Source organism: Diadema antillarum, unplaced genomic scaffold (genome assembly GCF_040938485.1).
Source record: "Diadema antillarum isolate AM-2024a unplaced genomic scaffold, OU_Dant_1.0 seq00001312_RagTag, whole genome shotgun sequence".
Classification (NCBI taxonomy): domain Eukaryota; kingdom Metazoa; phylum Echinodermata; class Echinoidea; order Diadematoida; family Diadematidae; genus Diadema; species Diadema antillarum.
Genome location: NW_027272085.1, coordinates 39,510 through 180,619, shown reverse-complemented (window position 1 = coordinate 180,619; position 141,110 = coordinate 39,510). Strand labels below are relative to the sequence as shown.

The following is a 141,110-nucleotide window of genomic DNA, read 5'->3' as shown; positions in this document are numbered from 1 at the left end:
GGGATTGGTGCAAACATTCATGCATCAGTTGCCTTCAGGTTCTGTCCAGTGATGTAACTCTTGTTAATCGTCATGTCTCTTGTCTGTTTAAAAAAGAAGAGGAAATGTTTTAATTTAAGACGATGTTGTCGTTTTGTTGAGATTGTGAAACTAAATGGCAGTTGGCAGTACTGGGTCTTATATTTGTAGCAGACTTTTTTAATAAGAGAGAGAGAGAGATATGAAGTTACAATGATATGAACTATATAATGGGTGCCTGGCTGTCGGAAAATGGACCGCAGACACACCTTTTTGTGAAATGTAAATAAATTCTTTGGAGCAGAACAAATGAAACAAAAAAAAGCAAATATGAAATGGTTCCTTTGTACTCGATTTCGTTATTACTGGAAGCTGTGTCTGTGTGTTTGTGTTTGCAGGAGTGCAGATGTGTTATTCAAGCTTTAAAATCTACCAATAGTCAACGGGAAAAACAACTGCTGTTTATGGAAACCTTGATACTGTATGTAAGGACAGGTCTTGGTTGCTGCACAGAAAACTGCATTTTCCCAGAGTGCTTTGGTTTGTGGTTGCCAAGTAAAACATGTCAACAGTGAGACTGACATTAACCTGAGATTAACGACTGAGTGGGTTCTTATGAACTAGAATGTGGACGTTATTTTTGAGTGGGCATGTTTGTAGTTGTGTTTGTGAATGCTGTCATATGTGGACTAAGTCTCCACACTGGAGGCAAAGAATTGTACTTGTACCTGGTTGTGGTGTTTGTGCAGTGTATTTAAATTGGCGGTGAAAGCCCTTCCTTTGTGAAAGACGGTGGGCAATCACCAAAGTGAACATAATCATGTTACCATGGCAGTGGCCAAAACGCTCACAGGTCCTTCTTTTTCTTTGTGCCTGGCTGCTGCCATGGTTACTGAAGTGATACTACAGTGCACTCCCGTTACAACGAACACGGTTATAACGAAATTTCGTTATAACGAAGTAAAACTTCTGGTCCCAAAATTATCGCCATTAAAGTCTATGGTACAAAATTCGCTTATAACGAACACAGTTATAGCGAAATTTTCGTTATAACGAAGTCTTTTCCGAGCACCACTGACAAAGAAAAACAAAAGAAATGTGCTCCGTTATAATGAAATGCAGATTGCTTTCGAAAATATGTAGCGGAACAAGGCATTTACAGCGTCTCTGCATGGGCGAACGCGTCACATCACTGTGTGTTCGCTTGGTGTGTCACGCACAGTTTCCAAGGGGAATTTGCGTTATTGTAATACAATAATCTGAAATAGATTAACTATTTGTTTTATTGTTCACATAGCTTTCCAGTGTATGACGAGTATTCAACAAACAGAATATCATATATGCTTGGCTTCCTTGTTCTCGTTATATATTGTATTTGTTCGGTTATAACGAAATTTCGTTATAACGAAAGAAAACTGCCGGTCCCGAGCATTTCGTTATAACGGGAGTGCACTGTAGTACATTATAAACAGTGGTTGTCCACTAAGAAACTGAGCTCTAGTTTCTGGTAGTGGCAGCACTGTTTGTCTCCTCTGAAGCAAAGGTTTCCAGGTACTGTAAAAGGGGAAATTTTTGCGGTGTTGAAATTTTCGCGAAACCAGAAACTACCACGAAAATAAAGCACGCGAATATTTTTGCTTGCCATATGTTCCTGTGCATGATGTCTTGATTCCGTGGAATTAAAAACACACGAAACTCTTCTTTCGCGGCCAAGCGCGAAAAATTAGTCTGGAAAATATCCACTTTTACAGTAGGTTGCCCCTTCTTCAGTGTAATGGCATGGGAGGTGGTGTGTTTGGAATGACTGTTTACCAAAGACCCACTTATCCTCATGAATTACTGTTTACGCCATATATTTAGCGAGTCTAGTTTTTTCGCGAATTGGTACTTCCTGACAAATTCACGCCTGGTTAAATTTGCGGTTGTGGTTTACAGTTATGAGCGGAGAATTGTATGCATGCACGACACATTCATGTCGGGATCAGAGTTCATATTTTCACATGTTTTTAAATTCGCAAATAGCACAAAATTTGTGAAAATAAAAACCTCGCGAAACATTTTGGCGTATACAGTATTTCTCTCTCTACCAATAGAACCTAAGGTCTTCATGTAGGGCATTGTGGCTCAATGTGAATATATGACTGTACAGTGGGCTCCCGTTATAACGAAGTCCTCGGGACCGGCAGTTTTCTTTCGGTATATCGAAATTTTGTTATAACTGAACAAAAACGATAAAAATACATAGTGTGGACAATGTTGCGGCCTGAATTTTTACTTCATTGTAACCAGAATTTCATTGTAACCATGTTCGTTATAACGGGAGTGCACTGTACAAATATAACGTATTTGACACAACATTCAAGAAGTATTCAGTGGAATTCTATCAATCTAAAAACAATTCAGGGTTATACATGTACAGGCATGTGGTCAATACATGTACTAGTGGGCAAAACTCCATTACATTTTAAATTTAATTTGCCTGAAAATATGTTTAAAAAAAGAAACCTTTGAAGAAGCATGATAGATTTGGGTGGGATGAACAAGTGTTAACGAGCAAAGCCACAATAGATGAGATATCAGGGCTGTCCTCTCAGGGGTCAAGGGGTCAAGGTTCAAATGGAAAGCATGATAGGGTCAATAAGTGAATCATGAGCTACTGGCTAAAAAGAGTTTGTGTCACCAGTATGGGGTGGATTGAACACTCATTCACTGACTGGGTGGAGAAAATTCAAGCATCATCAGAAAAGATCACACAATGAGTGGATTGAAGTGGAGGCTAGCAAACGTAGGGTGCATTTATCAACTCTTTTTCTCGGCAGAAACGGGTTTTCCAAACGGCTTTCAGGGAATTTTTACGAGACGATAAACGCAAAGCTGTTTTGAGAGCCTTTTCGGAAAGCCTTTTCGAAAGCTGCAAATTTGTGCTTTCCAAAACAGGTTTCCTAAACAGGTTTCCAGAAACCCGGTGTTTCTAGAAGCCGAGATGCTGAGTCATGAAAATCTCACTCATAAAAATTTTTTGAACTTGACATCTATGACACACACACACACACACACACACACACATTCAAAAACAATAACAAAGTCAGAATATATCATAGTATGTGACTGTCTAGAAGCACTTTTATTTCAATTTTCTCCACGCAGTCCAATACATACATATCTGACACTAAACGTCTTTAAAAAAAAAAAAATGCTACGATTCCAGATCAAATTCCACGTCATTCCTGAGGATACAATGACCCGACATAGCATGTAATTTTGGTTTGTTCCATTCTTAGGTCAGTCATATACCATCATTGGCCGAGGGCAGTGTACCCACATCAACTTTTTGTGTTTTGTTTGGGTTTTTTTTGTACTTTTTAGTCAGACAGGATGCAAAGAAAGAAAGAAAGAAACAAACAAACAAACAAAAATCTTGGGTAGAAGTAGAAGTACATCCATAACAAGAAAAGAAAAGAAAATGCTCTCCACATAGTAGCATCCCAGAGCTAGACTTAAATTTGACCCGTTGTCTATGCCATTGGCAGAAGAAAAGCTTGTGTCGTGGAGATCAATCGACTCTGAATTTTTTTGATTTATTTTTTTATTATTCTTTTTTGACCATATGAATCACCTTCATCACTTCAAACACATTAGCTCTGTTATCATATTTAAGAGTTTACTTTCAAGAAATGATAATACAACATTTTAAATGTTATCTGATCACTTAAAAAAAGCTGTTACAATCAAGCTTGGCTTTGAGGGAAGATCCTCCACCTCGATTGTCTTTGCTGTCATATCTATTATTATTATTATTTGTTTGAATTGGGTTTGATCAAATGGTCAACTATTAACACTTTCACTAATTCCAGCGGCAGAAAGAAGTCACAATTTCACAATTTCAACTTGTGCCTTATCCTGATAAGAATGCAAAGAAGTCCACAAACACAAATAGTACACCTATCTGCTTCTCTCTGAGCAAAATTTCCTCTAATGTTAATAGATAGACCATAATATGATTTAAGAATCATGTGATAAGGAATGATAAATAAAATCAGGTGCATGGCCCATTTTCATTGGCAAATGCAGTTACATTTAAATAGTGATGTTTGAGCTTTCTTTTCACACTGCCATTGACAACAACAACAAAAGTTGTGAGGTTACAGAAAAAATTCATGTTTACGTTTTGCACACATGAGCAATGGGCTGGACCATCTAAGATTGTAATGTAACAACAGCCTAAACTGGATGTTCACTCTCAAACTGCACACTAACTTGGATTCACCCTTTATTTCTCTTCCTCTAGTAAACACAATAGGCACAAAGTGTAGGCAGTAGTCACTAGCTAGCAATGTGAAAACAACAACAGCTTATACTGTGAATGACACGAATAACATCAAATGCGCTAGAAATAATACTGTAGACATTACACAAAGATTTTCCAAGTTGGAAACTTTCACAGATAGCCTAGGCTGTTGCTATGACAGTGTTCAAGCTTAACCTATCTTTCACCATCCCTAGACTGGCAGTCAGTAAAATGCTGATCATCTTATTTAATAGAATCATGGTGGTCATGTATTCACTATCCCAACTTAGATCCTGTATCACAGAAACACGCTATAACCCCACAATGTTGTTGTTGTTTTTGTTTGTTTGTTGTTGTTGTTGTTGCTGTCATCATCGTTGTCATAGAAGATATTTCTACATGCATTGGTACTATTACTCTTTTTTTTCTTGATATGAGATGTGATGGTATTATACAGGAAACCCAAGTTGCCATGTCTTTCTTTTTGTTTGTTTGTTTGTTTTTTGACACAGGCTTGCTACAAGGGTTTTGACACTCTCTTATACAAGTGAATAGACACACATTTGGTAATTTCAAAACAGATTTGACGCTTGTAGAAAATACAATTTATGTGCATGTCTGTGGGAAGAATAATAATGTATGCATGATTTCTTATTTCCCTCTCTATGATATATCTGATAAAGATGAATTTGTTCAAACAACCAACAATAAAAATTTGGTTGCTTTTCAAAATGTTACCACCCTTGTACAGTCAAAAGGATATCTTATACAGTTGTACAAGTCATTAATTTACTTCTATATTTTTGTTTAGACATCTTTGCATACAAAATAGCAATTTTTTAGTCTGCTGTTTCTACTCTTGCAAAATACATCACTATGAATACACACAACATGCTCTTTTCTTTCTTTCATTTTTGGTAAAGACACACTGAACATTTGACAGCAAGCTTTAGCACATTGTAAGATGTGATTGTCACAGAGTGAAATAATACAATTTTCCATGAATCTGGAAAAAAAAAATGATAATGAAGATAAATGCTGCCGTGTACAGGTTCAACTACCAGAGAAGAATCACCTCTGTATAAAATAAAGTAGTGGTTTGCACTGTCATCATCAATATAGGAACCTAGTTTCACACACATTAACAATTATTGGTATGTAGTCTGCTTTATAAACACATACTTCCTACACATGCTTAAAGGGATGGTACAGTATGGTGGAGATGAGAATTGGGCTTTTAACTTTTTGCGAGACACCAAGAAAACATGTATGATATAGTACAGAGCATACCATTTTAAGAGGAATTCAAAGTTTATTTGATGAGAATTGGGTTTGGAATGACTGAGACATCCAAAAACGAAGTACAACAAAGTGATTGTAATAAAGTGTGAGTAACACACTTTATTAGAATTCCTCTTTTTTGGATACCTCAGCCATTTCAAAACCAATTTTCATCAAATAAACGTTGAATTCCTCATAGAATTACATGCTCTTTCAGATTTCATAAGAGGTTTCTCATTGTCTCACCAAAAAATGTTAGAAACCTGAAATTACTGAGTAGGTTGCAACCAAAACTATACGATCCCTTTAAAATAAGGCCACTAGTATGATACTCGCAACACTTCATGCATGCCTTTGTGTAGGTGTGTAATGACTTGCAGTTCACTCAGTATAAAGTCTGCAAAGTTTGATTTAAAAGCAGCACACAGTGGCTGGAATCCATCGGTGAATACTCAACACATACAGTATGCAATATTGCACATTATCTACAATGCGACAGTCAATACACTACTACTGATGCACAACATTATGCTGATCCACAAACTGCAAGTGTATTCACAACTCAAGGCATGAGCGGACATAATTTCCCAGCAAAATTTTACCAAAAGTCTGAAAGATGTTACAGGGATGCTATATAACAAGTCTCATCTATGGGCTGTTTAAAATAAAAAAAGAAATAAAAAAGATTATTATAATAACAACAATACTTAATAAAGATGAAATAAAAGGAAATACAAAATTGAAGGATATTTTCATACAAATATTAAGACTTCCTCTGTTGGTTACAAATGATGGCCACTACTGTATACAGAAATTGTGTGGCAGAAATTGAAACAAGAAAAGAAACACAGTCGAGTCCACTACACAGCAATCTATGGTAAGCATATAATGGGTGAAAATGTGGACAGTAGAATCTAAGAAAAAATAAAAATCTTATAATTTGAAGCATTCCACTTGGTGTAGTCATGGAATGTATAATCGTAATGACCATTTGGTCTCGCATGATTGTCAATCAAGGCATTTAGAACATTACCCTTTTGTGTTTTATCTCCATATCAGAAATGATGTAAGATACCCATACCCCTGGTTCTGACTTGTAGAAAATTTGGTGCATTGCACTACTATATGAAGTGTACGGAGGCTTGGTTTTGGAGGCATTCATGAACAACTATACAACAATGACCAAAAGAAATAAAGGAGGGGGGGGGGAGCTTACTCTTTGAGCTTGAAATTCGAATTACATTCTGGTTTCATGATCATGTTAATACATGGAAATATAAACTATGAGTGCTGGTGAGAAAGACCATGAGTGAATGAGTATAAAATCAACATAAAATCAGAATAAAACTATTCCGTGCTGAGAGAAGGTTACATGAAAACACTGCAATTTCATATACGCACCATCACATTCATTCATTTTCATTTTCACATTACATGGCCTTCTCAAAACATCACAACGGAGCATACTCCATCACATACTGGGTATAAATTTTGCTTTGATTTTTCATTCATCATTATGCCATCATTTCTAGTGTTCAATACAATTTCTACCACAAACAGACACAAACATGTCAATTCTTATATAGATAGGGCTATTCATACCCAATACATCTCTAGGAAATACTAAATATACATATATTCTCAAACTGGACTTAAAAAGCTCCCTCTAAACTACACTGTTGAATATAAATCTTGGTACATGGCACAACACAACTTGTGCATAATGCTGGCTGAACCATAAATACTACTGATCACACCCTGATAATGAATGGGAAACATCTTGCTGAAATATGGAATTCCCTTAAATATTAAAACTACCACGACTGTGAGTCTCAAGAGAATTTATGCACAAAACTTTTGAATCTCTTTGCTAATCGAAATGTGACAAGTTTATCCACTAAAAGCAACCAAAGTAGCCTGGAAACATTTTTTTTTTTGATTCACATGAATTCTCTTGGAAACAACCATAGAGAAGTAATGGTCACTGTTTTGTAACTAGTACTGCTTCAAAGGGTCAAAGTGCTCAAAGTACTTTATGGCATATCCTTAGTCATGGTCACTAGATATCAAATCCAGTGCACTCATACTACTACCTCTTGCCACCACATTTTGTAGCACACATAGGATGCTGGACACTGCAAAACAATTTTGATTTATTTTGTGGTGACTGCTCTTCTTATCCACTCAATATCCTAAATCTGGAGCAAGTGCGTGCCCTTTGCTTTGTTTCATTTTCCCCAAAAGCATCTCTCATTTATCTGTAGAATAGCACATCAGTTTTGCTATGAAAAGTTGTTCACACAAGTTATTCCACACAGGAAGGACTGCTACACCGTAAATACATGGTAGGAAATGTTACTCAAGGCCCTGTGTGTGTGTGTGTGTTTACACTAATAATTTGATTAATGTTTGTTTTTCCCTTTAAAAAGAAAGAAGAAAATACACAAGTACATGTATACACTGCAGTTTCCAAAATTGTGATTAAAAAAAAGTGATTGTTAAAATAGAGGCAAAGCTGTTAGCTATCTCTTTCTACTGGTTTCTGAAGTGTTGCAATGGCTTTGTCTGTTTGTTTTAAAATGCTTTGATGACGAGCACAGTATTTTAGTTTGTAAATGATTCTAAGTGCCTGAAAAGTCTACTTAAATTGTGATGAGTGTGTCAGAAGAAGTTTTAGAAGTGACTTGGCGATGTGCATTACATTCCTAGCTGTGTATGTCTCTTGTCTGGAAAAGAAGCACAATGCAATGGAACTAACTTTGTTCATAATTTGTCTGGAAACCTCTGATGCATCTTCGGGGCAGTGCATACTATTTCAAATGCTTTCATTTCAGAGCTTACACATATACAAAAAAAAAAAAAAAAAAAAAAAAAAAAGACCCATGCAAATCTGCTACAGTTGCACTGACATTTAAACTTGCAGTGTGAGATGGTTCTACTTTTAACAATACTCACATCTATGATCGTAAAATAAACAAGACGTAAGAATGAATTTAAGACTTGTAATCTCAGTTTCAACAAGTGCTAGTAAGTGCTGATCAAAATGCTCACATAGATTTCCCATATTCCTTTTCTGATGCAAAAGACAAATGCCAACTTCTTCAATAAAAGGAAAGCCATCTGCATATGTCAGTATTCGTGCATGCAGTATCCTCATCTATTATCCGATAGAGCAAAAGCAAAAAGGCATTCCTTGGTCGAGCACTTCAGTCATCCCCTACTTCTCTATCTGACCACAGCTTGGTCAAAGTCCACTATCAATCATTCTAGAGTTATAGGCAGCACATCATTAGTGATTACACTTCCCTTTGTTAACATAGTCAGAGTTTTAATTCGCATGACAATTCATCTTCCTGGGGGGAAAAAAATGGTTCAGATTACAATTCGCTTCATGATCTAGACATGGTGACAAAGAACCCTGTCAGTTTACCGACATGTACTCTTTTTTTTTTTTTTTCATTTAGGTAGAACCAACATAGTTGGTCCTTCCCATAAGATTACAACACAATAATTCAATCTTGGATACACTATCTACACACATTTCTCAGATAAGATACCACTTTGCACATTTCTCATGGAGACTACGAGCCTGGCACCCAGTGGGGGAAACAAGATCTGTTCCTACTTCTTGTCGATGACTTCGTTCTTCAGACACTGGGCAAGGGCTTTCCTCATCGCCATTTTCTTCTCGTCGACTTGAGCCTCTGGCTCCGGTTTGACATCTCCTGCACAGGAGGAGAATGGAAGACAAAATGTGGCAGACAAGGACACAGTCAACCTTCTTCATCACACACATACACTTTACTGTATACACAATATATTTCGCAAGTCTAAATTTTCGCGAATTGAGACTTCCCAACGATTTCGTGAGTGGTTAAATTCGCGATCGTGGAGTCCTGTACTGAATGGAGAAATGTGTACGTGTACCTCACATTCATATCAGGATCAGAGTCAACATTTTCACGTGTTTTTAATTTCACGAATAGCAGCTGACTCGCGAAATTCGCGAAAATAAAAAACTCACGAAATATTCGATGTATACAGTGTTTGTCTAGTTATCTTTTCTTTTCCTAAGAACAATTCAATTACCACATAAAATGATTACATAATCCAGCAGTAATATATCGTTGCTGGGGTGACAAGACCTTGTATCTGAAATTTGGGTGAAAATGACTTTTTTTTGATTAATGGTCAAATAATTGGTTCAGTGATTTCCTGTCCAAATCCCAACTGTCTTACCCCAAAAATGAAGCCACCACGGTTTGTCAAAGGAAAGGTTATCCCATTCGCTATAGTGCTTTGGCCGCCGTGTTTTTTGGCTCTCCTGAACATTTGACATTTTGTAGATACGAGGTCTTGTCGCCCCAGCGACGATATGCATGGATGTCATTCATGTCAGGATCAGGATCATCCACAGTAAAAATTTTCGCCCATTGTACTGGACTTGTAAAAAAATTGTGAAAATAAAAAAAAACATGAAATATGTACGGCACATTCAGTAATTAGTATATATGTGGTTGCAACCAATACCCCATTACAGGTGAAAACATATGAAACTTGTATTTAAAAAAAAAAAAATCATTACTTTCTTATTTCATGTGATGTCCTACCTTGATATATCTCATATTCTGGACATATTTAATTCTCTGGATCTCAACTTGAATGGAAAGTGGAATAGCAAAGGCAAGGCAACAAGTGTGGATGAACCACAGATATACAAATACACATACCTTGGATGGCTTGTCTGGCCACCCGAGACGACTTTGGTCTGGCGGTGGTCTGGCGCTTCTCAAACTCATCCAAGCTGTTCTCCCGAGCACTCTTCTTCCTGGCAATCAGCATGTCGCGTTGCTGCTTCAAATACTGCGCCCGCTTCTCAAGGTCGCTGGGGTCTGCATTTGACAGATTCTGCTTGGAAGATGGGGGGGGGGGGGGGGACGGGGGAGAAGGGTGGATAATAAGGTGGATGAGATATGAAAGTTTTGTACAGTTTTCTTTATTTTGTTTGTTTAGGTGTTTTTTGTTCTTGTTTTTTGGGTTTTTTCAAATTACAAATACATCCAAAAATATGGTATGTCATGTGTGCTTTGACTGAATTTATTATCTAATTGATAGAGTGTAACACACGTGTACATGTTGATATCTTCTCAGATATGAACCGGCAGACAGCAGCTGGGGTAAAGCATTACACAGTCAACTATAACAAAAAGTATCCTCGTTTAAGTAAATTAGATTGCTTGTTTGAGTTTTTTTCTTCATTAACAAAAAGTTAGAAGTACGAAGTGAGAAGCAGGACATGTCTGTAATATGCTGTAGTCTAGATGCATGACTTACGCTGATGCGTGAATCCGATCGCCCACTGCTCTCTGCTGCCTCTGCCTTGGCGCTAAGCAACCAGTTGGCCGCGGCCTCCTGGCCAGTGAGAGGTCTCGCAGACGAGGCGCTGCTGGTGGTGCTGGTGGATGACGGTGTGGGGGGACTTGGGTAGGCTGGCTAAGGATGATGACTTGCTGGCAGAAGACTTCTTAATGGAGGACAAGCATTAGGGAGACAAAACAGGCATTCTATGCTAGAACTTGGTAGCAGTTTGTGGTGCAATGAATGAACCATATGTGCTGGTCCGACCTGTCCCTGACAGACTAGTAGATACTCAGTTTTCCAATTTTACTGGTCTGACCCTTAAATTATCTGGTCCTTCAAATTCCTGAAATTCTTGCATCAAGTTGATTAACACTGATTACTCTGGTGCTTACTTTCATTGATGTTAGGCAGTTTGACATTCAGTTGCAACAAAAACTTTGCTGCCTGGTCCTGATCTTTTCTTCTTCTTTTTTCAACTGGTCTTGACAATGTTACTTTTTATCTGCTGGTGATGTCTGACCAGTAAATTTGACAATTCCTGAAAAATTACTAGCCAGACAGTGATTTTTAACAGTCTGGGACCGTCTGACCGGTGCCTGTGTTAAGAGTTGATATACAATGCCATGTAGCTGTCATGGCTACAACTACGCCACAATCAATCATGTTGAAGCATTACACGGATTCTGCTTTTCACAGTACACTGTGGTCGCTGCAAGTACATCGAGTATAGGTGTCATAAAACTGACATTCATTGAGGCTTCTTGGTTGCCTGACCTACATGTCTACTAAACTGTGCTTCTAAACTAGTGGGTCGCAAGGCTCTCACAGGTGGGTCACGATGTTGGCAAAAAATTGTATTCTATCTAACTGGGCATCAAAATAATCTATAAGAGCTGAAGCAGGCCTCGGATTAAAAAGGCCGAGAACTAGAAACATCTACTAAATATCAAAGGGACTGCACAGTACTGGTTGAGGTGGGAATTCATGTTTTGAACATTCCTAAGTGAGATAATGAGAAACCTCTTATGAAATATGAAAGAGCATGTAATTTTAAGAAGGATTCAATGTTTATTTGATGAAAACTGGTTTTCAAAGGGCTGAGATATCAACAAAAGTGATGATAATAAAAGGCGACAGGCCACACCTTTTATTAGGATCTCTTTGTTTCACCTTGTTTTTGGATATCTCAGCCATTCAAAAACCAATTTTCATCAAATAAACTTTTGATACCCCTTAGAATTGCATGCTCTTTGACATCTCACAGAGTGTTTTCTGAATACCTTGCAAAACATTAAAAGCTAAATCCTCACCTCGACCAGAACTGTACACACCCTTTAAGAGCTGCTCTAACATCCCTAGGGTCATATTTGTGCCTACCACTCACGTGTGCAATTGATGGATTAGAGCAATCGTTAGAATATGGATGACAAGAACATCTGAGAAAATTACAGTCACTGTTGGTCTTATACTCAATTTGATCTGTAGTTGAAACTATTCATATCAACCCACCTCCTTTCAAAGATGAAATGGCTGTGAACAACTGTTTGATCAATTCATATGGATTTGCCAAAAGCAATACATCTTACCTCAGGTTTTTGAAGACTTTGACTTTCCTGATGAACTGTCAGAAATGGCTAACTTCAGAGTCTGTGGATGAAAAAGATTCAGCCGTTACTACCGGGTCAACACTCTACTACAAGCCGTTGAGTGTGGTTCAGGCTACTTTTTGCTTCCTTGATGAAGGCAGATTTTTCTTCTATGAATTGTAGTGATTTTTATTTTTCTTATTTATTCTTTTTAACATCATTAGTGTGGTAAAAATGCAGCTATACCGTAATTGATACCAGGATATGGTATCTGTGGGCAATTCCATATGCAGTACTTCCAGCAAATGTAAATTGCACATAATTCACAAATCTCGCAAAGATTTAACACAATCATATCTCTGATTTATTATACTTTGCTTTTATGACAACTATGAATAACAACAACAAAATTTGTAAATGTAAATGATTGAATCTCTTTCCATAGTGAGAATAGGTAAAAGGTGTTCTTTTAAATGAATTGATGGTGCATGACTTTACATCAAGGCAGCAGGCTACAATGTGTCGCAAATTGGATCACGTTTACAACTCCTTCAACAAGTTGTACAAGTTCCTTGCGTCACTTTGAAAAGTGAGTACTTATGGAGGGCTACTAACATTTCCTTATCAAAATCAGGTCGATTCCAAAATCAGGACAATTCCAGAAAGAGCAATCAAGAAGATATTGTGCATTACACGCCAATCAATAGGCTGCTAAATTAATGTCTGGTAGCTAGGACACAGAGGTTTTTGTATCTAATTGTCAGAACATGTTTTTGTTTTTAGATTCATAATTGGTTTGGATGAATATAAGATAGAGAAAAATTAAGTAGATATGAATAAATGTCGGTACACAAACTTTCATTACGTCACACCTATACAATGTCAAAATTCTACAAGAAATACCTCATTATCCCGGCAAATCATGTCGACTTAGACAGGTTTCTTGGTAAAGCTCTCCGATATATTGCTGGCAATTTAAGCTGGGAAAAGATACATTTTTAGCCCTTAATGTTATAGCTTTAACATGAATGTAACAAACAACAGAAAACAGAAAAAAAAAACCCACACACACATTATTAACACCCGAATTCACAAAGGTGGTACAAATTTAAACCATGGTTTATGCAAATTTCTTCTGCATAAATACGATTAACGGAGTGCGTATGCCAACATACATCCAGTAACATACATGCATCAATATGTGCATGTCAAAGGTATGCCTATTTCACACTTAGATGAGACCATGGTATAAAGTTGTACCATGGTCCAGGTTAAAACCAGGTTTAAATGACCTTTGTGAATTTGGGCCTGAGAGTGGAACCGATCCCTTACTTTTTGTAAGACCTCTTCTTCCTTCTCTTTCTGCTTCTGAAGCTGCTGCACCTCCTTGCCCGTGGCCAGTGACTTGTCCATGGCAGGATTCACATGACTCGCCTTCTTTTTGCTCTTTACCATCTGATCGTATTCCTCTTTGGATTTCCTTGAAAGGAGAGGGGGCACGGAGTGGAGCAATACCACAACAGAATCACAGTGAGATAAAGTCTCATGTGCATTGCTTGTCCACACCTGACTGCTTCACTAAAACTTTTTAGAGAGCAGTTGTTGCCCCATTTCACACTTTTAAATGCACTTTTGCATCACTGTACAAGATGCCATTGCCACACTTAAAGGATAGGAAAACCTGGTATTAGATACTTTCACTTCACGAAGAGTTGGTATTTTGAAATACATCTATACATATCTATCCATCTTTGGATCATCCATGTTTAGACTTAGCACTGTTTTCCCCTCCATGAGTGTCCTAGTACTATCATCACCCCAGCCAGGTACCCATTTTTATACTACGGTCAAGAGAGACATTGCGGATAAAACAACTTTTCCGAGGACGTAGGATTCCCATCCAAGATATCATGTTAAAGGGTTCTGAGCTTTATCCCATAATAACAGGCTTTCACATGCATGTGACAACAAAACAACAATTCAAAACTAGAAAAGCACTTGTAGAGCGCAGACCTCCTCCAAGCAGCTCATTACCACCCATACATGCATGTTGAAAATCGCCCAATTTCACAATATAGAAGCCTTTTGTTCACGTCATCAGCTTCCAGCTACGTAGCGCCTCGCCCGAGCAGAGCACACGCTTTAGAGTGCTAACGAAAACCTCAAATACGTGCAGCTTCCACTCCCAAGTTCATTGACCCTATCTGCAAAATGATAAAAAATCCTTTAAAAATTCTTGGATCACTACTAATATTTAATCATCTGTTCCTTGTGTCATTATCAACTTTTCCTGAAAGTTTCATTCAAATCCATTTACACTTTTTGTGTTATTTTGCAAACAGACAAACCAACACTTATATCACTTAATCTCCTCCTTTCTTGGCAGAGGTAAAAAAAAAAAGAAAAAAAACTCACTGCATAATTTCCTGTAAGATGCGCTCCTCCTCATTGTCCACCAATGCCTTGGAGTGCTCTACCGGAGTCTCCTCCCCGGGCTTCATGATGCTGGGGATCTGGCCGCTCCTCTGCTGCAGAAGGGTCAAGGCCTGCAGCTCCAGCTCTACGTTCTTCTGGGTCATCATGACCTTGAAGGTCTCAAAGTCCTGGGCCGCATACACCTGCTCCAGCACAGTCTGATAGGGAGAGGGAGTGGAAGGAGGAGGGGAAAAGGGAGGTGAGTAGAGGGAAGCAGAGGGGAGGGGAAGGGGGAGGGGAAGAGGAGCGGGAGGGGAGTTGGAGGTGAGTTGGAGGTGAGGGGAGTGGGAGGGGAGGGGAGGGGAGTAGGAGGGGGAGTGGGAAGAGATTGGGAGGGGAGGAGGAGGGGAGTGGGAGGGGAGGAGGAGTGGGAGGGGAGGGGGGAGTGAGAGGGGAGGGGGAGTGGGAGTGGGAGGGGAGTTGGAAGGGAGTTGGAGGTGAGGGGAGTGGGAGGGGAGGGGAGGGCAGGGGAGGGGAGGGGAGGAGAGGGGAGGGGAGGGGAGGGGAAGAGAGGAGAGGGGAGGGGAGGAGTGGGAGGGGAGTTGGAAGGGAGTTGGAGGTGAGGGGAGTGGGAGGGGAGGGGAGGGGAGGGGAGAGGAGAGGGGAGGAGAGGGGAGGGGAGGGGAGGGGAGTGGAAGAGAGGAGAGGGGAGGGGAGGAGAGGGGAGGGGGAGTGGGAGGGGAGTTAGAGGTGAGGGGAGTGAGAGGGGAGGGGAAGGGAGGGGAGGGGAAGAGAGGGGAGGGGAGGGGAAGAGAAGGGAGGGGAGGAGAGGGGAGGAGAGGGGTGGAGAGGGGAGGGGGAGTGGGAGGGGAGTTGGAAGGGAGTTGGAGGTGAGGGGAGTGGGAGGGGATGGGAGGGGAGGGGAGGGGAGGAGAGGGGAGGAGAGGGGAGGGGAGGGGAGGGGAGGGGGAGTGGGAGGGGAGTTGGAGGTGAGGGGAGTGAGAGGGGAGGGGAAGGGAGGGGAGGGGAAGAGAGGGGAGGGGAGGGGAAGAGAAGGGAGGGGAGGAGAGGGGAGGAGAGGGGTGGGGAGTGGGAGGGGAGTGGGAGGGGAGGGGAAGGGAGTGGGAAGGGAGGGGAAGGGAGTGGGAGGGGAGGGGAAGGGAGGGGAGGGGGGAGAGGGGAGGGGAGTTGGAGGGGAGTTGGAGGTGAGGGGAGTGGGAGGGGAAGAGAGGGGAGGGGAGGAGAGGGGAGGGGACGGAAAGGGAGGGGAGGGGAAGAGAGGGGAGTGGAGGGGAGGGGAGGGGAGGGGGAGTGGGAGGGGGAATGTACACATTATGGCTTACCACATTGACAAGCACAACTTTCAAAAAGCAGAAGCAGATGTTGGTAGCCTTGACAGTATGCCACAAATTCCCAACAAGAAAATGAATATCTCATCATACAAAAGCATAACCATCCTCCTATCAAATGTAGTTTCTGAAAATTCCCTTCACGAGGTCAGTCAGACTTTTGAAAATTTTATTGCAAATATCTAAATGAACTTTCACAAATACCAGTAAGCACAGTTTGAAATAAGACCACATGGTCTCAATTACACTTGTGTACATTTCATAGGCTTGATAACTGGAGTATCTAAATCTCGAAAAGAGTGTAGTTTACCTTGAAATTCACAGACACAAACATTACTCACATTTAAACTTAAAATTTATGTATCCCCAAATGTGCACATTTCCTCTTATAGTTTAATTTCTTTGTCAGATTTACAAACCTCATGAACTTCATTGCCTTTAAATTTCTTTTTCTTTTTAAACTTCTTTTGGCTTTTCACCTCAGCTCATGCCAAATCAACAGCAATAGATCCTGTGCAGTCATAATGTTTACTGCATGAAAATTTCAGGCATATTGCACTTAAATGTTTATAACAACTTGGGTAGTCGTATTAATGGCTTGAAAGGCCTCAGTACTGTAAAACTAGGAACATTTGCAGCATGAAACTTTAGTGAATTGGAGTTGGTGTCCTTTGTTGCAGCATGAAATTTTTACAAACTGGCACTGGCCTTCAATACAAACGTGTAGAAAAGAGCTTTCATCTGCATTATACTTTCACGAATCTTACCTCTTCGTGAAATTTGGGAAAGTTTCCTGGGCGCAAAATTTTTTGTTTTTACAGTAAAATGACACTTACAATTGTCGCTTGAGAATTTTTACTCTTGAATGCTTGGCAGACATCAAGGAATGCGCGTTCGTTGATACCAAGGTCCTCAAGAAAGCTCTCCAGTAGACTGTCCACCTGGTCCAAGTTTAGTAGGGAGGAAGAGCTTGCTTAGTACCAGGTACTTGCAGTTAAGGGTGTACACAATGTTTAAAACAGCATGGCTAAATTTCATCCGAATCAGATATGAAATAAGAAAATTATCATGACATTTGAAAGTTTCACATATCGTCATCAAATGGTGGTATTGGTTGCAATCAATTAGGCATGCTATTTGAGGTAATGTCGTCAACTTGCAACTCTCCCATTGGTTTGTGTACGATAACATCACAAAATTAATTATTTCAGTCAAAAAAAAAATCAATTGCAAGATATCAAACAATTCCTTGTATCTTGAAATCAATACGATCCAAGCAGATTTGAAAAGATGGACATGTTGCACAAGTGTGACCTATCCCTTAGCAGTTAGATGTAATCTGTTCAGCTGCAGTGGTTAAAATGCAGTTAATATAGGGTGATTCTTCTCCATGAACATGATTTCGACATTTCTTCCTAGAGGAATGGATATAGTCTGTATGTTAAAAAGCAAAATAAAATGCAAACAGCAAATAATATTTATAAATAAACACAAAGAAACCCAAACCCCAGCTCTTTTTCTGTGTCATTATTTCATTATATATTATAAACTTAAACATTTGTCCAGCACTATGATATGCAACATGAGTTTAACAGATTTTAATATCTTGGTTTGCATAACTGAAAACACAAATGCACATTACATACAAGTAATTACAGAAATCATGATGGAAGTCAGTAAAACATTATGTCTTACCAGCATTTCATATTTCTTGTGAATTTCTTTGTAGGCATCAATATTTTCCTCTCCTGGATTGAAGACTGTAACATCAAATAAACATACATTCACACAAATACTTCAAACATGATTACATACATGGTGTATACATGACACAGGCAATCTGGGGCAGCCTGTCAGCCAAAAACTCCTACCACATATCAGTTGTTGTTTTTTTGTTGGTTTTTGTTGTCTGGTTTTTTGTGGGTTTTTTAATTGTTTTTTTGTTTTTTCGTGTGAATGTAAATACTGTATGTGGTATAGTGAATATTAAGGTTCATGATAAGAGAACCGAAGGTCTGGGCTGGGGTTAACCCTGTGGGTTTGTCTTTGACAATGACAATTATGTTTTGCCCACGAAGGCCCTACTTGACATGACACAGGTGTACAGTATATACACAAGAAAATTGGTTGACCGAAAAATTGGTCTGTATCTTGTCATTGGGGATATGTTCCGCAGAGACTACAGTTGTACGTCTGGCTTCAAGCCTTATCACGGAATCCCCTCCTAATGACTGAGTCCTATGTAAAAATGATAAAAATCTCCTCCGGACAGACAGATTTTTTTTTTTGTCTAGTAAATGGGTACCTGGAAAAACACTAGGGAAAAAATAATGAAAGGGCCTATCATTATTTTATTTATCATAATTCAGAATTTAACTAAGTCTAATGTTGTAGAGCAATGGGACATCAACAACAATAAATTTGTTGGGGATGAGGACAGCTCACAGCCTCCAGGCATCAACTGGGCATTGCCATTTCGGTCCATTTCTACTGTGACTGCAGCAGGCAGGTAGAGTTAGTGCCATGCCGAAAGTTATCCTTATATTTCACACCTAACAGTGTTAAGCATGTTTCTTACGAAGTTCAAAAATGTAGAAGAATCACACTGAAGCCCGGTATTAAGGTGTAGGGAAGGTGTGATGCAATGCGGCTATGCACTTTACTTTGCACTGTCCATTCCAATTGCATGCAGTATAGTCAGGTATCCTATTACCGAACGGTATCCTATTACCGAACGCATACTTTGTCAATGGAGCGCGTACAACAACTCGAATACGCATTCATTGCACTACGCGCTGTTATCTCACAGGGGAAGCCAGTGCCGAAATTGCTAAACTGCAGCAAAAAACAAAACAAAACGTAATTTACCTCAAATTTACGTAATAATTGCTAAAATTTCGATGTTCGTTGTCCTGCGTTAATAAACATTGACCGAAAATGCAATGTACAATTTTCCCCATACAGAGGGCGCACGTTCGGTAATACAATACGATTTGCGTCGGTAAAAAGAGACAATTTCTGTGGAAGGGTTATTTGAAATACGGATTTTTTCTAGAAGTTGGCTTATTTTTCAAGTATTTTCGTTACAGCTAAAGTCATCAGCATTTCAATTATCTATAAGGATATTTTTGGCTGAATTATCGCATAATGTTGCCCGTTTGGAGCAATAAAACAAAAATCGTTCGGTAACAGGATACACCTCCATATATATCATACAATGGCATACCAGCTACCTGTAATGTAGCACCACCATGTCAACTCGAATGCAGAACTCTGTGAAATGTCGCATAATTACCGATGCAATTTTGTTCGATGTACGAGAGAATGGGCACCCTCCAAATTGGACTGTGCAAGAAGCCGACAACGCCGTCCATTACCCATTCTTGCTCTGCCATGGTGCTTCAAAGATGATGTTCCGAAGCCAGATACAATGTACCACGAAATATTTCAATCACCAGCCGAACTCTAAGGACGCTTTGTAGTTGCTGTGCTGAATGAGTTGGCCATAGAAAGAGAGTATGGAATGCCGTATGAGTAATCCTACTGCACAGTAATGTATCAAGGAGGAAGCACTGTTATGTGGGGGAATAGGAGGTGGAAAGAGAATCCCTGCTACCTGCTCTAGTCATAGCAGTGGCGGATCTACGGCCCCCTTTTTTTCTTTTTTTTTTTTTTTTTTTTTTTGGGGGGGGGGGGGGGTCTTTTTGTTTTGTTTTGCTTGTCATCGGAATCAGGGAGACGACTGGCAGCAAAAAACTTGAAGATGTTTTTCTTTCTTTCTTTTTTTTCTTTTGCTTTTTTTTTTTTTTTTTTTGATTTGCTTGTCATGACCCATCGTCATTGGGTCAACCGCCCCTGCCCCCCTTGGCAAAAAGCTAGATCCGCCCCTGTTCAGCATATTTACTAGAGCGACTGAAGCGAAAACAAACAAACAAACACAAATAACATAAGTAGAAACTGCCAACATGATGATATCCTTCGAATTGATTTTTGATTCTATTTCAGCTCCCATTCGTTATTTGTGACGGACTAAAGATGTGTCTACTGCAATGTAGCTCACACAAAATATGCATCACGCCTGCCTAGCCCAATACTTGAAGAGAAGGTGTAGGTCTAAAGGAAGACACAAAACAACGACTTACTACTTTCGTTTGAATTTTCAAGAAAAGGGTGGACATGTTTATCAAACGTTTGTAATGTTTCCACCAACAGGCGGGAGCTTCGATATAATTTTTGTGTGGTATGTGTTCACGCTTGGATGAGCATGAGGCGTTGTGCGAGTATGATCGCGAGAGTGCAAAAATCGACTTAAAATGCGCAAAATTATAAGTGAAGAATGAGATACATTGCATGTGCTTTTGTGACAAGTAAAGTGCACACGCACACACACACACACACATATGCACACACATTCGCATCATTGCTCGAGATAATACCAAAATCGACTCTGTCAAAATGTGGTTATGATATATTTATTACACTTTTGAGATGGACAAATTTCCGAATATTTCATCAAAAGTGTGCACCAGATTTGTCATTTCACTTAAAAAAAACTCTTCTCTCTCAGAGGGATATCCCTTTCCAATTAATTCCCCTTGCCCTTGATAGATATAGAAAACACTTTTTTGATTGACTATATTTCCCTAATTCCATTGAAAAATTCTAGGGCCTATGTGACATCATTTACTTTCAGTTCTAAAAATGCAAATGGTTCTTCGTATGGAAGCTAATGTATAGGGGATGGGTATATCCCTTCCCACACACCCATGAATGATGAAACTGTTGAAAATGTTGGGGTAGATGTATTAGGGGCGGGGCCCACATACTACAAGCTCTGTCTTTTTAGTGGGTCCCTCCATTTTTCGCACTTTAAGCAACGGTATACATGTACTTCACTTTGATCACTTCTGTTTCTTTTTTACTATACAATGTATGATTACTATAGGTCCTCAATTATTGTTGTACGGTCTTTTCATTTCACTATGTTCTATTTACCTTATTCTCTGTTATCAAAAGAAGTGAAACGTATGTTTTGTCGAAAAATGAAATAAACGTTGAATTGAATTGAATTGAATTATTTTGCCTTCCCACAATAATTCCCAAGATGTGGAAATTTTCCTACAGTTTTTTTTTTTCGAAAAAAAACCTTAATTTTTATCTCACCCAAAGTGTGCACCATAGATCGCTTAGATTCAATTCTGATGATGCAAAATCTCCCCGTGGCCCCATATAATATGAATACAATCCCCCTCGGTCCCTTTCCATATACGTACTCAAACTGACAAACTTCCAATGCGCGGGAAAAGGAGCCTATAATGTATAGTTTTATGGCAGAGGAGGGGGGAGGGGCACCCAAGGTATAGCTCAGCGGCAGAACTAGTGGAGGATGTGGGACAGGGTATGATACCCCTGCCACACAAGGGAGCTTTTGCATTTTTAGAATTGAAATACAACGATTTTTGGTGCCACACCTTTTGTGGAAAATGTACACAATTTTCAACATAAAAAATATACATATTCAAAATAACATCATGAATATTTACATTTTCGATACAAAATAACATCATCAATAATATCATTCAACATTGCGAACGAAAGAAAATACAGTGCAAACGTAACGTTCAAGTAAATTATCAACGATGATGATAAACGACGCCATATACAGGAAATGTTTATAAGGTGAAAAATGCATCGGACCACATATCGTAAGCGTGTGCTTGAATGATAGTGGCCTGAGGAGGTGGTAGTGGAAAAAAGAATCGAAAAAGAGTGGGAGTGATTGTGCAAGTTGCATCGTGCTAAGTACAGAAGTGCATGGACCTCAGAATAATGGACAACTACGAATAAAAAGGATTCAGAAATAAGTGCATCAAGACCATAATGCAAATAAGATACTTGAAACAAGTTCTGATGTCAGACACAGTATCAATTCAATGAATTGGTATATCTAGACAATAAATATTTTTGATAGTTAAGTAATTGAAGAAATAAAGTGCTGTTCGTGATTTAAATGTGACAGGTAATGAGTTCCATACGTCAGGACCATGATGTCTAATACTACATTGATTCATGCACGAGCGAGTTTTTGCATATTATTATTTTAGAAGCAAGATTGTTTTATTTCTTTTTTAATCCATAAACTATTTGTTACACACTTTTGATGGAATATTGGCAAATTTTTAATAAAAAATGTGTACTATTGCAAGTTCGGAGATACAGAAAGAATGCTAACAAAATAGAAATATAAGAACATTGAATTTTAAAAATCGATGGGGACGATCCACCCCCCCTCCCCCCCCCCCCCCCCACAAAAAAGTAAAAAAATCCGCGGAGGTGGGGAACGCTCCCCCGGGATCTCCGCCCATGACCAGATTCATTATTTCAATTTAAAAAATGCCTCAGTTCCCTCATGTTGGAGGGGAATATTCCCTTCCAATAAACAGACTTCCCTTCATAGATGGTTGGGGGGGGGGGGGGATACTCCCCACACAATAATTCTTCTGAATGTTTCACTCACTAATGATCAGATTATATTTGTCGGGTGGACAACTATACATGCGCATAGTGAAATATAAAGTAATAAAATGAAAACAAATTGTCATAAATACTTCAAGTTTAAGTCTTTCGAACAGAGAATAATGTAAATAACAGGCACGTCGATGAAATTCTTCGTCGTCACATATCCAGCCAAATACTAAACACAATATGTCATATAGATATCACATGATGTTAGTAAAGTGTGGAAATACGAAGACAGGCAGAACTTACAGTTCTCTGGTAGAAAGCTGCAACATATTATGTTTCCCACAATCGAGGCAGGTGAGGTATAAGAGTCTGGCTGCTCCTAGCGAGTTTGTATTGTGGCGTGGAATGACCGCTTATAGGCGAGGGGTGCAAGCTTGTCTTTGTTTCACCTATCATGAGGGACCAGGCCTATAACGGCATAAAACATACAGGTCAATGACCACTTTCAGATTAAGCCAAGATGACTAGTCTTAGTTTCGCTTAGGACCATCCAGGCCTATATTAATGCCATGAAACATACTGGACAATGACCACTCCGTCTTTTAGATTAAGGATATAAGCTAGTCTTAGTTTCGCTTATGACCATCAGGCCTATAATGCCATAAAACATACAGGTCAATGACCACTTTGGGATAAAGGAGACAAGATGGTCTTTGTTTCACTTGATATGAGAGATTAGACCTAATGCAATAAAGTACACATGCATGCAAATCCTGTGTGATGGAGGACTTACTGTTTTTGTGTATAATCGTGATCAGTGCCATAAAACCTTCTTTTTTTAAATTTGATTTGATTTGATTTTGATTTGATTTATTTTTGCTTTCAATCAAATACAAATTAAATACAAACAAGTGTAGTGATATAAAACGACAGTACTGAGTATCAGTACACAAATAGATACACATAAACAATTGCATTGAGCAGTATACACAGCTAGAAACATAAAATGAAACATACAGTATTTTTCAGTGAATAACAGAGATAAATGAATGCAGGGGACCGACCGCCATCGTGGGCGATGAAGCTTGAAATAGATGGGGCCTCATACCTTTATACCTTTTATACCTTTCCGCTTCTTCATGGTCAAATCAACGCGCTTGTAATTTCACAGACTCTTGACTCCTGACTCTTTTATTGCTTCCTGCCTGTGCCCATATACATTATAGTGTAGTTATATGTAAGTGAGGTATAAAGGTTCAATATACTGTCATGTACTATACTAACTTATGCAGCAAACGTAGTATACTGAGGAATATGGGTTCTATGTGAATTTAACATAGAGATATATATGAATCGTGGCTTATTCGACAATCAAAATTACCCAGAATACCACACACAAAAAATGGTTGGATGAGAGATGAGAAATCGTTAGCAATAATAATCATTATCCTCCCATAATACGGTGTATTTATAATAAGCACCATGAATAGACAACAAAGTAGCCCAAATCCTCTTGTAAATTTGACGCTGACATGTTGGAGCTCGTTATAACAGTCATCTGGAGTTGTCAGGCTGCGATGATTTAAGACATAATTGTCGGTGATGTCCGTCACAAGGAGAAGTCACCCAGATACTCACCTTTTGTTTTGACTGCATGCAGCACATATTCTCAGCTAGAATTTTCCCGTTTCCTAACCGTGGCAGTCTCGGGTAGGGATATGAATAGTTTGATTGCAGGATAGCCTGTCTGCCTTGACTTCAGTTACCTTCCAGAATGGTGATTTAATTCTGAGAGAAATGACAAAAGACTGCGCGTTTCTGGAAAATATCTTAGCTCTTCATTATAAAGGCAAGCTATAGGGTTGTTATAAGCCAAGCATCAGCAGAACCAGAATCGCCTAAAAGGCGTGAAAAAAAAAAAAACCCAACGGGAAATCATCTGATTAAACGAACAGATTTCAAGCCGAAGAAAAACAGTTCAAAAGCTGTCTACAAGTGATAATACTTATCATGAGTGACCTGTTTTCTTTATCGGTTCCCGTTACATATTTCACAATGCAGACTATAAATGAAGGGCAAAAATATACGTTTTTGAAAATCGCATTTTGTTAGGTGATACGCTATCAGCGTATCACCTATTGTGATTGTCAAAATCTCTCTTTATTTTTTTTTATTCTTCTTTCTTTCTGGACAATTTTGTGTCGTCAATATCTCAACAATGACATTACGGAATGACATGAAATTTTCAGTCAACATGTCTCATAACAATATCTAGCCACAATAAGGTTTTCATGACAGTAACATATCTATGACGTCATCTAGGCGCCATTTTGTGATTTTCGGACCTTGTCACATGATCGATCATAACTTCATAACTAGATGTCATTTCTGCATCATTTTCGGTGGACATAAAGTTCAGGTCACGCTCTATCTTACTTTTTAACGCTAGTTACCCAGGTCTTCATTACGCGCGCCTACGCGCGCGTCAAAATTTTAAAAGGCTCAAAACGACTTCCCAATGGGAAATCTCGAAGTTTCAGACAATTTTAAGCGTTTCAAACATTTTCTCGCGTGCGCGTCCGTCCGCGCAATTTCACGCGCAGAGGGCGTAACCAACATGAAAATGCAATTTTTTTGACTGATTTGGATTCCTGATACTTTGAGTAACAATATCCACTGATTTCCGATCGATGTTGACCTATAACAAAGGAATGCACTGGCGTCAAAGTTGAAATTCCGCGCGCGCGTCTTTCTGCAAATATAGTGAAAAAACATGTCTTTGTTTATTTCGCCATAGCTCTTTAAATCGTCCGTTGACCCGATATTTCTATTGCATATTACAAAAGCATATGAATTGTAAATAACATTCCTAGTATCAATATTGCCAGGAAAACGCGATGAAGTGATCATATCGTCATTTTGAATAAAAAAAGTGGAATTGATTTTTTTGAGGTACTGTTTCTGACATTCATTTGCTCGTATCTCTGTTGTTTAAGCTCAATATTATCCCAAATTCACATATGTTGTCCTTTAAACATTTGCCTTTCAAGTCCATGTCATGGTTTTGAAATTTGATGACGTCATCATACTTTAAATTGTGATTAAAAGTAAAGATGCAAAATCGGACAAGTTTACGTGTTATGTCTATGGGAGGTGATTTTTTTTAAAAGCATGCATTGACTTAACAACGTTTAAGCACCTTTATCTCAGCTGATTTTGCTTCATTTCCTCTGAAACTTTAGTATGTTGTAGCTGAGACAATAAGCTGCAGTAATCATGCATTTTATTCTTTGAAATCTCCTCATCAGATTGACAATTTTGCAGTTTAAAACTGAAAATGAAAATGGAATGTGGACAAAACGATTCCTCATGTATCTTTCATATACATAAGTTTACGTTCCCCATATTTTCTCGTCGAGACGTATGGCCGAGTGGTTAAAGGCGCCGTCTCAGAGACGTGAGGTTGCGGGTTCGAACCCCACAAGATCACGAAACAATTTTTTTTTATTTTACTTTTTTTTCTTCAATTTGTATTATATATTCGTCCATGTAGAAATCACGTTCGTATATAAACGCACCTATACACACACACAGACACACACACACGCCATATCCCTCTTTTTTGTGTGTTGGAGACCACATTGCTTCGACTGCAGCAACATTTTGCAGGTTGACTTTGTCAAACCGATCATAGTATGTAATGACGACGACTGAGGTGTTGTACTTTGAACAATTGTCTTTCAAGACGATGTCATTGTTTTGTAATTTGATGACGTCATTACACTGAAAATTGTGATTAAAGGCAAGGTATCAAAACCAGCCGATTATAGGTTTTATGTCTGCGGGACGTATTTTTCCCAAGTTGCCAGAAATGGCATAGCGACCTCAGTCGTTACAAGGCCGCTTTTCCGTCTAGCAATGCAATAGATGTTCACACGGCCACGTTAGTTGAGTGGGCATTGACTTTCCCCCTGTTATATCTATACATTGTTTTTTTTTTTTGTCTTACCATTTCCGTGGATGACCCGTGGCCGAGTGGTTACAGAAACGGTTTCGCATGCACGCTCAATATAACTTCAAGGTGCCTATATCACATTCTTTTCTTTGTCGATCACAGATGACTGTCATCTGATGACCACAAGCGTATCACCTAACTCGTCCTCAATGTGACGAGTTTTCATGTCTCGTTTGTTTTGTCTTTATTGCCATTAATATATTTCTATAATTTCCTGTGTATAAGAATATGTCTCGATTCATTCGTTCATTTTTACATTAACTAATCCTTTCCTTCATCTATTAATCCTTAAATCTACTATTCTTTGCTATAATATAATTATGTATATATATATATATATATATATATATATAAACTGGTAATGCATTTTTTTTTTGCCAATAAAGAATGCATTACCAGTTTATAATGTGGAGCCAATACGTGAATTCTCAACACACATTATTATGTATATATATATATTTATATATATATACACACACATATATATATATATATATATATATATATATATATATATAGTCATTTACCTTGGGCACTTTTTCGCACATAGTATATATATATATATATATATATATATATATATATATATATATATATATATATATATACCTATCAAGTTGATCTATCTATATACTGTTCATTGCAGTTGGTTGATTTCACATCTATTCAAAATTTCGATTGCTGATTACCAAACTCAAGAAAACGACATCAGACTACAAGAAGAAGAAAAAAAGACAACAACACGGAGCTATGAGAGCATCCTCATGCTATAACTAGGCCTAAGAATGAAAATTCTATTTCATTTCATTCATTTGTTTCAATATCCAAATAATACAAAATAATTCCTACGTAGCATAATTGATTCGTAGAAACAGGTGAAAAGGTGCGATGTCATGAAGCACCGATACAAATACAAACAATGTCTTTAACAATGCGATGAGCTGTTAACAAGAACCTAATACCAAGCACAAAATATTCTGCCCATCCTTTCGGATGTCATTGTATCGTCCTGAAAGAAATTATACTATCCGAGCTGCATGCGTAAAGGCACTTAGAAAAGAAAGTAGCGCAAAAAAAAAAATCATTGTCATCCATTTTTGCACTTGAAATAAGTTTGTAGTTATATAAATCCATACCAGCTAAAATATAAATGTGTGATAATTACCCATACAGACCGATTGCAAATGCAATAAAATATCACCGACACATTTCCCTGTTTATGTGTTTATATCTAAATTCCTTTGAATTTGAATTTGAATATCTTAATATCTGCCTGTCTATCTATCTCATTCATTAAATTTGCTTTCCTTTCTGTCTTTCATAGTGACTTTTTAGTGGGTCCCTCCGTTTTTTCACACAGTGCATGTATATAGACAGCTATTTCACTTTCGTTACCTCATCAACTATTGCAATGCATTGCTACTGTTTTTTTTTCTATTAATGTTGTTTCCTTTGTACAAATCACATGCATGTTCTGTCACTCAAGAAAGTGAGATTTATGTTTATATATTGTGGAAAAACGAATAAATTTGAACTTGAACTTGAACTTGAACTTGAACATTACAGTATTATTACAGTATACTTCAAATACGAACTAAAAACAAACAAATTATACAACTAATGTTGGTCTCCCGATAGCAACAACGCATATCGTCCCCTCTTTCAGTAAACCAATGTTATTATTCTAAATTCCAGCCTATCTGCCATTGTGCACCTTCAAGCACCTGCACACACATTCACCACCACCACCATCACACACTAGAGTTTATTTTCCCCTGCTACTTTCGCAGCAGAATTAATATTGTTACGAATCTAGTACGTCCTTATCTTTTCCTCGGGCCGGCCATCTTTTCAAGCAATGCTTATAATGGCGGCCCTCTGCATAATCGTTTCTTAACTATAAATGTTATTCTTATCACTGCTGCATAGACATGCATATTGTATATTATATTTCTTTCATATGGTTGTTTATGCAAGTCTAAAGACTGTGTTAAATTTATTTTATATATTTTCTACATGTTCATGATTATGTACTTTATGTATCGTGGTTTATGCAAGTCAAACGACTCTGCGTTGAATTTACTTTGTATATTTCCTGCATCTTCATGATTATGTAACTTATGTATATTGATTTGCAGAAAATAAAGTATCTATCAAACAAAACATAAAGTCGTCATATTCACACACGAAAAAAGATGTGTTAAGGAGAAGACAATTTATAGGAATCATCTTTTATGTATATAGAGATGAAGGGAAGTTGCATTTGTATATCACTATAACAAAATATACGAAATATGAAAAAGGCTGAAATTTGCAATAGAAAGGAGACACAGGGACTTGAAATGAAAAACAAACTATGAACAATATTTATTTTGTAATTTTTAGACAAGTACATAAAATGGTTGGAAACTAGGAAGGGAACCCGGGGCAAAGAGGAACACAGGGCAAAGTGAAACACCCCCATTAAACCTTACATATTCAGTCTTGAATCTAAAGCTCATGCACCAAGATCCCTCCATAGGGATGCTCCATCTTTTGATATCAGAGCTGTGTAAATACATAATTGTATGTGTGTCTTTAGGGAAAATATCTGGTTTGCATACCTCAAAACCAACAATTGATGATTATATATTTTATGTCAAATTATCATGCTTATCTGAAAAAGTATCTCGAAAACCATGGTAACAACGATGCATGGATTTCAATTTTAGTCAATTCAGTTCAAAATGATTTTATTTCCATATAAAGTAATACAAAGTAATTTAAGCTTCCATAAATCGTGATATCAGGGCTAGCAAATGTTGGCCGACGTCACAGTGCTGCATGTTGGGAAAATTATACATGGTTGGGGCAAAGTGGACGGGGCAAGGTGGAACATGGGCTAATGGGCTTGTGGGTAAAATGAAGTTTGGTGCGTTTCCACGCACGGCGCATGCCTTGCGTTTTGTTTTCCACTTTGCCCCAACGGTCTGGGGCAGAGTGGAATTTTCATACTTTTTTCAAATTCACAGTAATTGATAAAACTGATAATTTGGAAACAAATTTTACTGTCATTTGTTAGCGGTAGTCCTCAGGTAATAGTACAAACAAAAAATCTTGTTTTACTCTGCTTTCAATTCCCGTTTTGGCTGGACAAACATTTTTAGTCCACTTTGCCCCGGGTTCCCTATACTACAGAGCAGAGCTTGTAGTCTGCAGTCCCCTCATAAAAAAAAAACAAACTGGAGTGCGAAACTGATAAAAAGAGGTAAATAAAGTAAAGTATAACTAAGACAGAGACGTAGTACACACATACAAACACAAAACATCTCTCGTGTAATGAGTTAAAGAGGAAAGTAAGCGTGGAATGAATGACAGGAGAGTATACTACATTGTACAGTGAACAGAGAAAAGGGAGAGGGAAGAGGAGATGATGGATCAAGACCAGGGCACGTGAGGCATGAGATATAAGCTCCCCCAAATAAAGGGGTGTCAAGCTTACAAAGATATAACTCATTCTGAAATGTAAAGATTTCTTTAAAATTTCTTTAATCTAAAGGTAAAGGTATTCAAACTTAAAGCTTTTTTTTTAAATATATGTACTATCAAGAGAATTTCAGAATGTCTGACCAGAAAAAGAGAATACAGATTTAGTATCTGTATAAACTGCACTTTCGTATTTCTCCTTTGTCATTTGATAATGTTTAAATTTGTCACACCCATGTAATATTTTGATTCGATTTGAGAAGCAGAATAAATACGAACGAACAAACGAACGAACTGTCAATCACTGACCACTGATATCTGGACCCTCAATGAGCTGACATCGCAGTCCGCCGCGGCTCTGTTCTCCATTAACTGTATAGCGCCAGCTGTAGACGTATATAGAAAGCTCAATCTCATGCGGCCTTGTTCCCGTTCCGAGATACTCGTTTGTACCAGGGAGGTGGAAAGTCTTTCCGCACCTGCCTGTTTCAACTGTTTTGTTTTGTTTATCATGAATTTTACACGTTTTCTTTTAGAAAAACAGCAAAATAAGATTGTCTTCTTCACCTTAAGTCATATTCATGCAGATTGATTTTCCATGAAGAAAACCATCAGGCCTACCTATCATCAGTTTAATTCGTTTATTTTTAGTGCATATTTTTAGTGTACATTTGAGTGCATGCGCTCGTGGATTTTTTCCTTATTTTATTATTATTATTTTTTTTTTTTTTTGGGGGGGGACATTTACTATTTTCACAAGCTCCCTTGATTCAAAATTGGCATATAAAAAAGAGAACATGAGTTGCACTAAAGATCCTAGTCAAAGTACTAGTATTCCTTGATGATTTGAAATCTTACATCAAAATACAACACCACAATGACAATACAATGTAGTGAATATGACAAGTTGTGTGTTTGTGCATGCATGTATTGTGTCATGTGTGTATGTGCGTGTGTTTGAAGGGGTATGATTTACCTTTAATAGTAGAAAATATAAGTGTTTGAATTTTCGGTTTCTTCTGTGATCATTCATCCCTGTCTTACTCATATCAATACAAATTGAAGAGTAATGCGATTGATGCGTTTAAAGGGATGGTACAGTATTGGTGGAGATGAGAATTGGGCTTTTAACTTTTTGCGAGATACCGAGAAGACACTTATGATATAGTACAGAGCATAGGCCCCTACCATTTTAAGAGGAATTCAAAGTTTATTTGATGAGAATCAGGTTTGGAATTACTGAAACATCCAAGAACAAAGTAAAACAAAGCGATCGTAATAAAGTGTGGGTCCCACACTTTATCAGAATCACTCTTTTTTGGATATCTCAGCCATTTCAAAATCAATTTTCATCAAATAAACGTTGAATTCCTCATAGAATTACGTGCTCTGTCATATTTCATAAGAGGTTTCTCATTATTTCACCCCAAAATGTTAGAAACCTGAAAATAGGTCTCAACCAAAACTGTACAATCCCTTTAATATCAAGAAAGGCATGAAGACGCCACTGGATTGAACTTGTGCGCTGCCTACATAAATCAATAAACCACTTGAATTAGGCTCATTGAGGTAATGTCCAGAATATCTGGCACATTCTAAGCTGTCCGGCCAACACAAGTACATGATATGTGCTATTATGATATTCTTCACTCAAACAATGACAAATGTGTTCATAATCACTGATTATATAAAGTCCAATATTTGAATGTGTCATTATCTGTCCTCTTGACTTACAACTTCAAGACAAAATCAATTTTCCACAACGGTACGTTGGCCATGAGCATTCTCAGTTTTGTTGTTATCGCTCGCCAAGGAAAAGGTAGTGTGGGTACAAGGATGTCTCTTTGTCAATTGCTTTCTGTCATTCAGAATATTGAGTATCAGTGATTTTGTTTGTGAGTAAGGATCCGAAAGAGTTTTGTTGACTTTGATCGATCCGAAACAACCTGTTGCGCACAAAAATCATTGTTAGTGAACGATTGATGTTCGACATCTTCGCAACAATTTATGCAAATTTACCAGCTGTGATTGGTCAGTGCTTTGACTAATGCGTACGGAACTTTGAAAGACCCCAAAGCCCCGTACTCGTGTGTACGTCACTGTACGTTATGTGTGTGTTCGAACGGTAGAGCCCCCTTCCCATCTCAGCATCTCGTGTGAGATGTGCATATGCCCTTCATTCGCAGTTCGGATTGTATACAAAATTTTGAATGTGTTCGTTCGCCGAATGATGGCGAGCATGCTTGCGTCGCGACGGTGAGTCATCTTTGCTTTGCCGGATATTTCTCTGACTTACTCACCGTTCTGAGGGATTTCAGCGGTGACTTCTCATTAAATTACAGCCAAGCCCTTCATCAGATCACCACCTCGCTCCTTACATGTGTGCTAGTAGCGACATATTTGGGAATTTAGAGGATTTACACTACCGTTTGTCGCACGCTACCAGACGTTTTTCTCCATAGGCCCGGCTCAGCTCTGCTAAGTGTATTCTTCAGTCGTTTTCGGCCGTGTCTGGCCCGATCAAGACGGACGGAGGAGGGAGCTAGCTTAGCTAGCTATTTTGCATCAACTGGCGAATCCGTCCGACCGTCATGGCGATCTGATGCTGATCAGCCCTTCTTGATATATATATTAAGTGGGATGATTTTTCATATAAGCCAGGATATATTGGCTGATAGTTGCTGCACTGCTGGATAGCGGTCGGTCTTCTTCAATTTACCGTTCTCCAACTCTGCAGTAACGTACACGTGATGATGTACTGATTGTCATTTTCATACAAGTTAAAATCACTTCACCAGACTGTAAAGCCGGCCGAGTGTCAACCAACTGAATATCAAATTACTTGGCCCTCACTTGCTGAAGATATCCAAGGCATACTTGTGACATGTGACCTGCCATCAGCTGAGAGATAGTCTTCACTTATACATTCACTGAATGAGGAGGATACATTTAATTCAAAATGTCAACTATTGCAGCTTTGGAGGAGTTTATGAGTCATCCATTAGTAGTTTGGGTAAGAATCACCAACAAGGTCAAGATGCATTTTGGGTTATTTAACACTACTAAGTATAACAAGTAACAAGACATGATTAGATTTTGTTGTAGTTTGCAAAACTACTTGGAAAGTATCTATCAATGCCATTTTACTTTAAAGGTATAGTCAGGTATCCTATTACCGAACGCGTACTTTGTCAATGGAGCGTGTACAACAACTCAAATACGCATTCATTGCAATACGCGCTGTTATCTCACAGGGGAAGCCAGTGCCGAAAATTGCTAAACTGCAGCAAAAAAACAAAACAAAACGTAATTTACCTCAAATTTATGTAATAATTGCTAAAATTTCGATGTTCGTTGTCCTGCGTTAATAAACATTGACCGAAAATACAATGTACAATTTTCCCCATACAGAGGGCGCACGTTCGATAATACAATATGATTTGCGTCGGTAAAAAGAGACAACTTTTGTGGAAGGGTCATTTGAAATACGGATTTTTTCTAGAAGTTGGCTTATTTTTCAAGTATTTTCGTTACAGCTAAAGTCATCAGCATTTCAATTATCTATAAGGATATTTTTGGCTGAATTATTGCATAATGTTGCTCATTTGGAGCAATAAAACAAAAATCGTTCGTTAATAGGATACACCTCCATACCGTTTACCATTAGGCATTAATGGGAGCAGTGATTTAAAAAATGTTTGGGATATCACATTTGATTCATATGTGTAGATAAATTTGTACCACAAAACATCCCACACACACACACACACAAATGCAATGAAGCCTTGTGAAATATAAGGAGATATCACTATTTTTCTCAATAAACTATAACTGTAAACAGTTTAGTCCAGAAACACTTTTGTTATAACATATTTTGTATATTTAACTATACTTAACATTGATCATACTGATTCAAGTTTTTACATTGGTAATTGTTTCTATCCCTAACTCACATTGTAGAACTATTTTGTTAAAGCATGGTTTTTGTTTCATCTGCAAATGATAAATAATGCCTTTAAGGATGTTGACTTACAAGGTTTTGGAGAAAGTTCCTGTTATTACCGTATTATATAAATTTGTATAGTACAAGTAAAATCTGCGATTAATAGTTGTCTAGTGTGTACTCGTGAACAAAGCCAGTAGGCTAACTTCTCTTTGTTCCATCAATCATTCATATCAGTGAATATGAAATTGTCCTCATAATTATCAATGGAGGGCATCAGTTCTTGTTCCTTTGTCTTGCTTGCTACTGTGTATGTATTGAAATGAAACTTATAGCAGACATATTTAACTGATGTAGAAAAGATTTGATATAAATGTGTGCAGCAAGTTAATATGATGTAAATTTTTAAGGGTCAACATTTTCTCCCCTATGTGTGATGGGTGTGTTTTATGGAAACAGGTGCAGACTTTTAAGGATGGAGACCCCCTGGATTATATGGAATTGGTGGATGGGGTATTACTCAATGATGCCATGGCACAAATGTGAGTATGATCAAGATAATGTCAAATGTTACATTCCATCTTAAACTGTATAATTTTTTTTTCTTTGATATTACTGCCTCTCAAAATGTGTGTGTCATCACATGTTTAATGATGTCTATCTCTACTCCAGAGAACATGTGGAAAGCATGGAGAATTTCCTATAACTTAAAAACAAAAGCAGTGGCAAGTCATTGCAGTTGAGTATGTATTATTATTATTTTTTTTTTTTTGGGTGAAAGGTAAGTTTTTCATACATAAATTTCCTGAAACCATGAATATCAAGATAACTGGTATCAGCACTAACAATACTGTATGTCACATGAAAGGAAAAAAACAAAACACTCACAGAACCTGGATTATTTGTGTTAGAGACTGCTTCCATGTCTTCATCAGATATGCTGCACGTTGATTTGCCTGGAATGAACCTGTTTGTAACTCGTGGCCACAATTCAAACCGTTGAAACAATACAGAGAAGCATACAATGTACACTGTATACTGTAGTCCCTCAAGATCATGAACACACATCAACCCTAACAGAGAGGTCAATTTTGTGATACATTGTACACTATACTTGTGATGCCAAAGTTCTCTTAAAATCAGCCCATGTGCAATGTCCCCCAATCATGTTGATGGTGAAGGCTTCCATAAAAAAAATAATAAGGAAAATAAAAGAAAAACAAGATTAATGAATCTGCTTGATTTAGTTAGGCCTGTTAAAAAAAAAGTGGAAACATTAGCCTAATTGGATTATGTCGGCATCTAAAGATGGGCAGAGACTTTGCGTGTTAGCTGACTGGCAGGGCATTGAGCCTCCCTCGCCAGCCCAATTTCCTGTTTACTCTTCAGAAGAGACTGTCCGCCAGGAGTCCGTCCAGCTGTATGTGGGGACAGGATCCGTTTTGTCTTTTAACTTCTCGCATTTTATTTCAGTCCAGGCACACTCGGAAATCCACACAGCACATTTACTCTGTAATTTTATACAGACTTGCACACATTCTTGAGTCTCGTGATGTGATACTGGGGATGTGGTTGTAGAAACAACTTATCAATATTTGGTGGTTTATGTCTATCATCAACTTTGCTGTGATGTACAATATGTTGAAGTTCAGACTACACAGTATCTCTCAAAATCAGTCACTCTACTTAACTGGAAGGAAGCACAAGAAAAGTTGACAATGTTTCCCAAAGAGCTGTTCCTCAAAAAGTGAGTTGGTGTTTAGCGAGCACAACACTAAGCCAGTTCACAACAATCTGGGCGTATAATAATGTGCAGATAAAGTATTAAAGGTCATTGCAGACCTTTTGAAAATGACTTGTGACTGAGGTATTTGAAAAACTGGATACAATGTAGGTCGTCATGAAATCTTGAATGTTACTATGTTGATACATTGGTAACAATGTATGAAAGCTAGCTATGTGTGTATTATGCATACCATACAGGGGAATCATAATGTAATGCATTTTTTTTTTTTGGAGCAAATTTACAAAAGCCATATCATATGCAATACTACTTGTGTAAATGTACAAATTTAATCACTCTCTGCATTGTTGTTTTCAACTGCTCTTCTGATGAAAAGATACGTAAACCCATGTTTTAAAAAGTCTGTGGTTCAGAGGCTATTGCAGACCACTGCAAATTGTGAACTGGCTTACGAACGGTTTTAGTAGGTGTGGATGTTCCATTGCATTAGAACATACAAATCAGTAGTTGTCCCAGAAAACAACATATAAAACAACAACAATCAAACAAACCCCAAATCCCTGTTTCATCAAAAGGAACATTCTTCAATAGAAGGTCTTATTCAGAGGAGTGTTCTTGCTCGTTGATTTAGCAGCTGGCTGTAAAGTTACAGTAACTGTGAAATGATCAATATTCCATGCAATTTGAGTGGCGGTTTCAACACAATACGCTGTTTCTGTGCTCACCTGCTGTATACGACAATGTACAGTAGTTTGTCATCACTGCATGAAGCCATGTGGAAAACCTTTGATAGAGAGTCTCTGATTATTAAAAAAAAAAAAAAAGTTATAAAATCTGTGATTGGTAGGCAGACAGCAAAATATAAATTGGATTGTGCAAACCTTTTCTCCTCTGCCCCTTATGTGTCGTACATGATATGTGTACATACAATGTAGCTACTACATATTGTATGATGTCAGTTCTGCATACAACCTTGTACAAAATGTACATGCTTTAGCTTGTACCAAGACAAGATTGAATATCTATAGGCCTACCAGTATGCTTTTATTTTTAATTCCAGTTGTATGCATGAACTCGCTCAGGTGTACAGTAATTGTACGTGATAAGTAGTTAGTTTACAATGTGTGTGTAGCATGTACAGCTGTACAACATTACAAATTCAGTATTTTCATACTTGATACATATATTGTATAGCATACATTCTATCAACACTTGTTGAAGAGGGATTTATTATTATCTAATAAAATGTCTTCATATTTTGTGTACATTGTATTTATAAGGGTGTAGGGCCTACATTGTATTTTATGCGTGTTAGACAGAATATAATGGTTGCATATTGGGATAATTCATAACAGTCCACAGTTTCGTGTACAGTGTATATTATGCTTTTGACACAAAGGCCCCAATTCACAAAGGTGGTACAACAAATGAAACCATGGTTTAAACCATGGACAAAAACCATGGAGCGCCAAGTGTCACACGGAATATTTCGTTACAAAATTGGTCATTTCGTCTACAAATTGACCGTTTCGTTAACGAAATTATCATTTCATGGACGAAATGTTCATTTAGTTTCAAAATGTTGTCATATCGTTACAAAATAATCATTTCATCAACGAAATGACTGATTTCGTAGCGAAATATTCCACTTGGTGCTCCATGGTTTTTTGTCCATGGTTTAAACCATGGTTTCATTTGTACCACCTTCGTGAATTCAGGCCAAAGTGTTCGGTGCTCTTGAAAACATACTTTGCCTCAACACAGAATTAGATTCAACAGGTGTGTGTGAGTAACTCTGAATTTCAATGAACTCCTACTGCGTAGTTTCCTGTGAGGTGGAAGAAATTAATCAGCCTCTGATGTCTGACGGTCTTGCAATTCTGGGTTGATGAAGGGCCAGCCCCTCTCCTCGGGGGCAGTTCGATTCTGTAGTCCTCTGTAATCAGATCAATCTTCATCCTTATAAAATGTCAGTTTTCAGATGAACACAAATTTATTAGCTACAGTAATGTGACAGGGCTTTTGCCTTTTACTATCAGTCCAAAATTTGATCTGTCATTAGCTGTACTGCTCATTTCTAGAGCAAAAACACATTTAACATGCCAGGTATGTATTTGCCTGACACTTTATGTCAGATCCATAAGATTTATATTGCCTTTAAAATGATTCATAATTCCCCCCCCCCCCCCCCCCCCCCCCCCCGTCCGCAGTAAACCTGCCTTTCAATGAAGGAGTAGTGCACTCGCTGCTGTTGAAAGTGTACCCCACATCAGTAATACTGTACAACCGATGTAGGCTTGTACAATGTACTGTATGTGGTACAAAATATTTTTGTCTCTGTATACTGTGTGTGTGTGTGTGTGTGTGTGTGTGTGTTTGATATGTTTTGTGAACTTTGTGAGTCCACTAATATTTGCAAAATTAATAACTTGCAAAACTATTGCCTCTTGCACCACAATGCTGTATAAGGTCGAAAAAAAAATAACTTGTCTTTTCTAAAGGGATAGCTGTTTAAATACTAATTTCTCATATTGCGGCAGTATAACTACACGTAGTTCTTGATTCCAAATTCAACCACTCTCGAAATTGTCGTACAAGTCCCAATCTGCAAAGTTATGGCAGGGAATAATAACATAAGAAAAAAAAATGTTAACACAGTTATTATCCAGTTGGGTAAAACAGTAAAACAGTAAAACTGAGGTACAAATATTGTTATTGGACCTATCAAGACGGTAAATTTGAAACCTTTTTCTGCATTTATTCAATTGTATGTTTGTACAAAATGTATCCACTTACTTGTGTGGTCATGCAGTGTACGTGCAGGTAATTTACAGACTTCCTTACATTATGAAATACCTAAAAGTATAGTTAAGTAGCACTCATATCTACACATAACACGGTGCAATATATCCCTCGGCAAAAGGAGGCATTTTAAACGTGAGATCACAAATCTGAGCATGCAGTCGGAAATGGTGTCAAAGCTTCACTGCTCCCTGAGTTTTTTCAATTCAATTTGTCATCCCTGGAAATGTCAGTAGGGCTGCAGGGAGCAAAGGCGGCTTTTGTGAGATGAATCCAGAGGGGAATTCCTTTACCCTGTTAATACATGGATAATTGAGCGTCACCCAGGCGTAAAGCCCTCATACGAGCACCTCTAGCACTGGTGGCGGTATGATTACATACTGGTTTATGGGTGGGGTTTATGGTGGGACACACAACGAATGACCTTGCTTACTGGTATGTTGAGTCAGAGAGACAGGCAAACTGGAGCAGTAGTAGAAGCAGTGCGCTTTCAGTGAGTTTTATTCTCTTCAATATACTGATGTGTCATAAAAGTCAGCATCTGGGGAGGAAAAGGTAAAAGCAATGGTCAATGCACAGTCAATATTTACTCTGTTGGCAAGCACAATGTGTCAGAGGACCGCATTTGTGTTTCTGGGCATGGAATTTACTAATCAATCGCAGATGACATGATTTGGCGCAGATGAATGGGATACCATAATGATTCATATTTAAGGTGTGGTCACCATTTGGCTTGTAATTTCTACAAAATTGCTACCTTCTGCTACTTGACATGTCCTTAGCTCTGAAACCATTTACCAGGTACATGTTATCGACTACAGTGCACTGGTTTGTTAAGTATATCTCAATACCTTTCTGCTAGGTTGTTGTTTTGGCAAACCACATTTTTATTTGGTTGCTTGGAAACTGTAGGTGAACGGGAAAACAATTCGAAAAGTGAAATGTACTAATGATGACATATATTTCATTCATCACAATTGAACAGTTTAACCAACCAATTTGACTGATAAGTAAGAAATGCCAGATTTGACTAAAAGGTCAACAGGTGTCAGCAGCATCAGATTGATCTTAATGATGGCTATCTTACGGACTACAAAGATCAGCATGAACATGTGTAGAACTGATATGTTGATGTGCTTTTTACTGAAAGTGGCACAACTACACTGTAGACCAGACATGTACGACTCATTAAAAAGATAAGATCTCTGGTAGATGTCCCCTTAGTGCGGGGTCTTATGTGAACGTGGGTACTGTCAACACATCCATTTATGACGTTGTTACAACTGCATTGATTTTAGCCTTAAAGAAGACATTTGAATGGCAATCCTGCACCTGACTGTACATGTACATACAATTGTAACGTACAGTGTATTATGTATACCGGTATATGTAAGTAGCCATCAAAAGGAAGATGGGTGATAGTGGTATATCTTAAGGAGATTTAGTGCACATGCCTGAGTGCATGATGTGATGGTCAAGTTTCACGTGCCTGGTACCCTCAAGAGCTATTTAGCGCGGTGCCTAATGTGACGACAGCACGGCCATCTTGAGTCGCCAATTTGTGCCTCTCGGCCTCGATTGGCAGTAATGTACACAGAGCACACGGGCTTGCGGGTATCCCGATACCGGCAGCTGAGTGATGCGGTCCTTTTTAGGAGATTGGATGACTCCAGCAGGGTTAACCTTTCCTCTGACCTTGGCCATTGTTGAGTGGCAGAACGTCAGATGCTGTATTGTTATTCTTTAAGGTGTCCATGTTACCAGGAGATGATAGAATTACTCACTCTTTCCTAATCATCCAGTGGCTGTAAACCAAACTTTCTGCCAAAATTGTGGGAATGAAAGTAATGAAAATAATTTATTACACTGTAAATGCTGTATAAGGCTACTTTGTACATTAATAGTATGTACCAGGTATGTTCCTTGAGGGACTGGAGGTACTGTACAGTGTAGTTTGCGTAGTGGAATGAATGTACAAAAGGTGTAGAGTTTACAGTTCACCATTTGTCACTGTATACTGTATACTGTATTGTACGCTATATATTTCGCGGGGGTCTTATTTTCGCGAATTTCGCGAGTTGGGAGCTATTCGTGAAATTAACAACACGCGAAAATATTACCTTCCAAAATGAATCCCTTGCTTTGATGATACAAACATTTCAGTACTAGTATACCATGTCACGGCTTACCGAACAGACCATACTGGCTAAGCTTGTTTACGCTCGTCCACGTCTACTTACGAATACTGTAGAGAGCCAATCCATTATCGCAAGGGGACCACTCGTCAGAAATCTAGCGCGATGGACTTAACCACTTCAAAAATGTTGAATTCTAACTTACTAGTTTGCAGAGTTTGGTAAGTTTTTTTCATGCAGTGTATAACTAGTATCATTCTTATTTGCTAGTAAGTTGAAAATTCACACTTTCTTTGCCACTTCATATTTTCTGTGGTCCCCCAATCGCGAATTTAACCACTCGCGAAAATGTGTGACAGCGGCAATTCGCGAAAATTTATGTACGCGAAAATTATAGCGTATACAGTACATTGTAGACCTGAAAAGGTCTGGGTGGAGTAAAGGAGATTGTTTGTATCACTGCAAGACATTGCAAGCAGGGATTTTGACCACATTCTCAAAGACTACTGTATGCATTGATTGGGCCTGTTGAAATATGAAGACAGTTCAGCTTTAACACCTTCATTTCTGTTTGAATCGACAGTAAAAATATCTCTTTGGTGAAATTAAGTAAAGAAAAAGCCAGAGATATCCATGTGATACATGATGATGGGGAGTGATTTGCAGTCACACCAGTCAGTCATAAGAAGTAAAATTACAATTGTGCGTGTATACACCTCTTTGATACACGGTGTAAGCAAATGTTGAACTGATCAGAGAACAGATTGTATTGTTTATTTTCCCTTTATCTATTAATATCCGCTTTGTTAGAAATGCAATCATTCCACCAAGTACATTATATACATACACTGTATTTACTGTACGAGCTGAAATTTTCGCGGTGGTTTTATTTTTGCAAATTTCGCTAATCGCCTTTGAACCGCGAAAATAACAACACGCGAAAATAACAACGCGCAAAGAACTAAGTTCAGTTAGACCCTTGCAACCGCGAAATTAACAACAGGCGAAAATGTCCTCCAAGTAGCAGTATGCGAAAATTTCAGCTCGTACAGTATACTGTAAAACGAGGAATTTTCGCGTGCATTTTAATTTCGCGAATTTCGCGAGCGCCAAAATTCGCGAAATTGAAATGCACGCGAAAGCTTTTGTCTACACTACATGCACTGAATGCCAGTAGCAATTCGCGAAAATTTCATGCCACGAAAAAGGCTGTCGGCTCCAATTCGCGAAAATTTCATGCCGCGAATATATCATGTTTTACAGTACTGTGCTTGAATATAAAGTACAGTAACAGGTATGTATGTAAAACATAGGTACATTACATGTGTACACTTGTAAGTGATCAAATATGTGACCCGCTACAACAAAATGATCCTAAAGTCGGGCGAGATCGACTATTTAAAAATTGCATGACACAATTTCCTACACTTGTAATCTTTCTGCTTTAAATTGATATATAACACATCTTATAAAAATAATCGGCTGCGGAGATATCGATGTTTAAAAGAGAGCATGTCAAGACGTCTGGGAAATCACTGTTTCGAGAAAAGCGCCCTAAAATTTCTCCTTGCGACGCAATCACAATCAAGAGACACGCAAGTCAGTATTCACCTCCAGACAAAAGAAGTTAAGCCCTAGCAACCCCCGAAATGCTCATTCAAACACAGCGTCGGCGGTCTCCTCACCGACCAATCAGTGACCAGGATGTCAGGAGAAGCGGCTAGGCATAGCGCAACCCACCCGCACGCACCAGTCGACTGGGCAGTGTGCGAGCTTCACGCTTCGGTTAGCGGCAAGCAGCAAACTGACCAATGAGATCACTCTGGTCGTTGTTAGGGGCGGAGCCTATGTGTGGCGCTCAATCCAAATGTTCGAACCAGTTTCTGCTTCGTTGGAACGCCAAAAAAACATGGCCCAGAAAAACGCTATTTTTTGGTCTTTCCTTTCATCATTTTGCTTCAAAATTTCGACAGATGATAGAAGACATGTCAGACTCTAATAATATGTCAAATTCAGAAAATCGTAAGTTTTGACCAATTTTGATGCTCTAACTTCAAACTTGATTTTCACGGCTTCGACCGTGCGCGACTTTAGGACCATTTTGTTGTAGCAGGTCACATATTTTCACAGCTCATTTGGGCAAAAAAATGAAAAGCCAATTACCAGCATAAAGAAACAATTGAAAGGAAGCTTGCACCTCCAACATCAATTCACCATGATTTCATTCATTATTTTAGTCTATTATTTTAATCCAATGGACAGATCATCCTGGTCATCTGGTCTGTGCTGTTTCCTTCTCTGTTTGAACAGGATTGATGAATCCCATAAATTGTTACATAAAGCTTTATGATGCATTGTGTCACTCTAAAAATGAGAGAAGTGCCCCTAACCGACTGAGGAAAAAGAAAGGTCATTCGTACCAATGTGCCCGTGAGTTAAAACTCCGAACTGGCTTTTTTTAGTATATAATGTGCTAATCCCACAAACCGTTTCAATGTCTGTATACAAGACTGCATGTATACCTGACAGTATGATTTCAAATTCATACGCATTTGCTAATACTGTCCCATTATAGTCGGGTTGGATTTCATAATGACACCTGTGATGTCATGCGATGCCTGTATTGTGTGTTGATTTCACCATCCTACACAGGCTTGTATGTCTCATATTTCGTATTCCTAATTCTTAGAGGAAAAAAACATTATATCAACCCTATTCACTGCTTTGTGTTGTGCATGAGCTCCGCTTAAAGCAGTTGCTGATTTTAAATACCCTGGAATTCTAAGGTTACAGGGAGGTGTTGAATTTCATTGCAGTCTCTCAGTCTCATAATAACATACACTATACTGAATGTGAGTGCCACATACCGATACTTGTACAGACAGGTCTCAGCATGCAATCCTGTGTAGGAGTAGAAAATGCCCTGGCTGGATGTACTTGGTGTACCAGCAAGTGTGATATCATATTCAGTTGTATAATCACTTGTTGCCTAGCTTCTTTGGACACCTACAATGTACATGTAGGCCTACACTGTAGTTGCCAATATTTATTGTACATGCCTAGAAAAAGAATTCAGCCTTGTTTGTTATTCATGCATGCTGCATCATGGCCAGTTGGATATTATGATACATGCTCTTCATTAAATTGACACTTTGGGATATCCTATTCCTTTCTGTACAGTCTTCTGCTATCCTCATTGTCTATATTAAAGATACAGGCAACATTCCATCATAGTGGATAGTAAACTACACATTGTACATTGTAACTGCAAGGTAAAGACATTGAAGTCAATGTCATCCTGATGACCAAAAACAAACAAGCAAGCAAACAGACAGACAAAAAAAAAACAAAAAAAAAAACAAAACATTAAACACATTGCAAAATTTTTGTGAAAAACAAGAAATTAATGATAGTTTCTTTGTTTGTGTACATGTACATCAAGCAGTACTGTGTCTGTTGGTTATTGCATACAGATACAGAGTCAGGCCTGTTTATGTGTGTGTGTGTGTGTGTGTGTGTGTGTGATGTCACTGGTGTACTGCTTGTAATTATTCACATGATTATTCACTTTTTGTTGCTGAGAAAGAACAGACAGACCTTGGACACTGTCTAAAGGAGTTCATTGATATCATTTGGAGACTGGAGTCATGTGATTTCCTTTGAGAAATATGCAAGTGCTGACATTTCTCATTTTTCAGAGCTGATAACTATGGTGCTCCAACCAATATTTTTACTTGCCTACAGTATGTTGATGCAGCAACCAGTGTTTGCTGACATTTAAACGACCCATAAATGTAACTGTCTATTTTTGTTTATTAAACTCAACCACATTTGCTTCCTTGAAACAGCTTTTATTGCATATAATATGTGAACAGTTTATACTTTATTCTTCCTTTTTCTAAATGGTTGAATGCACTGGCTCTAGAGATGCTCTAGATATTGTGTGCTACTATGGATATTGAAATTACAAAATACAAAATAACCATTTCAGATAAAGATACATTGTACATGTCATTGATTCTGCCAACCACGCATATATTACAATATTCCATATTCCACACAGCATTTGCTGGCATAGAATCAATACTGAAATGACGGTGACGATGCTGCAGTTTCATTATCTACCAATGAGGCTGTTTGCAGGAGTGCCTTGTGTCAACAAATCAAGCTAGTTGCGGGAGACGATGAAAATGGGATGTGTTTTGGGCAGGTTGGGAGAGGAAGTCTTTCCTATGCGTGTGTCTTTGAGCTCTTTCAGACTGACAAAGGAATTGGTTTGTGTTTGAAACGTGCTTTGTGGCACTCAGTTTACTCCTTAGATGTAAGTCTGTAAGCAAACTTAATCAAGTTCAAATTGAGTTTGGTCAGTCACGCTCAGGAATCATTTTCCTATTTCCTTGAGTTTTGCACAACTCTGGGTTCTAGTTGATAATCTGAATGGATTAAACCTTACAAATTTGAGGTGATGAGACTTTGCTTGATCATTGTTCATTTCCACTATTACATGGGATGCTGTTTTGGATCAGGGTGTCTACACTACAAGTGTGGACAATGCGTATAATGTGTGTACAAGGAGCTTTGTGTTTAAAATTAGTAGGCCATAGGGTTTGTGACAAGGCTGTCTTAATTGCTGTAAATGTCGTTAGCAGTTTGTGGTAGTATGGTAGTTAAGAGACTCATTTCAGAGTGTGAACATGCTGTATGAGGAAGATACTGTGTATTCCCGAATTTTAATTACAAACGAGAAAGTTGTGCAATCTGAAAGGGGACCGTGTCTGCGGTTCATTCCAGGACTAATTACGAGGCTGACTGGAGAGCCTATGTACAATGTATGTACAGTAGTACATGTTGTAGACCTTGAGAGAGACTTGTATTGTGCAGCCTCATGCAGCTGCCAGCTTATTACAGTTTTTGTACAGCCTAGTGAATTTCTAACTACTGTATATCCCTTATGTAGGGTACATGGTGTACAGCTTTTCAAATATTCCCCCCCCCCTTTATTTGTTGTTCATGCTTAGTGTAATGCTACATATATCCTACAGGAATACTTACAGTAGCATTGTAGCTACTATCATGCTTTATTTGGGACCATCTTTTTTTCTCACATTTATCAGAAGAATGACTTTTGTAACAATGTTATTAAAGGGACTGTACAGTAGTGGTTGAGGTGGAGATTCGTGTTTTGAAAATTCCTAAGTGAGATAATGAGAAACCTCTTATGAAATATGAAAGAGCATGTGATTTGAAGAAGGATTCAACATTTATTTGATGAAAATTGGTTTTCAGATGGCTGAGATATCCCCAAAAGTGATAATGATAAAAGGCGACATGCCCCACCTTTATTAGGATCTCTTTGTTTCTCCTTGTTTTTGGATATCTCAGACATTTCAAAACCGATTTTCATCAAATAAACTTTTGATACCCCTTAGAATTGCATGCTCTTTGACATCTCATAGAGTGGTTTCTGAATATCTCGCAAAACGTTAAAAAGCTAAATCCTCACCCCGACCAGAACTGTACACACCCTTTGAATGAAACAATGATTATAAATTCTAAGGAAAAATTTATTTAGGTAACATTTTAAAGTAAAAAAAAAAAATCTGAAACATACTTTTGTATTCGTGAGATGTATATTCACACACTAGGACAACTCCAGACATGAGGGTAACTCCAGGGCAAATATTCAATCAAAGTGATTTTTGGGGCATATCTGAGCTGAGAGGATGTGATTCATGCCCAAACTGTGCTCACACAATTGATTCTTGATAGGGGAAATTTAATTACTGCCCTTTTTTTGAAAGGGATTATCAGAGACTGAGTGCGAGGCTACATCATATGAGCCGTCTATATTTTGGATTGTCAGCAGACATTCAAAGTACGCAGTGACATTGAATGTAACAGGAGTCATACCATGTTGACAGGCAGCCCTCTCCTGCACAACTCACATTCCGTGACTCATACTCTTTATTGCTGTTGCCATCATATCTAGATTACCTACATATTACATGTACACATGTACGTATACATGTAGACTGCAATTAATGTACTTTGATATGCTTGTCACGTACACTTAATGGTTAAACTGACAGATCACGTTTGCAATAACTGTTGCTACTGTTTTCATATTTCTTGCACTGCCTCAAAATACAGAAGGAAACAAATTGCCCCCACTCATCAAAACAAAATTGTCCTATCAGCATTGACAATTGTAGTTTGTGCGTACATTGTAGTATTAAATCCTGAGTTCTAAATCGAGATCACCAGTGCAAGTATAGAAACTTTCAAAATTATAAAGCATTATTCTTTGTAAACTTTGATACTGAAGGAGGAAGAAGACTTGCAAATAATCTTGTGTGGGTCTTTTTTTTTTACTTTGTACTGACAACTGTAGGCCCTAGGACAAGTTCACCTTCATATACATAGGGATTGAGAGAATGCAGCAATATTAGTAGAACACATCAGTGAAAGTTAAAGGAAAATTGGACAATCCGTTCAAAAGTTACGAATATTTTAAAGGACAAGTTCACCTTCATAGACATGTGGGTTGAGTGAATGCAGCAATATTAATAGAACACATCAGTGAGAGTTTGAGCAAAATCGGACAATCCGTTAAAAAGTTACGAATATTTTTCTGCTCAGTCACGGCTGGATGAAAAGACTACTATAGCTTGTGATGTCACATGAGTACAACGATATAAAGAAAGAATAAAGAAAATTCAACATATTTCCATTTTTCTCACACAACAAAAGAACACTCGACTTCTCTCTTTCAGAATGCAGGGGGAATGATATTACCCTTATACATCAGTAGCAAGTCGAAGAAATGTGCACTTTATTCAAAAAGTAAAGTTTTGTGAAATTCTCTTTTTATTTTCCTTATAGTTGTACACATGTGACATCATACACTGTAGTAGTCTTCTCTTCCAGCAGTGACTGCGCAGATACTTAAAATATTCGTAACTTTTGAACGGATTGTCCAATTTTCCTCAAACTTTCACTAATGTGTTCTACTAATATTGCTGCATTCTCTCAATCCTTATGTATATGAAGGTGGACTTGTCCTTTAAACAGGGCCTACAGCTGTCAGTACAAAGTAAAAAAAAAAAGACCCACACAAGATTATTTGCAAGTCTTCTTCCTCCTTCATATCAAAGTTTACAAACTATATAGGGTCAACTATATAACTATATTATATACAGTAATATAAGGAAAATAAAAGGAGAATTTCACAAAACTTTACTTTTTGAATAAAGTGCACATTTTTCTTCGACTTGCGACTGACGTACAAACTGTATGTTAGGGGTAATATTCCCAGTGCCTTCTGAAAGAGGGAAGTCAAGTGTTCTTTTGTTATGCAATAAAAATTGAAATATGTTGAATTTTCTTTATTCTTTCTTTGTATCGTTGTACTCATGTGACATCACAAGCTATAGCAGTCTTTTCATCCAGCTGTGACTGAGCAGAAACTTCAAAAATTCATAACTTTTTAACGGATTGTCCGATTTTGCTCAAACTCTCACTGATGTGTTCTACTAATATTGCTGCATTCACTCAACCCACATGTCTATGAAGGTCAACTTGTCCTTTAATTCTTCGAAGCAATTAAATGCTGGCGGAAATCACTTATGAACAAATGTTCAGATTATTGTTTTTCTCCCGTAATAGTGATAGGTCCAACATATATGTAATCGTGTCATTGCATTTTATAAGCTTCTGGTGATAATTCAAATAATTTGACATGATCAGAATAGTCTATTTCTGCTTATTTGTGAATTTATTGTTTAATTTGTGTTTGCTTTATAAATTTGCTGGATAGAGAAGTATAATTTCTCAACTTGTTTATCCGTGAAGGTTGCCAAACTAATAAGTAATATCTGTTGTTTCCTTCCTTTGTGCAGAGATGCCAGGCCATCTTCCTTACGGGTCAACGGAGAGGTCAATGGTGAAATCAATCTTCGCATCCAGAACCTGGATTCCCTAATGAAGAGGATCAAGTCCTTCTATCTGGTAGGTGTGCCAATATCCACATAAATTTGCATAAGATTCAGAATGTGGGCCCCTAGAGTGGTAGCTGTAAAACCAGAAACATTCGCGGCATGAAACTTTCACGAATTGGAGCCGACAGCCTTTTTCGTGGCATGATTAACTTTCACTAATTGTTGACTGGCATGCAATGCATTGGGTAGACAACAACCTTCACATGCATTTTACTTTCGTTCATCTTGGCTCCTCACGAGGTTCGTGAATGTTTTATGCACACAAAAGTGTTTAGTTAGATCTGCCAACTGTTCCTATTTGATTGGAACGTTAGGCTTCATGTAAACTTGAACTTGTTCAAACTGAAGAATTGGAGATGGATCAAAATCTCTGATTTTGCAGCTTTACTCCCATTTACTCTGATGTCCTCAGCTTCAGGGTGAACTGATAGGTACAATATATCTGTGCTGTAGTAAAGAGGAACTGATAGAGGAGTCTTGTCAATAGAACCCCACCATACAATGTATGATTAGAATTTACTGAAGATCAGCCACAGGTTAACTCAATGTAGGAGTGAAAGTTTTGTGGTTTTCTGAGGAAATCAAGAATCCGGAGGTTTGTCTCATTCTCGGTAAAATGGGGAGACATTCCAGGTGATTCAGGCTGTGTGTGTAATTTTTGAAACAGCAGGAGCTCACACATGTCTTCCAGTCGGCCACCCCAGGGCATCCGCCTGCTCACTGTTTCCTCCGCAATAGACTAAGGCATAATGGAAGAGTGAGTGTGTTGAGGAAAGCCCAACCTTCGATCTCATCCACAGTGTTAGGTGACCCCTGGCTCAACCGGTTTAGTCATCAAACCCTCAGATCTTTAGGGCCAGTGGGAGATTAACCTTATCATAGTAGGGTCATGCAAGGTCAAAGGGTCAAGGGCCTCCTGTTCCTGTCTGCAACTCTAGAGTCTGGCTGCACACTTAATGATAATAAATCCTTCATCCAGAATCTGATAACATTGTCCTCAGGTGATCCCAGTCAGTACTATATCAATCTATTTCCTCTTTACTTTGATATGCTGATATTCGCAAGTTATCAAAATGACAGTGCACCGGGTATTCATACTTACACAGAAATGGCGTGATTACAGTAGCAGTGCTATTCCACTGACCTCTGTTCATTCAAAGAATGAACATTTGCTGTTTTGGGAGATTAGGTGTGGAGTTTCATGTTTCATTGTTCAGTCGAAATTTCATTTAAGAAGATAGGTTGTCCCCATGTATGCCTATTTGCCCTTCCCTCTTTTGTTTTTTCTACTACATGTAGGATGTTTACATTAGGGTGAAGGGTTAGGGTTTAGGTATGTGGACATGCTGCCTGCACATGCTGAGTCATGGGAGTTCTAAAACATTCTTAACCTGGCCCACAGAAAAAGAAAGCACAGAGGGCAAGTGGGATATACCACACTGTATGTAGAAAAATACCCCAATTTCATGTTCTCTCCTTCAGTTAATGTGGCATGAAATGAATCATCCTGCACCTGCCTGACTCTTTCCCTTTTTCTTTCCCTCTTTCTTACCTATAAAAAAGTTTTAGGGTCAGGGTGAGGTGCAAGTATGTAGGCATAACAATGTACAAGCAGCACACATATCCCTAGTTCAAAAGTAGTATTATCCTGAGCTGCAGAATGAATGAATAGGGGGAAACTGAGAATATATGTGTGCCAGGTGTATTGGTTTCCTTTCTTGATCTCCATTGTTGCAGCAAGTATGAACACCTCTAAGTGTTGTATTTTCTGGTGATTATCTCAACAGAACCCCCCCCCCCACAAAAAAGAAAGAAAAAAGAGGGTCAGTATGTTGAATTGGGTAGGCCTAGGCCTACATACAATTGTACGTATTATCACCTAAGTAGCCATTATATTTTTTAGTCTTCAAAAAGAATTTTGAAATATAACATTACTTGGCTCTTTATAGAAACAAATGTTGTGTGTAATTGTAACATTTTACTTTATGGAGAAAATAGTTTCCATGTAATGAGAGTTAATATCATAAAGCAGAAGTGTAGGCCTACATGCAGGCCTGGCTACAAGCTTGTACACGTTTAAATGTACAGGGTGCTGTTCGTTATTCCGAAGGTTCGCTATTCCGAAGGTTCGTTGTTCCGAAGGGTCGTTAATCCGAAACACGAAAATTTCCTATACCTAGAGGTTCGTTAATCCGAAAATGAAAAAGGGTTTGTTAATCCGAAAATTTGTGGCGTTATTCCGAAGGTTCGTTATTCCGAAGATCGGTTAATCCGAAAATGAAATTCGGAACAATGAACCTTCGGAATAACGAATCTTAGGAATAAAGAGCCTTCGGAATAACGAACCTTCAGAATAACGAGCTGTAACCAAATGTACAATGTACGTAGTGCATAGTGTCTACCAGCCCTGAAAAATGAACAGACATCCATACATTTAGGGCCCATAGGCTTACGGTTTGTATGTTATCTTTGTGTACAGGGTCTGCAGAGTGGTACATTGTGTATCACATTCCTTATCAGTTGCCACTTCTTGGATACTGCATTAGCACTTTGTCCATATTACTGTTGGCATCTGCAGTCTGTGGGTGTAAACAAACCATGCTCAAGTCAATAATCAGCTGTTAGTCTAAACAATACATGTGTGCCATACTTGTCAGATCCGGTATCCATTAGGCTTGATGAAGGATGGTTAATACGCAGGTCTCTATTGACACTTCATATTATCTCAAGTCTCTAACAGGGTGGCTTTTTAAAGACTGCACTCATTCAAAAGCCCAATGTGGGGGTAATAGAACCAGTTTGCACAACTTATTGGACTGAGCCAGCCCTCACAAGAACTAGAGCAAATTGAGGCTAAATGTGCAGCAGGTCCAGATGCATGGTATGCCATGGAGGAAAGCCGAGAGCTTGTATTGAAACTATTGTGGCCCTCAAGAGGGTGACAAAGTGGTACCAATCCTTTTGGAATGGCCATAAAATTGGATTCTCACAGTAAACATGCATTCTGTGTCGTACATGTAGCTTTCAACCTTGGAGGACTGACTATAGGGGTTGTGGACATGGTGTCATTTCATTGACTGTAGCATAAAAACATCAACTTTGTACATGTATCAGTGAATGCTCCAGTATTCGCCTCTCTCTTTTGCATAACTCAAGAAATATTGTGCAATACAATCATTTACAGATCATGATTGTTACCTCATTCATCAGTGTGTGGAATAGACTGAATGATCTACAAGCTGCCACTTGTTATACTCAAGAAGTGCTACGTTAGTTCTTCTGTGTAATTGTGGGAAGTAATTTCATAGATCAGTATCACCCTGAAAGAGACTTTCTTGCATCATAAATGTGAATTTATCTGTAACCTTAAATACCAACATGATACAACATTCAAACATGTGAATAATGACACATGGGCCTACATCCTGCAGTGTAATTACAGTGATTTCAAAATTCATGCTTGGATGCATCATTCAATTTGTGGAATGTCAGTGATGTATCTACAAGCTGTTAAATACATCATACTGAGTACATGGCAAGAATCATTAGCTGGCGTAGAATGCTCTAAAACGTGGAGAATCTCCTAATGTATATTTCACTGAAAGTGAGTCTGCTAACCCTGTGTGTGCCATCGCTGCGATTGCATGGAGGCAGAATTGCGTTTGTGCGGCAATGGTTGAGCAGCACAGCAGATGACGAGGTATTGATTTGGAAACCGCAAATACCAGGTGAAGTCAGCAGATGTGTGCGTGGAAGTGTGAATCATAACAGGGGACAACACCCAATCCGATTGTGTGCAAAGTCATTGAGCATGCCCAAGCACCAATGATTTAAGGATTATCAATGCCATGTCAAAAAAGTAGCTTAGTACATCCGGACCCCGTTTTATCAAAAGATATAATCTATTATAAATTTCCTTACTACACAGGCTGCCATAGACTTTATGATAGAAATCAACTATGTAAATAAGGCTTATTACCGGTAATCAATTATAACTCAAGATCAAATAGGGCCATGCAGTGTGTGTGTAGCATTGTTTGTACTTGCTTTTTTCATTCTTTCTTCTTCTTCTTTTTTGCATGAAATCCTGACTTGTGCAGCATTGTAACTTAGTTTTATGCCAGTCTAAAGAATCATTCTTTAATGTTTTATTGTTTTGTATCAAAACAAAGAAAAATCATAGTTTATAAACAAAAAGATCTTCATATTTGAACAACTGATGCTGATGGAGGAAGATGTGTGATGTAACATTACTGAAAAAAAAATCAGTATGAAACTGTACAATAGGCCTACACAATCCATAACAATGTCCAGTGCATGTGACACGTGCTGGACGGCAAAGTGCAAGAGGTCAGTCTTGTGCAGAATGTTGGCATTGTCCTGTACAGTGGTTTGGCTTTGCTCTGTCCAGTCCTTGAGCTTGTCTGTCTCTGGCCAGTGGAAATGCCAAGGTCAAGAATTCATCTCGCTGCCAGCTGTCCAAATGCAAACACCAGTCACTGCTAACAAAGATCTTTCGCCTATTCAGCCCCACAGTACCATTTGTCTCCTCACATGTGGCTTGCGAATTGTCGGTGAAACATGCAGTTTCTTTCTGCCACATCTTGGTGTGGGAAATGCAAAAGCCACTCCGCATTTATGATCCATGCGGTCCCCTCGGCAGCAAGCACATTCGAATTGATCCGCTTCGTTAGTCAGCCGGTCCAGTGTGTAGTATTGATCTCTTTCCCAGATCACGCTCAAACAATGGCGTGCAAGAGCCAGCAGAAGGCCCTGCCGAAAGAAGCCGATCCTTCCTTTTGTAGGCTTGCTGTAAGCTGTCGGGGATAAGTTCCCCGTCAGCTCCGTTTACTGAAGAATGCAACCATTTTACCTGGGAGCATCATCGCCTCATTGTATGAAGTATATTGTAAAGGAGTATTTTGCTAGGCACATACTGCTGTGGGGGGAACAGAGAATAGGGCTTAACATTCCTCAGAGAAAGAAGTTAGCACAACACGTGTTCCCAAATGTAGTCAGTTGTAGGCTAATCAATGTAAATACAACACTTATCCCATGAAATGATTTGTTTCACTTGTGTGTAGCTACATATTTCTGTATCTGTGTGGGCAGCTTCATGTGATGAATTGTTGTGTTGTGGTGTTTATACTGGCACATGGTTCATTGAGTATAAAATTAGTGTTTTGTGTAATCACCTGAGTGATCATGAGAAAAGAGAATTGAAGGGTCCAGGTACTGTACTGTAGGTTTTGCTTGGTTAGGCACCCTATCTAAGTTTATATACAAACAAAAACAAATTGTTTTGTGAAGGGACAGTATCCATAGTGTTTTCATTGTCTTTGTATTATTCTATCTGTTTGTGTACATGTGGCAAGCTGTTTTATGCCATAAAATTTTTCAAGTGTGTCGAGAGTGTAGAGCTGCATATGATTTGAGGTACTTTGATGGTGATACAACTGTACGTGTATGTTGCATCCGAGTATATTTGTAAGGGTGAAGTGATAATTGTTTGACTGTCAAGGTTGCAGAATGAGTCAAAATGCTGGGTGATTTTGAGTAAATTACATATTGTATTTTTGTATTTCTGTACTGGTTCAGGAGCTGCACATACATTGTATGAGGGCAAGTCCAAGATAAGGTCCCCTCAGAAGGCAAAATTTCATCTTTGCTCAATATTGACATATTTGGTATCATTTTGAAGCTTATGAGTTGAAGTTTTGATTTCCATGGAGGAAAAAATGATATTATGTAAATTTATGCAAATTTCAAGGGCTTTATTTGCATAAATGTAAAACACAGCGTTACGTATGGGACATTTATAAAAATTAATATTTATTCAAAGGAAAGCAAATGATATTTGATTAATATGTGGACATAAGAAGTTCATCAAATAGTTTAACTTTGTATGAAAATTTAGGGCTCATGCAAATGATTATGCAAATTAGCTCGTGTCCTATCATGAGATGTCCCATACGTAACAAAATGAGGTCATTTTTTTAGGTTTTTTCTTAAATTGCTAAGGTTATTTGAATGCCCTTTTGGAAAGTTCTAATTTATTGTTTAGAGAAATTAAATACCACAGAAAAAAGAAAAAACAGTAAACGAAATATTTTTTATTAGGCATTGAAATAATGTTGCGTATGGGACAAATGCGTTACGTATGGGACATCCTCATATATTGCATGTAAATGCATGTAGCTAGCTGGGAAGGTCTCTCAGTACACAAATGGTCAATCATCCTGAAGAAAGCATCCCGACTTTGTAGATACTTTTTGAGTTATAGACACTTGAAACAATACATGTACTTGACTGAACAATTTTCAGAAAGGGGGAGGGGAAGAGGGCAAAATACACAACGTTGAAAATCAGCATTAAAGGGATGGTATAATATTTGAAGAAATAGGGATTCAGTTTTCAACATTTTATGAGATGACTGGAAACCAATAATATGAATTACTATAAAAGAGCATACAATTCTAAGACTAGAGGAATTCAAAGTTAATTTGATGGAGATCCAATTTGAAACGGTTGTGATATCAAAAAAAAAAGTGAAATGATTTTTTTTTTTTATTGCAAGTGATACACAAAATGTCCTTATTCAGTTTTCAGTAGTAGCCACAACAAAATTCATGGGTATACATACTGAGGTGTGACTCAAATCAATGACCTGACTGCTAGACAGACATCATACATCTACTCGATTACTGGAATTCTACGCATCAGGTATTGCTCATCTATTAGAGGCAATATTTCTTGTGTCAAGTTGTCTTTTATTGAAACTAAATTGCAAACTGCCCTTCATCAATGGAAGTAAACACTTTAAACTATTCAATTTTTTAGTAGTAACTATCCTGATAAAAATAGGGCATACATACTCAGGTTGGTCATAAAAAATATAGAATATGATTATGATGGTTAATATTTGGGGGATATTGTTCCCTTGACAATCTGGATTCAGTATTTGAGTAATTTCAACTGATTCCACCTCAATAATTATGCAAAAATTTGTTTACCTATGGGTATTTTGCAAAATTATTTTGCAAAATACCCATAAACATGGTTCTCCACACACTAAACGAATGGGGGACAAAGGGCATGCATACTCAGGTTGGTCATAAAAATATAAGAATATGATTGAATATGACTATGATGGTGAATATATGGGGAATATTGTTTCCTTGACAATCTGGATCAGTATTTGAGTAGTTTCAACTGATTTTACTTCAATAATTATGCGAAATACCCATAAACATGGCTCTCCACACACTAAATGAATGGGGGACAAAGTGTCCCATACGTAACTGTCCCATACGTAACACGTCATGTCCGTCTTTAATTAGAACCTGTAATTAGAGCTTTTTGCCTAATGACATGAAACTTACCTGTGATAATTGTGAGTGTTGTGACTTTCATCACAGTGAGTTACAAGTTGTAGAATGAAATACTTTCAGAGAGTTTTGAGGTTGAAAAAAATGTTTAAAAAAACAAAATTTTTCTGGTCCCATACGTAACAGCACATATTTTCTCTTCCAGAATATAATTGTCAAGGTCATTTTTCTCAATTTTTTACATGGTTATACTTCTCCTAGATATCAATCACCATGATAAAGATCAATATGATCAAAGGCCATTAACACTATTTTTCAGGTCATAAAAGTCTCTGAATGTCCCATACGTAATGCGCGTGTTATCTTGGACTTGCCCATGAATGCAGTCAATAACATCGTGTGTCTTGTGTTGCGTGTTCAAGTGATATATTCATCATAGACATCAGTCTGACTTCAGTCAACCTCAGATTGCTCATGAATGTCTGTCATATGACTGTTCAAACCAAGTCTCCACTCAGCCTAGTTTAATTACTAGTACAGTGTACTATGCATTTGATTAAAGTAAATATCATGTTCATTGTAGCAGTGGTTCTAGTGGATTCAACTCCGTGACAAGGACTGTTTACAAAATTGTTTTAACTACAGTCATTTGTATGTGGCGGGAATCAGAATTCTTCATGCATGAGTCCTACACAGTCACGATGTCTTATCGCCTTTGTTGATATCTCCCTTATCACAAGAATTTGAATACTTAGACTGTGGAATATATTACCGGCCCTCTAAGAATAATATCACTTCTGTCTCTGAGAAGCTCTTTGTGCTAGCACATACTTGGACTTTACCCTTTGGTTTCAGCCACAAGTCAGGCACAAGTCATGAAATAGATATATCGCATTCATCACGACACTGCGTTCCATTGCCTAGCAACAGGTTGTAGCATGTTTGCAAGCACAGACGACCACAACACCAGGGATACTAAGCCGTGTTTATTCTGCAAAACTTATCCTAGCCATGTCGCACTAAAAGTTAACGTTAAACGCTTTAGTGGTCTAGTGACCTTTAGTGCTTTCAGAGATACACTGTATCTCAATACTGTATCTTAAGAAGCAATGTTAAGACTTAAGTGCTGCCATACAGTAAGTGTTCCATTTACACTACATGTATGTGTACCCGGTACTTTATCTATCAATATATTTCTTCTCTGTTTGTTCTAGCACTGTGCTGATCATTGTGTGAAAACTCCAAACTGACCCAACTGAATCATGAGATTCAATGAATTGAAAAAAACGCTGTGGTCCTGTGTAATTGTCAGTCAAAGCTTTGGTAATGGTTTTGCATAACATATTTCAAAATTGAAAGTTTTGTTTGATGGGAATATACGATGGTAGGAATGTTGCTATCAACTTCAAAGATATTTCCACTTTTAATAGATTTGCAGCTTTTAATTCATATCATTTGAACTGTATTTTTCAGTTCTGTGGTCCATTCTGCAGTTAGTCTTGGTCCAAGTATACTGTTAAAAAGAAAAACAAAAACAGTGATAACAACCTATAAAAGCTGTTGTCAAGAGTCAGAATGAGACTTTAAAGCGTGCACACAGGTCCCAAGTATGTTGCAGTGATTTCCAAAGATACAGTGTAATATTAAGTGTGTTAAAAATAAAATCAGCACAGATCTCCGCTAATATGAGCAACTACCCAGTTGACTTGCTTCAGAGCCTTGATCTTTCCTTTAGTTACTCTGAGGCTATTGCAGCACAGGAAGTCTCATAAAGAATTACTCATGTTGCCCTGCAGCTTTACGTCACGATAGTTTTACAGAAGGTACATGTACTTAGGTCCCTACTGCACATGGAAACACTGTTTCTAATACATTGTAAGCCTGCCTATATGTCAGCCTCGGTAACTGTGTATTCTGATGTTTGACCCGAAAAAAACCTCATCTAATCAGTACTGTGACACTGGCAGTGTAGTCATGTTTAGTCACGTAACACATGTGCCCCGTTAGCTTGGGTTGTAGTCACATGACGAAAAATGCAGGAAACCCCTCATATCGTTTGAGACACGTGGCGAGGGCGCTGTTTCAGTACTTTTATGGGAAGGGAGCAAAAAGGGGGCGGGGGAGGGGAGACTGTGGTGGTGTTGAGATGAAGTGGGTTGCTCAGTGTGGCTTCTCCGTGTGTGCTGCCACCAACCACACAGTCATAACCACTTCCGTGTTACGTCTCGGGGTCCTAACACAAAATGACTTTGTGATGCTTCAGGAGTATCCATCCTCTAGAGTTAATTTGATTTACTAAAGTATAGAAATTGAAGAATTTTACCATTGAGAGGCGTGGTATGATCATCATTAATTCATTCAGTATGATGCTTCATTGGCAATTGACATTGGTGCCAGGAATGAATGTCTTGTTCACACTGACCTTGTCATGAACTTTCACACTCAACTCAGAATTATGAATCATATTCGATAAATTTAAGTTGTTACCCTATCTGACCCTATCTGCTTTGGAGATTGTGTAAGAAACTGCTGCTTCTGAAGTTTTCTTTTTTTTTTTACAAGTGTAGCTCAGCAGATCTCAGCTAAATACATCATGAACAGAATATTCTACAGAAATTTTTCATTTGTAAATGATCAAAACAGTGAAAGGTAATTTATGCATTTCAGACATTCATGTTACTGGAAATTGTGCAATCATGTCACATCAAGCATATCATGTAATGTAGGCCCTATGTGTTTCAGAAAATATGATTGATAGAAAGAATGTTTAACAGTTGAAATGGAGACTATAACTGGACTGAAGCCTTGGAGCAGATTTAACTTTCTGGGATCATATGTGATATCAAGTACCGTACTAGCTTTAGGTGTAAATGATATCTATCATGATTACTGTTTTTACAAAGTTCAATTGTAGGTTTAAAAATGAAAAAAAAAAAGTAGAGATAGGCTCCATCCTAAATTGTGTCTGTATATGTGCTGTTTGTAGGTCAAAGGTGAAGCAATCACTTAAAAATAATCTTGATTGTGGATGCTTTGAGCAAGGGTCACTTTCAGTGAGCATCGAGTGAGTTAAGAGTTTTGCATGGATAGATGCATGCAGCTCCCAAATGCCGTCATGCTCACCTGAGCAAGAATACTTCAAAGGGATCTTAAGCTTATTGCTCCCTTGGAAAACAGGCGATAAAACTCTTCTTCAAGGGCCGTTCTCCTTCATAGCCGTTGGCTGTGCCACGCGATAGGAGGCGCGCTGTGCCAGTGATAGCAGTGAGAGTAGCTGTGGGTTTGAGCAAGCCTGGATGAAGCAATAGATGACCATGATCATGTCCTGTCGCTATGATAGTGGACAAGGCCAGTGTGTGATAGGTGATGCCACTTTACAGAATTACACATACATGGTCTGTCACCTGTGAGGTATTTGACTACAATGTATGTCCAATAGGCACTGCATTATAAGATTAAATAGCAAACATCTGAATAATGGCATTTAATGCTAATATTTAATTAGAATAACAGTGTAAAAATGGCATGTCTTTGTCATTTAGATATGGAAATATTAACAACAGTCATACATGCAGTGTGACTAACCAGACAAATGATTAATATTTTATACCATACACAGAGTGAACTGAACCTTGAAATCAATTCATTGCACTTTTTATCTTGGGTATCGATATGGCAGATGTACCATGTGGTTCATCATTATGTAAGAACATCCTGGTAATGTTCTACCCATTTCCTGCTGTCTAACCTAGTGTGGAAACTTAATCTTGTGTTCTCTGCTTGTAATCTTCAGCTCGGCATGTTCCTGATAAGAAGTCTCCACAGACGGAAGCTCAGTCTTCCTGTAGACTACATCCTGAATACAGTGGTACTGCAGCATTAACCTTGATCCACACCCTTGCTTAGAGTAACATGTGCTGCTTTTATACCTGTGCAACAAGTGTCGATATACACAATATACAATTCATCCTGTAAAAAGAAAAATAAAGAGGAAACAAACTTATGAGGAATGCTTTACCCGCTTTTAATATGTTGCAGTGAGTGTTTCATCCAGAGAGGCAGAGAACGCTTGGCAGCGTGTCCAAATATTTTTTGATTGATGGATGTCAGTTGCTGCAACATGTCCATCACTCTACATTTCCATAAATCACCTTTGTAATCACCATGTTTCTTTTCCTTGTATGAATACATTTCCAGCATGACCAGAGAAAAATAGAGGTCTCTGTGGTTCACAAAAGCTGCCGTGTTCACTGGATTACTTTTATGATACTTTAACCACTTCATGTTCAAGTTTGTGTTAATTTTTGGAGTTTCACCTTCAAGGAAGTATAGTATAAAATACAGAAATACAGGCATCCACGATATATGGGGAAGTTCACTAAAAATTGGTCCAGTGTGACAAATTAATGAGGCGAAAACTCTCCACTTTTCCACTATCCTGTTAGGTCCAAGGGATAATTATACGAAATGCGAATCAGCTGGGAGACTACTGTTAAACCAGAAATTTTCGTGTGCAATTTCGCGAGAGCCAAGATTTGCAAAATTAAAATGCACGCAAAAGTTCTGGTCTACACTACGGTATAAGGCATCAGATGCCAGTGGCAATATGCGAAAATTTCATGCTTTTGGCTCCAATCCGCGAATATTTCTGGCTTTACAGGACCCAAGATATTCTGTGACTGGGAATGTTGTTTATCTGACTGGCAAACTTGTGAACGTTTCACCCTGTGAGCTTTTTTCCCCAATCTTGACACTGGAGACTGTCGATATTCAACAATCAATTATTGGACCTGCCAACATCTGTTACAAAACAATTTTATTATGATGGATTTTTTTTTAATTCTTCTCAGCTAGTCCATTTCCATGACTCAAATATTCTGAATGAATTTGTGTGTGTGTGTGTGTGTGTGTGTGTGTGTGTGTGTGTGTGTGTGTGTGTGTGTGTGTGTGTGTTAATGTGTGTGGATGTGTCCTGGTTTAGAAAACAGATCACCCCCCCCCCCAAAAAAAAAAAGAAAAAAGAAAAATGGAGTGGCCCATTTAGTAACAAGAAATGGTATGTGATTATGTACTTTACAAGCAGCCATCAGGAATTCAAGCTCATTTCTGTCCACAATAGTCATTTGCCACTTTTGGCAGGTCACATTCTTCAGAGCAACTATTTTGTCAATAAAAGATTTCTGAAGCTTTCAAGCACAAATACTGCATACCACAAAGTGACTACAGCAAATGTGTGTGTTTGTGTGTGTGTGTCATGTTTGACATGCTAAATTTGGCATTGAGTCAAGACCATTATTCTGCCCTGAGGTGATTTGTTGGCTAGATTATTAAAAGGGGAGAATCACATCATTATATTTATTTCCTGAGCTCATGCATTGCCCAATGCAGTATTCCTTTGTACTGCATACTGTGTGTACATATATTACATCCTGATTTTCTTCGGAACAGCGCAATTTTTGTTCCAACTTTCATTTCTGTTTTGTAGAAATGGTACTTTTGATTGAATTTCCGTATTTGTTTGGGCAGACACACACACAGAAACACATACACACATAAAAATGATGATGTTGATTTAAGGAGAGGAAAAAAAATTGGCTGGGTGAGACACGATAGAGGATCTAGAAGATGTGGGTTGGAATGGGAAGGGGTATAATTTCTTGGAAGATGGGGGTGGGGTGGGGTGGGTATGATTTAGCTGGGATATCATAGAGGAAAACAAGGGGAAGGTGAGGGAAAGACCTAGCAATTTGGATGGTGCTTGGATGGATGATCGCGGACACAAGTTGCCAATTTGCTGCAGTGAACCTGTTTGCTCAGCTGACGAGTCTTTGGTGACTGATGGCAGATACCTTTGAGAATGGTCCGAAAGTAGAATCCGCGGCCGAGACGAGTTTGGCGAGAGCATTCATCATTCCCTGCAGATCACTTGTGTAGTTAGTCTCTGGTGCAGTCAGTGGTGATACAATGTATGTCTGATTTGGTGCTTAGAAATATCATGTGTATGTGTGTGTCTCTGTATATGTATGTGTATCTAAGAAATTGTTATCTAAAAAAACCCCTCAAATATAGATTTGTGTCATACCAGTAATAAAAACAAACAAACAACAATGACACAATGGAAAAATAAGTTCATAGGGGACAGAGATGACAAAGAAGATATGACAAATATTCAAGGGGAGTCTGACAATTCTAAAATTGATCTACATGTATCTTTATGTATTTTTACTAGAAACTAGAAACATTGTTTAATTGTTTTTTGTTGTTTATTTTGTAAACACATATGCTGAGCAGAAGAGATGATAAATGATTTTCTTTATTTGAGAATTCTAGACATACAAGCCCTATGCTTCACCATTATAACACATATAGCAAGAAGTGGGTGAAAAATGTTGATAAGTCGTCAGTTGCATTCATTAGCTGTTTTCCCCCCACGCGTCTGTCAGCATATTCCTCCTCTTCGGGGCGTCACATGAATCCATTAGCACTGGCAGTGTCTTGTGTGAAGTGTGAAGCAAATTTGTCAGTGAAAACTCCGACGAACTCGTTGATGAAACGCCCCCCAGGGGGGCGTTTCATCAACGAGTTCGTCGGAGTTTTCACTGACAAATTTGCTATCAGCCAATCAGACCAAGGATTTCATTAGCTTTTGACAGTTGTCAGTATAAATCCTTGCGTCTGATTGGCTGATAGCAAATTCGTCGGTGAAAACTCTGACAAACTCGTTGATGAAACGCCCCCCTGATGTTGGCCATGGCAGTGTCTCCTCTTCCCCTTGAATGTGTGACCAGATTGATTATTGTTAGCCACTTTGGCTGCAAGGCATCGGTTTGGGGGGGGGGGGGGAGGGGAGCTCTGTTGCCTGTCAGTTATGGTGTAAATTCTCAAATTCTGAATGTGGAAGTGTGTCATGGATGGAGAAAATGTGCAGACACTCGGTCTTTGCATTTCGCCTCAGAGTAAAGATAAATAAACCGTTGTCAAAATGAAGCTCTGTTGTTGATGGAGGGAAAGAAAATATTGCCCATGATATATGCAGTTGTGACATCATCTCTGACATTAGTGACGGAAATTTGCCATCCCTGAGTGAACAATATGAGATGAAACGTCAGTGAATCTAAACAAACTCTTGATTAATGGAGACTTGAGCACTGTTGGAATTTTTGTTTTCCCCTAAAATTCATACCAATGCAAATTATTGGGGGGGGGGGGGTGGGGGAGGGGTGAAGGAATCTCTTGCACAATAATTGAAAGTTTTTTTTTTAAATATTTACTTTGTTATGGGAGGAGGAGATTTCTGATGAGAGTAATGTAGGAGTCTCTCTGCTGCCCATAAATAATTGCATGGATGACTGTTGTCATGGTTACCAGAGATGATATCATGCCCTGGGCCTGTTTGCTCATCACCAGGCAGACTTTTGGACCGCTGCTCTGGGAGAGATTCTAATGAGTTGCTGGAGTGAGAGCCTATATTCGTGCTTAAGAGCCTGAAATAGGTCTGGAGCCAGCTGCATTGATCCGTTGATTGTCTGATGCCTTTGAGGATGGTGATGGGGGGGGGGGGGGGGGGGGGAGGGGGAGATGAAGGATGGGCGATAATCCAAGTAAGGCATTTGATATTCCTGAAATACGACTGAGGAATTGAATCTTGTTAAAAAGGATTTCGAACAGAATTTCATAGGTTTATTTGCATTTCAGCTAATAGATGTTGACAATGTTTGTTGTATTGTTTATGGAGATGATATTTTTGATATTGTTGATATGGGTGATATACCATGGTAGTTATTTGTACCAATGTCATTGTAATTGATATCATTATGCTCGGTGCAGCGCTACATTTTCGGTATCAGGAATCAGTTAGTCTATTGTAGATACAGCAAGACAGATTCACCAGTTCAGTTTATCAATCTATATAATTGTAAATGGATGGTTGTGTACAGCCACAAAGCCAATGCTCATGTAATGAAGAAAAAAAAAATGAAGAAAGAAATAATATCACTTGGCTGTTACCACAGAGCAGCGGAGCATGTCCCAAATTCCAGGACGTTGGCATTTATTGGTTTTGATGAGGAACTGATCTGACGTTTCCGTGGACGACTCCTGCTCCTCGGGAGGATGGATGAGATGCTAGGCATCGCTTGGCGGCAGACATAACAACCATCCCTCAAAGTACCAGGGCCTCCAAGTGGACAGGTTGTGTACACTCCACTCCACAAGGGAAAAGAAAATACCCTGGCAGAGTCTTAAAACTGAAGTTGAGGTTGTATGCATAAGCATACAGAAATGCATGTACAAATGTAGTTAAAAACAAAAACCAAAACAACTAGAGCGAAAATAGAGAGTGATGACGAAGGACTGTAGAGATAGTACCAGAGAGAAGGATTATAAGAGAGAAACTATGTTTCAGTGATAAAAGATATGCGGTATATGTGTGGTTAAACATTTCCTTCTTATTATCAAATTTAGAGTGAAACTTAACAGCTCTTTCTTTAGCTCTCATTTTCAGGATGATATTAGTTCAAAAGTTGTGAATTTTACAAGTTTCGGTTAATTTCACATGCTACCCCTCTATATGGGATGACTTCAACAGTTTGCATTGCCTGAGTAGTATAACTGTATTTTTAAGAAAATCTAAAAAGAATTTCAAAAATATTGATATTTCGAAGATAAGGAAACTTCCGCTTTAACATGGATGGGACGTGTCACCTTCTTCCTCATGTGCATTGCACATTGCAGAAAATGTCCTCGACTGAAATGAATTCCTTATCTGCAATTCATGTCTGTGTTATTGAGATGATACGCTGTAATCAGGATGAAAAGGCACCCGATAACACTCTGCCTGCGCCAAGTTCAGAAGTTCATATGTGGATCAGTGCGTGAGGAGTGGGTCTCGAATGGCCCACATTGTATGCATCGTATGGCATTGAATGGGAAGAGGAAGGAAGAAAAACAGAAATAACAGCAAATCTGTGTAAGGTGAATACGCAAGGTCCGCTGGAGGAGATAAGATTTCATTCTTAACTTTCTAGGCTGCGGTTTTACGGATATGCTACAAACGTGTCATACTTTCATTCAAAGGTCAGTGCCCATCTAGGTATGTAACAATGGATGAAAGGAAATATGTTAGTTGTAAAATTTATGTATTCCCACCAATGTGCAAGTAAGCAGTTTATGTGCGATGATAGATCTATTAAACACCCTCACAAAGTGATGAAAAATTTCGACTTAACAAATGTTGAAATTTTGTATTTATGTCTATGTATAAGAATTCAGATCCTCTGCAGAATTTTGAGCCTGAAAAAAAAAAGAAAAGAAATTATTTAATGATGCTGTCTAGATCATGTACTTTCATGACACTTACAGCATATGCTTTTGATATTTGATACATGGGAAACATCTGAAATCAATATAAAATTTCATAGCTGTGCTGATCAGTTTGATCAACTTGATGCTGTACAAACACACTTGCATAATTGATAATTTCAATTAGAGGCAAGAGCTCATAAATCTATGGAGTGGACTATTAATGGCTGTGTGAGTGTAGATTTCAAGAGCAATAGACCCACTAGTATAGTAACTATGGCCAGCAAAAAGCTGCTTTAGTTTATGAGCTGAATGGCTGTGATAAATACAATACTCACATTAAATCTTTTTCATGCTTGTCCTTATGAAAGACTTTATGACACTTTCTAGTGATGTTGTGGAGAGATAAAAAGGACAGAGAAATGGACAGTAAGAAAGAAAGAAAGAGATAGATACAGATAATGAACAGATAACCGATGCTGTGTACATTTTGTACCTTGGTGGAGAGGCAGGGTGGGAGGGGGGATAGAAGAAAATAGAGAGACGTGGTAAAGCAATAAAATAAACATACATTGGATATAAAGTGTTAGAGGAGGATAGGAGAGACAGACGGACAGACAAGACAGGCAGGCAGACAGAGATAGATAGATAGATAGAGAGAGAGTATGTGTGTAAGCTTGGGTATGGAATGTGAGAGATCCAGAGAGAAAGTATGGAGTAGTATATTAATCAACCCTTAATGGATTGGCTAGCCGAGCTATCTCTTCTCCTGTACCCCAAGTACAAGCATAACACACTTCCTTCCCCAAGCAGGAATAGTGATTACATGCTGATCTAATCTTCCACAGGCAAATGGTTTGCTTTTTACCTTTACTCACAGTGAAATGTATCCCTTGATTGTTTCTTGCAGGATTTGCAATATGTTAACCCCCCCCCCCCAAAAAAAAAAACAACAACAACAACAAAAACAACAACAACAACAACAACACAAGATCATTGCACTGGAAACTGATTTCCTTTGGTGAGGAAGATGGGGTGGGGTTAGGATGGTTTGGAGAAGAAAGAAAGTGATGGAGCAGATATTTCCTGCTGCCGCAGAATTGAAAAATTGTGGAATTTCTGTGCTGCATTCATGATTCATGTGGCAGGGTAATCAATTGCCCAGAAAGAATGCAGATTAGGCTGTCATTCTCTTGTCTCACCCCCCCCCCCATTAATGCTGATTACACATCCATGATGATGAATGGTCTAGAGGTTATAGAAGGCCATAGGGATCATTAGAGAATATTAAATTTGATGAGCATATAATTTCCTTCAGCCATACAATGTATTTCTCATCCACATGTCATGTAAGTTGATAAGCACCTTTACATCAATGATTTGATAACTGCAATTGTTGATTAATCATGGAAGTTTTCAAATGAAAATACCATTTGCCACTTCTGATTAGGTGATATACAGGATAGATCTGATCTTTTGATTCATTATTCTTTGTAAAAATATCAACTTTATCCTATTGCACTGTATGCAATTTGTGATCAGTTCCACACCAAGTTTTGTTGACCCTTTAGTTTTCGTAAAGACTATCAGCCAACTTTCTAGCCTAATAAGGTTTTTCTTTAGACTTTATTCAATGGTTTATGAATCCAGCTCCTTGCTTGTTTTATTGCTTGGTTAGTTGTTGTTTTGCGTGGGAAGTGAGAGGAAGGGGGTAATGTATTGTAGTGATAAGTATCTTGATGCGTAGTAAGGCATGTAAAAGGAGAGTAGAAAGGACAGATTAGCAGCAGTTTGTGATATTTTATGCAACATTACTTGTATGAGTATAATCAGTGAAATATGATCGGCAGATATAAGAGCAACTGTGTATATATTTCACTCTTGTAGGAAGTGTATGTAAATGCCTGTAAATATGTTGCTCTTGTATAATCCATGCAAGGCAGGGGCTTTTTGGCAATGCCCGTAACCAGATGTTATCAAATGTTTTGAAACCTCGCTGAATCTTATCCTCTACCAGGGTAACTGTACGCCGCACTTCTGATAGGGAGGGAGATAAAGTGGGAAGGGCATATTCCGGTCGTAAACATGCTGATATGTGCTGAGGCATCCGTGACGACCGCTTGTTGACCGTGTCTGGCAAGAAAGCATGAGTAAATGTTGTTGTCAAAGGTGTAGGTGGGTGTGTGGTGCTTGTCATACAAAGTAGCAAATCAGATGTCCAAGAGTGCAGTGTTTTAAACCTGCTTCCTATCAAACCATGGGGATACAACACATGTAGCTCTGTGATAAACCATGAACAAAGCTACAACATGGACAGATGTGAATATCCTCCAAAATTGATGAAATGTAGCAGTTTAACACTACAATTAATCTTCAGTGCAACCAATGCACAGGGTGGGGAACGGCAACCACCGGAGGCGCAGTGTCTGACTGGTCAAACAAGGGCGGTGCCTCCTCGTTGGATGCATATTTACTATGTGTGCAAACCAGTAACTAGCGGAGATGTCACTTGACCTACTTTATGCTAATCTGATGGAGACACAATATATTCAACATCAGACAAGAGGTTGCCCGGATGATGATGATAGGAAGTAGTTGGGAAAGTAGATGAAGACGATGATGCGGGGACTTCTCTCGCTCCGTACCCAGGCCAATAAATGTGCATCTCATTAACTTCAGCACGAACCCTGCCCGACTGCCTACCTGCATCCACTCTGCCTCCCCATATCCTCGGGAGATCTGCAGATGAGGAGCCCAGATGACTGTTCAAGTCAATGGCAATCCCACCGATGATTATGGGGGGGGGGGGGGGGGGGGGGGGAGTGGGGGAGATTCCCAGAGATCAATGACCATGCCTTGCGCTGCATCAGGCATATCAGTATGGAATCGCTGATCAGCAATTATCCACGGGGAGCATATGATTTCTCCTCGCCACTGCAGTCTGTAAGTTGAAGCGCTGTGAAGTGATATGATCTTAAAAATGTCTCTCTCTCATTCTTACTGCAGGATTAAAAGGAAGTGACTCCATAACTTGTTTTGTCTGTTATCTGCCTTCTTGCGTTTTTGTGGGTTTTGAGTAGATTTCATGTGTTTTTTATTTTCCTATTGCAAACCTGATTTTGTGAATTCTCATAACATTCATAGTAGTACCTGTAAATTTTCATAGGAAAAAAAGCTTTCACATGGCATCTGTCACTATGAAGTTCCCCCTGATATTCAGACTTGTGATCGGAAATGAAAGAGAAAAAAAAAAAAACCTTAAATTCTTCAGTTTTCCTTAAGGCATCTTCCTGTTGCTTTTATTCAAAATTACTTCTTTTCTTTTTTTTGTGTGTGTTTTCATAGCACAATGATCATAGTTTGCGTAGTTGGAAGCTTGAAACTGTTGAGTTGTTATCTTGGAAAAAAATTTACCCCCAGGAAAAAAAAGAATGAGAAAATTAATGCACAGAGACTCCAACCCAAAGCACCATCTGATCTGGAGATTCTCCCGCCTGAAACCCCTAGCAAACGGGAGACTAAAAGTTGATGTGTGCGAAGCGCAAAGTTCCTAGGGTTCTAGATGCTCTCTGGCGCTATCTAAGGCTTATTTTTTCAACATACGATAGAAATCAGTAAGAAATCCTTTCCAACGGGAGACAAAGAGCCAGGGCGGGAGAAATTAAATCTCAAGCGGGAGAACGGGAGATTTTGCAAAAATGGGTTTTCGGCGGGAGATCTCCCGTCGAAAACGGGAGAGTTGGAGTCTCTGAATGCAAGGAATGTTTGCGAGGAATGTTACAAATGCAGTAAAGCCCCACCCCCCCCCCCCCAAAAAAAAATCCAATATTGTTTCTTAGAATTTGAGCAAACTAGGACGAATTTCAAGAAAGTTTTAATGTGAATCCAGGTTGTCCTACAATATGTCATTTTTGGCAATTCAGCACAGCGATCTGTGTCATGTAACTGACACGTGATTTGCCGAAATCACGGTCATGCTGTTCCTGGAGTGACAGTGATACACAGATCCATGCAAGGGTTTCATGTTGGGCAAGCAAATGCATTCCAGGTGGCTTTGTCAATTTTAATGACAGGCATGTTTCATAGTATACAGCATCATAGATTAGCATTTCATTGCACTTTAGAAGTACCAGCACTTTCATGGCTAGCAAACTTGTTTGAAACATTTTTCTTATGAATGTGAAACTGGAGATCATGCTTGTATGTGGTGAGGAATGCAGATCTATCATAATATGTGTGAAATTGACCTAGCCGTCTGTGAAAGTAGACCAGCAGGTTGCCATAGCAATCCCTTGCTGCGAGTTGGTTGTGCTTCATGCCTGTTTTTCATATTCAGGTGTTTTTGACCTTGCACCAGTCTCGCTGCACCCGAACAGTTGGCCAGCGAGCAGCAGACGACTTGTCAGTGCCGTGAGTGCAGTTGTTGCAACATGTAACAACCAGTGGCACCTGGCAGTGGCACTTTGCTGGCCTGCCGCTAGACCCAGGCCCCGTGAACACAGCATGATGCACTCGGCTACTGATGGGGTGTACCTGCAGAGCTGCCAATTTAAGGGAAGCTGTGGTCATGGTCTCAGATTATTAGTGGGTCAAATTTGTGATCTAGATTGAATGACCTAAAAACATGATGTGATAATCCTTCAAAACATACAAGATGATTAATGTAAAATTCTTTCAAATCCTGCAAAATTGATGGGTTTTTTTAATTATGTATTTTGGTAGTGGTATAGTGAATTGGGAAAAATATGTGCACATTATATTGGCATGCCTGTTTTCTTTGTGGACCAGAGCTACAAATTGTACATACATGTATGATATTTTCATAGTCCCATTGTAAAACCAATGTCATCAAACTGTCAAACAGTCATTACCACTGACATTACCACAATCTTTTCAGCTGGGAAGGGTGAAAGAATATTCAGACTAGTTGCAAAGGCATGTGATGCTGTGAGGTACGGAAGACAGAAACGAAAAAACGTAGAACAATAGAGACGATCTAGGCCTCTTGAAAGGGCTACAGTATATGACATGAAGCCACTGTGCATCAGCAGCAGCTGTCACTGTTTACCACATCCAAGCACTTGAAAGTTTTTACTGGCTTATTGGTCTCTCATCTCCAGGTTTACAAAATATGTGCCATCCACACACACCCAAATTAACTCTTTTTGAAACTCGAGTTTGTATCACATTTTGACAACTGTTAAATTTGTGTGTGTGGACACACACAAAAATAGTTGATTATCGCGATCAGCAGTGCCATGCGAAAATCGGTCCTGCTTGATTATTGTGGGAAACATCCCCAAAATTTGCCCTGAGCGGTGTAGGGTCCCCCATGGTACGCAAAGAGATACTCAAGTTTTTTAAGTTCACAATGCAATGCGACACAGTAGGTCAGTACACTCAGATGCCCCGTAGCCACATTGCAGTCACTGTTGATTTCTGTTGTTGTTGAAACAGCATGCTTGTTTGTCCTGTGCAGTGCGTGTGTGAACGGTGCCAAATCAACTTGAGTTTTGCATCGCAACACAAAAATCATTAATTGTATGTACGTACATGTACGTGTGGCTATAGGGAAGGCAATGAAATAGGAGAAGATATGAAGCTTAGCCCTAGCCCATACCAAGCATATGACCAAGCAGGTACTCAGTGGCAGTGTGAACAGGCCATAGGTCATTTCATACCTACATGTAGGAGCTAAAACCCACAATAGCAGCTTCCCACAGTGTCGCTTATGAATTTTGAAACATCAGATGTGGATTGATTGTGTGAAGTTTTACCTACGTGAGCTTTGTGATTGGATGACTGCATGTTTTTAGTAGGCTGGGCTAATGAAGGATGTAGACTGTCTTGTCTAATTGATTTCCTACAGCAGCGTACATGGCAGGAAATTTAATAGAACTGGAATAAAAAAATGATAGAAGATGTTCCGCTCATCCTTCAAATTTTTCTCAATAAAGAATTTATTTTGCTTGCAACTACTGTACCTCAAATGTTATAACTTTTTTTCTTCTGTTACATCATGAAGTTGTGTGAGGAACTGAGGTAATACCAGTCTTTGCAAACAGAAGCTGCTGTGATGAGGAATGTTGAACAGGAGATGATGATGTAGAGCAGGGGGGAAAAGTCATTAGGCACTATCTATTTATAGTGGGATGATGCAGGAAAAGCAATTGTCCTGCACGTCTGGGAGGTGATCTGTGATGGCAAGTTTCTGTCTAATTGCCACCCGTCTGTAGAGGCTGCGCTCATTTCACTGTAAGCAAGGAGCTTCGAGAAGCTCCTTGCTGTGAGTTAGTTAACCCCATGACACCTCGGGGCAAGACTACCATGTGCATTAGCAGTGACATTTCGAGACACTGATCATTAGGGGTTTAAGTGGATGACATTCGGTTTTATCAGTGAAAAAAAAAAATTCTTCATTGGTTTAGACGTGAGCATAGCATAATATGAAATGGTTGGAGTTTATTTGACTTGTATGAAATGGGATACAGTGATTTCATGTTCATTGCATACAAGTAGTATTTCCAGCAAACACAAATGAATGGTCATAGTCAAGGATTCTAGAAAAGGATGTAACAGTTGCTCACAGAATGGATACATCAGCCCAATTCTTGGTGCCATAAAGGAGGCACTTCTGTTTTTTTCTAGTTTATCATGACAATTACCTTATGGCATTGGAAGAAATGTAAATACTACTTTCATTCATGGTACTTAAATACAAACAAAATATTAGGAGAAACAAGGGCCACACTATTATGATATTATACTTTTTCCATCTAAAACATTTAAATGTGAAAGGGTCTGACAGAAGATGGCCAATTCAAAACATGTAAAAGAGTTGTAGTGTAAAAGAAAAAATGAGAATGAAATCACTTCTAAAGCAGTAACAGATACCTTTGGCTTAGTTTTGCCCTGAGTGTGGTTGTAATTCAAAATTATTTGTTCAGTGCAATTAACAAATTACGTGTTGAGGGTAGTTGCAATTACAGGAAATTACAAGTGTTATCAATTGACTTCAAGTAATGCAAAACCTCTCTTGACTCACATGCACATAATTACAGACTGTTTTTCAGTTTCAGTCCATGAATTGCAATTCTATCCATTTCTGTGTTTAATATGTTGGATAATGGATCCAAAGGAAAAACAACTGATCAATACATCTCCACAGGATGTTGACCTCTTATTTTGCCCGCAAGCAAATAAGTGTTTTAATGGATTTCTAAAACTTTACTGTTGCAGGTAGCATTCATGCATTAAACGCATAACCCCTTAAAACCAGTATACCATATGTATTCATATGCAAAAAAATATGGTGATCCAGTTGTGTGGAAATCAATGATGTGGCATTATCAAAAACAGAGATGATACCTTGGAAGGTGAACATGTCATTCCATGTTATTTGTGTTCAAGAAGTAAAATGTTTAAAGGGTGATTTTTACTTTTCACCAACAAGAAATATCAATCATGAGCACATGATGTGGATTCTAAAGACAGGGTGATATTGTTGTTGCCTCAGAACTTTCCCATGGGATTACAAAAAAAAAAAAATGTTGTGATTCTAAGAAATCTAAGTAAACACCAAAATCTCCTGCTAGAAGCCAATGCTAAGTACAGCCCTCATTAATTTGCTGCAAAAGTTATAGGCCTACTATCTTTACTTCAATTCAGTTCAATTTGATTTTATTGCCCATTTCTGGAAATTTCTTTTGTTTGCATGCATGCATCAGAACACAGCAGTGAATACATAGATGATAGAATGCATTCATACAAGACACAGGTATAGCTTATCTACATAGGAATACAAGGGATATAATACTGTGATATCAATATCAATACAGTGTTGGAAATATGTGACATGAGATCAAGGAAGTATTGAGTTGTACTGAGTCTACCTTGTGTAGGTTGTATTGGGCATGCATGCAGGTGTGTTATGTGTGTCAAAATAAGTGACTGTATAAAAGTTTTAAAAGATATGAGTGAGTGTGAGTGTATGTGTGTGGCAAAATGAGTGACTGTATGAGAGTTTTAAAAGTTATGGCATTATTTTTTTTTTCTTGGTTAGAATAAATGACGCAAATTTGATGAGTGTAGATTTGTGTGCAAGCCAGTCAGCCAGTTGTGAGGTAGTAATGTCTCATCTCGTGTGCATATATGTTAGTTTACTGGTATCACACTTTTGTGACAAGTAAACTTTAAAAGTCCATGACTTTCTTAATATTTTGCTAGTTCTTACCAATTTGTACAATTCTGTATTAAAGGTTGAATCTTATTAATTAAAGTCAGTGACAACATAGAGTGGAGTTTCTCTTTGAAAGTTTGCCTCATCTGTCACTCCTCTGATGAGATGGCGGCGGAGATTTATAAGCCTTGGCCTGGCTTTGGAGGAGATACCTCTCTGCTAAGCATTCTAGTTTTTCTTGGCTGTCTGATGTAGTCTTCCTCAACTGCCAGATACCTCACCCATTCCCCTCCTTCCTTCCCCCTTCTGTGTACTTGAGGATTGCATTTGATATCCGATGGGAGCGGATGATGGTTGATGTCGGACGGGGGGTGGGCAGGGGTAGAGATGGCAAGACTCGACTTATCAACTTCATTACTCCTTATCGATGGTGAGCTGGAGGATGCGTGCGAGTATTCCCATAAATTGGATACTCCATCAGAACTGTTGCATTTCTTTATGCAACTTTTTGTTAACGTTCTCTCGCTCTAACCATGCGGAGAATGAACCTGATTCTCGACCTACCGCATGCCCCCTTTTTGTGTGCCGTTGAAGTGGGGCTCCTCTAGGCTCTGGTTGCTTTCTTATTTCTTTAATTTTGCACTTCTCTTTCTGCTGTGTGTTTTCCTTCTGTTCATTGTTCCAGCTTCCAGAAATTGTCAGGTTGTGGTGTGGCACAAATGCAAGTTCTGGGCGCCCTCAATGCATGACATTCATGGGGATGATGGCAGATATTTTGGAGCTATCCATATGCATGTATGTGTGCGTAAATTCTCATTTTTATTTGGTTATCTGTGATCATTTTTGAAAGCTGTTTAAAAAAAAACCCCAAGAAATTCTGAAAGTTGATGGCATTAAAAATTGATCATATTCCCATACTTTTGTCACATTTAATGTGTAATCTCTTTCGGTACTGTAGTGTGTTCCTACTCTTGAAAGGATATACAAAAGAGTTGATGTGTGAATCTTAAGTCCATGTGATAAGGGCTTGAATTCTAACGTCAGTAATTGCTGCAAGAAATGGTAGACAGATGATAAATTCAGTTGAAATATTCACATTCTGTACACTGCTTATAACAAAGAGAAAAGAAATCACGTGGTGATATCCCAAGTGTCTGCAACATGTCATAGCCAGCACATGGCAAGTCTTGCAGTGCCCTTTTCCCGAACCCACTGTAGCCTTATCGAGGCCGGCACGGTTGGTTAATAGATATTGACGCGCGGCAGCAATGGAGGGAGGAAGTTACAGATTGGGCAGAGCTTCTGAAGGTAGTGGAAGCAGGCTGATTCACGGAGGCAGCAGGCAGGAGGGCTCGGCAGCCCCTCAAGAACAGGAAGGAAGAAGGGGCAGGAGTACTTCTGGATTGTGGATCGGAAGAGGCTTAAAGGACAAGTTCACTTTCATATACATGTGGATTGAGAGAATGCAGCAATATTAGTAGAATACATCAGCGAAAGTTTGAGGAAAATGAGACAATCCGTTCAAAAGTTATGAATTTTTGAAGTTTTAATGCCGCCATCGCTGGATGAGAAGACTACTACATCCTATGATGTCACTTGTGTAGAACAATATAGGCCTAAAGAAAATATCAAGAAAATTCAACATATGTTCACTTTTAGCGCATGAGGAAAGAGCACTTGACTTACCTCTTTTAGAAGGCAGGGGGTATGATATTACCCTTAACGTACAACAGTAACAAGTCCAGGGAATGTGTACTTTTTGAAAAAAAATATATGAAATTTTGTGGAATTCTCTTCATATTTTCCTTATTGTTCTCTGCATGTTACATCATGAAGTGTAGTAGTCTTCTCATCCAGCAGAAATGTTAAGATTCATAACTTATGAATGGATTGTCCAATTTTCCTCAAACTTTCCCTCAAAATGTTTTGATATTGCTTATTGCTTATGAAACTATGGTCGCTGTGTACACACAAGTGTCGGAGTGTGCGATGAACTGATTTGAAAAGCGCGGGGTGAAAGCTCCCAATAATTCAAGACATCGGATACACTGCAAATTTCGCTACCCGGTGTGTTTCTACTGAGAATCCTCCCTCGCATCACCACGCATCGACCACCTCAAAAGGCGGACGACGGAGCACCTCGCATCACCGCGCATCACCGTGTATCACTGCGCATCACCTCGCATCGCCTCGCATCGCCTCGCATCACCTCGAATTTTCATTGCTCAGTAGAAACACACTCATTGTCTGCTTCTCTTATGCTGCTTAGAAAAGGCGCGGAAAACGGTTTCTCTGTGGTATTGTGTGGATGGAATCCTGATATGACGATCTCCCCTTTAAGTGACACTGCTATGTCTGGTGCATCCAAGCAGTACATTCCCTGCTACTTTAGCAAAGGAGGGGTTGCCCAGACCTGGACCTGAACATGATATGATTGAATATAACCTGAAGCCTGGTTGCAAAGGCCACACAAGACAAATAAACTAACATTCTTCCCATATTTTTTCCCCAGAATCCACATTTTTAGGTGTCAAGTTTTGTTGAAATTAGTCAGAGTGGAGGTCAGTGGAGGAGAGCTTTTCTTTCCATGGACTGATGTAGGATTAAGTTTGCGGCGACTGAGTGGTGTGAGAATCTAGTGTCGAATGCAGGCGGTCGGCTTGGCAGTCGGCACGAACCTTGGTTCTGATTTCAGTGAAATGAGAACACTCTGGAATGCACGGCATGGAAAACCTACACAAAGGCACAGTGTGTAAATTCAGTCGGGGTTAGTTCATGGGTCTCATAAAGGGGGAAAGGTGTGAATCAGAAAAGCAACAATAACATGCCAACCATAGGTAATTGAAGCAAATTTGTCAGGAAAATGAAAAGGAACCAAATCCAGGAAAGAGATTGACAACTGTAAACCGAATACTACTTAACCTATGACCCCTTTAGAAACACAGACTTGACAACAGAAAGTAGATTGTAACTAAGCCATTCATTTTGTATTCTTTTGATTATAACCATGGCAATTTGTAGAGTAGTCTCAATATTAGTGAAGTTGCTTGAAGACTGTACCTCAAGACTAACTCTGAATAATAATAAATTGATATATGGTACAGTAGGCCTACTTGTATATCAAAGTGGAAAAGATTTTTCATAATGCAGGAATATTCATTTCAACTGCTTGATGAATAAAAGTAAAGTCTGAAGTGATTTTACTGCATGGAAGCTCATTTTCCTTGATATCATTCGTATAAATAGGCCTATATGGTTTTTTTTGAAAGGCCCTTGGAAAAATGACCTTTAGGATTATGCAGAACAGTTACCTTCAATATACTTTGCTCATGCTGAAAAGGGAAAATTTTAGAGGATTAGGCTTACTGTCGCAAGCCTTAATGAAAATGAAGGAGAAATAGTTGGCATTTTTCATTCATAGCTTTCTGTTATATTCTGTAGTAAACAACTGAACTAAAAAAGAATTCGGTAAAAAAAAGAAGATGAAATTATGGCAGGATTTGTGTTCTGCCTTGCAAAATCACTACTGAGATACAACGGTTCAGCAGGCATGTGATGTATTAATCTGTTCTCTTGTAACTCCATCCGGATATATTGGTGTCACATTGCATGGATAGCAAACTTTCCTTTGTTTAGCATGAATGCATTTTATGGAAGTATTTAAAAAGTAACTTACCATACAGAATTATTCTGTGGTTGATACAGCGAAGACGCCATCAGATAATCTGAGTCTTGCTATTCTTCTTCTTCTTCTTTTTTTTTTTTTTTTTTGGGGGGGGGGGGGTCCTTGTTGCGGAAGTACAGAATCCAAACATGATGCAGTAGCTCTATCACACAAGTTTACAGAATGAAGTGCATTTACTGTTTTCATCTGTTGTGCCATTGTAGCTTATTAAGGGGATCACAAGGACAGATGTTTTGCCTCATGTATTTTGTCTTGAATGGAAATATTTCTTGCTTGTATATAGATAGCCATGTACATTTTTTAAGGTTTACTGTGCAATTCATATGGAAATATGAAGCTAGCAATATGTCTTGCCGTTGAAGGAATACTGCATATGTGACTGTGGCTGTTCACTGTGTAATGATTGAACAAAAACAGAGAACAGTGATGGCAGAAATCGGTGAAAAAACAATTCACTTACTTGAATTTGTCACGTCTCTCAACGGTGTAGAATATAGGCGTGTCTTCATCAGCCCGAAGTTCAAACTAGCGGGACATTTTGCGGTCTTAGTAAATAGCCCGATACAGCGAATGTACGTCTTCATCAGCTCGAACAGCCTGCTTCGGGAAATTAGTCCGAAAATTAACGCATGCGCTCTTTGCAATATTACTCTGCCTAGCTCGCGGTTCGAAAGTGGATTTCCCCGCTCAAAATCTCCTATATTATCACCGTATGTACGATAAGACAACCAGGGAGGTGAGCGGTACAGCAAATTCTCTCCAAAGGGATGTTAATAACGCTACTCTTTTGTCCTGTGAGGCATCTTTACATGAAGTTCACAAATTGCAATGTTTAAACAAATCAAAAATACACACAATCTGCAAGAATTTTCAGCTAAGGAAGAAGTTTACAAAAAACAGCTAGCATGCACGGCACTGAGTTTTATTAGGGAGGTGAGAGAAATCACCTCCCTGGTTTTAATGATGTCAACAACAGTGTAGGCCTATGTGATCCTGGATGAATACACCTCGCATGGGGGTAATGTACTATACACAATTACTAGCTTGTACATACGTTTTGCATTGCCAGCTGGCTAACTAGAAGCATGGAGGGATCGAGAAAATTTCGGGTTGATGGAGACGCATCCAAAATAGCGCGCTATTTCACGAATTAGCGCTCTAGTTCACGATCTAGACCAAGATTTTGGGGAAAATTTTCCCGATCAAATAGTGCGCTATCTGCGTCTTCACTACACAGATAGCGCACTATTTTGACATTGGACTAGTTTGGTAACCGCAAGATAGCGCGCTATTTTGAAACTTCGGTCTGATGAAGACACGCCTTATAAGGCACGTAATACCACATGAGTTATCTGTTTATCTGTCAAGATAAGGCAGAAAAGAAAAGACATTCCATTCTATGAGTAGAGTAGTGAGTCAGACCAGAGATTCTGATCCCCATTTGATGGATGGTACAAGGTCAAAAGGTGGGGACTGACACGGTGGTTGGTATACCAAAGCCTGCCCATCTTGAGTCTTGAAAATCACTGTTCAGCCCATTGAGTTGCGGCTCTTTGGCCAGAACCAGCAAAAATCAATCACTGAAGGGTAGGATGGCCCAGTCTGCACTGCCTGTCACAACTCACAGGTCGCCATATTTACATTGCCCTTGTAGAATGCTGTTTTGAAATATGACTAATATATCACAAAGTGCAGTTGCCTGTGGTAATATGGCAGATTTGAATTGCCTGATCACAACAATAAGGTCAAAGCAGTGCCAACTCTGGTTGTGCTGTATTTGTTTTTGCCTGTGGAGAAATATTTTTCCTCCTCTTTTTCTTTTTGTTTAAATGGTTAAAAAAAAATACCTGTGGATGTTTTCCTGCATATTTAACAAACTGTTGTGTTTTCGATAGTTTTTATGGGAGTTGGTACAAGCCGCACTCAAATAGTTACTGGTCAGACTTTTCTCTATGAAGTGTGTTCGGGACAAAAGAAGTGAGATGCATGCAATATGGCTGTACTTTACAAGCAGCTGGCTGGTTTTGTGTTCTTTAAGGGTTGATACTGGTAATTTTCACACAAGTAAATTTATATTCATTTAGCCCGTTGAGGACGAGTCCTGAATATACTCGGGCAAGCGTCTATGTGAAATATGTGTTGTAGCAAAATCAAACCGTCCTCAGTGGGTTAATGCACTGAGAGACAATAGTACAGTCCAGATAATGTTGTTGATATATCCTATAAAATTTGAAAGTAGTGGGGTGTGCTTTTCAAAGGACCTTCGAGTTGATGAAGCTGGTGAGATCAGACAGAACTGATCATTGTAGATCACAATATATTCTATTGGGTAGGCCCAAGCGTGGATTGATGTTGAGCAGTGTGTAGTTTTGGTTCCCTGTGCTTCTCAAGTAATATGGGAGTATGTGTTTATTCTTGTCATCACACCTGATATTGGTGAAAGGAAACAATCTTTCCTGTTTTCAGGTCGTGTTTCAGATCACATTTTGCCACAGAAGGGAGCAAATAATGTATTTTTTCCTCCTCACTCCAATCATTCGGTTCTTCTCCAGCATACCATTTTCTCTGGAGGCAGTGATGGGAGGGATTCAGGGGACTCCTGCCGTGGTGTCCTCCAGGATGTGACAGGATTCATTAGGTTCCTGCTGGGCTCACTTAGCTCTTGCATCCATCCAGCTTCTACAGCATGATGTTTTAAATTTAACCCATCATCTCCCGAGATGCCGTAGTTTCCTATAGAATTTGTACCTAGCACACCCAGTTGCCAGCAAGCTGTGGGTTAACTGTGCAGTGCATTATCGGCTTGCCTCCTACTCCTCTCTGTGTTACCATGGAAATGAAACATAGCTCGAAACCATTTTTGAAACCATGCAGAAGCCAGACTTTGCAGCAATTGAGCTTGAATGTCATCATCCCAATTATGTGAGTGATTCTGTGCACTCAATCCAGAATGGAAGCATTCTCTTGTTGAGATTTAAAAAAAAACAAAACATGAAGTATGTGCAAGGAAAGGTCAATATTTAGATGTCCTCAGTCATGTGCTCTTTTATAGAATTATTCATATGTGATTTTAGTAGGCAGTAAATGAAAGAAAGAGTAAAAGTTGCATTTATGTGATGGGCATTACCTCTTTGATTGTGACACAAACAGGAGTGAGACTTGCACATCAATAATCAGGACATTTCCTCCCCCAAGAAAGAAGATGATAACCAACTAGGAAAGAAACTGAAGAATGAGCTAAATTTGTCCGAATTTTATTCTAAGAGCGAACACGAATTGCATGCGAGAACTGTGAAGCTCAAGCCACACATTGCACCTCATATGGGACCTCACAAGGCTACCCTGTGCAGCTGCCCATCCACCATTACTGAAGTCATCTTCCAACAGGTCCGAATGCCGCCACATCTTGAATTCCGACCACTGTGATGACTTAATCAGATTATTAAAGAAGAGACCTTGATGGAATTCCCATCACGCTCGTGTGATGAGGGAGTTCGGTTTAGTTAGGCGCGAGATCAAATCCCCCCATAACCTCCCGATTCGCCGCCAGACTCACTGTCTCTGGGCCTGGTGTGGATGCGATCAGGTTGCTCCCTCATTGATTACCACCCTCTCACAAACAACGCGGTTCTCTCCCTATCATCACTTTCAGCTGGGGCACCTGTTTAGCTGCTACTTTATTTACAGTTTTGTGGCATTTTTTTAAAGAATTAGTTTGTGCTTAAAGATTTAACTTTTCACATTACCAAATGATTGTGCAAAGTGGGAAATTTTTTGTGGTAATTTCTAAGGTTTGAGTGAGCGTGCAAAGCTTTGATGCATACACCAGCTCTTGCTGAAAGCAAGTCTTTTTATGAAGCATGTCATTTCCTCTTGGAACATTATTTGTTGTCCACCAATCACATGAGGATTGGACAAACTTTGGAAAACTTTGCATTTTAATCTTGTCAATAGTGTGTATGTGAGTTGAAAGATCATATTCTGCATGAAGAGGGTGACTAATTGTGTTGCTTGCATCTCTTTCAAGATCCTGTCAAGGATTACTTGATCATTCATGACTTTTCTCCATATTTGATTCCAGAATACTTGTATGGCAGACATTCCATTTAGAACATTCTTTCCCCAATTTCTTCTCTCTATATTACAATGATGATACACATGTCACACCCACCTGTAATGTGACAGGTTGTAATTATCAAGTCTTGACTATGAATCTACAGGCAAACTCTGTCTGTTGTAGAGAATGCTGATTTTGCCTTCTGCTCCTTGACGTATACAACTTTTGTATATGCTCAATCTTCAGAGCGGTGCTACGATGAATGACCCTTTGACAAAAAAGAAAAGAAAAAGGAATTTTATTCAATGTGGTAGATGCATTGAGTGAAACGATTGATTTTTCAGTGCAACAGAACTATGAAAATTGAGAGTGAAGTCCTACAATTGTTGGAAGTATTATAGAGAAAGCTTGTTACCATATGAATGTCAGTGAGTCATCTAACGTGGCATTCCGTAGGGACTTTGAAAGGGCTCTCTTAGTCAGAAGACTGATTTTGGCTCCTATAGAAATCTGCATGTGTGTGTGTGTTTAATAAGTGGATATACCAAGATTTTTGACAGGACTGTGAATGGCTTCATTTCATTTGTCACAAGTGATCGGAAATGACATAACATATTGGATTGTATCTTAAATAGGGTCATGAAGAGAGATTGTAGAGAAAATATGCCAAGCAGGAGTTGTTCAACATTCTTTATTATATGAATTTCATGTGACCTGAAAGGCCTAGGTTGCCTCCTGAATTAAACAGGAGACGCAAGGCAAAGACAAAGGACAATACAAAATAATATGTCACTACATCTTGCATAATAAAAGACACACTCAACAATTACAGTTACATAATCATGAACAAATTGACAAAAAAAAATACATCTATACACAAACAAATCAAAATATGCAATATTTGATTCTAAAACATACAGTTCTATCTTAATAATACCATGATGCCTATAAACAAAGTATAGTAATCAAAACTAGATGTTACAGCCATGTGAACAAAAGAAGTATTAAGTATCCCTGTAAAAGGCCATGTAAGCAGCCTCCCCAGCTTCCAGATGGTTATAGTTGAGGATCCATAAAAGGGATATAACATAACCATAATCTGTAATTATGTCTCCTAGCAACAAAATAACACAATTCTTGGTCTGAAACTGTCATTCTCTCTTTGAAGTTGTACATTGTAAGTGTTGTGTACATCACTTTGAAATCGATACCTTTTTTTTAACCGTAGTTTTGTTTTCCTCTTCAAACATTAATTGAGGCTGTTAGCGATTTAACCCACAAAAAGGTATCGATTCTGGGTAGGGGTCATGCCACAGTCATTAACATCCTTTCCTCTTCCCAGAGAAATTAATGTCATACCAAGAACCAAGTCAAAGATCTGTAAAGATGTTGGTATAATAAATAGAGATACAAGTGGTGTATGAACTGCTATTAGGTGATAATGTTGCCATGCCAATTAGCATAATGTAGAGCAAGATAGTTTTGCGGCATGAAATTTTTTAGAATTGGAGCCGATGGCCTTTTTCGCCTCAAGAAATTTTTGTGAATTGTCACTGGCATTCAATGCATATAGTGAAGACAAGGACTTCTGCATATACAAATGATGCACAGGATAGAGTGTGTTAGTGAAGGTGCGGCGCGCTCGAGAGTATTGACAATGGTGCGACATGCACGAGGCGCATTCACTAACGCCACGAAATAATCCTGTGCATCATTTGTTTTATAAAATGGGTCGAAACTAACAGCATTATTCACGTACCTTTGTGGGTCAATACCAGTCAGCTACTTGTAGCACTCGCTCAAAAGTCAAAATGTCCGAAGATGTTCGTCCCAAACATTTACGCACGTCGCACTCGGAAATCCCGCACATAAGTACTGTACGTACGTATAAGAGTATACGTACGCCACGTGTTATGCACAAGAAAGGCCGCCGGCTGTTGTGGCAGCCCGAACTAGAAGTTGTTTACAGGATTGACAGCGCGTATAGTAGCGCGTGATGCACTTGTAACAACTGATTGAGTGCGCACTGCTAGTGTAAACATTGTGACGTACGTCAGGCCCCGGCCGTGCATTTGCTAAGAAATTAATGCACGCACACGTGACTCATTTCAGCGCTTCCAATTGGCTACATTCTTGAACCCATTTTATAATGCATTTTAATCTTGTGAATCTTGCCTCTCGCAAAATTGATATGCACACATCTATTTCTCTTTTTACAGTATGTATGATTGAACTTTGGTGAAAATGTGCAATACTCTGATATTCCAAATCTTTCATATTTTCATCAGAATTCAGTGGAACTTTCCTCGTTCTATTTGTTCTACTCAGTACTACCCTCTATTCTTTAATGATGATATGAGCATGGCCCAGACGATTCCTTTAAGCAAATACATGTTTTGACCTCTCATCATCTCTGTCAATTACTGATGGTATCTCTTCTTCTTGTGTCCTGTCTCTTTGTCTGGTACAGGACATGCTTGACCAGCTGATAGTGATGAAGCTGCCCAATGTGCTGACCATCGCCAAGGATCCGCTCAGCGAGGAGGCCCTGATCGAGGTCCAGAAGGTCCTGCTCCTCATGCTCGGCTGCGCCGTTCAAAGCGACAAGAAGGAGCTCTTCATTGAGCGGATCAAGCGGCTAGATCTCGATGTCCAGCAGGAGATCGTCGTGCACATCCAAGAGGTTGGTATTAATTTGGGTTGCTTTGGGAATGAATGGACTGGCCTTTTGTTATGATAATGGTTGCATTAAAGGCAAAGCATAGTTCTCAGAAGGGCTCAAAATTCATCTTCCGCCATTTGGAATTTTCTTGCAATACATCAAAAAGGTCTTCGAAGAAAACTTGTCTGGCTGATGCGATTATGCCAGAATAATGACTTATTTTTTAATATTTTGAGATCAAAACATCATGACTGATATTCCTTAAGAGATCTTCCCATTCAGTAGTGGGAGGGTAGAATGTTGCGTGATGATCGCTTGTGCCCTACCAATCCTATTTCCCAACAAGCTACATGCAATTCACTCTTGTGCAGAAGATTGATGGCTGCTGCTGTGGCCTGATTTGTTGATTATTGATAATCAATAATTCAACATTATGTAGCAGCCATGATCGCGTTTGCTCTGAGCTTGTAATACTTGCAGTGTACCTTATAGGCTAATATTTCACATTTTTGCTGTTTTCCAACTGAAGTCATGTTATCACAGTGTTATTTCACACATTTCTTTTGCAATTGTGTCCATTTTAGATAAAAAATAGACAGTTTTTGCAGGGGTATATGTTTTATTGTTAACCAAACATAGCCTATGTAGATTAATTAGGCACTGTGCTATAGAGTATCATGTCTTCTTACTTTGTAGTTTCTGCCAATGCTAGGTACATGTACAAAACTAAAAGTGAACGTCAATCCAGAATATGAATGCTTTACAGCGATGCGTGACTGGTCAAGTTATACGAATGTCTCATAAATATGCATAAATGCAAACCTAGTAACAACTATCACTCTACACAGACTGTATGAAGCAAGGTGAAAAATAAAGAACACAAAGGTGATCATCATGTCTGAGACCTTTCCATGCTCTCTGAACTCTATGACTGTGGAAGTACAAAGGATTTGATTCAGTCAGTCTAACATAGAAGTAGAATGCCTGTATCATGGCAAAGTATCACTGATATCTTGTCATGGCTGGCTGATTGCATTGTAATGAAGTTTTGCCCCATACTGCTTTTTGGAAAAGTCAAGCTTCCTGCTATTACAGAATCGCAAAAAAAAAAGGAGAAAAAAAGCCCCTATCTTTAGAAATGTGGAATAATAAACACATACCTTACTTTAATGCCCTTAGGTATGCTAAAATTACATTTCAAACATTAGTTCTATGTAGCAAATCATTTGTGCAACTGCAGGGATGTTCCCTGTTAGCCCTGGCTTGAATGGCGAAGACAGATATAGACTTGCGAGGGAGCCATTCGTCACTCCCGAGAAGGAAATTACTGGCAGCGCCCAACAGGAAGAAGGAGGGGAAAGGGGGACAGAGTTTCATTCAGTTGGGTTTTATGACAAATCTGATCGTGATGCGGCACAATTCACGTTTTCACTCGCTGCCGGCCACCCCTCGCTTGGCAGTGACGCAAAACGCCGCACAGACCGGCACTGGGGCTAGCGCTCCGCCGCGATATCTTTGGTGCAAATTATGGAGCGTAATTTGTCTACGCTGCAGAGTGTCAACAGATTCTGCTCTGGACAAATGAAGCGAAGGCTTCGGAGCTGGCAGGCTTCAGATCTAATCAACCTGATCAAATGAGATGGGAGTGGAGTGCCGGGGAAAGTGGAGGAAATTTTATGCAAATTTATCTAAGTGCACCTTCCACAGACCACGTAGAGATCAGACCTGATGAAAACTTATTAAAGTGGCCTATATCTGAAGGTTACATCAGGGTGTGAACTGGCTATATGCTATGGAAAATCTGTATCATGTAGAGTAAAAACATATTGCAATTTTCAGTTTTGATAGAGTCACAGATTTTTATTGATTTCTGGTGGATGTTGACATACAGTACCCGCACACTGTAGAAAATGCAATGACCTCAAGTACAGCACTTTCTCATTTTTTTTCCTGTTTTGTTTATTGATTGTATTTTTGCCTCGCGAATTGTCTTTATTTCAATTGTTATTTATATGCATCTGCTATTATCCCACTGAAAATTGTTTCCTAGACGATGTATTAATGCATGTACTGTGACAAAATATGCTGTGTAAAGCGGAAATCTTGCCGGAGGAGTACTTTAAGACAGCTAGGTTATGATTATCAGCATGTTTGATTACTGATGAAGTGGGACTTTTTACTGTGTGATTATTCAAACAGTCATTGTTGTGGGGATATCAAATATTGCATTCTGGAACAAGTTTAAAGTTCTAGCTCTATAAAGATGAGTTGTCTTGTCATTAATCATCGGTGAATATGTCTGACAGTTATGCCATCAACTCTTCTAATTTGTTGTTTCCCATTCTTCTCTAGTGAATTATTTAATAACAAGTCTTCCGTAGATGCTACCCTCCCCCCCCCCCCCAAGCTTGTCTGGTTTGTGTAGTCCCCCTCCCTCTCTGTCTGTCTCTGTTTCTCTGTCTGTCTGTTTGTCTGTCTGTCTGTCCAGGAGGTGTCACCTCCCTGGTCTGTCTGTCTTTTTGTCTGTCTCTCTTTCATGATCTTGTCATTCTTCCTTGCTTATGTAGTTTATGCAAAAAAGAAAAAAAAACATTTATGTTGTACATAATATAAACCAAGTGAATTGTCCTTTGTGATGTTAATTTCATTCCCCTGAGGCTGACATCAAGAACAACAAAATAACTAATGACTGAAAACTGACTGACTCTCAGTTCAGTTGTCATTAATCCACTGTGCTATCTTTCTTTGAGTAGTTCGATCACTTTTACCTCTTGACAATTTGTAGTACTCTTCAGCCTTCAGTCCCCCCTGTTAGTTCCATTCTCCTGTATTATTTTCATTCTCTATACATGTAACTGATAATTTCTGATACAGCACTTGCACTGGTCGAGGTTCCTCACCCTTGCTCTGAGTACTTTATCATTGTGCTCAATGATTAGCTTCAGGTGCTTTCTTGTCATCTTGTTAATCACCTAATTCCACCATCTCACTTCTCTTCATATTTTGAGTCTTTATTTTGTCACTTGCCCTCATTTACAGACCCCGAGGGGGTTTTAAGAGATCTTGGTCTCAAGGGGACACTGTAGGGTAGAAAACAAAGAGTGAAATGGGTTTCCAAGTGTATAGACAGCCCTGTTAATGAATGCCAGTGTTAACGTCACTGTGTCATGGCCGGGAAATAGCGATCAATAACACTGCCCTGAGTATTCCTGATGAGATGTTGAGGCATGTAATTAGGCGATGTTTTTAGCCGAGCAGAGCTTGGCACAAGGCGGATGAAGGAAATTCATGCATACAATGCAAAATGAGGATATTCCAACCTGCCGAGTGTTCTAATCGAAATCCAATTCCACTGCATTGCTTGTCTGTTGTCCCAATTACCTGCAAAGTAATGAAGTGGGATACAAATCTGTCATGCTGTTATGTGATTTAGGTCATTAAGTTAGAACTTGTACTCTACCTTAAACTCAAAATGCCATATTTGTGATATTTTATAGACTAGTGCTCAAGTGTCAAACTAAATATCACAGGCTGTAGTTGCTTTAGTCATTCAATCTGTATAGCAACACTGCTACGAGATGTATGTAGCAGTATTTTCATTCCAAGAGCAATTTCTGAATAAATTATAGTGATTGTTATATATAAGTGTTTGCTTTAAAAGAGTTTTGCTTTCTTATGACCTGTACAGTAGGTCTGTAGATCAATTGTGCATTTTAACCAATTATGTCTTTAATCTTGTTATCAAGATGCATGTGCTCAAATACATGTGCTTCATCTTGAATCACATCTTTTCAGACAGGTCACAGAAAAAGACAACATCATCATAACATTACTATAGCACTGAGCATTACAACCACATTTTGATAAACTAAAGAGGAAGGAAACACTGAAGTTTCAAATTGTTTCCTGATCTTCCATGATTGGCCCTTTGCCAGCCAGGGTTCACGCAAAGGGAACCATCCACAACTTTGAGGTAGCGACATTTTCATTGGAGCGACATACCTGTGTTGTCCACAGAAGTGTGAACCATGTGTGATAATTTGAGGAAGTCTTGTATTTATGAAGAAATATGACCGTGTGAGAAGGAACCTTCATTCTCAGAGCAATATCCTTTCGGGGTCAGTGGGATGCGAGGTCATGTTTTCCTTTTTCTAGTGTAGTTAAGTTAATAATGATGATCAATCAGACAAATTGAATTACTTTTTGCAATGTACCTGTCATCATACCTGCTTACAAGCAAATATTTTGAAACCCCACTAGTGATCAGATTAATTCAAAGCAGAATTACCAAAAATACTCGTGATAAAACATCTTGTTCATGGTGCTTCACTTTATTGATTGTACATGTACAACCATATGTAGCTCGAACAAAACAGAAAGATGCTAACCTGATGTGCAACTTTACTAGAGGAGAGGCTCCCTTCTGCATCTGGTTGACAAATTGCCCTTCATCAATGTAAATTAACACCGATTATTCAGTGTTTAGTGGTAGCCATGATAAAAATCATGGACAAGTACAAACTCCGGTTGGACTCAAACCAATGACCTCCTAATTGCTAGACAGGCATCGTATCCACTAAAATACCAAGCTTCCACCCAACAGCCAGTGATGGTTCTGATCCAGCATAGCAGTGAGTACAGTGCACTCCCGTTATAACGAAATGCTCGGGACCGCCAGTTTTCTTTCGTTATAACGAAATTTCGTTATAACCAAACAAATACAATATAGGCCTATAACGAAAACAAGGAAATCATGTATATATATCATATTCTGTTTGCTGAATACTCATCAGACACTGGAAAGCTATGTGAAATGTGATGGGATAACTGTATTACAATAATAAACGCAAGTTCCCTTAAATTCAGAAACTGTGCGTGACACAAAGGAGCGAACACACAGTGGTGTGAAGCGTTCACCCATGCAGAGACACTATAAATGGTTGTTCCACTACGTATTTTCGAAAGCAATTCGAATTTCATTATAACGGAGCACATTTCTTTTGTTTTTCTTTGTCTGTGGCGCTCGGAAAAGACTTCGTTATAACGGAAATTTCGCTCTAACCGTGTTCGTTATAAGCGAATTTTGTACCATATACTTTAATGGTGATAATTTTGGGACCAGAAGATTTACTTCGTTATAATGAAATTTCTTTATAACCTTGTTCGTTGTAACGGGAGTGCACTGTACTGTGTAATTCTTCAAAATAACTGTACTTACATTGGTGAAGGACAATTTGTCAGTCACTTGCATTAAGAACAACTCAACACAAGAATCATTACTTTGAACAGACTCCCAAATCTGAAATATCTCATATAAAGGATGGATTTGGTCATATCTATTTGAATGTTTGATTACCCCTCACAGATCACAGACAACTCAGAGAATGTCTTCAGTCTGGAGCTGGGAGAAGTGGGGGACTTGGACCAGGCCCAGAAAGAGATCGTCTCCAAGAACATGATCAACCACCTGCGCAGACTGGCATCAGAAAGAGACGACTACTCAGAGGTGAGACCACAATCCAATCCAATCCAATCCAATCCAATCCAATCCAATCCAATCCAATCCAATACAATACAATACAATACAATACAATACAATACAATACAATACAATACAATACAATACAATACAATACAATACAATACAATACAATACAATACAATACAATAATTAATTTGTACAGTGCTCTTACAAGCTATAAGTTGTTTCGTAGCACTTTACATCACATCATCATCTCGTCAGTAGTGCATTATACATGATGTACTTTGCTGTGCTGCAACAAAGAAAAATGTCCGCCTAATTTTCTTTGAAACGTATACTGTATACGCTATAATTTTCGCGTACATAAATTTTCGCGAATTGCCGCTGTCACACATTTTCGCGAGTGGTTAAATTCGCGAGTGGGGGACCAGAGAAAATATGAAGTGGCAAAGAAAGTGTGAATTTTCAACTTACTAGCAAATAGGAATGATACTAGTTATACACTGCATGAAAAAGACTTGCCAAACTCTGCGAACTAGTAAGTTAGAATTCAACATTTTTGAAGTGGTTTAGTCCATCGCTCTAGATTTCTGACGAGTGGTCCCCTTGCGATAATGGATTGGCTCTCTACAGTATTCGTAAGTAGACGTGGACGTGCGTAAACAAGCTTAACCAGTATGGTCTGTTAGGTAAGCCGTGACATGGTATACTAGTACTGAAATGTTCGTATCATCAAGGCAAGGGATTCATTTTGGAAGGTAATATTTTCGCGTGTTGTTAATTTCGCGAATAGCTCCCGACTCGCGAAATTCGCGAAAATAAAACCCCCGCGAAATATATAGCGTATACAGTATACCAAAACAATTCTAAATCTATAAACAAGAACAACTTATCAAAATTAATTCACCATAACAAAAACACATTGACTGTGCCAAAGGGGCAAAGGATGCAGGAACCTCCTACTAACACCCATACTGCAGTGCGGGGATACGTCTGTTCTGTCTGTTCCATTTGTTCCATTGGCAGACCAATCAATACCACCATCTCATCCCCTGATGATGCACTGGTACTGTAATTGCCAAACAGATCTTCCATTGGTTTGTTCATAGACCACAGACATGCAGGTTTTAGGTCATTGATCCTGCAGCCACTCTTCCCCTTCTATACCCATATAGGCCTATATCATCAATGCAAAAATGTGTCAACCTTTGATGATTAACTTCATTTCAAAAGATCATAGTTTCCTTTGTGAATTTTGAATTCATTTTAAATGTAAAACCCTTAATGAAGACAAGTACATACCAAGTATGCATATGGGTATGAGACACGATAATGTTATGACTTTATCTAATTTGCATACATGTGGACTTACAAACATATCTTGATTAGAGTGCTTTTTACTTTTAGTGTCCTATCCCCCCTCTCCCCCCCCCCCCCCCTTCATATCTTGTTCCAGATGTGCTGCTAATCATTTCGACTCGACTCTGCATAAACAGTGTGAATTGCTCTTGGGCTATAATTTATATAAAATCAAAGTTTGATTAAAAAAATAGGAGAGATGTGTGTATGTGTTGATAATGGAAATGGCACATGAGGTATAGGGTTTGGGAAAGGACGTAAAGAACAGAAAAAAAAAATCAGTCATGACAGAATCACGTAGAAGACATTACAGAGAGACAAAGCTTTGGAAAATCCAGTGGGTGAAGAACTTGGGAAAGATTAATGTGAATCTTGGACTCTGAGTGCTGATGATCAAACCATCGTTTTGTTCAGAGGTTTGCAATTATTGCAGTTGAATCGCGGCCGTGACTTCAGCGCCCAAAGCTGATTGATTGTTTCCTGGCTGCTGTCCGACTAAATGCAGCGATTGCGACTAGCCGTTACAATCATTGCAGTTCTGGTCTGAGAAAAATTGGAACCCAGAATAATAATGGTGGTGCATATGGGTTGGCATTGAGCCCAAGGGCTGTGCCTAGGACTGTCTCCATATGCTAGGACATTAATGTTAGAAATGTACACAACCACCACCACACTATGGATATATGGTCTACTGGGAGAATGAAAAAATGCAAGGATTCTGAAATCCCTTGTACTAGGTTTGTGAGATTTCAGCTATGTTTTGTAGGAAATGTAAACCAAACTTGCTTTTTTGCCAGTCTGCATGAGGTCAGAGTCCATTTTCCCTTTTCAGTTTACAAGCATGTTTTTGGTTATGGTTCTTGTTTTGGTTTTGTTTTGTTTTTGTCTGCCATGGACCATTTGCAGTGGCATACACTGTTGTAAAGTTGCATGTAACAGGAGTGTGACAAACTGCCTGGGCTTGTTATATCCCGATATTAAAGTTGCTGTGTAGAGCTGAAGCGGATCGATGAGTCGTAGGAAGTTTAGGGGGAGTGTTTGGATTGTCAGCTGATGTTCCATGTTCAGTGCATACAGTAGGGAGCCTATGTCCGATCCATCCATTGCCCGTGGCAAATCAAGTCTTTGAAGCATGGAAAACCCAATTTACATGATTAAATTCGTAGGATTAGGATTTTCATTCCAATTATAGGACTGCACGAAATTGGATGGTGTGTCTTGTCTGATCCAATGATATCATGCTTCATAAATGGAGGCAAGGACAAAAATGTGCTGCAGAAAATTTCACTCATCAATGCTACTTCACTAAAGGCAGGTGATTTTTTTTTCTTCACATAATGAATTTGATGGATATTGTGGAGATGCTTTTATATTGGCAAATTTTCCAAGTCATTTGGTTGTGTGAAATTAGCAACAGGCCAGAGCATCGTGTCCATAGATATATAGATCATGCAATGTGCATATATTTACATATTGCCAGTGTGGTACAGAATTAAAACTTCAGACTACTGTTTCATATAGATGTTTGTCGGTGTGATTCTTAGTGAGCTTACTGACTCAGGAAGTTGTCTTACAAACCCCAATTCGTGAAAAGTTACACTGTACACTCGCAGATTAAACTACAGGCATAGAGGCATACAGAGTAATAGTGACATGCTGTTTTTGCTATGACTTAAAACTGAGCAGGTCTTTATTTCTCATTATTCCGTTCTGTTCTTATGGTTGTCTGTCTGTCTATGTCTCTGTCTGTCTCTTTCTCTCCAGCTATCTGTCTACTTATGGTTATCCATCTCTCTCTCTCTCTCTCTCTGCTGAATTAAAGTGTATGCTGAAGGAGTTGTGTTCCCCCAGCCTTGTGGCTTTTCCTTAGTCCCATGCATGATTCATGACATGCTGCCTCGCTGCAGCAGTATAGTGGCTCAAGTGAATTGCCCTTCCCTGTCAGGTAGATTGAAACCCTCTGTCCATGTAAAGTACCACACTTCCCAGCATCACCAGCACATCAGTAAAAATCTAAGCATAGACTTCACATGCACGTCTGTCAAAGAAGGGTCTTGGACGAAAGAACTCGTCGGCGGTCACGTTTCTGAAATACATTTCTAAATTCTGGAATTAAAGAGTGTTTAGCGTTTTTACAAAAAGGAAGGCTTATTATACATATGATATACTAGGCATGCTTTATGTCATAGCAAATCAACCTCTGACAGGCTTAAATTTGTCTCAAGTATTCAGCATCCTCTCTCTGCCTAGACTTCAAATAATTATCAGGAATTAGCTTTGTAGATAATCAGTGTTAAGTGTCATATGTGACTTCATACTAACACATCACAATAAACAATAGGGGCGTTAGCTTCTGTGGCTTGTTAAGTACTGCGACATAATCAGAATAAATTAAAAATAATGTCACTGACATGGTTTCCTCCGCTCCTTTAACTTAATTGGCTGAAAATAATCAGGCATCTGTCTAGTCGGAAAACAGGACTGAGAAATCATGCCATTTCTAAGTCGTCATTTGACTCCGTACGTTGCAGTAATTCACAGGGTTTCTTGTCTCGCAGGAACCATGTCTCGGTTGATAATCCAATATCCGCTGAAGATCATGTTTGCATTCAGACAAATGTGATTTCTGCCATTGCTCCCTGAAAGTTGCACCTCAGTTTAGTGTTTTTCAAGGGTCATGCTCAACAACATGGATATTTCTTCTCTGTGTTTGTCTGCTATATAAGTGCCAAGACTATGGGGGAATAAAAAGAGTGTTTTCACCTTGCATTCCTACCATTTGCATAATTTTCTTTGTCTTTTTTTTTTTTTGGGGGGGGGGTTTCATTTCATTTATGTAGGATGTACGTTTCCATATTTGCTGTGGATATTTCATCAGTTAGGATGCCATTCACAGTGAGATACAGACACTTCTGTCCCATGAACCAACAATGTATAGTAAATGTGCCTACACATACCAAGGCCAACTCTTATTACCTCCTATCATGTATGTTTTACTGTATATCTCAACTACATGATCACAGAAAGGAGAGAGTGGATGCATAGATTTATGATCTCCTAAATCTGTAATAGATTTTGTTTTGCTTCCTTTCTGTTGCGCTCATTTCACAGTCATGACAGAACTCGTTTTGACTACCGGTACCTCAGACCATTGCTTAAGTGGTAATTACGTGTAGAGAAATACTCTGTCTCATGTTTACACTGCAATGTTGTCATTATCTCGTAGAAACCGAAACAAGCCTAAGATTAGCATTCCCTTGTTTGGTTCTGTGATAGCTTACATATTTTGATTTAGGCGTTCTTTCATGTACAGTGTTTTGAGAGTTTAGTGTGAAGACAGGGAATAGTTTTAATGTTAGTAAAGTGAAGAATAGTCTCTTTTAATGATAGAAACTGTGAATCATGATCTAATGCCCCCATAGTAGGAGCTGGTTGGTGCATCCATTAGTCCCACATACCCATATTTTGAATTAAAACAGAAATGTTCAGTGGATCTTCCTGGTTCAAGGCCCAGGTGTACTACTTGAGGTGTAGTTGCACTGCGTAGATTTAGGCAAATTAAACATTGTACCTGAAGGTCCAGCCTCAAAGATCACTGAAATTTGGAGAGAGAAAAAAAACCCGCATTAGATATTTTCTTATGTAACTTCAAAGAGAATAATCCAGTAGTAATGCAATTTGGTAGAAAGGATAGAAATTGACTTACAGTTATTCACAGATCAGTAAATGTCAAATTTTATATCGTATGACAAAAGAAAAAGATCAAAGTTTAGGGTAAAAAAGCTCACTCCACTTTTTCCCATTAGAATCGTTACTTCCAGTCATTACTTCACCTAAGAGTGTCCAGGGATGATTAAGTTGGTTGACAGGTTTGAAATAACTAAATAAACTGAACATAGTAGGTTATGACAGTATAAACTTGTCAAAAGTCACTGTACTTTTGTGACCAATTCTCTAGGCGTAAGTTCAGCTTTAAATATCTAGTGGTAGTATTATCTGGTACAAGGGGGGGGGGGGGATAGAAATGAATAAACAGTTAATATGCCACTAATGACAGGGATAAAATATTGAAGTTCAAGGTCAAAGGTTTCCCAAATTTAGCCATCCTGTTATTTGTGTGTGTGTGTGTGTGTGTATGTGTGTGTGTGTGTGTGTGTGTGTGTGTGTGTGTGTGTGTGTGTGTGTGTGTGACTGTAATTGCACTGTAGTCTGTGTTCCAATGATAGTGATATATCGTGCAGTAGATATTGTAATAACTTGGAAAATATGCTCTTTGTGCAGAGCAGGTAGAAATGTAATTTGTTACTAGTAGTGTCTCGTCAGGGGTTTTAAGTCGGCTGATAGATCAAGAATAGCCCAGGAAACAGTCAATTGCCAGCTGAGAGCTGCCACTACATCCATAGTGTTTAGGCAATGGGTACTAGTAGGTCGTAAATTGTCAGGGGGGAGTGCAGGTCCATTTCTATTCCACTGGTGATTTATGCGGCCATATTGTCAGGCAGTTAACTCTGGATTGTCTCCCCAGGTGCCTGTTGGTGATATGTAGGTGTCTTCATCGTGGCATTTATCACCAGCTTCTACTGTGTTTTTGTATATAGGACTTAGATCTGCTGCAAGATTACAGAAGGTAGATGGATGTGGATGGCAAGATGCAACAGTGTGAAGAACATATTATCAACAAAAGTAAAATCACTTTTTTATCATGGATGATAAACCAGTATGTGTGCATATAAACCATACCATAATGCTTTCCATAAAGGCTTGGTTAATCGAAGCAAGCTAGGAGGGTTAATGTAACAAAATGTAGATCATAAATATGCATACTTACATTTTTGGGTTTATCGCTGTGTTGTGTGTGTGTGTGTGTGTGTGTGTGTGTGTGTGTGTGTGTGTGTGTGTGTGTGTGTGTGTGTGTGTGTGTGTGTGTTTGTATGTGTATGTGGCACATGTCTTGTCCAAAATTATGTTTGAAATAAACTTCCTGTCCTTCTACAGGCCTCCTTCATTGTGACTAGTATACCCGTGAATCATGCCTATGTACAGTGCACTTTGTCTGTTCTGTTGGGGCTCTAAAATCACTGTAGGGCAGTGGACATAGCCAAGACCACAAAATGACTGCTGAACTAAGTCCTGAGCTAGTGCATATCACGCTATTCCACTGAAATTTGTTACACTCCTCACAAGTTTGCAGATGTAACCTGTGCATAGTTTCCTCCTTGTTGTCAATAATACTTTCTGTGTTTTGTATTCAAGTACCTCAAGCTCTCCCAGTCATAGAAATTACCCCACTGTGACAGGTGTTACAGGTGTGTGCTGCACCAACCCCCCCCCCCCCCCCCAAGACAGAAACACACCCAACTTTCCTTCCTTTAGTCACATAATTCATTCTCCATCTTATTTGAGAGGTGCACTCAATGGAAGGTGGGTTGGGTTGAGGGTGAAAGTGGATGTTGTTAAAGGGTGTGTACAGTTCTGGTCGAGGTGTAGATTTAGCTTTTAACATTTTGCGAGATATTCAGAAACCACTCTATGAGATGTCAAAGAGCATGCAGTTCTAAGGGGTATCAAAAGTTTATTCGATGAAAATCTGTTTTGAAATGGCTGAGATATCCAAAAACAAGGTGAAACAAAGAGATCCTAATAAAGTTGGGCCATGTCGCCTTTTATTATTAGCACTTTTTTTGGATATCTCAGCCATTTGAAAACCAATTTTCATCAAATAAACGTTGAATCCTTCTGAAAATATGATGCTCTTTCATATTTCATAAGAGGCTTTTCATTATCTCACTTAGGAATGTTCAAAACATGAATCCCTACCTCAACCAGTACTGTACAGTCCCTTTAACATTCCTTTCACTTTATGTGCCTCCCATGGGGCCAATGTGCTCTGCTCATCAAAGCCAGATGCTGACACTTTCTCCTCTTGCAAAAGGTTCTTCGTTTGAGCGTGACTGGCATAGACAGGACTCGATGACATTGTTGAAAGAAAGCCGCTTGGTAAAGTCACTGCATGTTTTTCCCCCCTGTGACTTACAGAGCGAGTGATTTGGTGAAAAAAAATTTTCCCTCTGAATTCATCATACAAATTTATTATGATATTCATAAATTGTTAGCTTGACAGGCTATCATCTCGGTACCTCCTTTTGATTCAGGGAAAGTCATATTTGATTTCCTCTCCCTGGTAAGGTGCAGGGGGTGTGCAGAGTCTGAGGTGTCAGTGACAAGTTTTAGTACCTAATGTCTCACTCACTCATTCTGTCATTCAAACAGCTAATTTAATTGAGTTTGATTTGTTTAATGTGCCTTCTAAAAAGGCAATGAAAGCTTGAAAGCAAGCAACCACAGAACCAATGATTTTAAGTCAACGAGAGACCTCATAACTGATAGTGCCTTATCCATTGAGCCACAACAGCCCCTCTGAATCAAATCAAATCAAATCAAATCAATCAATCAATCAATCAATCAATCAATCAATCAATCAATCAATCAATCAATCAATCAATCAATCAATCAATCAGTCAATTAGTCAGTCAATCAGTCGATCAATCAATCAGGTAATCAATTGATCAATCTATCAGTCTGTCATGCTTCCATGAAAGTTACAGACTTTCTCAGAAAACTGCCACAACAATTCCTCCCAAACATCATTATTTTGATATGTTGTTTGCTCTGTTCAATTTTCTTCCATCCTAGACCATAGTGGAGCTGAGCCAAGAGAAAGAGTATTTCCAGTCCCAGGCTGAAGGGCGTGGCCTCTCTTCTCCGTCCCCGTCCCTGACCAGCCCGGGGACGGACAAGCGGCACGTTACGGTGGAGCTGGCGGAGACCAAGGCCAAGCTGAGGAGACTGCGACAGGATCTGGAGGAGAAGAACGAGATGGTGCTGGAGTACAAGGAGGAGGTGGAGAAGTACAATGCCACACTCCAGAAACTCAGGCAGGAGGTATAATGCTAGTCCCAAATAAACTTGTTTTTTCAACTTATTCTTGTTTTGTGTTGTTTGAAGGTCAACTTATTCTTGTTTGTTTGTTTTTTCAACTAAGAAAGACAACGATATATTACTTGATTTTTCCTTCAGCTTCATGAGAAGGTGGACCTTCAGACCCAACCAGAAAGACCTTGTCTCCTGGTTTCCTCCCAAATATTGACATCCATTCTCTTCTAGCTATTTTCACCCACGGTTGTCTTGCTATTCTACAAGCAGTAGATTATATGTTGCATACTTCTTTAGTAATTTTTAGTTGATGTGTCTTTCTCTGAAGATGAGCATAGTCCTTGTCCTGTGTTATGTGTTCTGGTTTTTTTCTCTCTCTCTTGTTGGCTACAGCAGGATTCTATTATGTACTTGACAATCAAGACTAGACAATACCTTATCTGATGATCCAACATCCTGTGTTGATATGACTGCTCAGTAACTTGTAGTAGTTGATGAAAAGTATTAAAAGAGCATGTTTTGCCTTTACAAAAGAAGAAGTAAAGATTTACATTTAGTAGTCATAAGTTGCTCTAGGGAGTATGTGATACATGATAACAAACATGAAAAAACTAGTGATCCAAAGACATGCAGTTTAGCATCTCGCTTTTCATGTCTTCCATTGGACGTCCAGAACCTAGAGCTGACCCAGGATGCGCGGTCAGCGAGGGGCCTACCGGGATGAGCTGGACGTGTGGAAGGAGAAGGCAAGCAAGGCTGAGAAGTATGAGAACGAGATCGCCAAGTATCGGGAGAAACTCAATGAACTGGAATACCTCAAGAAACGGGTAGAGGTAAGCTGGGTGGTTAATAAAACCAGTGCATTAAAGACAAGGAAGGATGATTCTGTTGTGACAACTGTGAATGGATATTGTTTGCTGTAGCACTTTGTAAGTGAGATCATGATAGACCAAGAGAACCAAAAAAGACACATTTGCTCATTTAAGTTTCATCACCTCGGTTGCCAAAAGAGAAATACAGGTTTTGTGCCAGGTGTTGAATAGGACATGAAATTTTATATTCCTGATGTGTATTGTGCCATCTTTGGCACCTATATCCAGTGCTTATCAAAATGAATGAATTACAAAATGAAGTTGAGAATGTTGTCAGGAAATGACAAAGTGTAGCCACCTTGATGAAAGAAATAGAAAGAATTTGGAGAAGTGTGTCAATCCACATAGAATGCCCATCCCCCAAATATGTTTTTGATCTACTTTGTGTGAAAACTAACAGGAACTGAAGGAGGACAATACAGTGCTGCTGGAGACCAAGTCATTGCTGGACGAACAGCTGACCGCAGCCAATGAGAAGATCGACCGTGGCCACCTGGCGGAGGCCGAATGCCTCAAGCTCAAGGCCCAGGTGGAGACGTTTGAGGAGGAACGCGACGTGGACCGAGCCAAGATAGCGGAACTGGTGGAAGAGGTCTCAAGACTAAGCCTTGACCACAAGCAGAGCCTCAACGAGTCTGCCATCCTAGGCGTTGAGCTGGAAAAGGCCAAACTCAGCACATCTGGTAGGCATTTTCTCCATAGATATGACTTGTGAGAAGGTGTTTGAGTAGTAATTGCTCTGGGAAGACAAAGTATGCCGAGAATTCAGGAGTATCAGAATGTTGATAATGTGCTATGTTCTCTGACAGATTAACAGCAGTTTGGACAAAATGTTTAAATCCTTTGTCTTCAGTTTCAAGGAACTGAAGTTAAGTCACTTTTTAATCTCCTTTATTTGTTTCTGTTGCAGCTGTCAATTCCCTGTCGGCGGAGTGCAACGACAGTGCCTCCAGCAAAGTGCTCAAGTTGGAGAAGGAGAACCAGCGTCTGCAGCATGAGGTAGAGACTCTAAAGGAGTCTGCCGTGACGGAGGCACAGGGGAGGCTGATGGAGGTGGAGAAGGAGAACCAGAGGCTCAGCCGCAAACTGGAGAAAATCCAGGTGGCAAGCTCAAAGGACCTCCAGGACCACCTGGAACTGGAACAGGAGAACAGCACACTGAAGCGGGAGAAAAAGGCCTTGGAGGAAACAATTGTGACCGTCAAGGAGAACTCGGAGAGACTAGACAAGGAGTGGGACATGGAGAAAGATCAGCTGGAGAGGACTATTGAGACGCTGAGAGAGCGCAACAAGAAGGATGTTGACCAGAGGATACAGGATGTGGAGAAGGAGAACAGGAAACTCCTGGAGGACACAATGGAGAGCCAGAGCAAGCTCTCCAAGGCGGAACACGACAACAGGCAACTTCAGAAGTCATATGAGCGGTTGAAGGAAAGGACAGACAGGATTGATGAACTTGAAAAGAGAAACGAGGAGATGGAACTGGAGAAGGAGAAGCTGACACGCAACATCGAGACGCTGAAGCTGATGTGCGAGAAATTCGACGAGGTGGAGAAGAGCAACGCGGAGCTGGAGGTGGAGAAGAGCAAGCTGTCCAAGGCGCTGGATTCCAGCAAGGTCAGGATCCAACGCCTGGAGCACATGGAGAACGAGAACGTGCGGTTGAAAGCCGACACGCAGAGACTGCAGCGGTCCCTGGACTCCATGAAGGGGATGGCGACACGCATCACCGAGCTGGAACATGACAAGGAGGAGCAGGAGCGGGACAACAGGCACTTGGAGAAGACCATCAGTGGGCTGAAGGCCCTGCAGGACAAGGCAGGCCAGCTGGAGGTGGAGAACATGAAACTGGAGAGCGAGAAGAAGCGGGTTGAGAAGGTGGTGGAGCTGAACAAGGAGACCATCCAGAAGCTGGAGAGGGAGAACCAAGACCTGGAGACAGAGGTGGAGCGACTGAAGAAGCTGGTGGAGTCACTGAGGTATGGGTATAGTTTAGGAACTGATGAATGTCTACATGTTAATGTGCTACATAATGATACCTAAATATTGGTGTTCTGACATGACACTTTATGGTTATTCACAGCTTTATGTAGCAGTGTATGGAGTGTTATGTCCAGAACACCCATATCAATGGATGGTGAACAGGTCACCAATGACCAGTCACTATCATGGTGCCACGCATACTATGCACTCAAGATGATCAGTGGTCAATATCAGCATTCTTCATCTAAACATAAATGAGTTCACATCTACTTATGGCAGATAAGTCTTTTATATTATGTAACATAGTTGTTTTAGCATTTTTCTTGTTTTTTTTTTCTAGAGATGTGCTGTCAGCCAAGTAAGAATTGCATTAATTGATATATGTACTGTTTTTTTATTATTTCACAGCTTTCATGTTCATGTCTTTTTTTGTTGTTGGTATAACCAGAAGTAATCCTTGGTAGATATATTCTCATTAACAGAATGATACAAATCCATGTGCTGCTTGCCCCTGGGACAACCACAAGTTGCCCCATGGCAAGTGAAATGACAGAGTATTTTGCCTTTAAATCCATGTGATCTTTGCCCTGTCCTGGATCAAACAGGTTGGAGAAAAATACAGAGAGAATATGAATGTCTTTGTCTCAGTTTATAGATCCCTTGAAAACGTCACTGACCGTCATTACCTTGAGGTTAACAATGCTCTTCCCTGAAGAGACCTTAGACTCTGTATAGCATTTCAACTCCTCACTGGTAATCATGTTTTATGATAGCCTTTTCACAGCAGCTGACATATTATCTGTAATGCACACCAGCAAGTTTAGATTGGTTGTACAACACTGACACCTTCCTATACAGGAAATGCGGGATCAAATTTCTGATTGACTGTCCCGAAACCAAACCTTGCTTTCTATTTCCTGGTGCGTGTTGAAGACATGCAATCTCATGTTTGGATAAACATGTCTTGATGTTTTTCTGGTTAAAGTATGATACTTGAGTCTTTCTTTTCTCACAGTGAAGTGTATGGCTCTTGTACAAGTTTGTAGAGGAATTGAATATGTATGTGTGCATGTATGTATGTATGTATTTGTATATGTTTATGTATTTATGATTTATTCAGTAAGTATACATACTTTACATTCGACTGTTGGGCGACAAAACTTTGAATCTCAAAAATGTCAAATGTTCAGGAGAGCGAAATACATGGCAGCCAAAGCACTATGACAAATGGGATTGTCTTTCATTTGATGCACCATGGTGCCTTTATATTTGGGGTAAGACAACTAGGAATTGGACAGAACATCACTTTACTGATTGTCTGACAATCAAAAAAAAAAATGATTTTCACCAAAAATTGAGATACAAGGTCTTGTCACACCACCGACAAATGCATCAAGTTTTATGCTGTCTTTAAGTCACAGAGTAGAAGCAGAACTCTGCATTCGCTCAAAGAGTTTTGTGCCTTTGGAGCCTAGATTTAGCCTTAGTTTTAGTTTAGATCTAGTAATGAAGGCTGTTAAACACCTTGTCTGCTGGGCAGAAAAGAAGCTTGCTCTCAGTCCTACAGAAGAGATGTGTAAAATCCTTTATATCCCCTTCCCCCTCCATCTCTCTTCCCCCTCCCCATCCCCATTCCCATCCCCATCCCCTTACCTGATCCCCCCCCCCCAACCCTGCAGGCTGTCTGAAAAGCGGCTGGAGGAACTGGAGAAGGACAACAAGAGCCTGGAGCTGGAGCAGCAGAACCTGTCCAGCGAGAAGCACGCCCTGGAGAAGGAGGCCAAGCGGCTGCGGGGCCTGATGGAGTCCCGTGACCAGCAGCTGGACAAGGCTCATGCCCGCATCAACACCTTGGAGCAGGACAACAAGACGCTGCAGCGCACCGTGGGCCGTAACAAGGGCTCTGGCGACCGCGCCAAGGAGCTGGAGAAGGAGAACAAGGAGCTCCTCAAGCAGTCCACCTTGGACAAGAAAACTCTCGCGACGTTACGTGAGGTGAGAAGGCAATTTGGGAACTATAATGTCAAGTAGTCATAGTTGCATCAGTATTGTAGCAGTAGACTGAAGTAAAGAAAATGTTTGATGCCATAAAGTCTTTGAACATCTAATGACACTGGCCATTTCTCCACAACCGTATTGAACTATTCTGTTCAGTATTACTCGAGAAAATGGTTTAAAATGTGCAGGGTGTGCATCTGTGTGTAACAAAAATGAATTAACCAAATATGAAAAAGTTTATTGATGGATGCCCACAACAAAATTTGACATGTTGCTCACGCTTCAGGGCAGAACAATAGCAACAGGTGTCGGCATTATTTTACATCTTGTCAACTCTGCAGGAGCTTGTGAACGAGAAGATCAAGACCCAGCAGCTGAGCAATGACCTGGAGAAACTGACCTCAGAGCTGGACAGGATTGGCCTGGACAAGGAGAAGTTACTACAGCAGGAGCTGAGCGCTGACGAGAGGTAAGAGAGGATGATCCAACTTTGCCATATACGTGTGTATGTATGCCATATGCATAGCGAGTCTAATTTTTTGCGAATCAGGACTTCCCAATAATTTGATTTCCCAATAATAAGTGAATAGAGAAATGTACGCGTGCACTTTGCATTTATGTCGGGATCAGAGTAAATATCTTTATCATGTTGTTAGATTTGCAATGAACACTAGACTTGAAAAATGAATGAAAATGAAAACTCCTGCCAAATATATGGCATATGGAGTAGACCAATACGTAATGCCTAGTTATGATCAACTGACTATTGTGGGAATAGAAAGATATACTTGAAATTTCAACTGTTGAGGTCAACTGACTATTGTAGGAATAGAAAGATGTGCTTGAAATCTCAACTCTAGGGGTCCATGGTGTGGTAACAATACTGGTGTAAATTTGAATCCACATCAAGTTGTGAACCTTTGTGAACCACAAAAAAAATAAAATAAAAAAATAAAAAAAATCTTTTAAAATCTTGAAATGAATTCACTTTCTGGTGAAGATGTTGGGTATATGTGAATCCCAGCATGAATATTGTAATATGAAGGGCAGAGTATTGTGTACACACAACTTTTTTTTTTTTTTCTCAAGAGACATGACCAATAATTGTGTTTTAATACTTTGATGATCAGTCTTGGGCATGAACTTTTTTTATCATCTAAATCTTACCTGCAGAGATGTTGAACAATGTCTCGGTTATGATATGACAAAAGTATTTCTTGCAGATTTTTAGTTGTGCTTTACCTTAGAGTCACATGGCCTCAATCCTCTATTAATGAATACTGCTCTTCAAACAAGCCTTTGAGGTGTTTTTTTTTTCAATGCCTAACTAATTTTATCACATCAATTTTGAAACTGCAGCACACATTTTTTTTTTTTTTTTTGAGAAGGTGTGTTGCATTACACATGTTAGTGCTGATGCAGATTATCTAATATTTCTTGTTTCAGTCGCTACAAGGCACTAGAGAGTCGAATGGAAGATGCCGTGAAGAAGAGCCTTGTTATTAAAGATGATAAGATTAGCACATTAGAAACCAGGTAAGTGACATTTACCAACTGAATGGTCATCATATTTGTCACATTTATATTGTGTTTGTAGTTGTTGCCTATTAAAAAATAAAGTCTATATTTGCTGATACTAATTATGTCATCCCATTGAAACTTTTGACACCATGGAAAATGTAAATCTCTTCACTAAGTCAGGTAAAGTGACAGGAACAGATTAATGAAAGCATGAGCAAGGCCTCGCATATGATTAGAAACTTTTTACCACACTATTCTCTCTGCATTGTCTAATCTCCCAATCCATGGCCTCCACAGCTACTGATTATAAGGAGACAATTTATCCACTGTATAAAAGATTGAGCATGGGCTGTTTCATGTCTGTCTTGCGAAGTCTCTTACCACCAGACATCCTAGTTGTGCTGCTCTCTGCTCGATCATGCCTCACTAAGTTCCACAGTGTTTCATTCATTGTTTATTCGTGGACATATTTATAACTGTTACTGAAAGGTTTACAGAGGTAAAACCATTTCAGCGCCAGAACTATTTGATCTATCATGAATTCATTTTTTGCATGTCAGTTTACAGTTTGTAGGCAAGACATGCAAGGAAATATTGCTAGGTGATGATGTTCTGGTTTTTATTTGCATAATTTTCGTGCAACTTTCTGTGTCTTGCAGGTTACAAACTACGCTGAACAAGAATCAACAGCTCAGCGAGGAGCTCAAGAAGGTCCAGAAAGAGAAGGAATTAGTAACGATACAGCTCCAAGAAGAAACGAGCAGCGCAAAATCACCGTCGTCCAACACTACGCACGAGGTCAAAGTCAAGTGAGTTCTCGTCATTAGGCCACTTTCAGAAAGTCAAAAAACACATATCAACCTTTGGTCATGAAAGAATATTTCTAACATTCAATCTGTGTCAATAGCCTTTTCTAAACCGGTCTTAATAGTGAAGCAATTGAAACATATGTATTTATTCACAATCAGCACCGTCTCTTTCTTTTAAGCTCACTTGAGCCTTTTCTTTTACACTCACCTGAGCCAAAGTCTCAGTTGACCTTTTGTAATCATTTATCATCGGTCGTCCATCATGCATTCTACGTTTTCATCTTCTTCTTGAAAACCCTATAATGGATTTTCACAAACTTGGCAGGTGGCATCCCTGGGTGGATCAGATGTCAATTTGTTTAAATGGACACCTTGTCCTCCAAATTAATGAATCTGTTAAAATCTTCTCTAAAACCACAAGTGATTGACTAGAAATACTCTGAGTAAATACATGGGTGACTGTACTTTCAAGGTTGTTAATGGTAGGTCCAGGGGTCGGGTGGGGACCGAATTGGGGGCCAATGTTTACATTTTGATCTCTTTTGAAACTGCATAGTCAGATTTCCTAAATTCAATGTACACGACAGGTGTTTTTACCAGTGTGATAGAATATACAAATGGACACCATGCCCAGAGATGCCAACTATTACGGATTTCCCGTAATTGTTACGGGAAATGATCACGATTACGGGAGTACAGAATGTCGCCTCAAAATTACGGTTTTTGGAAGTTCCGATAATGCCCTATCGCCTATGCAGCAATTGCAATATACTAGCAGACTACACACTGTACATGTTTCATTCTCCAGCCGGCCCGCGTTGCCTGGTTGCCCGCATTTGTGTGTGTCGGTGTCTGTGTACTCGACGTGTGTGTTCGTAGCTTCCATTATAGAAAAGCTAGTGTGCGCACACGCAATTCGCTGCTTGCGTACTTTGTACACCGAACGGAAATTCGCGCGCGTGAATCCCTGTCGCCTACGGACCCTGGATGTTTCCATCGATCGCCATGGGATCCCCATGTGTGGCCGGCCGGCTGGGGACCGGAGCGTGAGTACATGTATGTAATAGCTTAGCTACACACTGTAGCCAGCTGCCACTATAGACAGTACCCTATTTCGTTTTGAGTCGGGGTAGAAGCGCTCCGTTGTGCAATGTCTGCTTCTTTTTCTCTACTTCTTCCGTTTTTCCCTTGCCTCCCAAGTACGAAATTATTTTTAGAGTGTTGTGTGTGTTTTTTGTAACGTTATTGCATCATTTTTCTGCAAGGAAGAGGTGAGTTTCTGTTCGTGTACTGATGACGTGCACTGCAGTATGTGCAGGTGAAAAGCGTTCGAACTTTCTTTCCCGAGTATCGTGGAAACTCGATGTATTTCTAGGCCTGTAAAAGGAGATTTCATGTAACAGAATACTTAATAACAAACTATTTTCAGGTCAAAGTGAATTAATTTCCCTTGTTTTGTATCGTTTATTGACGATCTCAAGGATCTCGTCGTAATACCGAATTTCCAATGTGTAGATCCATTTGATTTTCGCGTAGCTTTCGGTGCTGCAAACTTTTGCTAGGGCCTAATCTTACTACAAAACGTATCGTTCTATTTCTGTTGTTTCTCACACCTCGTTTGGTACGATTTCTTCCATTTTATATCACTTTATCCGTTCTCTTTATGCTTTGAAATATTTAAACGTGATTCTTTCAAGTGTCTCGCACTGTTATTTTCGTAATTTTCGTTATTTTCGGCGATTTCTCCGCTTTCGTGCAATACTTTTTCGAATCGAAGCGACGTGTGTTGTCTTTTCTAAATATTTGTGTTGTTGGGAGGTGTTGATACTTTGTATTTGTTATACTTACAATGTATTTATTTTCCTCGGTGTTTATCTCGAGGGACTATGCGTGTTTCTTAATGTTAATAGGAAAAGGCTAAAATGATATGAGTGATGTCTGATGGTGATGATGAAAACCGTATGCTGGTACAAAAAGACGTCTTACTGTGAATGCTGAGCGTACGTGCCGTTCGTTTTATTTCACTTTCCCTCTTATTCTTCTTTCCCCCTTACTCTTCTTTCCCCTCCAAAGAATGATAAAAAAAGAAATTACATACATCTCACAACAAAAAAATCCACGATCTACCAACCTTCGTAAAGTTAAATCTAAATGTTCAATATCAGCAAAGAATAAGGGGAAAGCACAAATGACAATAAATTAGAGGGAAGAGATTGTGAAATACTGAATACACGCAGTCTCTTCGGCTCGAAGAAACTTGACACCCACCCGGCCTCTCCCCTTGTGGAAATTTCCACAAAAACAGGTGCCACACCCAGGTGCGTGCCAGACGAAAGAATGCGCGCACTGGAATAAACAGCGTGTTAGTATCCTGGAAATATCGATCGCAGAACCAGCTCATTAGTTGAATTAAAGGAATCATTGCAAAGATATCGTGATTCTATATCCTTTCTTTTGGCGCATAGTAGGAAACATCAAACAGTCGAATATATTGTACTTAATCGAATATCTTTTTTTACCTGAACAATAGAAAAGGATCGATTAATCAGTCAATTAAAAATGCAATCACGGAAATACTTAGGTCTCGTATGCCCAGACAAATTCACGATTAGGTCCAATGAGATGCAGTCATCACCTGGTTAGACAGCAAAATCATGACAATTAATTTCAGTTCACGCTCATCATAGCTGCTTATTACTTTTCAAAGTTTTGGCTATCAACATTCGTTCGTAGGTGTTTTTTTGTTTGTTTGTTTGTTTTGTATGTTTTTCCTCGTGAAAGACGTAATGACTTTTTCGTATCGAATTTAAACTCCATGTTTACCGTAAACAAGCCATTCAGCTCAGCTATGGCGCATTCGATCCATCGAACTTGCAGTAACCTCTTAGGCAGGAGCACATGGGTCTTTCCTTTAAACTTGAAACTTGAAAGTGAAACCACGTGTTGGCACATTGGCGCAACCACACACAGCGCGGCATTTTTGCGATCTACAGCAGAGTTTCCGATTCCAGTCAGGGTAAAAGAAATTGGAATACTTCGGAAAATACTGATGTTTAAAATCCAGTAAAATGAAAAAGCCTGAAAACAACGCATGATTATGTTTTATAGTAAACAATAGTTGGAAACACCGAAGAGAGTTTTGCATTCGCTCACACAAAAGCTTTCTTGAGAAGATGAAAGGTTCCCCCTCCCCTGCTAGATAGTGGAAGCTTCCATAACCAGCCCAGCAAGTTTCTGGAGGTACATACATGCACTTGTACACATGCATTGCGCGAGAAAGCAATCAATCAACGCTGAACATTGCGTAGTTTGGATTCTTTATCGTGCTGGTGTCCAGCTCGATACTTCGGCATGTGTCGTAATGTTTTGTTTAGAGCCTGTAGGCCTCATAAGTCGACGAGTTTTATTCAAAATAGCAAAAAGAGGGAGATGGCGAAATTACGGATTCTGGTGGAAAAATACGGATTTTGGAGCTGCTGAGTCCGGATTTGTGCTTCCAAAGGTTGGCATCTCTGCATGCCCCCCGTGGAGGCCCTCAAATTCCCCCTCGCCCCCAAGTTTGCTGTGTTCTTGGGTAATAATCAGCAAGAATGTGTTCAAGGTGAACTTGCAATGTGAGCGCAAGACCCCTGGGTCTCTTGTTTCTGTATGGGATTGAAAAGATATTAGATATGTTTTTGCCTGATGATGAATGATGTATCTATTTGTGGCATAGGATGGAACTTGATTGAAGAGATACTCAAACATTGCTGATGTGTATATATAATGCTAAGTTTGTTCCTGTTTTCTGTGATCTATTTCAAAGGCGATCTGACAGTGACCGAGTCCAAGCCAAACAAATTATGCAAATGAAGGATCATCTCGTAGAACTTGAAAGAAAGGTGAGTATGATGAAAGCAGACAAGTGTTTGCTGTGTTTCAAGTTTGATTATCCTCATGTTTTTTCCATGCTTTATGTTGTGTCAAGAAAATGTATGGATTGTGCATTCAATTAGTGCAAAGCTAAGACTCTGTGAATATCAGAGGCTGTTTTTCTGAAGACAGATAGATAATTAACAGTTTGTGGCATTCATATTCTATGCCTTGTTTTCTAAAGCTTTCTTATTCAAATGTGAAGAAAGGAGTGTATTTCATCTTGCCTATGAGTGATGCAGGAAATCAGGGACTGTGATTAAAGTGGAAAAGACTTGTTTTGTGTCTTTGAAGGACACTTCTAGTGAGAATTCATCCGGGGTAATTTGGAACTGGGTGACATTGTCAGGCTAGAGGATGTCTCAATTAGAAGTCAGAAGGGTTACGAATGAGGTCTCATCATGGTAAAGAAAGTGTTTCTCTTTGAAATTATTAGTAGTATTGTTGAACAAGTGCCTCTTCTGCTCCTTTGATGTCTCCTGAATCAGAATGCCACTCTCCTTGCCGAGAATACCAACATCCAGACCCAGGTGCAGAACCTAGAGAAGCAGTCTGACACGCTGCGCTCTGACTGCAAGTCCTCCCAGTCCAAGGTGGAGTCGCTGCAGGATCAGAACATGTCACTCCAGGCACAGAATGCCAAGCTCCAGGTAAATGGCAGTGGCACTCTGCCCGCCCCCTTGTTTGCTTGTGATGCTGCAGTATTGTTTGGTATGCCAGAGCCCTGTTGAACAAATATTGGTAGTAGTTTCACTAGCTGCAATGCCAAACATTGTAGTATCGACTGGTAAGCTGAGGAATGGAGTTTTGCAAGGTGCCATTGATGGTGTTTCCTTGCATTTCAAGTTTTTTTTATAGAAACAAGTCTGATATGTAACAAGCACTTCAGCTGATTTACAACCATGCAATATTAAATATGTGAAGATCCATCTATCTTAAGGTATAAAGCATCTTAAACAACAAACACTCCATGAAGTGTAGTTTTTACTGTCTTAATCCTTAAACTTCAAGAGATACGTCAAAGTACATTCAATTTCTCATTAATGCAATTGTTTGTTTATATTTTTCTGTGGACATCACCTGTTATAGAGCGCTATAATGTGCACATGAAGTGTACGCTTCATTTCTCTTAACTGTTGTTGGAATCAGACATACCCCAGTAGGGGTATTTGGTAAATGTTTACAAAGTTTAATTTGCCCTGTGGAGCTTGTCCACCATCTGCTCATTAATCCTTATAAAGGATTTGATGTTCTGGCCCCCTTGTTTCAGCTGTAGATACTGTTTGATTAACCTCCTGTGTGTGTCTTATTTTGCCCCTTCACAGGTGGAACACTCCACCATCTCTGCCCAGATGTCGTCCCTGAAGACCAAACTCAGCACGCAGGAGACCGACTACGACAAGCTCAAGGACCGCTTTGAGGAGCTGAGCTCCAACCATGAGGCCCTGCTCAACGACCACGAGAACCTGGTGCAGCTGCACGAGACGCTGTCCACGGAGTACGAGTCGCTGGACACGGAGCACGGCACGCTAAAGACGCACTACCGCCACCTCAAGACGGAGCTGCAGAGTGTGCAACAGAAGTGCCAGGTGGGGTTGGAAAACTTGGTATTCTTCTACCAGTCATCGTTTGTGAATTCTCCAGTTTCTATTATGATCGCATCTTCCTGATGTGTTCAATATTACGGCCACTCATCTCTTGGGAATGTGGTGCAGGGATGAATTAACTTGATTATGTCGTGTCTGCATCATGGGAAAATGTGAATGAAAGTTGTCTATATTGCAAATCCAAGGGTCTTCTTAACTTCTGTTCAGAGACACGCTTTTTCTTTCTTAAGACTTTTGCCATTGCGTATAATGAGAAATCTTAATCTGTAGAAAATTACATGAAATATTCTGTTTGCTGGTGATGAGGAAAATTTAAGTTGAGGGCGAGTGTGCACTATACATTTCTTTTGCTGTTGTAGTTGTTAGATTTCCGGGGGCTGGGGAGGAGGAGGGTTCATGTGTGTAAAAGCAATAGACTCTTATAGCTGCTGCCTGTTGGTAAAATCAGCTGCCCAACATCTTTATTGGTAATGTGTGGATGCAGTGACTACAACACTGATTTAACAGGTCATGAAATATCAAAAGAATGGGAGTTTTTCAAATATTACCAATGTGATCTACTAATGTTTCATGGACTCTAACCCACTGTAGTATGATATCCTAATTATTGAAGTACTGCCTCAATTTGTCTTACCGCTGCCCAACCCCCCACCCATACATTTTTGGGTGGTTCTGCTCTACACTCGGCAGGAAGCGGAAAAGAAGTACAAGGACCTGGAGACGCTGAAGAGCTCTCTCCAGCAGGAGGAGGCCAAGGTGAGGCGGATGCGGTCCGAGTCCCTCAGCGTAGAGTCCCTCCAGAGGGAGTACAACGCCCTGCAGGAGAAACACACTCGCATGGACAAGGAGTACCATAAGGTGGAGGAGGAACTCAAGGGAATCAAGGGTCAACAGAGGTCAGTCACGGGGTCAAAGGTCACACTGGTAATGAATTAGAGAAGACTGTGTTAGTGTGGTTTAGCTGTGTGGGTAATATTCATGGTAGCTATCTTCTGTATGACTCCATATGATTACGCCAGTCAAAACTGCATAAAAGGGTAATTGTGCGCTGTACATGACTGCTATGCATTGATCAGTTGGATCTTTGGTTGATGGCTTCTTGTTGTGTGGAGATGCCATCCAAGTAGCCTTGAGTAGCGTTTCTGTGCCCTCTGTGACAGTTTGAAGATTTCCAGCAAGTAAGGATGTTAAACATCATTTTCTTTTATCTGATGCACTCTGATGTGACAAAAGAGTTCATGTGGATTTTTTTCCCCCATCTTTTTCACCAAAAAGAAGGGAATTCTGATTGGAATATATGAGATGATATATCTATTAGTGGTTGCTTACAAGACTAACAGTGGTAACACATTGATACCTGCAGTTACTGTATGCTGCAAATTAAGTGATATTAACCTGTGAGGTGTTTGCAGTCGTACATTAAATGCAAGAATAAAGAGATTCTGGCCTTGACGCTGTTTGTTGTCTCTGTCTCTTGGACCAGGACTTTCCAGTTGAACCACACCAACATGCAAGGCCAGCTGTCAGAGGCCCGGGACCAGTATCAGTCCCTGGAAATGGAGAGGGCCAAACTAGAGCACAGGTGTGAGGTAAGTAGAACTCTGCCCAATGCTGTACCTCTCTTAGGAGGGTGTAGTATGTGCAGAGGGCCAAACATAACTCTGAATTCTATCTCAGCCTATTTCGTGTTGGAGTAGGTGGAGCTATTGTCTTTCAAAGAAAAACAAAAAACAAAAAAACCCCAAAAAACAAAAAACAAACAAACAAACAAACCTTACAAAGAACACATTTTTCCTTGCATGCAAGGTATTGTTTTATCATCTATGATGCAGGAAATGTGCTTGTGTTACCTATTTTAGTAAACATATTTGGCATTCCAAAGCCATTTCTCACAGTTCATACTAATGCCCAAGCTTGTTGAACCTATATGCCAGGGTTAAAAAAAATAATAATAAATCACATTTTTTATAGTGCTAGCTTTCGTAATCTACTTTGAACATTACGCATGTAGTTATTGTGCTCAAATTATGGCATAATGTTGTGATACAACACAGTCTCTTAATGCGCATATGAGGCAAAATTATTTTTCTTGAGGACAGTAATCATTCTTCAGCTGTATTTTCCCCTTTTCTATTCTCTTTTATGTATCCAGTGCGCAGCGACCATGTGTAAAGTATGATGTGCGATGTAAGAATGGTTGCATCAATACAAGATATGAGCCTCATTGGAGGTCAGGTGTGACAAAATTAAGTGAGCAAACAAAGCATGATGCTTCAAAAAAAAAAATTGAGATTATATTCTGAGTTTGAGAAACTCTTTTATCCCTCCTGTGCTCCCCAGATGCTGAACACGTTGAATGCAAACCTAGAGGAGGAGAACCGTAAACTGATGGAACAGCTCAGCCAGCTGATGGCTCAGAACTCTGAACTCCTTGTTAATACTCTGGAGACAAAGGAGCTACACCATGAGGAGCAGCGACAACTGGAGTAGGCAACATTTTCCTCTCTTCCTTTCCAAGCCTCTCAAAAAACAAAATAGTCTTGTGATATTTGATATTCACCCACAAACTACATGTAAGAGAAGTGTTTGATGTTCTAAATAACTGCATTCTCAGCAACATGAAATGACAACTCCCATGCAAAATTATAGCCACATCCTGGAGGTAGTAATCATTCTTGATGAAGATTGACACTCTGATCTGAATGAGACTAAAAGATAGCTTGAGCACTCAGAGGAAGTTTTAAGTTAATGTGCAGAAGGCAGCCTGAAGTGAACTGGAGAAGATTGTACCAAAGGTAATCCTTCAACAGTTTGTGGTATACGTGACTTTAAAGTGTTGACTGATAAGAGGTGACACAGATTGGTTGACACTGCTAATGTCTTGCGAGGCCTGTTTCAATCTTTCATGAGGATCATATCACCATTTTTCATTTGTATGAGTGTACTTAAGATGATTGATCATTAGGGTTCTGAGACTGTAGTGGTATCAATAAATATACAAAAGCCTTTCCATTCCACATTCCTTCTAGTCCTGAATGCAGTTTCTGTTCACACAGGGAAATTATTAATTGAAGCTTTCCCCTGTAAATGTCTTATTGTCGATCAGAGACCAGCTGCACAACATGCGCCGACAGAAGGAGAAACTGGAGAATAAGATCATGGAGCAATACAAGAGCTACACATCTCCAACAAAGAAGTAAGGCTTCCATCAGTTGTTGTACAAGTAAATTGTAGTCAGTGAAGTGTTATATCTCTGATATCAAAGTGGGTTTTTTTTAATTTTTTTTAAAATACTTTTTTGACTGCATATGGAAACTTTCCTTTCAAACGTAGATGCATACAAAAATGCTGAATTAGAGGGATGGTATATTTTTTTTATGAGATGGAGATTCTGGTTTAACTTTTTCTGAGATAATTAGAAACCACTTACATAAAATATTAAAGAGCATACAATTCTACGAGAAATTGAAAGATTATTGATAAAAATGGGCATATGTTTGTTTGTTATTTTTCATTTCTTCCTGTCACTTGACAACTGTGGCTTTATTGTGTTTGTCACAGATCCAGAGGTGGCCTCAACTTCAAGTTCATGAAGAAAATCTACAAGGTATGTGATATTGATACTGATACACTTTAAATCTGATAAAGAAATAAATGTCTCTTCCAATTTTCTGTTCATTTTTTGTAAGCCTATGATAGATTGCAATGCAGCAGTTGCGACTCAGATTATGTTTTTACTTGAGGTGAAACAACTGTTTCATGCATCAGATCAATCTTTTAAATAAATTTTGTAATGAAATAAATTGTAATGATTTGTTTGTTTTTAGGGTTTGAATTCAGCAGAACATTTTTTCCATTCACAAGGTTCATTATCTTTATGACATTGCTATTAAAGTCAAAGGTGGGAAAGGAGTCATAAACTGATATTTAATGCAAGTATGGGTAGACTACAGTTTGTTCATGAATAGAAAACTAGATGACAATGAAATATGGTGGGAGGTGATGAATGAGTGATGAAAAATGACAAGATATGAAATGATATGTAAAACTGCTAACGATTGCAAAGTTCACTGATATTTAAAAAAAAATACAGAGTCAAAATTATTCATGAATTAATGTGACAGAGCGGAAAGACGAGAGAGAGGGAGAAGGAGAAAGAAAGGAGAAGAAATCTGGATGCCGACAACCATCTCGACGTCGCCCAGGACAGCCTCGGCGATGCCTCGTCTATCGGCTCCGGGATCGACTCCCTCGACGGATCGGTTGTCATGGAATCACACAGGAAATTAGGTAAGTGCTCGCCTGTCACTGTCTCTGCCTATTTTTTTAATTTGAAACAGGCTTTGTGGTTTTAAGTTACAATTTGACTTTGGCAGAAATTTTTGTAGTTTGGAGAATCTTGACTGAATATGGTTGTATGAGTTTGGGTTATTTCTACTTTTTCTTTGTTATAACAAAAATACTTTTTACTGCATCAAATACATTACAGGTATGCTGATATCATTTGCAGACAACCACTCAAGACACGATTTGTTTGTTTTGTTTTATTCTTTGATGCAAGATTATATCTACAGCAAATCTTTTCATGCAGTAATTCAGCTTTGCCTAACAGCACTAAAACTTGCACACTTTTATTTACCTTGTGTTTGTTTTTGTGTTTGCCCTTTATTCACTTTATGATATGTTGGTATTCCTTGTGTGTAATGCCCTATGTTTTAAGAATACATTTCTTTAACACCTGCCTTGAGCTTTAAAGTAAGATACAATATTGACCACTGAAGAAATGTAATATTGTCATTATTATTATTATTGCTATTATCATTATTTTTATTATCATTATTATTATTATTTATTATTATTATTATTATTATTATTATTATTATTATTATTATTATTATTATTATTATTATTATTATTATTATTATTATTGTCATTATTATTATTATTATTATTATTATTATTATTATTATTATTATTATTATTATTATTGTCATTATTATTACTATTATCAAGTGATGAATGTAGACAAAGGAAGACGGTTTACCTCCAGACCCACTTATTCCAGCTGTAGTATGGTAAATTGCCACTTGGTCTGATCCCAGTTTGTCTAATGCCCATTTGGTCTCATCTAACATGGTCTAATCCTGTCCTGTTAATACCAAATGGGTTCAGCGGTATTGGTGCAAGACGATTTTGAAATTAGACCAACTGGTATTAGACCAAGTGACTATATTTAAAACCTGTAGCACTTAGGGCTGTTTCACTAAGCGCTATAAAGTTCAATTCAACTAATGTTAGGGACAATTTTGGAATTAATCAGTCCTCAGAAGTTAGACACTGCTTCACTAAGCCATTTGGGAACAACATCTTGCACCCACCTTGCCACATTCTAGAATACATCTTGAATGTCTTATGTATGTATCCCAACTAGATCTTATCTGAATCTGTTCCAACTTTGGGCTCAATGTTTGGCATGATATAGTTCCCATGTTAGTGAACCAGGGCCCTGATGTCACATAAACTTAGAGAGGGAGAGAGGGAGAGAGATACCCATTTAAAGTGATAATCCACAGTCCCCTGCATGGTGGGGGGTAATATCGTAATGGAGGCCAGACCTGTCATGCCACATGACTCTCTTTACTACAGACGACAGGCGGTCAAGCCTGGACAGTAACAGCTCGGTTGTGAGGAGGAAGCGGGACGGCTTCTCCTCCTCGGCAGCCAATAGGCAGTCCATGCCCTCCCATGTCATGGAGGCACACTCCGACTCTGTGCCCAAAGGTTGGTGGTCAGAAAGGTTGTGGGTCGTGGGTCAGATTCCCCAGTGCGCAGTTCACTTGGGACGAAATGACCACGGCGTATCTCTGTCTTTGGTGTTGCTGTCTTGTGTCGTAGAATATTCCTGTTGTTATCACCTCCACCTTCCTCTCATTTTTTCTTCTCTTTTCTTCCCTTAATTTCCTTCTTGTTGCTTTCACTTTTGTCTCTTACTTCCTCATATCTCTTGCCCCTCTTTTTTCTTTTCCAACTTTTTTTTTTCATTGGTAGATGTGTCCCTGTCTTGTTCTGTGTGAATTTATTACCAGAGACCAGCCAGAGTTGTCATCATCATCATCATCTTAGTTTTCCCTGCTTTCTGTGAATGCCCTGGCCTCAGAGTTGTACAAATGTATTTAAGACCCTGTAATGTGGGGAGACTGTGTAATGGGAGGGTTGTCCCATTTGAATCGATTGTCATGTGCTGCCCATCTGGGGCACATTTGGAAACTACGACCAGCACAGGCCTGCTGTAACAGAATTGCCCATCAGTGAATATGTGCACCTAAGTGTATGCTTATCAGTAGCATTTGACTCTAGTCAAGATCCTCTAGCCGAGTGTGTGCTGAGTATAGAGCTGTACACAGTTTGTTTTTGGATTTCTGAATATATCAGAGTTGGGCCAATATTTGCAACACACAGTCTCCCCATGCTACAAGGTGTGTAACTGCGAGTCGTTTGACAGCTATTTGGTTGAATTGGAATAGACTCTCAAGTCTTATTGGAACAATGAGACATGAAATGATACAGGATTTAAGATACTTAACCTATGTATGTTATGTCATACCTGTTAGAGATTGCAAATCCCTTTTATTTTTGTATGCTATGTGTTATGTAAGGGAGACTTTGAATTTTTTTTTTTCCATTGTGGATAAGTCTCATTTCTATCGTGAAATTACGTCAAAGTTGAAATTGATTTGCATATTGCTTGAAAAAAAAATAGATAAAGAATATATGTGTGTTTTTTGTTGATAGTTGCATGCATTGGGAGAAATTCTTAAGTGAAAGTGTTGGGTTCTTGTGCACTTTGGGAGTTAGTATTCAAGAAGCTTTTGATTTTGTTAGATGTTGAGGTTTATTATGTTTATATTTTGCTATGGTTGTTCGGCAATGGCCTGTGAATATACCCATATGTATTCTGCTTCAAGTTCAAAATTGTCATATATATTTTTTTGAGTCATGTGGACAGTTTTATGTAAAACATTGTTAATCAAGTGCCTTGCTTAGCACAAATTCTTTTACGTTTGCCTTCAAAAATTGATTTTTGTTCTTATTTCCACCCGTTTCCCTAAATGTCACAAAACATGTCATTCCCACCCATGAATTCCTGTCATAAACACTGGTCATTACTCAACACATCCACTGCACCTTTACCTTACCTCACCATCCTTGGAATCCTCTGATAATTTTTTGATTTCACATCTAAACATTTAACCTGCACTTTGTGCTTGATGTATTGCAATATTATCAATTTGATTTTGGTGATTATATATTCCACTATGTTCCGAAATGAAAATCTGTTATGAAATGTTATTGCAACCAATATATTTAACCCTCCCTCTGTTTACGGCCATTCACTGGGCTTGTGTTTTATGCACTACATTGTACTTTACCCATAAACCACAAACCTCAATATTTGAACAACCTAAACTTTACTCCCTTATGATTTGATCAAATTTTGAATTCAATTCTCTTTCTTTGGCATGACCCTACAACCATCATTACTTATTTGCACTTTTTCCATAATGTAATGCACATGATGGCACTGCCTGGGTCTCAATTTGACACATTAAATGTGGTCTGATCCCTGTGCTGTTGAACAATGGCCAAACCGATAAACCGTTGTCCCTTCTCCTACCCATTTACTCATACGTACAACATGCTTTTTGCCATCGGTGCTCTCCACTTCACACTTTTCCCCCTCTCTGGCTCTTCACCCTCTCTGGCTCTTCACCATGCGCTTCCCTTGAAAACACTCTGATTCCTTCTGTCTACCACCTTCGCTTACCTCCACCTGTTGCTGGCTCATTCCTGCCTTACCCCACCCCCGTTCCACCTGTTTCCAATCTCCCATACTACATGCTACACACCCTCCACTGCTCCCAATCGCTTCCTGCCCCGCCCCGCCCCGCCCTTCTTCACCCCTCCCATCGCCTCCCCCAACCTACCTCCATCCCGCTTCACAAACTCCCCCCCCATCACCCCAACCCACCCCCCCCCCCCCCCTCATGTGGACGATGCAATGCTGGATCCAGGAGCGTTCAGTATGTCGAGTGAGGACCTGCGCATGTCACGCGACTCCCTGGACAAGGGCATAGCGCCCAGTGTCAGCACTCCTATGTTGCATGCCGACACGCAGTCACAGGACAGCTCCGACCGAGGTAACGATCTCTACCCTCTCTCTGTATATCATCACTTTCTCTCCCTCTCTATCTCTTTTGCTTCCTTTGACACCTGTCAACCATCCCTGCTATCAAGCTACACTAATGCATTTTTTAGTTATGGTGTTGATTTGCTGCCTTACCGATCTTGTATTACCCTCATGTGTTTTCAAGCCCGTTTGATGAACAGACATGCTTTATTTGCTGCACTAACTCTCCGCATGTGTTTGATCATTTCTATTAAAACTTGCAGTCTCACTGACAGCCATGCTGTTGATTAATTCAGTCCAGTGAAGAACAATGGGAAAATATCATGGTGTCAAGAAACCGCTGTGGTGCATGATTTGCTACAGTATTGAATAGATGGTACAAGAATTGCCACATTTTCACTCACAAAATATCCATATGTGGATACTCTTTTGTTGATGCATGCCACGCATGATTAAGAAAGAGAAAAGTGCCACCAACTGTCACAGTATGCCTTGGTGACTCACAATAGAAAAGGTAGCTTTTGCATTGCTTTTTCATCCCCAAATTTCATTATCAATATAGAAAGGAATAAGATACAGCAAACAATTTTTGGTGCATGCCGTGTCAGACAAAGGAAACCATTCAAATTGATTGAATTGAATCAACAGCAGTATTGGTAGCATAGACTGTATAAGCTAACCCCTCTTTTCAACCAACTTACACTTTTTATGCTTTGTGCTTTTGTGTACTTCTGTGACACATTATTGTTATCTTTAATGCCGTTGTTGCTTTTGCATTTGTTCTAATCAAATTCACCCTCATCCCCCACACCCAGCTTGCAAATGACTCATTTCCATGGACTGTAATCTATAGAAACCTTTTTCTTTCCCCCTCAACAGCTCCAGTCTCCAATATGTACCCGTTGAGGACGGACTGATTTTGCTACAACATGCATTTCCTATAGACACCTGCCCAAGTATATTTGGGACTCGTCCTCAATGGGTTAATATATATGGAGGGATTCCTGTAAGAATTCTGCCGTTGTGATTGTGAAAAGACTGGTGTGGTTCACTTCTGGTCTCATTTGAACACAGGGGATCATGGCCAAAGCTCTGTTTTCTATACAGTTCTAGGCAGACCATAAAGCCCCTGCCTGATTTTTTTTTTCTCTTTCAGACAGCCAATCATTGACCATCACATGTTATTGGTCAGTCGCTCATCCAGTGACTGATATAAACTGGAAACCCTTGTAGCGTCCGCTTTCCCTCCATGTAATGCCTCAACCACAGTCAGTGTTCCCGGAATCTCAAATGTCTGTGTTACCAGGCTATCTGGCATTAGGCAGGCAATTTCACACTGTTGCCATGACAACAGTGTTTAGTCTTTCACCCACCAGACACCAGTTGACCCTGTATCTTGTATCATTCAGAATTGTGCTGTGAATTCAGACATTTCTTCACCTACTTCCTCAAAAAGAAAAAAGAAAAAGAAATGAAAAAAATAATAATAAATAAAGTCAACCTTGCCTAAGTCGAATCTACTTGGACTGAAGAAACAGCTTCGACTTTGAAAAAATGTGACTTTAGAGGGATTAGAATCAATAGAATATAAAGAGAAGAGGACTTGAAAAAAACCCTTTGACTTAGGCAATTATCCGACTTGTGCGAGGTTGACTTAAGCAAGGCTTCCTGTACAGTCAAGCCTGTATAGCAACCACCCAAGGGAGACAAAAAACAGTTGTTGTTATAGACAGGGTCTTTAACATGGCTTTTCTCTTGGGGGAATTATTTTTTGTAGCCATATACGGCTGGTGGCCACTGTAAACAGGTGGCCACTAAGACAGGTTTGACTGTATACGATTGCATAGATGATATTTTGGCACTCAACTCATCAATGGATATCATACAGATGGGTTGAGATTGTTGTGTGTATGATTTGGAGATTGATGTGCCACTACATTTACATCATGCTTATCTTGTGTGGCTGCCTCCAAAGATGAGTGTGTTTTCATGTGCCAGTTGAAAGATGAATGAACACATAAAAGTTTGATTGACATGTGTACAGCCTCAGCATTCAGAAACCCATTTTCGTGTAGAATAGTGTGCAGGTCAAAATGAGCCAAGCTGGCTATTTTTCACCCTCTGTCGAATTCACCTGTAGAAATTGGAAAAAAAAAAACAGAAGTTGAATTTCATACTGCAGCGTGTGGTAGTGAATTGCTCATGGGGCAAAATTTAGCAGTAGCAAGTCAGAGTAAACGTTGATTAGCATTCAGCAGACAGTGTGATTCAATATTTGTCGCATATGTTTCTCTTATGTGAATTTCAAGTTCATTGTTTGTGTCTATATATGTTACCTTCATGTGGTATTTTTGAATTGTCAAATACATGGTTGTTTGTCTGTTTTGTGTGTTTGTGTGTGTGCGCAACTATGCTTGTGTTGTGTTTTTCTTCTGTTTTTGTTGCGTTTGTTTTTTGTCACATGAACTGACTGTGATGGTCCCTAGAACTGAACAGACGAGAGAAGAGAAGAACCATGGCTATCACCATGGATACATTTACCATGAGATCCTTGTTATGTATCGTCTTTTGTGTTCCTTCTCATTTCTTGTGGTGTCATCCTTGTATCTCTATCTTTCTTTGTCGTTTCTTTCCTGTCTTCCGTTCCCCGACCCCTCCTCTTCCCCTTCACACCCCCCATCACCTTGGATCGACAGGGCAGCGGCGGAGTAGTAACCTGTACTCTGTGGAGGAGAGCCCTCCTTCCAGCGTTTCTCCTTCAACTATCTCCAACAGTTTCAGCTACTCTGGTATGCCTTCCGTAAATGCCCACTCAGACTTGTAATCACCCTCACCGTCAATCTCTTTTGTTTTGTTTCATTTTTTCAACATCCTTTTTGTTTAGTTCTTCTTTTTGGTCCTTCTCATCTCCACCTCGTGTTGATATCTTTCTGTTTCCCTTTTATTTTCTTGTCTACCGAGTATTTTTCATTTCCAGCATTCTTTGTTTTGTTTCAATCATTAGTTTTTGTGTGTGCCTCCACATTTTGTTTCAGCTAGCTCACATAGTATATTTTCTGTACACTCTGATGTTGCCATAAATGTGTCTTTATGTGATGGAAGCATAGAAACCATGGCATTTGTGGCTGCTTGTGACAGTGCTTCAGTTAATGTAACAGTGCTTGCCTTTGTGACAAATACAAGATTTTTTTTGGTCAGGTTAGGAAGGTTTTTTTTTTTTTTTCTAAGTGCTGACAAATGCATCTCATCCATACATGAGAAAGTGTTGGGCATGTGTTAAGTGCTGGACTGTTTCATTCCATCATACCAAATGCTGACCAGGGCACCATTTTATCAACTGAGAGTTATCATCAATTGTGAAATCATTGATAACTTTTATTCACTTACAATCCATTATATAAGTTTTGATGAAACGTGTTCCTGGGCAGATTGTTAGAAGACAAAACTAGATTCTTTTGTGTCATGAAGCTAGTTTTGATATTTAAGACCGCATAGAAGATTAGCACAGTAGCATTGTAGAAGTGAATTAATTCACAAGAGTGATACACATGCAATTTGTCAAAAAAGGCAGGATTTTATGTCATAAATCGGAGCAACAAGATACCTGCTGTGTTTTGTGGGTATACACAGCCAAAAGCCAAACTGTCCTTTCTGTACCGAAAAATGTGTTTTCTTTATAAAGTTGAATTACCTGACACATCGCCTCTGAAGCACTTTTCAATGTTTACACACTAATGCCATGGTTTCTGTCAAATGTATTTCTTTTTCTTCTTTTTTTTACCCCTTTATCATGTCATGTGAATTCTGCCCAAGCAGATGGAAGCAAGTTACAACAAATCAATAGAATGACATGAATTATGAGCTGGTGTATTATAGTATTATTATGACTGTGGTTGCTTGCACAGAGCATCCTGTTGAAGTTATGATAAAAAGTGAGCGCATCTTGAGTGATTCAAGCATTTTAGTTGTTGTTGCTGTGGATTTTTTTCACACATCGTTGGAGAGAAAGTTATAACTTGCTTCCTGATGCTTAAGGGGTAGCATTTTGACTGTTAGTATGTGTGCATGCGTGTGTGTGCATGATGTGCTTGCCTTGCTACTTTGGTCTTGTCTTGTTTAGAATGGCATGGTGTGCACATATATCGCTCTTTTGCATGGTCTTGCTTTGCCTTCTCCTTTTTTTATTAGACGCTAGTTTTTGTTCTCGGTGTGTGCGTGTCATCATGTGGACAAGTCAACTATGAGGTTGTTGTGTCATTCGCTCCGCAGTATCGCTGGCAATTTATTGAAGCTCTTCAGCTTCGAGTTTGATAGTACTCTGTCAATTTTTGTTTTGCAGATGATTTTTCGTTTGCTTTCGATTGAAATGCTGTGTTGATTTCCACAATGATGCTAACTTCACATTGCCACATCAGATATTGGGGAGTTGTGGAAGATTCCAAGAAATATCGACAGATTTTACAGCTGTTTCTTTGAAATTATGAGTTGTTTTCAACACTTTCTTTTCACAGCTTGATTCTGTTTATTGTATATCTCTCTCATTTGTCATGTTTATTTGTCATTTACTTTTAACATCTTTAAATTTTATTTTGATGTCTCTATTTCTGTAACTAGGTCTTACTCAGTCATATTATGTCATATGATATGTGTCTAATAATCATTCTGTTTGACCCTTGGAGGATCAAATTCCGAAAGGAATTGTTATCATTTAGTTCTTCTGTATTTGTCTGATTATGATATTATTGATTCAATTTTATACCATTCAAATACATTTACCGTTCAGTTTATGTCTTTGCTTTGTCATAATTTAGTTGCTGCACAGATATTTGCTTGAAGTAGAAATATCAAAAAATCTTATATGCAAATCTTCTCCATGTTATTAATCTAAAATCAGAAAGCATGATTATGAGGGAACCAGAAATATGTCAGAGTTAATATTTTCCTTTAAACATGGAAGAAAAATACATTATGCTCCATTATGATATATCACCTCATACAAAAATGCATGGACTTTGATAATTTAGGAGATGTCTGTGCAGCAGCTATAGTCTTCTTTCTAACTTGCAACTAACCAATTAATTTTCATTTCTTTCACTACTAATCCAACACACTGCCCCTCGATATTAATGACTCCATCTCTAAATACACCATACCTTAATTGCTCCAACAACAAAAAAATGAATAAACTTTTGCTTGAAATGGATATATTCTGAAAATCTAAAATAATCATTCTCCTCATTGTACACGCTTAAACCTCGCACAAAATGAAATCAATCTTCTGGCCTGTCACCTTCAAATTAAATGAATGGCAACATTCTTGCACAATGCAAATCTCTCGAATACAAATCCACATTTCCCTGCCCCCATCACCAAACTGATTCCCAACACCCGCAGAATCAGAGACGCGGAGATACGGCCTTCGCACGTCAGTCAGTAGTGGTGCCCTGAACACCAGCTGCAACCAATCGCCATCCACGTCTGCGATGACCTTGCCCAGCAACGGGCGCCCACTCCACACGTCAACACCGAACTCCTCCGCCCAGAGCAAATCGTCTCCTCCCAAGACGCCAAAGTCCCCAAGATCTCCCACAAATGGCAGTGGTAATGATCACTGATGTAACAGTTTGGTGAAATCAGATGGGCTAAAATGAAAAGAAAAATATATATTTATATAAATCTGTATGTTTCAGATATTTTTAGGGAAGATGCTCTTAAATGAAAGTGACAGCACACCTTTAGTTTCAGCCTGGTCATTCACATATTTCATAATTTAGTCTTGAACATGACTTATACTGTCTCCTAACTCGTTTACTTCTAACCATTTTTTTTTTCTGTTTACTTACATTGTGGGGCTGCAGGTAAGTTGTAGCTCCGTGCTTCAATGAAAGATGATGGATAGTGTGTAGAAAATTTGACAGGTTGCTTTTGGCAGTAACACTCTTTTTATTCATGCCATAATGCAATGCCTATCTTTTATGTTTCATCTTTCCATGAGCAGTTTTAACGCACAAATTTTCTACAGCCTTGAGAACTTCATTCTTTTGAGTAAATTATTTTGTTTGCTTTAATTTGTGATTATGCAATGCTGCATGTCATGATTGTGTTGTATGATGTACAATCTAAAACTGTTTCTTGCATATAACTTTTGACTGTGGGGTATGTCTGATGAATCTTGTTCACTTTTCACCATTACTGTTGATATCTGAATAGTAATACTATTTGTGATCTGGTGTGTGAGTTGACTTTTAATTGTTACAATCTTATGATTTGATCATTGCAGTGACTAACAATGACTGATAAACAACACTTTAAGCTTAAATTTGTGAATTTGTTTTACATTTGGCTACCTTTCCAATATTTCCAGATAAAACAAAGTAAAGGAAGTAATGAATAAAAACTACTTATTGATCACATTACCATAATTCCTTTTGTTTTTACCAATTATGGTCACCAAAAAGAAACCTTTAAAGAAAGCATAACTAGACAGATTTTAATGTGTATATAGAGAGATATGAAAGTAACAGAAATGACATATATGAAAAAGTTATGACATCATTACCCACGCCGATGAAAATCGGCAGGGGGTTATGTAAAGGGTTCCGTATGTTTGTTTGTTTGTTTGTTTGTTTGTTTGTTTTTTGTTTGTTTGTTTGTTTGTTTGTTTGTTTGTTTGTTTGTGTACAAGATAACAAGAGAACGGGTAAACGGATTTGCACGAAATGTTCAGGGAATGTTTGGATAATGACAGGAAAGAATCGATTAGATTTTGGTGATAATCGGTTGACCCTTGCAAATTCTGTGTGACCTTGAAGTTTTGACCCCATGGTATAGTGACCATTCCGAAAATTTCCCGTTTCTCACTTTGCGATTTTCCGCTACCATACGAAGACATAAACTCCCCAACGATCCGACTTCGCTGCTCAAATGTTCGTAAGAATTCCGAAATTTACGTTTAGGCCTATTTGAGGGACTATGTCCTTCTAGATTTATGAAAGTTCGTTCTCCGTCATCACAAACTGGCCCGTATTTTGATGATTTTTCAAATTAACATTGATTGTTTTTTTCGTTGGAGGAGCATTTTGCTCGGTCGCAGTCACACTGCACGATATGCGTGCTCAATGTCAATGCGTGTGCAAGGCCGCTGAAAATGCATCGCGCTCTACACTGTTGGTGCAAAATTGCACCGGGGACGTTGCGGCGCTCGTTGGTGGCCGAATACTGGTGCAGTAGACATTTGCATTCAACCCTTGCATTGAATAATTCCCGTAGACACTAATCATAGGGGTAATTGCCTAGGGGGTACGTAAATTTTGTTTTTCTTTTTTGCTTTTGTGGATACCATCAAAGATCGTACACTCATACGACCTTTGATATTTGATGATTTTTCAAATTAACATTGATTGTTTTTTTCGTTGGAGGAGCATTTTGCTCGGTCGCAGTCACACTGCACGATATGCGTGCTCAATGTCAATGCGTGTGCAAGGCCGCTGAAAATGCATCGCGCTCTACACTGTTGGTGCAAAATTGCACCGGGGACGTTGCGGCGCTCGTTGGTGGCCGAATACTGGTGCAGTAGACATTTGCATTCAACCCTTGCATTGAATAATTCCCGTAGACACTAATCATAGGGGTAATTGCCTAGGGGGTACGTAAATTTTGTTTTTCTTTTTTGCTTTTGTGGATACCATCAAAGATCGTACACTCATACGACCTTTGATATCATCACACTCTCGGCTTGCTATAATCAAAATATCCCGCAAGAAAACGGCGTATTTCTCGATTTTTAGCGCTTTTTCCGCGACCCGTCGCGTAGACAATACTCTTAAAACTGGACTTAATTCGCGCGCGCTTGGAAAAGTTCCGATTCTGCACTTTTGACGGTGGAATTTGGGATTTTCGATGGATTTTTGGAGGAGACTTAAGGACTTTCCTGTACGTGAATGAGTGTTAATACCGTATGTGTAATTATGTGATTTGCGTGTGATGTGACTGTAGAACCAAAGATCGTACACTTCAATGTACGATCTTTGGTAGAACTCACTGGCTGGTGATAAAGCACACTGGCAATTAAGTGGCCGAATTCTGGTAGATGACCGAATGCACATCATGTTTACCCCGACTTTGTACTTAGGCGTGGGTCTGCCGCCTTCGACGGCCCCTCTCTAGTTTTCTTCATGATTTCCTGATAGCATTCAGATTCATTGTCCAGGAAAGATGACTGATTGTAATTCCTTCATTCACATCCAAAAAATAGATATCAAAGCTTACCTTTTTTGTTAGCAGACTTATAATGACAGTTCGTCTTCATTTCACAAAGATGACATGTGAGAGACACATGGTAACCCAAATGAAAGCACACACACCAACATTCAAATTACTGTCACAAATTTTTTGGTTAGCGTAAAATTTTCTCAATTCATTGCTTTGGCTTTGGTATCGCTCATTTTATTATAATCAACTAAGAAGAAAGTTTAAAGAAAGTTTACTTCTCGAGGTAATTTTTTTATTTTTTATTTTGAAGCACTGTGGTGTAGGAAAAATGCACACACAAAAAAATGATATATCATATTCAAGTCCTACTTGAATTTGAAAGAGATCATTGATGAGTAATGCTATTTCCAGAAAGCAGATGTCATGTTGTTTAATCAGGAATCATGTCTGATAGATCGTAATGTGATTGTCTCTCAACCAGAAATAACCGACGAGGACATTGCCAGCCACTACGTGAAGAATCCCAACCGCGGCGAGAAGATGCGTCAGCGCTCCGGGGCCGTGGGCATGCTCTCCCGCATCAAGAGCCGCTCCCGCGAGATCCTGACCGACCTCCGGGCCGGGTCCCTGGAGAACCTCAACGAGATTTCCCGTGACGCCGATGGAAACGTTGTAAAAGTAGGTACCAAGCGCAAAGGCAAGAGCAAGCTTGCTAAGCTTGCAAAGTGAATCTTAGAATGGTAATGGTGTGACAAAGATAGAGGACCAAACAATAGGCAGTGCCTCAATCATCTAGTGTTTAAGCTAGTGTGGAAGTGTAGATGTGTCTATAAGACAGTCTAGGAAGTATGTTGCATAAGGAGGAGTCGGATATTGCCTCAGACCGGAGGTTGAAGGGAAAAGTGAAAAGGAGAACGAAGGATGAAGGCCCTGGCAGTAATGAACAGATCGAGATCGGGAGGTCATCAGTATGAGATGAAACGGTTGCTAGCACTTTGCCCATAGGTGCCAATTGGATATGGGCAGGGAGCAGATGTGGAAAAGTGCAGTAATCTTCTTGGCTGGACTGTAGCAGGTGCATCTAATTTGAATGACTGAAATCAATTAATAGTCTCTTTTTTAAATCTTTTTAGGAGAATGACAAACTTGGCTGCAGTGCTCTCCTTCTGTTAATAACTTTGCTCTGCACTTAACACTGACTTAACCTGTCACACAATTCATGTGTTTATTCCAGATGTAATGTATATTTGCTGTGGATTAAACTTGTGTGTGCAGTGAAATTTTATAGTGAGCTGCCTATGAAGTTAGTTTTACTTCACTTCTTTTTATCAATATAATGTTCTAGTTTTAAACTTTGATATTAGTCTTGATATTAATTTAAAATGTTCCATACCTAAGTCCTTGGGTAAGAAATGAGTCAATGTTAAATTAGTGGTGGTAAACCCAGAGATGGTTCTGAAGGTACAAGTCAAGATTTCATTCCTGTATTATAGATAAGGATTTCAAAGACACTTTGTCACGTACACAAAAAGCATTCCATACTCAAACCAGACAGAAAGATTGGGGTTTCAGTCGCTGTGACGGCACAGACTACAGGCCAATGTGTTACCAATGACTAGTTTGTGCTGGTATTTTTCATTTTGAAAGGACTTTGATGTGACTTATTAAGATTGTCTAAAGCACCCTAAAGTCAATGTACTCTGGTCTACTAGGTAGACTTTTATATATTTTCTGTATTGGGTTTGGCCATGTTTGCACAGACGATACCATGATATCAGAGCAATGCCCCCAACCTTTCTTTAAAGCATGTTGCATGGTACTTGTGACTTTGTCCATGTGTGGTAGCATTTATCCTTTAAAAAAAAAAAATCCATGTTCATGATAATTTTGAAATGTTCCTACCCTTGTTTGCTGTGATGTTTGTGCATATCAATGGAGCATGGTGAATATTGAGCATTTGATGCCTTGTTTGCTTGCTTAAAACACCTCCCCAAGTTACACCAGTATGATTGACCTGCATCTTGTTGATAATGGCCTGCCATTTGATGCATGTTGTGATAGCTCCAAAAAATCCCATGCCATCGAGCAAAGACCTCTTGGCTGTCGAGATGAATCATGCGACAAAATTGGTCAGATTTTTACGTTGTGGAGTTAGGACCTCGCTGAATTTTAATTGAACTCCTACACCAGCTACCACCGTAATCACTCTGTCATTAGTAGGTGGAAAGACTGGAAAGAATAGTAATCTAAATATGATTGCAACTACTGCTTCATTAGTTGATTACACTCAAGATGTCTTTTTAATTATTTTTTTTATCTTATTTTTTTTTGCCATGGGTACTTAGAATTAAATAAGTGTGACATATTTACTGAGCCTTTTTTTGTAGCCCATGTTTTCATTTTATCTAACAAATAATACGGCTGTGAAACACCTTTCATACTCATTCCGTATTGATGTTTTAGAGTCATTTTGTCTAACCTCAGGACATGCTGTAGTCTACTTTTAGCTCATTCAATTCATCTATTTTGATATTCCGGCAAACACAATTCACTTGCTCTGCCATAAACCTCTAGTTGTATTGGTTCTATCCACAACTCAGTTTCTGTGTGCAAATTTCAAAGCCGTCTTGTTCCATGGGGATGTCTTCATAAATGTTGATCTAATGACATGTTTTCATGCTCATTGTTTTTGAATATCTCAGGAAATGGGGGAGACAAAGATTAAAACTGGTGGTTACAAGCTTTACCAATATCTAAGAGAAAAACTGAAATCTGTTTAGGCTCCAATTGCAACTGTTGAATCTTTTGATACCTCAAGACATGATGAGCAGAAATTGATAGATTAGTAATCAAATGATATAAAAAGAAATACTACATTTTTATTAAAGGCAGATGAAGATAACAAAAATGTCAAAGTGATTCTTTTGAGCAAGATTGTAAAAAAAAAAGTCCTTTAACATATTTTATTGTTAAGCAAGTGTTTATCATATGCAGAGCAAGTGGATATTATCAATTTACATACTGCCAATATAACGTAGAGTAATTTTCATTTAGTGTATCTGAATTCACCAAATACAATCATTATGTTGGAGCAACCACTGTAGATTGTCACAGATGAGTACTCTACATTGATGTGTGTACTGAAAGGGGCAGTGATGTGCAGTCAACTGCAACTTAAAGAGGATTATAGATCTTGTTGAACTTTAATAATATTGACAAACATTCCATGTGTGTTGTTCGTTTTTAAATTGATGAGATATGTATGCAATTTTAAATGAATGTATTGATTTTATAAGGAGTAGATATCCAACTATTCTTACCTTTACATTTCATGTTGAGGTAGTTTGAAAGTGAACCCATATTTTTTGTTTTTACTATTTTTAATGTTGGTTGCATTGAAAATGCGTACAATCTTTAAATGATATTATTTTTGAGAAGTTATTATGAGGGAATTGGCATTTTAAATGTCTACACTTATAATTTATGCATTTAGTATTTTTCGTTCAATTTTGCCAATCTTCCTGTGCTTCACCTGCCAAATTTGTACTAGAGTTAGATAACACATCCAGAGTAAATGATATGCTGGACAACTCCATTGTGCATGTATATTTAGTGTCAAAAATAATTGTAAATAGTGTAAATACATCATTTTGTACTGGACTTTTACTTATTTAGTGTATTTTGATACTACATTTTAATGTTAATAGCAATGTAGAGGAATGTTTGGATTTTGTAAATATGTATAGAAATTTTTGATTGATTCCCTAGTTACTGTATTGTGATATGAGGGTGATACAGCAATGCATGTAAATGCCCCTTTCCATACTTGATGTTGTAAATGGCTGAATGCTCTTGCAAGTCATACGTTATAAATCAGATTATCACATAAGGACAGGCATCTTTTCCTGTTTTACAAAGTCCCAGCAAAGTTGTTCATCCTTTGGATTGTGTACCCAGTTCCTGATTACTGTGCAGAGTACATTGCATCTTGTCATAAAGTTGGTTTATTTTCATTTTTAGTCTAGAGAGTGAGTACTGTATACGCCATATAGTCAGGCGCTATTCGCGAATTTTAAAATGCACAAAAATATTAACTCTGATCCCGGCGTAATAGCAACCAGCATGTTTACATTTCTTCATCCATTGTTGTACCAGAAATGCCATCTGTTACTGTATTTGCAGTATTTGTACTGTTTTTTCCCCCCCTCCCCCCCAAAAAAAAGAACTGTTTTTGCCAAATTGTATTACTTCACCCGTACGTCTATGGCATAAAAGGTACAAATACTGTTTTTCCGCAGAAATATGCCTTTTAGCCCTCAGAATACTATAATGCTGTTTGCGATTTTGGCATCCCTGCAGTACTCCACAATTGCGAATTTAACCACTCGTTCAATCATGAGGAAGTCCTGATTAACACACACACACAAAATTAGACTCGCTATATACGGCGTATACAGTACCTCATGGCCATAAGCAACCCCGATTCTGCAAATTTGTTTTGCCTCATCCACCTCATATAGGACTCAACTTGGAGGTTATCTCTATCAGTGAAGTGTTTTGGTTGATTTTCTTTTTGTTGTTTTTTTCCTCACATTGACTGCAGTGATGTGCTACTTACCCTTGTGTATTAACCCTGGCCCTGCCATTCCCATTGATGTGATTTGTGATATATGCAAGTAAATGTCAGCCAATAAAAGGGCACCCTGACAGAATCAAACACTTCCCACTTGTGATGTCTCGTGTCGATGTGAATTTGAGTTGCCTGATTGCCTTCTCTCTCTCTCTTTAATTCTTTATTTTTGTGTGTGAAACCGCTTGCCCCTTTACTCACTCTGTTGCATGCATGTCTGTGTACTTTGTGTGGCTCGTAGCGTATCTGTCATTTTACGTGTGTCTTGTATGTGAATTTGTCTGTTTTTTCGTTCTTCACTTTCTTCGCTCGTTTCTGCCACTCTGCCTGTTGTCTGCTGTCATTCGGTGTCCACGTAAAAGATTAATTCAGTGTGGTGCATGCCTGCATTGTGTCTTCATATTCCATTGACCAGCACGAAGACTGATCAACAGCTCACCTATCTCTATTGTGTCATTTCTACACAATACTCACAACAGACCAACAAACACTAGATAGCCAATGTGATCTCAGAATCATTTAGGAGACAATGGCCCAAAGTCACGAAGGTGGTACAATCTTTTTCCATGGTTTAAACCATGGACAAATGTGTGGGGCGCCAAGTGTCGCTTGCCCTATTTCATTACGAAATCAATTGATTCGTCAGAAATTATCATTTCGTTGATGAAATGATTATTTCGTAATGAAATAGGCCATGCGACACTTGGCGCCCCATACAAAACTACGGTCTTGGACAAAGATTGTACCACCTTCGTGAATTTGGGCCATTATGTCTGACATGCATATCACCATGCTCTTTACAGATTCATGTAGAAAATTCATTCTGTACACTTTATTTCAAAATTTATGTATTCCTTGCTACTGGGTTTAACAAAAATGGTTTTTGAATATTATTCTGCAAAAATATGTCCAAGTTCATACTTTGAAATAAAAAGTGACAATACCCAGTGAAACCAATGAAGGTAAATTAGAAGTGATGCTTGAATGAAAATTTTAGCCATGCTTGAGATAATTACTGAAGTACGAAATTTTACGATGCCTTGTGATATTAAAGTGATTTTCAATCATATATCAGTACTGTGATTGCTGTATTCATCTAAGCATCCAAAGTAAATTTAAGTAGTGATACTTTGGAGCACTGTATGCTGTACAAGAAACAAGGACAGACAAACAAACAAACAAACAAAAAGATCAGGTTTGAGTTTCTTCAGTTTGTCCCCCTCTACAAATTAAAATTTGTTAAGATTGCAACTGCTGATCTGTAAATTAAATTGATTTGTTTGTTAATTTACAGATCAGCAGTTGCGATCTTAACAAATTTTCATTTGTAGAGGGAGACAAACTGAAGAAACTCAAACCTGAGCCTTCCCCCCTCTGAATAATATCTTTCTTTCATTTATCCTAAACAAAATGATATTTTTCATCTCATTATTACAAAAGATCTGATCCATTTCGTGATATATGTGGTACAAGAAGCTGATGAATAGATGGTTTACAGGATGCTTCACAGCTATCCACATGACTCATATAGAATACATGTGACAATCCCCAATAATGGTACAATTTTGTATTGGTACTGTGCAGAAGCTTCACTGAAACATACCGACACAGATGCTGTAAAAGTCTCCACACCTTCTTGTTCTCTTATCATCTGTTGATGATACATTTATAACCCCTTCTCCCATTGACTGGGGAAAAAGGGGGAGAAGATGATTAATGAAAGATCATTTCAGCTGAAAAAAAGAATAACACAAACAATCACCTACATACATTCATTTACTTTCTAACATGTGATCTCACTGAGACATCGCTTCTTATCTGTGATGAAATTAGAGCGCCCTCAATCTTCTTCATAGGTGGTAACTCTCTTGCACACTAATTTGCCCCAACTCTTTGTTGATAGCAAGTGTGCTTCTTTAATTTTCTCTGGGTTTACTGTGTATGTGATTGTCTGATCAACAGATCAACCAGTTGTAGTATTTAATGCTTGTGGCTGTCAATTTTGCAATTTCTTTCTTGTAACGTAACACTAGCCCTCTAATGCTACCCTTGTAGTTCTGCTCAGTGTACATTTTTGGTGCTTTGTGCTCATTAAAATGGACATGATTTTGTCTCATATACAAGTATTGATGATGTTTTTTCACATTTCATCCATTTAGATTTCTTTTGGTGTGGAAAATATGCAAAGAGGATAGGTTAAGGGGATGTTTATATGATGTATATACTGTACAGTAATTCCCACAACCTAAATAATAAAACAAGAAAATACAGCATAATTGAGTAGCCTCCACCTAAACGTATTGGTTGCTTAAGAGAGACTTTTTCTACTGTAGGCTTACAGTAGCAGCGTGTAGACTTAAATAAAGGACAGAGTATGACCAAAGGCTAATGTGAAGTAAAATATACAAAGTTTGACGGGGGTTGGCCAAGTCACGTCACATTGATTATTCTTCTTGACCTCACCTTTGACCTTTCTTGCCTGCATGGGGTCTTGCATCAATCTCATCCTCATTTCCTTTAGTGTATTTGGCTGTGGAATCTTTTGCATGCATGCAGTCCAGTGTGCATTTATCTCTGTATCCCAAATCCACTCTTTGCAGTAGATTAGACGAGTTTGATGTGTGCACTTGTGTATGTATACTAGCAGTTAACCATTGTGTCATGTCTAATATAGTACGATGTTGCATCCTTCGATACCATACATGAGGTAGAATTTGCTAGAATCCGAGAAATTATTGTCATACCATTTCACAGCAGATTGATCGTGTTGCATGGAATGAAATATCTTGATTTATTGTAATTCCTCGATTTTCTTGTATCGTAATTGTTATGTTGATGTAGGGTTGTAATGTTTCATCTGTGTCTCTTTCATTTCTCCCCAAATTTTTTTGTGGCTGGGGTTTTGATATAAGTGAGTAATAAGATTTAAATCGGATTGCTCTGTAGAAGCTCACTCATCTATAGAAGAGATGGTAGTGCATGTTATCCAGGCACAATAGAGCTGACATATCATCGTCTTGTCGTGTATGGATAGAATGCAAGTAAGTGCAAGTAAGTAGTTTTGATATGGGCAGGTTTTGCAACATCCAATCATAGACTTGCATTAGATTCTGTAGACACTGTAACATGAACTCTAACCTTCGTCAAAATGTGGTGAAACATTCATTGCATTTTCTTCACTTTTAAACAGACTGACTTCAAAGATTGAGTGTCTGGATTTTGCTGTAGAATGTCCATTCTTGTAGTTGGAGTAGGATTTGAAATGACTCGTTTCCACTTATTATGATTTTTTAATATATTGTGTAATCTTTTATTTCGTGTGAACTATGATGACTGAAGCATGTCGCATATCGGCTTGCTTGCATGAAAATGGAATGTGGGAAAAAGAGAATGCTTGCGAGGTCTGCATGATAGCAGAATGACACTGCAAGCTAGGCCAAGCCCACCAACGAACCTACAGCACCTCCTCTACCATTTTGTTCCTTCTATGCAGCATCCGCCTCAAACTGAGGCCGAGGCCGCCGCCGCCGCCATTGCCACCCAGAGGTCCTTTGGCTCCCAAGACTCAATCGAAGTCACAGTCGCCCCCGAAACCGAGAGTGCTCCCGACGCAAGCAAACGCACGGTGAAGGACGTGGAATTTGAAATGCTCGACGATGAGGAGGACCACATTGTTACGGTGAAATCTCCTCGCAAGGAGAGGCAGTCGATGCTCGGGAAGGGGTCCTCTGGACTTGCGTCGTCAGCCTACACCCCGAGACCATATTCCAAACAACTTTCCCGAGAGGACAGCAAGGTACCATCCGTCCCTTCATATGCCATCCCTCAGAAGGCGGGACAGAAAGTCATTAAGCCAAAGGCGCAATATCCCGACGGGGCCCCCGTCACTGCCAAGACAGCCCCACTAGAAAACGTGGCCAAGGACGTGAGCAAGTCCACCGAACAACTAGGGCCCAGGGGCAAGGACTTGCTCACCAAGGAAAACCTTGCAAATCTGGAGGCGAGACTCCGTCTGGCAAACATCGGAGGCTCACCAGACTCGAGCCCGTCAAATGTCCGCAGGTCTCCCGGGAAGACTGGTGGTGGTGGCACCGTTGGTGCTGGTGGTAGCGGTGCTGGAATAGGTGGTGGAGAAGGAAAGGTGTCCAGTAGGAAACCACCTGTCCCACTGCCCAAATCAAGGCCTGTTTCAGCCACAGATAAAACACTGAAATCTAAGCCAGACTCCAGCAACAAGCCAGATGAAAAGGACAAAGATCCCGCCAAAGCCAAGAACTCTGTATGGTACGAGTATGGGTGTGTGTAAAAGTGAAATGGTTGTAGATGGTCATTGACTTGTTATAAGCCTGCCAGAAATGATCAAATGCATGTCGTTCTTGACGGAGCTGAAGCGAAGGCCAAATGAGTTTTGTGTGTCCGTGTGAACTGTGGAGTAGGCCTGGTGGTCTGTGATCCATTTGGTATGCCATAGACTTAAGCCTTCCAGTCTCACTTATCCTATGAGTGAAACAAAGTATGACTGTGACATGATGTACACACAGCTTTCAGCAGACAAAATTATCAGAACTATGTGACTGTCATATTCATTTAATTTCTTGTAATCCCAGTGGACTTGTGTCACATATTATGCAGAGACACACAGACAGCCATGCACACACAAAGACCAAAGAATGTCATCTTGGTTGGGGATGTTATCATTTGCTCAAATCATGGAAATGGATGTTCTCTGGATATCAATAGGACCTCATTATTGAGACTGAACCTCTCATGGCTATGTAAATGTCTTCTTTGTTTGTGTGGCAGAATTTTTATTGCTAAGTGAAGGGCACCTTATGGAAAGAGTATGTTTTGAGTGAGGAAATAAAATAGCTGTTCACTGCCATTGATACTGACTTAAAAATTTTAGAAATACACATTAAAGAAACCTGTGAAAACCATCGCAATGCCACAGAAGATAGTGGTGCACAATTTAATAAAATTCAAGTGCGGATGTGTATGAAGATGCACAGCTACCATTCTCCAATCCCAGATATCCCCAAAGATGAAAAGTCCACATTTAACCCCTACCGATATCTACTGGAATACCACCTGCAATGTTCATAATTTTCACACAGACACTGTAGGATAATACAAGACTTTAAATAAACAAGACCAAATTCGTGCACTCGACATTCCAGAGAATGACATCATTCTTGTATGCCTTTATTGTTGATGTGAGCTCATTTGTATGCTATCGTGACAGAGAATCTATCCTGGCTTTTAGGAGCATTGATGCTTTGTGCACAAGGTCAAAGGTGAATCTGAAGGTCAATAGTGTTATTAGCCAATCAGAAGAATGGGCCTTGTGACATAAAGGGAAGGTCAAAGGGGGGGGGGGTGGGATGGGGGGGGGGGGATGGGGGTTGACAGACAGCCATACAGCCAAACATGGACCAATGATAACCTCCAGTATTTTTTTTTTTTTTTAGTCCTGGGTAAGTTAATAACATTGCCTAATCACAATTATGCAAATGGACCATTTAACCTGTCACAGAAGACATGAAATTGAAGTTTACACAGAAAAAAAAAATGACTGTGAAGTCTTTCTCTTACTTTTATTTGCCAAACCATGGTGCATGCTTAAGCTAAAATTTGTCACACTCAACAGTGGTATGATGGCAGTAATTCCATAGTGTAGCTCCCACTGGCTCCAGATGCCATGATAGTTTGTGGACGTCGTCTCAGTGTGTGATACTATAGAACACGAGTATACACAGATGAAGTAGAAACTCACTGGCTCTATAACCTTACAGTGATGAATGAGCATTCCACATAAGATACAATGCACAATTGGGTTGCAATGTGTGTGTGTGTGGGGGGGGGGGGGGGGAGGTAGGAACAACAAGCCATGTCGGCACAAGAGGATTCTGTTCTCGGATCACAGCAGTTCAGGGCCCCATTTCATAAAAAGTTGATACGATAGCAACTCATGCTGGAATGACAATTGTCATGGTAACAACAAGAATCAAGCTTCCTGATTGGTTGTTGCTATTGGAAGTTGCCATTCCAGCAAGAGTTGACATCCTAACATCTTTTATGAAATGGGGCACAGATTTAACTGCATAAGGCTTCACTCTTATGTTACACTGCCAATTCAATGAAAAATAATCAACATTTTTCAAAGATTCAAGCTAGTTTTTAATCATTTTGTAATGATTGGCTTCCAAATGACATGAACACAAACATGACAGAGAGTTGTGTGTACATTTTCTTTTGTCATTCAAAGTTTATATTAATAGCTCACCAGTGATTGGAGTACAAATATGAACAAACCGAAATTCATGGGATTGTTTTTGTTTTAATGGTTGTTATTTCTTGTGGTGAAGAAAATATTATATGGAATTGCTATTCATTCCAGACATGCTGTGATGTGACTGACTTTTAGTGTTTTTTGTTGAATGGGCTTTCACATGTACTTAATGTCCCTCACACTCTTCAAGGGAATTTATACTTCAGTAGGTCTCGTTGGAAGATTAATTTGACTGTTTACACATTTTGTTTTTTAAGACATGATGAAGATAGGCTTTGACATTTTTGACAGAGACTTGACAATTGTGCTCCGGAATTGGTTTTAAAATAGACAGATATGAATTGAAGCAAGAGTATGTACGCGAGGAAATATACAGCGTGTGTTCCTATGCATGATTGTTTGATTATTAACAGTTTGTCACGGTTTCAATTAAGTGGACATTTTTTGAGATTCTGTGAAGCTGAACGTGACAAAAACTAGCACAATGACTTTTGGTGTTTTTCTGTTTCCCAAAAATGTTGGCTGCACATGATATGTGGGATCTTACCTGGCTGCACAATGGACACTCTCTTTACAGTCATGTATGTTTCTTTTTATAGTATTATTTATTAAGTGTTTTGTCTTTATTTATCTGCCACCAATCTTGTCAACCTTGGGAAAGAATTCCGTGGGAAACTGTAACTCCCATCATGATGAGGTAGATGAAATTTATCATGCATTTGCAGTGTACGCCGTTACTCTGGTTTTGTTTCAAAGCTTGATTATCATCAGATGTGCGTGCATGATCAAAGTCGGCCTGAACTCGGTATATTTCATGACTTTCTGAATCATTGTTACTTTTTGTATTGATGGTAGGAATTCAGCATTATGGTAAAGTGTGGTAATGAGTGCCCAAATGTGCTGAAATCAGCTTACATGTAAATCATTTGGATCAATGCACCAAACTCTCCAAATACGTATTTACAGTCAGACATACCCTGCAAACAGTCTCTATATGTGTGTGTATATATACGTATACACGATACTAAATCAACCAGATTTTTGTGTTATTCAGGGCACTGTGATTTAACCTGTACATGTATGTGTTTTTTATGTACAATTTATGTTTGTCATGTACATTTCTTTATTCTCATGCAGCAAAATGTTTTGTATATAATTTTGTTAATGTCTGTGTTGAAAATTTTATGGACAGAGAAGTAGAGAAGATCTGTAAATAATTTTACAAATCATCTATGAAATAGACAGATAGAGCATTAATTAGTCTGTTTGACAGTGAGCAACTTGTGCTCTAAAGTTGTTTTGTTGTTGTTTTTTGGGGTCAATTTAAGCTGCTTTGCATCCTGAAAGGATGTGCAAATGTTGCTAATAATAATTTTGCTCCGTGGCTTATTTCTGCAATAGTAGCTACACTGTATTTAGATAATATTTTTAGTTTAAGAGATTATCATTAACCTGTACGTTTTCATGTTACGTACAATGCCATGTGATCATGTTGTGACAATCTTTTCTTCCAAGTGCTTTTCAACTTTGTCTTACGTGTCACACTGCACGATAATAAAAATGATGCCAAATTGAACCCCAATTACGACAGATGTGAAAGCTATTTTTATGAATACCTTTTTGACACGACAGTAGGGAATGATGTCCAAAGTTTGAACTCCTGATTTTGCTTTGCAACGTGCTAAACGTGAATCATATGGCAATAAGATAGTACAGTAACTGTTTAGGTGAAAATTTTCTCCAACTTCTTCCAAAGAGTCCGTGTACATCAGAGTGACACACTCTAGTTGAAATAGATCTTTACTCTAAAAGCCATGATTAGAAAAGGAATGCGCTATATCCAGGTACACGTAGGGACAAATTTGGCGCCACACTATTGCGTATGTTGTTTGCGTCCATAAAATTTCAACGCCAACCTCTTTGTGTGATGCTGATGTTTGGTGGCCATGTGCAATTTTATTTGTAGATTATCCTCAGAATGCCATCGGAATTGATACCGTATAGAAAACGATCATCGTCACTTGGATTTGAAGGTAAACTGGATGGAATTGAGAACCACAACTATGAAAATGATAATAATGATAAGGGAATTAAGTTCATGCGTGTGTACCACATGCTTCTTAATGCGTCATACTACATTTTTGGGGTTGTGATATCATCATTTTATATGCTGACAAGATGGAAAGTCTTGTCAGGGCGCTGTGGCATGTGGGGGCGCTGTGGCATAGTGGATAAGACTCTCGACTCCCGATCAGAGGACCCGAGTTCGAATCCAGCCCAGTGCTGACGTCCTTGGACAAGATGTGTTGCCCACCATGTCCCTCTCTACCCAGGTGTATAAATGGGTACCTGGCAACGCTAGGGTAATAATAATGGCAGGGCCCTCTGGTAGAGCAGTGGCAACACTGAAGAGGCTACCCTGGGTAAATCAGACCTTATTATTATTATCATTATTATTATTATTATTATAAAGTCCCAATTTTTTAAGGTGCGTCCGTCAGCAAACAATTTTGTTTTGAATTTTGCCGTATGAGGGTACTGCAATTTTCTCCATGCATGATACCATGATGGGATATTTTAGTTATGGGGTGGGGCGGATTTGCAATCAGAAGATGTCATTTCTGCAAAGCGGTTAGATAACAACAGCAAAGATCAAACAGAAACCTCAGGTGCTAGTATGTGTATTCCGTTTGTATTATGACACTTGTTATTCTAACTGAAGTCCAAATGTCATGTTAGCCGAATACTGTAGTACATGGACAAGGATAGCATTTTTGTGGCGTGTGGTTTTTGGATATGTACATTCATTGACGTTGGTGTATTTTCAAATAATGATACTACCGGAGGATTATACCGTGTCTTGCGTGAAGTAAAATGAGAAATTCATTGATTATGACACACTATGTGGTATTATGACGGTCTTGAGGAGACAATATTATAGAAGATATTGTTTTATTGCATGTGTATGCCAATATAGTGAATGTGAAGAAATTAAACAAAGATATGCTATAAAAATATCCCCATCATGTGGTCTGCTGATGAATTCTTTCAGGAAAACAGTGTATGAGTGATACAGCAACCATGAAGATATGTAGCCTAGTGGTGAATCTACCATGATACATATACATTAGTTTGTCTGAGATGTCCAGCTAAGTTTGTCTACCTTTGTCAGTACTGAGAAGACTACATGGAAAAGAGAAAATATTTGTAAAACATGGAAATGAGTTCGCACATTGAATAT

The 141,110-nt window shown here is 39.0% G+C and overlaps 2 protein-coding genes across 2 annotated transcripts; one reads left to right on the top strand and one right to left on the bottom strand.

The window, feature by feature from the left end:
- Positions 1-9,152: 9,152 nt before the first annotated feature.
- On the bottom strand, positions 9,153-19,730 carry LOC139708145 (cilia- and flagella-associated protein 36-like). Its single transcript, XM_071620122.1, has 9 exons — positions 19,594-19,730; positions 17,994-18,058; positions 17,135-17,239; positions 14,950-15,167; positions 13,867-14,014; positions 12,543-12,595; positions 10,922-11,042; positions 10,318-10,495; positions 9,153-9,312 (listed from the first exon to the last, which is right to left on the bottom strand). The coding sequence occupies exons 1-9, from the start codon at positions 19,691-19,693 to the stop codon at positions 9,209-9,211; spliced, it is 1,092 nt and encodes a 363-aa protein (XP_071476223.1). The 5' UTR covers positions 19,694-19,730; the 3' UTR covers positions 9,153-9,208.
- A 13,012-nt stretch (positions 19,731-32,742) lies between these two features.
- On the top strand, positions 32,743-136,892 carry LOC139708142 (girdin-like). Its single transcript, XM_071620119.1, is given in 28 exon segments — positions 32,743-33,256; positions 34,646-34,728; positions 48,766-48,874; positions 83,884-84,096; positions 89,441-89,581; positions 97,610-97,858; positions 98,523-98,558; positions 98,560-98,682; positions 99,122-99,404; positions 99,632-100,700; positions 102,384-102,699; positions 103,044-103,171; positions 104,149-104,238; positions 104,883-105,032; positions 108,838-108,913; positions 109,433-109,594; positions 110,270-110,533; positions 111,242-111,447; positions 112,035-112,140; positions 112,892-113,037; positions 113,658-113,747; positions 114,113-114,158; positions 114,676-114,841; positions 116,198-116,332; positions 118,624-118,749; positions 121,436-121,528; positions 127,432-127,628; positions 135,074-136,892. Coding segments are annotated over 28 exon segments (5,670 nt in total). The 5' UTR covers positions 32,743-33,202; the 3' UTR covers positions 135,887-136,892.
- Positions 136,893-141,110: the final 4,218 nt, after the last annotated feature.

Excerpts from the sequence above, each read along its gene's own strand:
- LOC139708145 (XM_071620122.1), bottom strand. The coding sequence starts at position 19,693 with ATGGCAGAGCAAGAATGGGTAATGGACGGCGTTGTCGGCTTCTTGCAC. Across the intron at positions 12,596-13,866 it reads AAGAAGAGGTCTTACAAAAA|ACTCTGAAGTTAGCCATTTC; the intron begins GTAAGGGATCGG and ends TTTCATCCACAG. Across the intron at positions 11,043-12,542 it reads GGAAAGTCAAAGTCTTCAAA|CACCACCAGCAGCGCCTCGT; the intron begins AACCTGAGGTAA and ends GTCATCCACCAG.